Source organism: Diaphorina citri, unplaced genomic scaffold (assembly GCF_000475195.1).
Source record: "Diaphorina citri unplaced genomic scaffold, Diaci psyllid genome assembly version 1.1 scaffold1138, whole genome shotgun sequence".
NCBI lineage: Eukaryota > Metazoa > Arthropoda > Insecta > Hemiptera > Psyllidae > Diaphorina > Diaphorina citri.
In genome coordinates this window covers 1-101,015 of record NW_007378567.1, presented here as the reverse complement: position 1 = coordinate 101,015, position 101,015 = coordinate 1, and the positions used below count along the sequence as shown (strand labels likewise).

General features: G+C 35.1%; 1 protein-coding gene and 1 long non-coding RNA gene across 2 annotated transcripts; both read left to right on the top strand.

Moving 5' to 3' along the window:
- Nucleotides 1–33,641: 33,641 nt before the first annotated feature.
- On the top strand, nucleotides 33,642–98,068 carry LOC103514420 (SH3 and multiple ankyrin repeat domains protein 3-like; the record flags this gene model as incomplete). The annotated part of the gene is made up of 12 exons (XM_026827396.1): nucleotides 33,642–33,652; nucleotides 41,813–41,821; nucleotides 42,781–42,786; nucleotides 46,380–46,554; nucleotides 56,760–56,885; nucleotides 84,322–84,502; nucleotides 88,448–88,491; nucleotides 88,986–89,314; nucleotides 93,265–93,341; nucleotides 94,404–94,637; nucleotides 96,714–96,924; nucleotides 97,867–98,068. Coding segments are annotated over exons 4-12 (1,575 nt in total), but the record flags the coding sequence as incomplete, so codon positions are not given.
- LOC113469568 lies at nucleotides 56,979–62,002 on the top strand. Its single transcript, XR_003392937.1, has 2 exons — nucleotides 56,979–57,012; nucleotides 61,662–62,002. It is a non-coding gene; the product is annotated as an uncharacterized LOC113469568 (long non-coding RNA).
- Nucleotides 98,069–101,015: the final 2,947 nt, after the last annotated feature.

Below are 101,015 nucleotides of genomic sequence, written 5' to 3'. Positions count from 1 at the left end.
TGTTTTGACTTCATCTTGTAGCTGTAGAAGTCCTCTTACCAAAAATAGAAAATAGAACACTCCTGTTGATAATGGCTGGACGAGACTGAAGACTGAAGGTTCCTTTTAACCCATAGTTCAGTAGGGTTACATGTTATTAGTACTGTTTCATTTCAATCATGATTGAATTCTGGAAGGGAGTTGTCATGGTGGCAAGCATACCCGATGACTTGGATTTGTCAGGTCTTATTTCCATCGTTGCCGTCGGATAGACGTTTTCACCAAGTTTATTTTCTTTTAGAGAAATCCGTTTCCAATAGGTAGGTACATGTAGAAATAGAAATGGAAAAGTCTCTTTGCATTGGGAATCGGAAATATCGAGCACCTCTTTGTTGTTTCTTTTCGTGAAGTGTGGGAGAGTATTTCCTTCTAGACGTTAATTATTAATTATCTATCCCTTGACAAGATGCAACAATAATGTTCATAATAATGTGAGCGGGAATCATTATCTCCATTGCTTTTATTTTCCCTCACTCCAGTTTTACCTTCTGTGAAACGTTTCCCTCTCTTCCCTCCTATTTCTTTCCGCGCGTTGCTTTCATCTTTTATTTCTCATTTACAGTTTTCAATTTCTTCTTTTCAAGTTGCGATATTGCGTTTCTTCGTTCCGATTCCTGACTTCCTACACTCCAGAATCAGTGCTGTGGATAGAGAGGCATAATTAAATAAAACGCGGAGGCAAAGGTCTTTGTTGGTGTTCATTTTCTCGAGCTTTGTTATCCCATCTTTATAAGACATCCTTTTGTCATTTGCTTGACTGAGGACTGTTTTGACTTCATCTTGTAGCTGTAGAAGTCCTCTTACCAAAAATAGAAAATAGAACACTCCTGTTGATAATGGCTGAACGAGACTGAAGACTGAAGGTTCCTTTTAACCCATAGTGCAGTAGGGTTACATGTTATTAGTACTGTTTCATTTCAATCATGATTAAACTCTGGATTCTGGATTGAATGATCCCTAAGGAACACACCACTGGGATTCATCATAAGCTTTAACTTTTCATTAAAGAACGAGAAACGAGCGCTTCAAAAATGAGAAGCATGAAATTCGGATAGAAGTAGCAAGTCGTAGATGTGGCTTTTAGAGAAGGAAACTTTCTTATTGCGTTTTTTGATGCAGCAAATGCACCTAACTAGAATATTTCAACCACAAAATGGAATTTCCCGAAATTGTGTGGTGACTAATTAGTCCTTCGAGTGGTTGAGAGTTTCTGTTTTGATTTCGCAGTATTTTCGCCTCAGTAAATCATTTTAATTACGTCATTTGAACTTGGTCAGTTATTTCTTACAATGTACCTACTACTTATATGTAGTCTGTGTCTTTGCTCTGGGCTCTCTAATTCTTTCAAGCTTGGAATTTTTTTGATTTTACATCTAATACTTTTCGTCCAGTGTTTCAAATTCATTTATTACTTTCTTTATAAAATGTTTTCCTCCAAGACAACTTGGAAAAAAGTTCTTGAACTTGGCAGATAAAATGAACTTGTCAACCCAATGGGTGATAAAATTTTCAATATTTCTTTGTTTGTGATCTTTACGAGCCTCGTTTATGATCCTGGTGTTGCTAAATTAGAAGTTTAAACTCGATAGATTATTTTATTTTCCCATTTTTTACGGTCTTCCGACCAAATATTGTTGTTTGAAAATGAAGTGGAAATTTGGGTTTGTTCGATGGTTTTTTGCCATCAAATTTGGAACAACCGACGCTCTTATTGTTGTTTGAAAATGAAGTGGAAATTTGGGTTTGTTCGATGGTTTTTTGCCATCAAATTTGGAACAACTGAGAAGGAAACTTTCTTATTGCGTTTTTTGATGCAGCAAATGCACCTAACTAGAATATTTCAACCACAAAATGGAATTTCCCGAAATTTTGTGGTGAGTGTGGTGACTAATTAGTCCTTCGAATGGTTGAGAGTTTCTGTTTTGATTTCGCAGTATTTTCGCCTCAGTAAATCGTTTTAATTACGTCATTTGAACTTGGTCAGTTATTTCTTACAATGTACCTACTACTTATATGTAGTCTGTGTCTTTGCTCTGGGCTCTCTAATTCTTTCAAGCTTGGAATTCTTTTGATTTTACATCTAATACTTTTCGTCCAGTGTTTCGAATTCTTTTATTACTTTCTTTATAAAATGTTTTCCTCCAAGACAACTTGGAAAAAAGTTCTTGAACTTGGCAGATAAAATGAACTTGTCAACCCAATGGGTGATAAAATTTTCAATATTTCTTTTTTTGTGATCTTTACGAGCCTCGTTTATGATCCTGGTGTTGCTAAATTAGAAGTTTAAACTCGATAGATTATTTTCAGAGCTATAGCTCATAATCATAACAAAGAGTATGAAACTTGATGGTGTGTGATGTTACCTATCCTCAGAGCTATAGCTCATAATCATAACAAAGAGTATGAAAATTTTCTTTGAAAATATCTTCAAATATTTACCTAGACTTCAACGGTAATGGTCAAATGTCCAATCACTTTTGCCAATCTCAAACATTTGGATTGAGTTAGGAATAAAATTGAGGATAGAAGAGCAGATAGATTCACACATTTTAAAGAGTGATTTTACAACTTCCAAGTAATGAATCATCCTAGCAATTTCTTCGTTATTAAATTTACGAGTCATTTTTATTTGGAGTTCTTTACTTTTTTTACGAAGAATCTTTTACTAGTCTTGTTTTGTGTGTAAAATTGTTAGAATTTGATAATTTTGTAAACTCTCACTAGAGCTGTGGTTTACTTTTGACTACTCAAATCCAGAGGTATTGTACGGAGTATACCGTATGTCCCCAGAACAAGTATGCGAAGAAGTAAACGTTTTTCCAATTTCGTAGGGAACGCGGACGTGGGAAATCTCTACGAATATATCCTTGTCTTTATATCCTTTTTGAAACAAAAATGTACATAGGGAGAAAAAAAATTTCCTGCGTTCAAAACCTGCAAGAGGTTTCTAAAAACTTCGGAAACACACAGTATACTCGTACTTTGAATAGAAGAAACAAAAGATAGGAACAGGGTTGAGGACTATTAGGTGTGAGATGTAAAATAGTTATCAAAATTTGCGGTGAAAGTATTTCGATTATTCCAGATCGATTGGATCAGGAAGTATGGTTAAGGTAAAAGATCTAATTACAACCAGGTACCAACAAAGTATAGCAGTATAATCAATAGTCATAAAAACCTTAAATCCTAAATTAGGCACAATAATCTCCAGATTGACTGTCTAATGACAGTAAGTATAGTATTAACCTTATGATAAAGTACCTACTCAATGTGTTTTTTATTAGATCGTGTAGGTATTACATAAAGCCTAACAAGGAGACTCAACCACCTAGGTAAAAAATTGTATACGAGTGCCTAGTCGATTTGGTGCTACGTTAGTTTAGGTTGTAATTGGTTTGCCATTATCATGTTAGATATCATATCGTATGTCAGCAATAAAGTGGAGTGGAGCTGTCATTTTATTAGCAATTCGAACTCTAGTGGATAATGCGATCTTCATACGAGCATATTCTTATTCATGTTTGTATATTTATTCCGATATGATATGCATATTATGTAAAATGTGTACCTACCTCTTGCTTGTTATGGATCTAGTTTGCAGTTTTATGCTGTGATAATTGATTGTTATCTTTTTACGTCTTGGAAACATTGTACACTTATTCTTAGACAAGTGGTCATCAAACTCCATCGCATTCGAGAAATTCTCAAACGAATTCTGTTGTTGGTACTTATGTGGTTTGTGATTGCTGGACGCTGGCCCCCCTATTCTTGCTTGGTTGTCGAAGTAGATAGAAATCCTGGTTTAATCCTTATAACTATAGTACTTTTGATAACTTCCTGTGGGTCCTAAATATCCGACGGCTTACATGCTGATTTTAGTATTGTCCCATAATTTGAACAAAAGAATGTAAGAATTCATAGCTCATTAGTTGCTAGCTCTAGGTACTCTGGTTATAAGTATGTATAGGTACATGTGCATCGTTTAGTTTGAGGGAGTTGTCATGGTGGCAAGCATACCCGATGACTTGGATTTGTCAGGTCTTATTTCCATCGTTGCCGTCGGATAGACGTTTTCACCTAGTTTATTTTCTTTTAGAGAAATCCGTTTCCAATAGGTAGGCACATGTAGAAATAGAAATGGAAAAGTCTCTTTGCATTGGGAATCGGAAATATCGAGCACCTCTTTGTTGTTTCTTTTCGTGAAGTGTGGGAGAGTATTTCCTTCTAGACGTTAATTATCTATCCCTTGACAAGGTGCAACAATAATGTTCATAATAATGTGAGCGGGAATCATTATCTCCATTGCTTATATTTTCCCTCACTCCAGTTTTACCTTCTGTGAAACGTTTCTAAAAGATCTCAAGAATGACTGCGTGTCCCAAACATTGGGAATGTTTTCACAAGTTCCTTATCATCCGTGATCTAAAGCTCCAACGATGAAAGCTATTTCAGCGCCTATTCAAAGAATCTGAAAGGAATTTTTTGTTGAATGCTGCTGTTAGCGATTGAATTTATATGTGTAAACATAAACTGGAGTCGTTAAATTGAACGATTTAATCCAATCATTCAATCAATCTTCTGTCGTTCATAATGAGTATGCCTCAGACACACTCCTTTATCAGACTCCTCGTAAAAGTTCTATTTAGAATACTGACATTTCACCCTTTCACAAAAGTTCACTAAGGGCTTTAGTTGTTTTTAAATCGAATTTCAATGTGTTATCTGGGTAGCACATGTTTTTAAGTCTCGCCCATTTGAGTGATACGTTCACCTTGTAAAAATCAGATCATAGCCTCTTGTAACGCCATTCATCTTAGCGAGATAAAAGAAAACAAAAGAAGCTACCTGTATTGCATAGCTGAATAGTAAACCTCGCTTGATGTATAGCTCACTGTCTGGAATATTGCTGCAGAGAAGATATACGCTGAGATTTCTCTCTTTCAGAAAAGAGAACACTGATGAGAGATGCGCTGAAAGAATAGGGACCGACCGACGATACTAAAGAAATGGTAATCAGTGATTACTACCAGGTAGCAGGTTAAAGCTGTATTGTAGTGAAAATCCCATTTAGTGTAATTCTCCAATATGATGATTGTCGGTATACTTGGTAGTATGTTGTAAGATGTTGCTATACATAGTAAAGAGGTATTCTATAAGACCTAATTAGATGCACATCACAAAGACGCTTTCTAGATTTCTATAGCAGATGTTGCAGAGAAGATATACGCTGAGATTTCTCTCTTTCAGAAAAGAGAACACTGATGAGAGATGCGCTGAAAGAATAGGGACCGACCGACGACACTAAAGAAATGGTAATCAGTGATTACTACCATGTAGCAGGTTAAAGCTGTATTGTAGTGAAAATCCTATTTAGTGTAATTCTCCAATATGATGATAGTCGGTATACTTGGTAGTATGTTGTAAGATGCTGCTATACATAGTAAATGGGTAATATTCTATAATACCTAATTCGGTGCACATCACAAAGACGCTTTCTAGATTTCTACCAGATGTTTCTTATATCACATAGGAAAATCCTTTGCTATTAAGCGACAAATGCAATTTGCGTAACTAGCAAGAATAAAATAAACATGATAATTGTATTGTCCAATTGATATGATTTAGTAACTACTTGCGAAAGCAGTCGTTCTATATTTCACTTATCTAAGTACTTCTTTCTTCTTGCTTACTAACTTACTTTAATAATAATTATTATTGGTTGATTGGTTCCTAGAAGTATAGGGTTATGTGCAATTCAATTAACTGGTGATAACATGAATAAGCTTAGCCCTTTCAGTCCCATATGGGACTGTTGTTTTCTAGACGGTGTTGTTTTGCTCACCAAGTTTAGATTATTCGTTTTCTAATCCTGATGCCAACGTAGATGATCTAGTTTTTAATTAGGTTTTTCGATCTATATATTTTTTCCAGAGATTCATTCGAAACTTTATTTTACTATAAACATAGTGTGACCAAATTGGTTTTATTTTGTTTTAGTTCAATCAATCCTCTGTTGTCATGTTGTTTCTGGCTGATTCCACTTTTGGTGTTACAGACTCACCAAAATGTCTGTGTAGTAAAAGGGCCTTTATTTTACTATAAACATAGTGTGACCAAATTGGTTTTATTTTGTTTTAGTTCAATCAATCCTCTGTTGTCATGTTGTTTCTGGCTCATTCCACTTTTGGTGTTACAGACTCACCAAAATGTCTGTGTAGTAAAAGGGATGGTATAAGTTGTTTGATAAATTGATGGTAAAATACATCAATAATATGATATGACCAACGACATGGTGTAATATGTTGAACCTGATTACCTATTTATTTTAGTGTTCTTTTTAGAGAAGCATATAATAAATCAAATTAATATTGTGTAAATTGAAATTAATTTTGTTCGGAAGGTTTTCTCTCAGGCTATTAGCTATTAGTTTTTGTTCGACTTTAATTAGAGTTATACAAATTCTGATAATATTGAGAAGTTGTAATTATATCTTCTCCATTACAATCTTCATTGAACTAGGTCTTCCCAGTACGGGAGTTATATTGCCCAGATGCGAGAGTTGGCAATAATTATGATGGGATAGAACTTTTACAAACTTGCACGTCTTCTGAGACTCTTCTTCACTCTTTGAAGAAATAATGTAGAAATGATAGAATGATAGAAAATGTTTTAGAGTTGAACATCATTTAAAAGTCTTTCCTCTGAAAGTCACGGGGGTACGGATAGTCCATCTTACTTGCCATGTAGAAGGTCCGTTCTCGTATTTCAAAATTACAAATATTTCAACAGGTTACTTTCTTGTAATTTTACAACGGGTTACTCGACAGTGCTAAAAGGAGACTAGATCCTCTAACACGTTGCTTATCCTAATATCCTATGCATTATGTTATACACCTCTAATGTTATTTTCCTTCATGAAAAACATTAAACTTTATTACATAATTAATCAGTAGCATTTTAAGGTTTCAAAGCACATTTCTTCTTACAATTAGCCTGACCACAATAAACACGAATGCCTCATAATGTGACTTGCTTTGGAACAATTGGACTTTGATCAATGACTGCTGAGAGTGAATGACTGTTGAGTGTATTAATAAGTGCCTCGTTTGCCAACTTATTAATCAATAATGAATCTTCGTATCAGAATCTTATGAATTATGTAATGATCAATCCTTCTCCATTCTTCTAGTAAAGAGGATGTTTCGAAAGAATCACGAGATTTAACCTCGATTGAGGAAAGTCCTGGATATTGTAATTTTTTTAAAATGGCTAAATAAATGCTGAGCTAGTCAAAGTTCAAAGCACATTTCTTCTTACAATTAGCCTGATCACAATAAACACGAATGCCTCATAATGTGACTTGCTTTGGAACAATTGGACTTAGACAAAACCTTTTGAAATAATAGTCAAAAGAAATATTACGATTTGGAAATTGTAATTCGTCTTAATAGTGAAATGATTACGAAGTCGTGTAAAAGTTTCTTCGTAGTAAGGTGGGTTGTTGGGTACTCTGAGTAGTTCAATGGATTTTTCAAGGTGATGGCGTAGAAGCCATTCAAATCTAGGAAATCTTGAAAAGAACCTTCTTTGGCTATGAGAATGACTGTCCTTCTATTTATTTTTTCTCTGAATTCTCATGATATTAAAGTGTTTACCTTTTTCTTTACTTTCTCTGACTCTTAGGAAAGTGTTTGTTCTTCCTGTAAAATATTCCCAAAACTTTAGGTGTTCATGTTTACTTACAACCTTACAAGTACTTGTGTGTTTGAATGTTTTATTCATTTTGTACATACCCCATCTGTTACTTGAGTGAATACAATATTTCTATCCAGTGGAATTGGATTGAAATTAATTTCAATAATAAACAATTTTTCTCATCTGCCCATTTTGAGAACTTCAAGGTGATGGCGTAGAAGCCATTCAAATCTAGGAAATCTTGAAAAGAACCTTCTTTGGCTATGAGAATGACTGTCCTTCTATTTATATTTTCTCTGAATTCTCATGATATTAAAGTGTTACCTTTTTTCTTTACTTTCTCTGACTCTTAGGAAAGTGTTTGTTCTTCCTGTAAAATATTTCCTAAAACTTTAGGTGTTCATGTTTACTCACAAGTAGTTGTGTGTTTGAATGTTTTATTCATTTTGTACATACCCATCTCCCATCTGTTACTTGAGCGAATACAATATTTCTATCCAGTGGAATTGGATTGAAATTGATTTCAATAATAAACAATTTTTCTCATCTGCCCATTTTTAGAACGTTTGTCTTAGATTGATCTTTTTCTATTCATCTCATCTGCTTAGTTTGAAGGAACTTGTCATTGGAGAGTCGTTTTGTTCTGAGGACGAGTTTGATAAAACGATTAGGTTTGCCTTCAGTCTTCATAATTATGTACAATTGTACATCATTGTTGGCTAGGAATCCTTAGAACTTTCTTCGAGAGAATTATGTGATAATCCGAACAATGTCAAGATTGGTCCGATAGGATTTTTGTCTCCGACCTGACTGTCTCTAGCCTGAAGCCATCTTACAGGCAAAGTTTGAGGATTTCATCTCTGTATTTATCTATTTATGATGGAAGTATTTTAAAATATTTTCTTCGAAATAGAAAGAAAGAAAGAAAAAAAAAGGGGATATATTCAAACTTCGTTGAACATTATAATTTATAATCCTCTCTATTAATAAGATCTTGATATTCCTCGGATCTTGATGTTCTTAGTCATCTTTAAATCTTACCAAATAAATTTCTTCATTAATCCCAAAGTCAAACTTGAAAGTTTTTTTCTTCTTTGTAATGACCGTATTTTGTCTCCGACCTGACTGTCTCTAGCCTGAAGCCATCTTACAGGCAAAGTTTGAGGATTTCATCTCTGTATTTATCTATTTATGATTGAAGTATTTTAAAATATTTTCTTCGAAATAGAAAGAAAGAAAAAAAGGGGGATATATTCAAACTTCGTTGAACATTATAATCCTCTCTATTAATAAGATCTTGATATTCCTCGGATCTTGATGTTCTTAGTCATCTTTAAATCTTACTAAATAAATTTCTTCATCTATCCCAAAGTCAAACTTGAAAGTTTTTTTCTTCTTCGTAATGACCGTAGTGTGTCAATGCTATATTGCGTGGCTAGTGTTTCGGAAATTATTGGTATTGGACTTGTTATTCTAATTTACGATGAAACAATATTAAAATTTCGATTATTTTTGATTACGAGATCAAGTAGTACGAGATCTGGTATAACGATGGTTAAGAAAAGTGGTCGATCCAAAAATTGGTCAATAGAAGTCATGGTGGTATTTGACTCCTTTCCCCCCCTTCTGTTGGATAGTAGATTTTCGGTGTTTTCACCGACTTAATTTTATATTACCTACGTCCTAGCAAATTCCGAAATCCACAGCAAGACTTGCCAATCATATCGGAACATGTTAAAGTCCCCCCCCACAAGATTATTCATTGAATTACGAAGGAAGTGTTCCATGTTTTTGAACCTCTTATCAGATTTGAGTGAAGTAATTTCAGTTATGCAAATTGGAAATGTCATTTCTAGTTTTGTTTCATAAGGGTTTGTGGTAAGGTCGAACTCATTAGTACCTACTGATAAAACCAAATTTCCAATGCTTTTGTAACTTTCGTCTTTCCCATCTAATAAGAGGTTCCTTCTGATACCATCTTGTAGGAAACCTATTGACACAAGTATTCAAGTCACCCGACATAATATGGTAATTTTACGTACCTACGAGCTACGTGGCAAATCAATCCAACTTTTTCCCTTCTAAAATAATTAGCTTTATAAAAATCATCGATTCTGGTTTTAAAAGTAGGTATCTACCTGAATAAGGATGTCTTTTTTCTTTTTTTGCTAGACTTGTAAATTGCTAAAACAGCAATTTAGCACGAGTTTTAAGAGGTTTTAGATCCTGTTAACTTGAGGCATTACATGGTTCACGGCCCATGATTCTACCAAGTGTGTTGGTACTTATGGTGGTACTTATACTGCGTATAACAATTAACAATCCTCATAATTCATTAAGACCAATTCAATGCAGTGATCTACAGCAAAAACACATTTAACAATTAGGAGGGATTTTTTAAAAATACAAGAACTGAACTTAATTAATCTAATTTAATTATGGTTTACACGTTAACACATGCTGAGTGGGCTCGTGGAACAACTTTTTTTTTCCAAAACTTTGGACAGATACTTATTTAAGTTTTTCTAGAGTTTTAAGGTGCGCCTTTAACTTTTGTTATTTCAATGATGCCGTGTTCATTCTAGTAGTTGGGCGAAATGATCACTTTATTTAGCATTATTTCTAGATGTAAAATACCAAAAAGATTTAAATTGACTGTTATGAGTTATGAGACTCAGAACTTGGTACAATAGGTACTACATTTTCTCGTGAAGACTCAGCTCAGCATGAACGACCTTGACTTAGCTTGCAAGACCTGTTGGCTTAGCTTAACCCTCGGAATTTGAATGAAATTTTCATATCTGTATAAATAAAATTTTACTTTTGTCTGTACATTGCATTGCTTGTGGAATCATGAAATTAGTTATCCTAACTTGTTATGCATCTGGGAAACCAAATATTATGTTTGTTGCAAAATGTTAACAAATAATGTTCATTTTGAACAAACATCACTGCAGAAAATTATAAAGATTCAAAAAGTTGATGTGTGGAGTTTGTTGAATTGTAAATTTTTTGGACCGGTCTGGGTGGTCCAGATGGAGTTACATGTTACGGTATTGCTTGTTGTTCCACGTACTTGTGATGTGTATTACTATGTAAGTGTGTACAAATGCAGGTCGCATGGTATTCATATTGGAATTCGGTATTGCTTGTTATTCCACGTACTTGTGATGTGTATTACTATGTAAGTGTGTACAAATGCAGGTCGCATGGTATTCATATTGGAATTTTTACTTCTTCACATAGTCCTAGTACGGGTAAATAACATTGCTGTTTGTAATTTCTGTCAGATATTACTTATAGACCTGATAGTATTTTAACCATGTCAACAACTCTTTGATAGAGCGTAATTTCGCTGTTTCATTTATCATTTCAACATAACAATCTGCTCGTATTGTGGCTCTCCGTTCATTTTTATTAAGGAATGTTTTCAAATGTGCATTTCTTCCTGCAGAAGACTCGTCTTTTTGTTTAGCTTTCCATTAAAAAGAATTGGAGCAAATAGTTGACCTAGGCTAGGTATCCATTTCTAACTTTAATTTTAAATGAAAACCAAAGAAGTGGAAGCGATAGATAAAATAATATTTCTTTTATAGAACAGCGTCTCTCAAACTTGTACATATTACCTAAAATGGTTAACCTGACCCTTCAAGTCTCTTCCTACTTTACCTGAAGAACCACTAATATAAGAAATAAATTGAAATTCGGGTACGAGATAACTTGGGAAACGCTACATTGGGATATTATGCTATAATCAATTTGTCTCCTCCGCCTGTTCACCTGTCAAACAGAAGAAAACATACCACTCACTTTTATTAGAATCGCCGAAATTGGTACGAAAAATTACAACCATTATAAGAAAAAAAAGTCAAGTATTGCCTCGAAGCTCTGACTATTGTTGTTTCAAAGTAACCCATACAAAAGAAATTGTTTAATAAAACAGAACACATACACATAGGGGCCATTCATTCTGAGATCGCTTCAAATCCAGAGGTATTGTACGGAGTATACCGTATGTCCCCAGAACAAGTATGCGAAGAAGTAAACGTTTTTCCAATTTCGTAGGGAATGCGGACGTGGGAAATCTCTACAAATATATCCTTGTCTTTAGATCCTTTTTGAAACAAAAATGTACATAGGGAGAAAAAAATTTCCTGCGTTCAAAACCTGCAAGAGGTTTCTAAAAACTTCGGAAACACACTTGTTATTGTGAAATGTTGTGATAGATAAGGCAGAGAATAAATCTTTATTGTTTTGTTGATTTATATTTATACGTTCAATCTTGAACTATATGATTACCTGTGACTTTGATTTCTATGGTTTTTATTGACTTATGATTATTTGATGCAAAAGAACTTCACTCAATCCATAAATAAATTGATGTTTGAACGGCCGAACATATAGGGCTTCATAGTCCACCACATTCTACTGAATGGAAGGTAATTTGTACTGCGTGAAATCAAAAAGATTAGGTCAGGGGCCCTTTTCCAATATACCTACTCCATAAGTAGGTAGGTATCTGTTATGCGAACTCATTTATAGGTACCTATGCGTGATTTTTTCATAGTTCAGTGATACATAATGATCGCCATATCATGCGTGAGTATCGTGCTGTCAGCATTGATCTCATCTCTTTTATCTCCTCTATCAATCCAGTGGCAAAGAGAGCTTGCTCTAATTTTTCCTGTAGTCTGTCAGCACTTGTTTTTACACCCCCTTTTCAGTGACGTTTTTGCCCATATCATACGATCATACCACACTGATATCTGAAATATCTTTTTACTGATTAGCTCTGGAACCTTCTAAAAGATCTCAAGAATGACTGCGTGTCCCAAACATTGGGAATGTTTTCACAAGTTCCTTATCATCCGTGATCTAAAGCTCCAACGATAAAAGCTATTTCAGCGCCTATTCAAAGAATCTGAAAGGTATTTTTTGTTGAATGCTGCTGTTAGCGATTGAATTTATATGTGTAAACATAAACTGGAGTCGTTAAATTGAACGATTTAATCCAATCATTCAATCAATCTTCTGTCGTTCATAATGAGTATGCCTCAGACACACTCCTTTATCAGACTCCTCGTAAAAGTTCTATTTAGAATACTGACATTTCACCCTTTCACAAAAGTTCAGTAAGGGCTTTAGTTGTTTTTAAATCGAATTTCAATGTGTTATCTGGGTAGCACATGTTTTTAAGTTTCGCCCATTTGAGTGATACGTTCACCTTGTAAAAATCAGATCATAGCCTCTTGTAACGCCATTCATCTTAGTTCCTCTATCAATCCAGTGGCAAAGAGAGCTTGCTCTAATTTTTCCTGTAGTCTGTCAGCACTTGTTTTTACACCCCCTTTTCAGTGACACCTTTGCTTTTTTAGTAAGTCTTTTGTATCTTGATACCGTCATCGCTGGTTTACAAAATCAGAAAATTTCGATAGTCCACCAATTGTCCTCTTTTCTTTAACGTCTCTGGGAGGCCTTTGTCCTTTATAATGTACATACCTACCTGCCTAATTACATACATATTTTTTCATACATACATACATACATACATTTAATTTTACCATCTTTTTTCGACGTTTTTGCCCATATCATACCACACTGATATCTGAAATATCTTTTTACTGATTAGCTCTGGAACCTTCGACAAGGAGTGGAGACATTTGTGTTTCTCACTAGCACTTGTTGGACCACCAAAGCAGGTTGTTCTCTTGTTTCCGCCACTGATCTATTCTTTGCTCTTAACCTCCTCAAGGGTGGCACATAAGAAATCTGACCTCGTTGCCTGGTTACTCTCTGCCCTTGATATTGCAGGATCTACAGTGGAGATCAGAATTCTATTGTTGTATAATCCACGCAAGACGCAGAGGTTGATTTTTTTTTCCAAGTAGGAGGAACTAACAGCAATCAGTTTTTCTTTTCTTTATTGGCACATGAGTTTCCTTGTGTTTGTTTTACTGCACTTGTTATCTTGGAAATTGTAATTTGTTGTGTCTAATTGAGAAAAAAAAAAACTTAGCGTACTCTTACTCAACTCGGAATACCACATTGTTGTGTTCGTATCTAGTTTTCTCATTTTTAGGTCGAGAATATAATTTCCCATATCCTTCGTGTTTGAAATACTTCGAGTATAACTTATATATTTCTTGTTCTCCTGAAGTGGTCAGCACTTTACATAGAGAAATATTGTAGGATCTGGTTGTTCTCTTCTTTTCTTTATGCCAGGTTGGTACCTTGGAGGCTTCTACTTATTAAATGAAAATTTCAATGCTTTCATTAGTCAATCTAAAATAACAAAGCCAATGATTCCCTCACATATCTAATGACTGCAAGTTCTGTTCTACAAAATGGCAATCTCAAAATAAAACCTCAAAGAACCGGAGGTCCCCCACTCACTGTTTCCTTGGTCCTTAGTATTTAGAGGAGGTCAAGTAATAAAAGGTTTTAATAGGTTCATAATAATGAATGCAACAATTAAGACATTTAATGTTGTTTGAGAAAAAAAAAAACTTAGCGTACTCTTACTCAACTCGGAATACCACATTGTTGTGTTCGTATCTAGTTTTCTCATTTTTAGGTCGATAATATAATTTCCCATATCCTTCGTGTTTGAAATACTTCGAGTATAACTTATATATATTTCTTGTTCTCCTGAAGTGGTTAGCACTTTACATATAGAGAAATATTGTAGGATCTGGTTGTTCTCTTCTTTTCTTTATGCCAGGTTGGTACCTTGGAGGCTTTTACTTATTAAATGAAAATTTCAATGCTTTCATTAATCAATATAAAATAACAAAGCCAATGATTCCCTCACATATCTAATGACTGCAAGTTCTGATCTACAAAATGGCAATCTCAAAATAAAACCTCAAAGAACCGGAGGTCCCCCACTCACTGTTTCCTTGGTCCTTAGTATTTAGAGGAGGTCAAATAATAAAAAGTTTTAATAGGTTCATAATAATGAATGCAACAATTAAGACATTTAATGTTGTTTTTTTATGATTATTTATTGCCTTATTAGTTAATTCTTCATCGGGACCCCTTTAACTGGAACCTGGCTATTTTAAATGAGACCATAATTATTTACCATGGTCTTTGTAGGCATACCTGTAGAGATGAAAGAAAGGAAATTGAGACATTTGCTACTCTTCCCCCCCAGTAATAAAATTTAAAGGTAGATGTATAAATGTCTTGATGTAGAAGTGTTATTTGTTGAATTTTTAACTCTTATGCTGGAAATTTGAGCACTATGCTAAATAATAAAATGCTGTTAATATAGAAGATCTCAATATATTACTTCACAATAAAGACCACTCACAGCGTTGACCGCTTGAGGAAAAGAAATCCAGTGACGCGTTTAATGTTTTGGGATTGGGATGTCTTATTTTTTCACAAACTGTGGAGTACTATGGACATCACACGACTTTCTTTTACATTGCAGAATTACTAAGTGATTGTTTGTTTTCTCTTGTTTTTGTCTCCGAGTCAGCTGGTTCTCACGGAAATCCTCAACTTGTGCGAATCACTAATCCGATAGAGTCGTTGAAAGCGACTCATTTGTTTGTTCTAGATTCTGCAGATCAAAGATTGATCGTGTGATAGTTTGATTTAGTTTTATAGTTTCCCTAATAGAAATTAGGTGTATATTTTGGTTCTTTCCTTATTAAGTAAGTCGAAGGTTTTCACTATTGCTCAGATCCTAGATATTCAGTACCTATTATTTTGAAGATGTACAATTCCTTCTCCCGTCTCTTATTCCTTTTGTATTTATACAAGGAAACATGCATGGCATGAGAACTAAGATGTCCAAAGCTTGGTGTTTATGTTGTTTTCAACCAAAGTATCTTCTTCTTTAAGAATGTTTAGAATTCCATGAGGCAAAACTGTAAGCGTCTGGTCTCGTGCGGAATCAATCCAATTGAATTCTCAATTTTTATTGAAAGTGTAGGCAAATTTCAAAGCTCCGTTACACAGTCCGCTACACACATGGTCAAATAGGAAAGAGGCGTAGGGACTTTCATTTTTATGCATTCATCTCGATGCTCAAGATTAATCAGAGTATTAGAAATTAATATATCAGAAATTGATGTAGTGAAAGGCGTTTTAATGCTCCATTCATATAAGCTCGCTGAAGCCTTCATTTGAAAGTCAAAAATTGCCTTAGATCAGGGCACCTTATTTCCTAGGAGATACGAACAAGATTTTGGTGCTTAAGTTGCCTCCTTTTTCTCCTTTCCTCCAATATTGCCAGCACAATGTTCAAATATCACTTCAATATGATCAATGACTGCTGAGAGTGAATGACTGTTGAGTGTATTAATAAGTGCCTCGTTTGCCAACTTATTAATCAATAATGAATCTTCGTTTCTGGTGACAGAAAGTCTTTCTCAACACACAAGCTGACGGAATTTTCTCTTCCTCTGATTACAAGGGGAGAAGAAACAATTCATTTTGGCTACCCCTGTCTGAATTTACCGAGTAATAATTAGGTCTTCTCTCTATTGTTTCCTCATCATGCCTAGAGATAGCGTGGTCTATCGACTGTTGACAGAGGAACAATGACAGCACGGATACTTGCTGATTATAGCTTGAACTTGTGTAACCTAGAAACATAGTAGACTTCTGTTCCGGTATTAATATTGCTAATAATTAAAGCCGTATAAAACAGCAATACTGTAGTAACAGCAGCAAAAACAATCTATGTTTTGCTGTTAAGGGAGTTGTGTTTAGTTTGAGAGACACACAACTGAAACTAAACTAATTATCGACTTGAACATTTTATGTTTTCGCAGAAAAAACGTGTTACTTACATTTTCATATACTGATGCCCGTATGCACATCTGACTGCAACTATGTCGAGTAACTCAGAACTAAATCTTAGTGGAGACGCCAGTTTTTCCTATGAAATCCGAGCTTTTAACCCCCTGTCATACTATGTTCATTGCATTGCACGAGTTAACTATATCATTTTCATTTCCACGTTTACAATGGAATCACAGACAAAAAGAAGCCTTATTTAAATTTTGTTGCATGCGGGAAATTTTGCCGACAATTTCGAAATGCAGAGAAAATCAACCCTAAATAATAAATGCTCTCAGTCCTCGTGTCGCCTTTATGTCCCGAAATTTAAAACAAAAAACAAAATTTTCTCCTTTTGCTGTTCCTTCTCATGTGAATTTTAGTTTGAAATTTCGAGCAAGGATCAAAAGAAGGCGTACACGGGTAGTTTCGTAATTTCAAAGTTCAAAGTTGATGTTTGTTTTATTTAGTTTAGTTTGGAAAATTGCCAAAAAAAAACTCTCCTGTGTGTGTGTAATGTGTACAGGCTGAGGAATGTGTCTGAACATTGTTTGAAATTTAAATTGCACCGAAAGTAAAATAAACATGTCCTACGGTTTCAGATCTGAGAGGGCCATTAATTTGATTAATTTAGAGGCCAAAATTTTAAAATTTGTTAGGCCGCCCCTATTTTTTTATTTTTAATTATTGTTATCCAATAGCAAATTATTTGTCCCATAATTTGAACAAAAGAATGTAAGAATTCATAGCTCATTAGTTGCTAGCTCTAGGTACTCTGGTTATAAGTATGTATAGGTACATGTGCATCGTTTAGTTTGAGAGACACACAACTGAAACTAAACTAATTATCGACTTGAACATTTTATGTTTTCGCAGAAAAAACGTGTTACTTACATTTTCATATACTGATGCCCGTATGCACATCTGACTGCAACTATGTCGAGTAACTCAGAACTAAATCTTAGTGGAGACGCCAGTTTTTCCTATGAAATCCGAGCTTTTAACCCCCTGTCATACTATGTTCATTGCATTGCACGAGTTAACTATATCATTTTCATTTCCACGTTTACAATGGAATCACAGACAAAAAGAAGCCTTATTTAAATTTTGTTGCATGCGGGAAATTTTGCCGACAATTTCGAAATGCAGAGAAAATCAACCCTAAATAATAAATGCTCTCAGTCCTCGTGTCGCCTTTATGTCCCGAAATTTAAAACAAAAAACAAAATTTTCTCCTTTTGCTGTTCCTTCTCATGTGAATTTTAGTTTGAAATTTCGAGCAAGGATCAAAAGAAGGCGTACACGGGTAGTTTCGTAATTTCAAAGTTCAAAGTTGATGTTTGTTTTATTTAGTTTAGTTTGGAAAATTGCCAAAAAAAAACTCTCCTGTGTGTGTGTAATGTGTACAGGCTGAGGAATGTGTCTGAACATTGTTTGAAATTTAAATTGCACCGAAAGTAAAATAAACATGTCCTATACGGTTTCAGATCTGAGAGGGCCATTAATTTGATTAATTTAGAGGCCAAAATTTTAAAATTTGTTAGGCCGCCCCTATTTTTTTATTTTTAATTATTGTTATCCAATAGCAAATTATTTGTCCCATAATTTGAACAAAAGAATGTAAGAATTCATAGCTCATTAGTTGCTATAGCTTTAGGTACTCTGGTTATAAGTAGGTATGAAGATTTTATTCTGAGTTTGTCTACTCTCTTGAACTTTTACTTTTTAAAAACAATAAATAAAATTTCTTCATTAAGAACATATTCGATATCGTGAAATTTTGATTGGTCATTTATGAATTTTACAGGCGGATTTGGTCTGTGCGTGGAACACACTTCATAAAAACTCCTACGTTTGCACATTCTGTGGAATCCATCTCTTTTGTTCACTTCTTGAAATAATATATATTTCCTGCAATCCTTCTAGCAGATGTTTCGTATTTCACATATAGGAAAATCCTTTGCTAGGTATAAAGGGACAAATGCAATTTGCGTAACTAGCAAGAAAAAAAAAACCATCTAAGCACGGGTTTTGAAAGCCAAGTATAACCTTGATTCTTTTCCCATGAACTTTAGCAGATGTTTCGTATTTCACATATAGGAAAATCCTTTGCTAGGTATAAAGGGACAAATGCAATTTGCGTAACTAGCAAGAAAAAAAACCATCTAAGCACGGGTTTTGAAAGCCAAGTATAACCTTGATTCTTTTCCCATGAACTTCGCATTCAAAGCAAGTTTAGTGTATTCTTCTCTCTCAGATATCTCTACCTACCCGACTGTACCGCTCTATTCAAAAACACATTACACGGTAACTTCCTATCAAACCATTACGTTGTCGTTGCTTATCTCTGAGGAATATGCTTGTAAGAAGAAGAAAATTAAACCAACAATAATATGACAAGAACCAGCACGGGATAAACTTTGTGTTTAGGACAGGTATACAAACAAGATTAAGATTAGTGGTGAGAGTTGTACTAATAGTATAACGGTGCTCATCTGTTCATATACAATTATGTTAATTCTCTTCCCGACTCCCAATCTGAACTCTGAAACTCCAACATAACTTCATTCATCAAAATCATAAGCCATTGTCAAGGTTCTGGATATCTCTTTGGATGTTTAGAACCTCACATGAGGACCTGAGATCGAAGATAACACTGAACTTGAGATCAAATCGGATCTAGAACGGATTTTAATTTATAACCATGGTGAATACGGTTCGGGATTTTTTGGCCACAAAGAGACCCCCGCGCTTGCCCGCCTAATATTCATAAATAGTTTGGAAGGAATGTGTTTCGGAATTTTTGGATCAGAAACAAAAAATTAGCATATCTTCTAGCTTTAAACAGATCGGGTGATCGAGTTTCACCGAAATATGAGTAGGAAATGTGTCTTTTGTTACGTTCATAGTTTCCCGTTCTAAGTATTGTTCGTACCTACATCATAGCACACGTGTTTACGTTAGAATTCTTTGGAAATGTTTCTAAATTAATTTTTGTATTGAGTTTCCCGTAGGTATCATTTATCATGTTATTCCGTTGAAATTTTCCAAATCAAAATCATCGGTATGTTTACATGAGTGTTACAGGTTATCTTGATAAGTTTCCCAAGATTGGAAAGTCAATTTTTGGATCAGAAACAAAAAATTAGCATATCTTCTAGCTTTAAACAGATCGGGTGATCGAGTTTCACCGAAATATGAGTAGGAAAGGGAGGAAATGTGTCTTTTGTTACGTTCATAGTTTCCCGTTCTAAGTATTGTTCGCACCTACATCATAGCGCACGTGTTTACGTTAGAATTCTTTGGACATGTTTCTAAATTAATTTTTGTATTGAGTTTCCCGTAGGTATCATTTATCATGTTGTTCCGTTGAAATTTTCCAAATCAAAATCATCGGTATGTTTACATGAGTGTTACAGGTTATCTTGATAAGTTTCCCAAGCAATCCTTCTCCATTCTTCTAGTAAAGAGGATGTTTCGAAAGAATCACGAGATTTAACCTCGATTGAGGAAAGTCCTGGATATTGTAAATTTTTTAAAATGGCTAAATAAATGCTGAGCTAGTCAAACTCGTTCCAAAATTTGGATCAAAAATGATGGTCTCTAGGAATTGAAGAGGGTGCCTAATGTGTACCACTCATGTCGATTATGATGGAAACCTCTTTTCAAAATTTTCAATATAACAATCTCTGATAGATTTTGATCAAGATAAGATCTCCTTAAGTCATTTGTACCTTTCTTTCCGAGCGTGACAAAGTTTGCTGGAAGTTGGCGCAATTTCCACTGCTTTAGATGATGTTGGTTTGATGGGGTTCGTAAGAGAATGGCAGGCTCTAAAACTAAAGATAGAATTAATTATTTTTCCTTCTTCCTTGTTCATTCAAATTTGTCGGTAATAAAACCTGTTACTCATTGTCAACTACCGTAAATGTTTCAACAACTGAATGGAATTATTCCAAAAAGTAAAACTGAAGATAGTGAAAGGACACCAAACACTTGCCAAAGTTTCATCATAATTAATGATTATCCTACTTGTAGAATTTTGGACAGACCGATTATCGAGGTACTAAAAAAACTTGCATGTACTATTATGTAGACATACAAAACTGAGAACATCTTGTAATAACATTCATGAAATTGAGATAAACTTTATGTTTACGAAATGGAATTGAATTCTTGGTCAAATAGGAAAGAGGCGTAGGGACTTTCATTTTTATGCATTCATCTCGATGCTCGAGATTAATCAGAGTATCAGAAATTAATATGTATATCAGAAATTGATGTAGTGAAAGGCGTTTTAATGCTCCATTCATATAAGCTCGCTGAAGCCTTCATTTGAAAGTCAAAAATTGCCTTAGATCAGGGCACCTTATTTCCTAGAAGATACGAACAAGATTTTGGTGCTTAAGTTGCCTCCTTTTTCTCCGTTTTCTCCTTTCCTCCAATATTGCCAGCACAATGTTCAAATATCACTTCAATGGGAGCATTGAAATTCCTAAGCTCAGTGATCCAATATCAGTGTCATGAGGTCATTGGTCCACGGAGACACATGATTCATTCGACACCTTGGAAATGTCAGCAAGAACTGATATAAAATTGAGCATAGGACCCAAACAGATTGAGACCAAACTAAAGCAGGCCATGACAAATTCGGAAGAAAGAAATGAGTACGCACAAGATCGTAGTTCTTGGAAGATCATCTTCAGTTTATTGATTAGATAAAAACCAACAATGTAGAAACAACAAATCATGCTAATCTCAATTTATTTCTCAGGCATTCCACCACATAAAAAACACCACTATAGTGTATGTGAAAAAAAGTATGCCTCCAAGTTATAACCTACAAGGCGGTATCCAGGTATCCTGCGATATAAAATCAGTCATGTATGAAATAAGTACTGGTAGATTATTGTTTCGAGAGTTATTAGGTGATTGTAAAGATGAGTGAATGGTTTTACTAGCACAATATCGGTCAAAGTGAAAATTTCCATGCGTAAAATAGAATTTTTTTTGAAGCTTAGCCATAGTGGTCATACTGTCGAAGACCTACGGATTTGTAGACCTTTTGAGAGGCATCTGCAATCCCTGAAATAAATGTGTCGTGTGAGAACACAAAAGAAAATTGAGGTTAAGAAAAGAAATGAATACAAGCTCTTATAGGATACACTAAGAACTTGGTTCATACGTCATACGTGATGCCAAAATGAAGAAAAAAGAATGGTAAATTGCTTGAGAGATATTCTAGTCCACCCACACGACTGATCTTGCTATGCAGAATGAGCGATCAAATGAGAGTTATTAGGTGATTGTAAAGATGAGTGAATGGTTTTACTAGCACAATATCGGTCAAAGTGAAAATTTCCATGCGTAAAATAGAAATATTTTGAAGCTTAGTCATAGTGGTCATACTGTCGAAGACCTACGGATTTGTAGACCTTTTGAGAGGCATCTGCAATCCCTGAAATAATGTGTCGTGTGAGAACACAAAATAAAATTGAGGTTAAGAAAAGAAATGAATACAAGCTCTTATAGGATACACTAAGAACTTGGTTCATACGTGATGCCAAAATGAAGAAAAAAGAATGGTAAATTGCTTGAGAGAAATTCTAGTCCACCCACACGACTGATCTTGCTATGCAGAATGAGCGATCAAATTTTCAATTTAACCCTTTTATGATTGACGGTTTTCTTATGTTGACTAGCAGGGTTGTCTGACTCTGACGTATCTATTCCATGTTGCTTGGCATCGTCCATGTACTTATGGAAGAATATAAATTATAACGAAGGGGAAAAAAGTGACATAAACTGCCAGAAGGGAAATTTTTCGTGGAACAGACAGACGTTTTATGTGGAAAGAGTAAAATAAACTAGGTTGGAAGAATATAAATTATAACGAAGGGGAAAAAAGTGACATAAACTGCCAGAAGGGAAATTTTTCGCGGAACAGACAGACGTTTTATGAAAAGAGTAAATAAACTAATTACTAAGTCGAACATTTTCGGACTTGGAAATATTTTAATCATAAAGAAATCAGAGTGAACTTTTCAATTTGGACGATGTTTATAATAGACATCTAGGTGGTGACTTAAAAGAAGGGAGTGTTGAGTAAGTAACATGCCATTGGAGAGTATAACACAGAGTTTCAGTGTACTCTTGACATGACTACCTGTCTTCCTGTAAACACAGCAACAATAAAACATAAACCAACCCATATAGCAAAGAATAATAAAATTTCAATTTGTAACACCAGGGAAAAATGTATAAAAACAATAATATTATGAATTGATAATGAAAATAAATCGATTTAAATGCATGTCTGCTTTAATCAGGAAATAGACATGCTTGTGAGGTATGGTTTGGTACGAGTATTGTATGATGGTATGAATAGAGGCAATGTTTGTGTGACTATCTATGTTCCTTATTATTACTGTTTGTTTTGTCTATTTCAGTTTTACAGGATGGCTGAAACTTTTGGTTTTATAAAATCATCACCTGTGTCTAACATCTCCTCTCCGTAAACCCCCCCCCATATTTTCCATAAATAATGGCTAATAAGTACATTTTTTATTTTCTTTAAATTACGTTGTTCCAAGTCAAAATATTTTACTGGTGTGTTTTATTTATTTGATTCTGTTTCAGGTAAGTGTATTCGCACCTAACTGTCTAGCGCCTTGTCATGGTCTATGTGGCTGTCATATTGACAGGTAAATTATTTATCAAGGATTTCAAAATAAATTGTAGCGGTGCAGTGATTTGACCAGGAAAAGTTGAGAATTTAACCTTTTTGGGGAAAGGGAATGTATCAGTATTTTTTTCTAGGAAATCTTAAGAACCTTTGGCTTCATTGTAGGCACTAGATTTCACAGCTTTTCTTCTATTCTTGCATTACCTGGTCATTGTTTAAACCCACAGTCTTATTACGTCTATTCTGAATATGTACTTTTTTTCCAAGTTCATAAAACATGTCTATTTGAAATTACACAGTGTTTCTATTTCTAAGCTTTCTTTGAAATCTACTTTTATTGAAACATTACTGGTCCCAGTATCTCCCTGTGCATAGTAAACATTAAGCAGTGTACTGAATAAGAAATTGAAGTAATTACGAGGTAGGTGCGGATATAAAGCATGTCTCAACCAAACAATTGATTGACAATTGAAAAGACAATTTCTCTGCTTTTAACTCGTTTCATACTTACGTCGGTACCTGATAATTTTCTTTTGAATCAACACACTGTATGGTGTGGAAATTTATTTGCTGCTACTGCTACCTTTATGATAGGTTTTTATTAGAACAGGAAAAATGTTATTACGACTGAATGGAAGCATGCTAAAATGAGCAATATAGCGACTAACAAGTTAAACACACACACTTTTCTGTTTTTAGCTCCACCGGGAAATTGTTTTTCCCTTTTTTTTAATTTTGACAAGTCAGCGGTCAGAGTGCGTAAGTTGTTAGGTACGTGCGAATGCAACGTTCCTCGAATATTCTTATTCAGGGAAATGATAGTGGGATCAACCCACATGTTCTCTATGTGGATTCCAAATTCGCCTACCCATATGTATGTCTCCTGTACATTAACAGTTTTAATTTTATGATGGCAAAATTGTAACTACCTATTGATGAATAAACTCTCAACTATGAACTTTGACCTCTAATTCTGACAAGTGACCACTCCAAAGTGCTACGGTAAACTGATGGGTTGTTATACTAACGAAATCGTTTTCTACAGTCTTCCTTTTAATTTTATGATGGCAAAATTGTAACTACCTATTGATGAATAAACTCTCAACTATGAACTTTGACCTCTAATTCTGACAAGTGACTCCAAAGTGCTACGGTAAACTGATGGGTTGTTATACTAACGAAATCGTTTTCTACAGTCTTCAACTTTTGATTATTAGTAGTTTCGAAAAGTCTCGTTTCATCCCCCTTTTTGAAAGTCGGTAGGTACATCCAAACTTTTGGGTAGATATTTATTAGATGTAATATTGTTGATGTAAATTATTTTGTGTGAGAGTGTTTACAATAACCAAATCTCACCTAACTGCACCTTTAAATAAATGATCTTTATTGACATAGTGATATTCAAAGTGACTTAGCAGTAGCATTGGTGACGGATAACAACCTCTAGAGCAGGCATTTCCTAGAAACTGATGATGTGTTGAGGTGATGAGTGCACAAAATGACACGTTAACCCAGCGTAGATTGCTTGCACTAGCAAGCTGTTTTATCCATGACCGTTATTCCTGGTCACAGAAATCACAACGTCGCGAGGGAAATGTAATATTAGATCCACTCGGAATAGAATTAGGTATTATAGTTCGGTGCGGCTGAACACATCACTTGGCCGGTTTTGTGTTTACCTGACGCGAAGTCTGCCTAATACGAATTAAAAATCAATCCATGCATAGGAAATGCATACATTATAGAATACAACGTAGAATGTTTATCAATGACATACTCGTAAGTATACAAGCACATTGCTTCTTCCCATGAATCTGGTTTTGTAGGTTGAACCCCACAGTCTTCAAAAGAAATAACTCTCAAACTGTTGTGGCTTCTAGCCTTTCTGACTGTATGGATTATACATTCTTTATAGAGGTTTTTTCTTGTTTCCTGTCAAATGTTACCGGATTCACAGAAACTAGAAAGGTATGTCAACTGGGAAAATGTTAACATTGTTGCTGCTTAGAAAACAGCATAAATACGCCTTAAATAAAGTTCTCATAAATAATTCTTTCAGTTTTTGTTGACATTTTGTTGAAACATTTCTAGTGCACATTTTTAAAACGGTTGGGATTCTCGTTTTTGAACAATAATATTTATGCCATTGAATTACTCAACGGTATAAATAGTTCCAGGTTGATTAATTTAATGAACTTGTACTATGAACAGCTTGCGTTGGTACATAGATCCTTATGACTTTATGGCACGGTAACATTTTATGATTCTTCACTCTTTGCCATTGAATTACTCAACGGTATAAATAGTTCCAGGTTGATTAATTTAATGAACTTGTACTATGAACAGCTTGCGTTGGTACATAGACCCTTATGACTTTATGGCACGGTAACATTTTATGATTCTTCACTCTCGTCACGTGACTCAACAGAATTGTTCTGACCACAGTCCGTAATGGGGCAGTTGTAGATCGTGTCTTTTATCTGAAAATCCTAGGAAAGTGTGTAAGCTTGTGCCTAATCTGGATTTTATATCAAAACCACCAAGGACAAAACACAGGATATTTTTTCTAGTTTTACTGGTACTTCATTAATTAGTTTTCAGTTTCATTGTATTAGATTGCAGAATTTGAAGTCTCACTTTGTCTTCACTTTCTTCACTCTTGTCACGTGACTCAACAGAATTGTTCTGACCACAGTCCGTAATGGGGCAGTTGTAGATCGTGTCTTTTATCTGAAAATCCTAGGAAAGTGTGTAAGCTTGTGCCTAATCTGGATTTTATATCAAAACCACCAAGGACAAAACACAGGATATTTTTTCTAGTTTTACTGGTACTTCATTAATTAGTTTTCAATTTCATCGTATTAGATTGCAGAATTTGAAGTCTCACTTTGTCTTCACTTATAGCTTCCTGTGAAGGTTGTGGATAATATTAAAGATCATTTTTCAAATGCAAAGGTCTTCAATGACAAAAGTTTTTCCTTACTTTTCAAATTCATGCAACTGTCCCTATACACAGTTTTGTTCTTTCAAAGTTCAAAGTCTTCAAACAAAACATTTTGATGTTTAGTAATGATAATGAACTTCGGTGAGATAGAAATAATTAAATTACACATATGTGTTACAACTATGTAGTAAATTGGAATTGAGTCTTGATGTTTTGCATTAGGATTAGTCCGATTAGTGTGTTAGTGTTAGACATATTTATATTAACAACAGGCTTGTTTAATCTTTATTTTGTACCTGTAATGACGATAATGACCTAATTGTGAGGATAACGTTTAAAAATCTGCTGACGAATCATACGCCAAGAAGAAGTTAGAAAAATAAGAAGAAAAAACATTATGAGGCGAGTAATTTTTAATGATAGTCAAATACAAATTACGAAGTTCTTTATTACCAGAGTTTCTTAACCTGCCTTTTTTTACCAAGTTTTCACCTTTCAACACCTGAAATGTGACATTTCGTGGAGGAAGTCTATTATTTTAGACTATTTTGGCCCCCAAATGCTCTGTACATACAGTACAGCTTTACCCTTTCCTGATTTAGCTACTTAGGCTCGTATTTTTCATTTGCTAAAAATGAAACAATTTTCTCTTCCTGTTCCCGCTATGGGTGACGTACAATATTTCATTTGTTTAAAAGTGTTCCAAAATCTCATTGATTCTTCAAAACCTTCAAAGGGTTGAAATTGTGAACGAAATAAAATTACAAGTCACGCAGGAAAGGCGGGGGAAGTTTAATACTTTTTCGTACCGGTAGGAAACGAAGCCTCTCCCGGACTTTTTTGTTTATGAAAGCAAAAAGCTCTCCAAAATTTTCTGCCTATAATAAATTTGACTTGTTCAAGTTGAGAAATGTGTTCGGCTTTTTTGTAGATTGGAAAAGCGTTCGTAGGCTATACATGTTGTGTTCACATCATTGCTCCTTGTTCATGGAATCCTAAATAATTGGTAGTTTTTAAAAATGGGTTCTCATTTGAAAATTTCAATTTGTAACCTATTCTTCATACTTGTGGGGCAGCCTGTATAATGTAAATGCCACCAAAGCAACTACAGGGTGGTCCAGAGTTACCTGACGGTTTTGATTTGTCCATAACTTTGTTATAACTTGTCGTAGCTTGTTAAAATGAACATCACTGAGTTCAGAACAAAATGAGGTTTTATTACAATGTAGTCGTGGACCCCGCAACATTGACCTTTCGCTGTGGAGCCATTTCTTAAAAGTAGTAAATTTGTGACTAATGCTCAGATGAAGTTTCGCACCCATCTTGATTTTCCCTCCTCATACCCGGACTTTTTTGTTTATGAAAGCAAAAAGCTCTCCAAAATTTTCTGCCTATAATAAATTTGACTTGTTCAAGTTGAGAAATGTGTTTGGCTTTTTCGTAGATTGGAAAAGCGTTCGTAGGCTATACATGTTGTGTTCACATCATTGCTCTTGTTCATGGAATCTTAAATAATTGGTTATTTTCTTCCTATAGGTAGTTTTTAAAAATGGGTTCTCATTTGAAAATTTCAATTTGTAACCTATTCTTCATACTTGTGGGCAGCCTGTATAATGTAAATGCCACCAAAGCAACTACAGGGTGGTCCAGAGTTACCTGACGGTTTTGATTTGTCCATAACTTTGTTTTAACTTGTCGTAGCTTGTTAAAATGAACATCACTGAGTTCAGAACAAAATGAGGTTTTATTACAATGTAGTCGTGGACCCCGCAACATTGAGCTTTCGCTGTGGAGCCATTTCTTAAAAGTAGTAAATTTGTGACTAATGCTCAGATGAAGTTTCGCACCCATTTTGATTTTCTACCCTCCTCATACGATCTTAGCTCGTGCGACTTTTTTTATGGAAATATGTTAAAAAAAAGGTGTATATTTATTAGACAAGGACTCTGGATGAGTTAACGGGTGCTTTTTATCGAGAAATTTGTGCTATAGCCCAAATAATGCTGGAGACAGTATGTCCACTTTTGCACGCAGATTGAATGTATTCAAAATTAGGGCGATTTTTCGGCTAGCGTTGTTTTCCACACCTGATCACCATCACAAACAAAATACCCAAAAAGTAAACCTCATTTTGTTATCTTTCATTTAAAATAAATATCACTCTTTTATCTTGAAAATTGAACGTGTAGCATCATTTTAAAAACTCTGGACCACCCTGTATATCTAAAATCAAAGAATTACGAATTTTTCGAAAAAATAAACGGGACCAGAGAATATTCCCGAAAGTTATATTAGGGCCACCCTGTACAAACTACATTTGATCAATTTATCATAGAAATACCTTTTAGCTCTAGATATGAATGGGTATACTTATGCCTAGATTCTTATTTTATCTCTACTAAGGAACTTTACCCCTGCTTCCTACATTTTTCTATTAGACAAGGACTCTGGATGAGTTAACGGGTGCTTTTTATCGAGAAATTTGTGCTATAGCCCAAAAAATGCTGGAGACAGTATGTCCTCTTTTGCACACAGATTGAATGTATTCAAAATTAGGGCGATTTTTCGGCTAGCGTTGTTTTCGACACCTGATCACCATCACAAACAAAATACCCAAAAAAGTAAACCTCATTTTGTTATCTTTCATTTAAAATAAATATCACTCTTTTATCTTGAAAATTGAACGTGTAGCATCATTTTAAAAACCGTCAGGTAATTCTGGACCACCCTGTATATCTAAAATCAAAGAATTACGAATTTTTCGAAAAATTAAACGGGACCAGAGAATATTCCCGAAAGTTATATTAGGGCCACCCTGTACAAACTACATTTGATCAATTTATCATAGAAATACCTTTTAGCTCTAGATAGGAATGGGTATACTTATGCCTAGATTCTTATTTTATCTCTACTAAGGAACTTTACCCCTGCTTCCTACATTTTTCTGATTACAAAGTCGAACATTTTCGGACTTGGAAATATTTTAATCATAAAGAAATCAGAGTGAACTTTTCAATTTGGACGATGTTTATAATGGACATCTAGGTGGTGGCTTAAAAGAAGGGAGTGTTGAGTAATAAAATAAGTAAGTAACATGACGACATTTTTCTGGAAAGGAAATAAGTTTTCCTGTCAAAGGGATCCCTTGTGAAGGTACATTGGGGATATTTTTAAAATTGTGCTTGAAGAATTGATTTAGATCGTCCACATTAAGTCAAGAGTAGAAATGGAAAGGTATAGGATGTAAAATTTTGCTGTGGGGTGCTTAATTTCTGATGTACGTTTCCACTTTGGTTTCTTATATTAAATAAACCTGAAATATAAGACCTTGTGATTGCAAGAGAAAAGGGACTTTTTTCAGACCTAGATGCTGGCAGTATAAAGCAGCAATATTCTATTCTATCTCGTGGGATCTGAAAATGAATCGTTTTGGAACGTATTTCAAGAACTCATAGGTATCCACCCACTTACCATGTAAATGTATGAAAAGCTACGAAGCTCATTCGTCGAAACGTAAATCGAAATTGAGTTCCGTAATTGAAATCTAATACCCAAGTAGCTACATAATGTTTGTCATAAAATTCTAATCCAACCCTATTATGCAGAAATGCAGATTTGAAAAGTTTTCTACATACTTCTAATGTTTTTCACGCTCAAATAAATAAATTAAAGAAAAGATACATAATGTTTGTCATAAAATTCTAATCCAACCCTATTATGCAGAAATGCAGATTTGAAAAGTTTTCTACATACTTCTAATGTTTTTCCCGCTCAAATAAATAAATTAAGGAAAAGAGTTCTGGGAGAGCTATGTGCTACTTATAATGTGAGTTATTTTATGTACAATATGTTATGTATCCGAATTATACGCAGCAAGACATTTATTTTATCCATATTGTGATTTTATTCATTTTATTTTATTTGCCTGGCCTGTAAAGAATGTGGGAATTTTATTCAGAAATTAAATTTTCAATAAAACTTCAACATTTTTTATGGCTCGTTTTCGTTGAATTTGTTCACAAAATTAAAAGAAAAATAATAGTGCCAAGCAAGCTATACGGTAAAGGAAACACTAATTTGTTCGAAATGTTAAATGTTTTGTGAAAAAGTTATGTGATTCTAACGTAACTTTGAACTCTTCTTTCTCAAACATAAAATCTTTCTGTAGGAAATGTGTTGTTTATCTATAATATGTATGGCATTTCATTCATTTTCACGACAGACTTTATTTTTTTATTTTTATTTTTTTTTTTTGTCATTCCACTAGTCCTAAATATTTAGATGATATACCACTTTCCGAATGGCCAGTTAGGTCTTTAGTTCACCAAAGCCTAACATTTTTCAATAACCCTTTTGTTGAGTGAGTTCTACAACTTCTACAGTTCACTGAACCACTGATTGTTATTATCATACCTACCTAGGTTTATTGAAAAATAAAGAAAAAAACGAAAGTAATTTTATTTCATACACGTAGTCTGAAAAATGTTTATTGAAGATTAGAGAATGAAACAATTTTTATAAACTGTTATTTGTGGTTGCATGCATGATGGCCACACAATAATGCATATTAGATTCTGTTGGCTATAGGCATTGGTGTTGTGCTTTTCAATAATATTGAATTGACAGACTGGCTTTAGGCCTCACAAATGAATGGACCATAAGGGTTTCCTTTTGAAAGGAGAGTAAAACTCACCTATTCTCTCAATAATGTGGTAAATATTGAAAACTTGATTTAAGCAGACAAGTCAGCGGTCAGAGTGGTTTTTGGGGGATTTTTTTTTCACATTTTCTCACACAAATGAGCTCTGATCTTGAAATTTGTCGCGACGACCTATGACCAAAGCGAGAAAGTTTTAGATAACACCAGTCGATAATTTAAGACCGGTTTTAGCGTCACCTATGTTAAGCAACGCCGAGCAAGGCCAATAAATGGATGGGTGACTTAAAGGAATAAAGGGAGAACGGGCTCTAGTCTTCATTTGAAATCATTACATGAAAGTAAAATCAAAAAAATCAATTCAATAATAATAATAAACTGAATATTAAAGAAATTAGGTAGGTACATAGGTACTGATTTTCTTTAACCACGATCGAATAAACTACGGGCTAAAAAAATCCCGAAGGGACGGGCCCAGCTTGTTGTTTGGCGAGTAAGACATGAGACATAGTTATGCAGTTCAAGTTGTCGTGTACATATCGAGTATAGACAGAACAAGTAAGTACCGTTGGGATGATATTGAAAAACAACTGTGAATATAGAAGTCAACAAGTAAATCTACAAGATTATCATTCGTCGATTTGGTTGTCATTAAACTTGAATCTTGTTGAACCGTGGAATGTTTGCATCATATGTTGTGTTTTGTTCTGAGGAAGATTATTCCCGAGTTCTGTGACTTCTCGCTTCTAGTGCAGTGGATTTTAGTCTTGAGAGAGACTACTCGTATATACTGACATATTTGTAAGGGCAGTAGAAACCATTTTCATTTGTTTTATTTCTTCAACCATCACATCTAGGATCTAGGGATGTAAAAGTTGAAATCCCATGGAATCTTTGGAAGATTATTCCCGAGTTCTGTGACTTCTCGCTTCTAGTGCAGTGGATTTTAGTCTTGAGAGAGACTACTCGTATATACTGACATATTGTAAGGGCAGTAGAAACCATTTTCGTTTGTTTTATTTCTTCAACTATCACATCTAGGATCTAGGGATGTAAAAGTTGAAATACCATGGAATCTTTTAAAAACTTTTTAGCACCTGTACAACGCACAAAGATGAGTGGCGTCAATATTGTCAACACATAGAACGTGCTTCCTGTTCAAATCTCACTTATCTAATATTCTAAAACACTGATATAATTGGCAATGTTCAATATTACGTTTACTTTCTTTTGAATCCGTCCCAATGATGGCGATATCACTTCAATTCGAGCGAAGAAGGTGCTTACTGTTCATGAATACATAATTATTGTAAGCCATTAAAATGATAATTGGTACATTGAGTTTTGAGAAATTAACTTAATCAAGCAATGTGGTAGCAGAATCTTGATATAAAATACCCTAATGAGAGCATTAAATCGAGCTTAACGAAAGAAAGGGAATCTTGAACATTGATCATATGATCATATTCATATCTATTAGTGGTTACAAGATTGATAAGATACACGAGTATCTTATTAATCAAGCAATGTGGTAGCAGAATCTTGATATAAAATACCCTAATGAGAGCATTAAATCGAGCTTAACGAAAGAAAGGGAATCTTGGACATTGATCATATGATCATATTCATATCTATTAGTGATGTTACAAGATTGATAAGATACACGAGTATCTTGGGACATTAAGAAGTATCCTTAAAGTTGAAAGGTTCTAATGAGACATCTCATGTCTTTTACAAAAGTTTAGGACCTTGGATCATTTCATATTCTTGTTTGGAACCTCAGTGAGGTGTATGATCCGATTTTTGTTCCAGAACTATTTTTTCCCTGTCTCTTGAATATCCATTTTCCATTCAGTACAAATAAGTCGTAAAAATACATTACATAGGTATAATATGAATTCCTGGGGAAGTCAGAGCGTACGATAAATCAATTGATTATTTCGATTAAATAAAATTATAAATTTTTGAGATTAGATTGCGAACCTTATTCCCATACTGACATGAGGTTATGATAGGATGTGGTTATAATACTCGTATGCTACATACTGCGCTATGAATGAGTAATGGACTTAAATTGTAGATCTCTGAGAATTCACGATGTCGTGTGAATATGACCGGCTTCAGTTCAAAGCAACCTTTTCGGGTTCAGCTTGATGATAAGAAAGAAAGAGACTTTTCAAAGTCTTTTTTGTTAGATGCTCGTATGCTACATACTGCGCTATGAATGAGTAATGGACTTGAATTGTAGATCTCAGAGAATTCACGATGTCGTGTGAATATGACCGGTTTCAGTTCAAAGCAACCTTTTCGGGTTCAGCTTGATGATAAGAAAGAAAGAGACTTTTCAAAGTCTTTTTTGTTAGATAAATTATTGGGTCTCTTTATTTTCATAATACACAACTTAATACAAATATGATCATGATCAATATTTATTTAAAGGGCACGATTGTACCCAAAAAGAACTTGGTCTTTTAAAGTAGTTGGTATTGAGCGGGTCTTCACTGAGAAGTCCCTTCCAATCTGTTGAGTTCCCAAGAAATGGATATCTATTTAGCTATCGTAGCTTTCAAAAGCCACCTAAACTGTTACCAGATGAGTAGACAACTCTAAGAAGTCCAAGATCATTTCCAAAGAGGTTGAACTCGTACCGTTTGAGTAGCTTTCAAAAGCCACCTAAACTGTTACCAGATGAGTAGACAACTCTAAGAAGTCCAAGATCATTTCCAAAGAGGTTGAACTCGTATACATACGTAACCAAGTCCACGGTTATAACAGTATCCACTTCATCTGTGATCCTTTCTAATCGTCTGCTTTGGTCTCAAATCCTTTTTCTTGGCTCTGAACTTGTGGTTTTCGTGAACCGGTGGACTCGAAATTATAGTCTCATGTATCCAAGTTATGTGACTGTTCAACTTCGGTCTTAGCTATGGTTTAGCTTGAGATTTCCAGTGGTTTAGGCTTTCGTCTCGTAATTGAGAGCTTGGCAAATCGTCATTATTTTCAAATTCCGCATTAGGTAGTTGCAATGTTTCGACAGGTGTTATTTTTCAAAGATATTGCTACGTTTTTAATCTTGATGGCTGCTCTGCCTTTTGTTACATATCTGTTTGACTTATTTACCTGGTACAGCTCAGTGCTTCAAATATACTTCTTTGCAATAATTACTGTTCAATGAACGAATAAAGTACAAGAAAGACAATGGATTTCATAATAATTACTAAAGAACCCCTTTGTTGAATTGAATTTCGTAGTATGGGTAATATCTTCACCAAATGAATCAGTTCTTGAAGTAGCACTGTTGAAATTGTATGATTGTTCTAATTTTTGACGTACAATGATATCTGTTTCAAATATATTTTTGATCTAAATTCCCATATCTCTCATCCATAGGCAGGTTCTCGTAAGTACGCCAGTGCATTATTATTTCGTACACCATACATTCAGTATTCAGTAGTTGAATGGTCTGAATTTTTCCCATTCTAATTATAAAGCTACCTCAGCTACCAGATACTACTCTTATCTTACTGTCACTAGCCCAGTCAAATTAGACAAATCGATCGAAATCATGTAGAAGTTCTCGAAGGTTCCTTGTTACCTACACTAAAAATTCCCCAAAGGTGGGGGAAAAGGGTTGTGAGAGCATTTTGAATGTACCCGTCCGCCAACAGTTTTTAGTTTTTATTTATCTCCAGAACACTATATTTCGCTTGATTGGCATTTTTGTGTATAATTTGACTGGTCTACTCTCATTACACAAGTTTCAACCTCTATCTCATTCTAGTAACAATAATTAATCTATCATAATTCTAACGACCTTGTCGACTGTCAGAATATTTTTTCACATTGGCCAATTTTCTTCTTGGGAGTTTTGTGTTCTGTTAATTTTTCCATGTCAACTATAGGGTGTTATCACGCTTCCACCATCGATTCTCATGTAGTATTAGATCTTAAGATAATCACTGTTTATCTCAAATTTACAAGTCTTGTTTGATTGAAGGCTTCTTGCCCGAAAGTATTTTGTTCTTTTTTGATACTCAATTGGTAATCGATTAAATACTGATCCTAACTTGACAATCATAATTGGTCTGCTAATAACAAGCTACAGACCCTAAGGGCTAAGATTATCTGCAATATTCTTCTCGTATTGTTTGATTGAAGGCTTCTTGCCCGAAAGTATTTTGTTCTTTTTTGATACTCAATTGGTAATCGATTAAATACTGATCCTAACTTGACGATCATAATTGGTCTGCTAATAACAAGCTACAGACCCTAAGGGCTAAGATTATCCGCAATATTCTTCTCGTATGCCGGTTTTGGTCGCTCCAATTAGTGGCAATTTATGACTGTTCAACTTCGGTCTTAGCTATGGTTTAGCTTGAGATTTCCAGTGGTTTAGGCTTTCGTCTCGTAATTGAGAGCTTGGCAAATCATCATTATTTTCAAATTCCGCATTAGGTAGTTGCAATGTTTCGACAGGTGTTATTTTTCAAAGATATTGCTACTTTTTTAATCTTGATGGCTGCTCTGCCTTTTGTTATGAGAGCCGAATGAATTCTTACAATTTTCCCTCCCAAGTGATGAGAAGTGTACATTGTACAACATCCTTATAAAATATTCTTTAGGCTTTTCTGAAATTTAAAGAGTAATCTGAAGAGGAAGTCCTCATCCTAAAAAAATTCAAGAGTTTCTTCTTTGGAGGAGCAGTAACGATCGCACAATCCCTGTACTTCTTATGCCATCAGTGTAAATAAAGGACAATATTCTTCTGTCACTTGAATGTTCCATTTGACTAACAATATCCCTTTTCTATTTCTTATATCCGCATTAAAGCATTCTCGTACATTTAATATTCAAATCAATAAATCCGAAAAAGAACACGAAGCATTGCTCACATTGCTGAAATTTTTATTTCCTTCGTAACAATTACCTGCAGGAAAATCTTTTTAGATGTAAGGATATAACAAGCTGACTTGAAACTCTGCAGTGTAGTGGTAATCTTGAATTTTCTTCAGTAGCGTCAGCGTCTCTCAAAGTGTATGCACAAACACCCTTATAGTTAGAGTATGACGCTTAGAAAAAGGGCTCAGTAACACATATTAAGGGTGCCCTTAAACTACCACTGATAGGAACAAACCTCTGACAGTATACCTTCTGCGATGTTGATCAATAACTCTCAAAAGAAACTCTTTTGAGAATTGCTCCTTAGCAACGACAACTCAAAAGGCTTCAGCACTTTTTCTTTCGAGTGCTGCTCAATTTAATAATGTACCTCGAAGTCGTAAGATACTTGGGCAACCTTACTTGATAATTCTGTTTCATTCTGCTTGCTAAGATTACTTTCTCGATCCCCCTTTTAAACTTGGAGAGATAGGTACAGGGTTGTTTTTAGTTAGTGGTATGAGAATTGCTCCTTAGCAACGACAACTCAAAAGGCTTCAGCACTTTTTCTTTCGAGTGCTGCTCAATTTAATAATGTACCTCGAAGTGGTAAGATACTTGGGCAACCTTTCTTGATAATTCTGTTTCATTCCGCTTGCTAAGATTACTTTCTCGATCCCCCTTTTAAACTTGGGGAGATAGGTACAGGGTTGTTTTTAGTTAGTGGTGATGAGACTCTTCAGGAGTCGAATAATGACGAGGTATTTTTTAAATCTTACAATTTCTCCGTAGAGTGAAGCTGTCCAATATTCTGAAATCTGAAAGGATAGTTGGTGATTCAAAGCCTTGACTTGGGGTTAAAGCCTACTTGTTGTTCCTCAGAAAACCCTGTTAGGTTTCCTAGGTACCCTATTTATGGGACCCGGACCCCTCTAACCCTAATCTCTAATATTGAAACTCCCCCAGTGCCTCTATGAGTGTTTTCGTTATTCATCACAAGTGGTACTAGAGTTCATTTTATCACTAGTGTTTACTTCGACTATCTGCAAATCGGATTGGAACCCTTGAATGTTGACTGAGTTGTCCTCTTCCCAGATTTGTTTGAAATATTGTATGATTAACCCTCGTAGGTATTTCATATTGGACTGAAAACGATATGATAGAGTTGAATGTCTGAGTGTGTAAGGGGAGAAGGGGAGAAAGCTGTCAGTTTCATTACTAGTGTAAGCTCCATTCCAGACTTAGTTTCCCATAGTATAACTAAAGAATTTGTTTGGAAACAGAAGACTTTTTCAGTTCCTGGGGAACTTGAAAAAGGGAGAATTTCTAATTAGCCACGATTTTTCCATGCCCCGTATATTTCCCCCGCGGAAACAAAGTAGACCCTTGCTCCTAGATACGAGTCCTACCTGTGTGTATACGATAGGCCTGGAAGTAATTTACCCTCGTCTGCTAATTTGCTTAATCTCATATCAAGGGTAGACAGTGCGAGATCAGCAAGTTTTGCTTATGATAATAGCCTATCAGTTTTAATGCTTTATTTGCATTGCGTATACTTTACTTCTCAGTTTTCAGGCCCAGTTTGTTTTTCAAAAAATATTTATCAGCTGTAAGAACCTTGTTCAGTCGAATTCGATACTTCCCCTTTACGTGCTCGGTCAATATCCGCGTGGGCATCGAACCCAGGACCTTCTGCATGGCAAGCAATCGCGTTACCACTGGAATAATCGTGTTTAATTTTTTCTTTCGTCTTGCAGCTTTTGTCCTGCTTCCAACTTGTGGTTTTTGTGCTTTTGAACTCCTAGCTTCAAAAGGCAAAGCATGTTATTATTATTTTCTCTAATTAGGAAAGAGAAAAAAAAAAGGAAGGAAAAAAAGCCCGAGTCTACCTCCACGTTTTGGCAAATTTAATCTTAGGAAAATTCTTTTATTATTCTATGATAAAGAAGATAATATACGCTTTCAAATTTTACTTTCCTTATCCTAAATAATATACGAAGTCATACAATAGTGCAGGAAAGAATTAGCTGAAGAAGTGTACTTATTGGAATGTATAAATAAGGAAAATCGTGTGATGTTCACACCAGATTTTTTTCCCTTTTGTCTTTTGTTTTGTAGAGTTTGAAAATTCAATTTTCGTTACCCAAGAAAGAACTAAAACCGTTATCTCTTCTTTTTTTTCTTCTGCCATTTATCAATAGGAATGATAGTATTTATTAGTATTATTTTCATTGCTGTGTCTGTGATTAGGACTTGAGTAGGCGCTACAAGAGGTGTTCGAATATTATTCATATTATAATTGAGCTAAAAATTAACCTGTTCAGCGTCTTAGAACTCGGAAGCTTTTAATAAGTTCTTGAAATTCCTCAGTTTTAATTTGGTGGCCTAAAAATTGAACCACTGGGTTAGAAAGGAAAGAGATAAAAAAAAAAAAAGGAAACAACTTTGAGGTAGGATTTGACCTATAGGTCTGGTAGAATGAAATACAAGAGGATCAAAAGTGACTTAAATAAAGGATTTACAGCGCATTTTCTAACGTATGAGGAAATCTTTTCTTACCCGTGGTGTCCAAAATACTCCAAAGAGTACCTTTTCTGAAGATAACGTACAAACAGTGGACTAAAATCCTCAACCTTATTGTCTGTAATCATTCGCAACGAATAATGACTTAACCATTATGTTATCGAAACATGTCAACCGGTCGGTAAAGGACTAGCGTTCCTAGTTTGAAGATAAAATAGTGTGACATGGTATCTTTTATTATTCTATGATAAAGAAGATAATATACGCTTTCAAATTTTACTTTCCTTATCCTAAATAATATACGAAGTCATACAATAGTGTAGGAAAGAATTAACTGAAGAAGTGTACTTATTCACTTATTGAAATGTATAAATAAGGAAAATCGTGTGATGTTCACACCAGATTTTTTCCCTTTTGTCTTTTGTTTTGTAGAGTTTGAAAATCCAATTTTCGTTACCCAAGAAAGAACTAAAACCGTTATCTCTTCTTTTTTTTTTCTTCTGCCATTTTTTTTAGTAGCAATTCTCTATTGTACATTAAATGTTAAAACAATCAATTCAGCTTGCAGCATCCCGAGTTATTGTCTGTCTATAATTCTATAGAATCCTTCATCTAATTTGGAAGCGTGTGTTTCGAATGTAAAATAGCTCAGCAGCTCCTAGATCCACCATGGAGACTTTTGTCTTTTGAAATGTTTCCGACGTGACGAGATTCTAGTTTTAGATGAATAAAATCTTTATAGAATCCTTCATCTAATTTGGAAGCGTGTGTTTCGAATGTAAAATAGCTCAGCAGCTCCTAGATCCACCATGGAGACTTTTGTCTCTTGAAATGTTTCCGACGTGACGAGATTCTAGTTTTAGATGAATAAAATCGGTACTTGAGGTCATAGCCTTATTGAGAGCTTATTCCTGCTTTCTTACATAATTATCGAGTCTATGTCAAGGAGAATGTTCTCGTTCATTGATTATATGAACGTCAAGTTTCCTTACCAATATATTGACAAACGCGTACCCAACATATGTGCGAAGTTTTGGAACAAGGCAGGGAGAAATTTTCTACCTTCATGTTGAAATGGCGAATTCTTGTTTTTATCATTTATTTTTTCAGAGTGATTGAAAAATTGAATAAGAAAGAAAATATTCCCAAGTATGTTCAATGTTCATAAATAACTGATGAGTCTGATGATATTGAAGCTAAATCAATTGTCTTCCTTTAGACGCCCCCACAGCCCCACACACCTTGAGGTCATAGCCTTATTGAGAGCTTATTCCTGCTTTCTTACATAATTATCGAGTCTATGTCAAGGAGAATGTTCTCGTTCATTGACTATATGAACGTCAAGTTTCCTTACCAATATATTGACAAACGCGTACCCATCATAATATATGTGCGAAGTTTTGGAACAAGGCAGGGGGAAATCCTCTACCTTCATGTTGAAATGGCGAATTCTTGTTTTTATCATTTATTTTTTCAGAGTGATTGAAAAATTGAATAAGAAAGAAAATATTCCCAAGTATGTTCAATGTTCATAAATAACTGATGAGTCTGATGATATTGAAGCTAAATCAATTGTCTTCCTTTTGACACCCCCACAGCCCCACACATGTTTCAGATTTAGTCATGCATTTTTCAAGCAGGTATAGCTTATCCTGTTTTGAAAAATATTACAAAATAATAAAACAACATATTATACATTCTCAGCTTACATTTTAGATGGTTATTATGGAGGGAAAAGACTCGTCAGGTTTACAAATCAATAAACAATTATTCAATGCGTGGAAATATTAAAAGTAGGTACAAACATGTTGTCTTTTCTAAAGCCCTTAACCCTTTGAACTTATGACGCCATCAAGAATACGACTACACCATACACATGCTGAGATTGGTGAGGTATAAGTCCTGTGTAACAAACGAGTATTTTATCATCTTCGAACACCGTACTTCTCTGTCACGGACTGAGAGACTGAGACTTGGTGCGCGTATTAGGAGAAGCTAGAAATTATAGCCCATGTACCCATAGCTAAAAAAGTCCTGTGTAACAAACGAGTATTTTATCATCTTCGAACACCGTACTTCTCTGTCACGGACTGAGAGACTGAGACTTAGTGCGCGTATTAGGAGAAGCTAGAAATTATAGCCCATGTACCTATAGCTAAAATGCTAAAAACAATATTGCCAACACAAAGAAATACAGTGCCTAAAAATGCCCAGGTATTTCATCAAGTCTTTCACCTTACAAGTTCAAGTCAGAGACCAGAGGGGTTAACAAAGAAATACAGTGCCTAAAAATGCCCAGGTATTTCATCAAGTCTTTCACCTTACAAGTTCAAGTCAGAGACCAGAGGGGTTAAAATCTCTTTCACCTCCACCAGATTTCTGGCAATATTTTTTCATTATGCAGGATTTTCAGGTTTTGCACGAGGAGGGTGGAATAAATGAGCATCATGAGAAGTCTAATGAGATTGCTTGCTATAATCCTAAATCTGTTCAACATACATGTTACACACGTATCAAATAAACATAATAATGTGTGATTTATTGTAAAATTATGACTTGAACGAGTACACTAAGCCGACTTTAGGAATTTGTTTTACTTCCATTTGAGTTTCTGTTTTATTCTTCTACTCGTCCATTTTAGGAAAATTCTCCCAGACTGTGCAGACTAGGAACATTCTCCCACGATAATTTGTTTTACCTTGAAAAACATCAGATTTTCTAGAAGCAAAAAGACGAGAACTGGAAGTTTTAACACCGCGGCTGAATTTCCTTCACAAGAAGTCATTCCTCAAACACGTCATTTGGAATGTGTGAAAAAACTTCTGAAAGCATAATAGTGATGTCTTGGCTGGACACAAGGTGTACCTATAAGGCACAAATATTTCTTGAACAATTCCGAAGTATTTCGATCTAATTCTTTAGATTTTAGATATTTCTTTGCTCTCCTCCTCTTCTTCTTCCTGTTATTTTTACGTCACTCCGTGGCTCATTTAATTACGCTCGGATGTTTTCATCAATATATTAACCATGTTGTGCTCACAATGTAGATCGATCTACCTGACCGATTGCTTTCACGTGAAATGTGTACGGTATATGGGTACGACGAAGTACTACAGCGGTCCTTAAATACCTTATATCTCCAATCCACAAGTACATATTAAATGAATGAGAAGTAACACAAAATTGTTAAAACGGAAGACCATCTACTCATTTTGTATATCTGTTTTGCAAGCCCTATGATAACAAAGAGCTCAGAAATTCTCCAATAATATATTGATAAGTTCCCTTATATGCCTTTTTCTAAACAGTTGAGAACCGATGCGATGGTTTGTATATTACATGGTTTCTGTATGAAGCGTACTACAGCGGTCCTTAAATACCTTATATCTCCAATCCACAAGTACATATTAAATGAATGAGAAGTAACACAAAATTGTTAAAACGGTAAAAACGGAAGACCATCTACTCATTTTGTATATCTGTTTTGCAAGCCCTATGATAACAAAGAGCTCAGAAATTCTCCAATATATTGATAAGTTCCCTTATATGCCTTTTTCTAAACAGTTGAGAACCGATGCGATGGTTTGTATATTACATGGATTCTGTATGAAGCTAGGTATCTACAGAAAACCAATGGACCAATAAATCACGACTTAAAAAATATGCAAACACATGTTCAAAGCTTGAACTATCTCGATCCCCTCATCTCATTGTTCGGTAAAAATTGGCTTTCTTTTGAATGTAAAGTTCATGTATTAGATATCTCTGCCGTTTCCTTATGGGTTTCGAACACCTAGGTCAAATTCCCTAGGCTGGTCAACTGTTACATATCTTTCCAATCACTGCCCAAAGAAATTCAATTCGTCTTTACTTAATGGATACACTTGCATTTACAATCCAGTCAAAATAAAATAGTCAAGGTCCAAGCTACTAGAACTTATAAGGAAGGAAAAATTGATTCAATTAAACAGGTGTAGGTTTATGAGGAACATGTCGACCCCATCTGAGTTGGAAAAGACTAAGTAAAAGCAGAAGGTATATGAGGAACAGGATTTTATGTGAAAATTATGGTATTATTTACTAGCTAGATTGAATAAACACCGTTATAAATCAGTTGAGTTTACATTGAACGATGATTTCCCTGATGAATGTGTTTTTCCCGGTAAAAATAAACTTTAGAAGAAAAAGAAAAGCTGTTTAACTAGCACCATGCTTGTTAGGTTAAAAAAGCAGAAGGTATATGAGGAACAGGATTTTATGTGAAAATTATGGTATTATTTACTAGCTAGATTGAATAAACACCGTTATAAATCAGTCGAGTTTACATTGAACAATGATTTCCCTGATGAATGTGTTTTTCCCGGTAAAAATAAACTTTAAAAGAAAAAGAAAAGCTGTTTAACTAGCACCATGCTTGTTAGGTTAAAATCGTTAACATACCTACTTGTTTCTTAGACGAAGGGTTATAAACTTCAGTAAAAGTGTTGCCAAGAAAACGATAATCATTTCATGATTTTGTTTTTCAATGGTAGGTACATCCTTGTTTCTTAGACGAAGGGTTATAAACTTCAGTAAAAGTGTTGCCAAGAAAACGATAATCATTTCATGATTTTGTTTTTCAATGGTACATTATGAAAGAATCTGCCACTGGTTTGATTCTACATTTGAAAGATTCAGTGATCTAAATAAAAAATCAATATCGACTAGCTAAAAAATGATTATTATTTAACCGGCTGTGAGGCTGGGATGGGTTGATTGAATCTCTTGACCTATGATGTCTGACTGGTTGGTTCTGCTTATGATATGGAATGGCCTCTTCATAACCAAAGTAGGAGTTGGTTTGGCTGATCGGGTGGAGATACTTCTCTATGTTGATTTAGATTTTGAAATTGCGAATTGGAGTGACCATAGATGATGTCTGACTGGTTGGTTCTGCTTATGATATGGAATGGCCTCTTCATAACCAAAGTAGGAGTTGGTTTGGCTGATCGGGTGGAGAATGTGGAGATACTTCTCTATGTTGATTTAGATTTTGAAATTGCGAATTGGAGTGAAAAAGTTTGAGGCAATACTTAAAGATATGGATATGGTACCTCTTTTTGAGGAATCCAAAAAGCATGGATTTTCGCTTTAGATATTTGCTTGGAAATAAAATGCCTTTGAATTTCCTGAGCTGATTGTAGAAACTTGTAGAAACTTTTCTAGGAGTAACAGAGCAATGTCCTTTTGTGGTCCTAAGTATGCTCCTACCTATTATTTATTTATTGTTAGGTCCAGAGGATGTTTTCGAATTCGCGAAGAGGCTTGCCGTCTCTATCAATTATACGAAGTAGGTATTGATATAGATGGGTTCAATGCATTGATTCAGTTTATTATTTCTTGTACTATTCTTCAATCGGCAAATTTCTCTTTCAATATCAAAATTGCTATGAAGTCGTTCCTCTGGTAATCTAATTCTAAATCGGAAGGTGCTCCCAGATTGAAAGAAATGCGTGAGAGATTCGCTCTACATTTACCGTCCCGGCCCAGTCTTCCAAGTGAAAGGTCGTGGGTTCGTGATCCTTGCTTATTGAAAGCGATAACGATAATATACAAACTGTTGAAGGTTTAGCAGGTGGAAGCAGTAGAATAGAGGAAAGAGTTCTTGGAAATACAAAAAAACTCAGTTTTTTCCCCTGTAAAGCTGAAAGTGAAGTGCCCAAAGATATTTTTTATGTACACAAAATATTCATGTACCTACTAAAGCCTCTTTTTTGAGGATAACTAGGTATGTACAAATTATAGATACAGGTAAAACTTTTACAAGTACCATGGCATGCCTGATATGGGGGCTTCATGAAAATTTTGAGTTCGTAGGGTGTTTGTCTTATTATGGTAATCTACCATGAAAAGACAGACCATTCCAAAAATTCCATTTTCTGTAATTCAAAAATTTATTTGTACATTGTCGTAATCCAATATGATGCAACATAACAATGAAATATATGTATTTTATATTATCTACATTGGAAATATTATTATCTTCTCTTTATACCTACATTTATTTGCTATTCCTTTTTCAAGTGATAATTCAATTTTATTCTTCCTCCTTTTTTCTGCATTGTCAATGATTTCATTATTCTTTTACTTTTCAAACACGTACAATGCAGTTTCATCTGCACATTTTAAATTGGATGACTCAAAAGGTGCCATGTGAATCATGTGATAAATCTCAAAGCTAACAAGCATCTTTGGTGTTTATCAATAGGAATGATAGTATTTATTAGTATTATTTTCATTGCTGTGTCTGTGATTAGGACTTGAGTAGGCGCTACAAGAGGTGTTGGAATATTATTCATATTATAACTGAGCTAAAAATTAACCTGTTTAGCGTCTTAGAACTCGGAAGCTTTTAATAAGTTCTTGAAATTCCTCAGTTTTAATTTGGTGGCCTAAAAATTGAACCACTGGGTTAGAAAAGAAAGAGATTTTTTCCGAAAGAAAAAAAAAAGGAAACGACTTTGAGGTAGGATTTGACCTATAAGTCTGGTAGAATGAAATACAAGAGGATCAAAAGTGACTTAAATATAAAGGATTTACAGCGCATTTTCTAACGTATGAGGAAATCTTTTCTTATCCGTGGTGTCCAAAATTGGAGTATTTTGGACACCACGTACCTTTTCTGAAGATAACGTACAAACAGTGGACTAAAATCCTCAACCTTATTGTCTGTAAGTAATCATTCGCAATGAATAATGACTTAACCATTGTGTTATCGAAACATGTCAACCGGTCGGTAAAGGACTAGCGCTCCTAGTTTGAAGATAAAATAGTGTGACATGGTATGGGGCGAAGTCAGAGTGATATTTTTGTCAATGTTTCTCGAACACATTCCTATCTTGATGTATCTCAATCACAGCCCATGTCATTATTGAGTTTGAGTGATGGATACAAGATGTTAAAAGAAAAAAAAAATCAAACTTATGTCAATGCTGTTCAAGATACAAAGGCTTTCAAACAACAAAGTAGTCACATAGGTATTTGGGATTTATAAATCAGGGATGTATAACTTAGATAGATTTGAGTTTCAGTTTGGGAGACTCCTTTACTGTGAGGAAAATCCGGTATCATAGATTATAGGGCTTTTTGTCCTTGTAGATGATCAATTAGAAGTCAAATTTCATCGACAATTGCCAAATTTTAATAACCTAACAGATATGCAACATGCGATTACATTTGAAAAATTCGATCTATCTAAAAGCAAGCTCATAAGTCGCACCTACAAACAATCTGTCTTGTTGCAAACGGTTGGTCAAGCACAAATCGCATCAATTTGTCATTTTAAATCAATCACAATTACTTGCAATTTACATTGCGAACATTACTTTTAGTTTAATGGAAACTATTTCACTATCTTTTGCCAAACATAGTTTTGACGTTCCAATCCCTCGAATATTCTGAAATAAATATCAATAAATTTATAAAGCGATAACGATAATATACAAACTGTTGAAGGTTTAGCAGGTGGAAGCAGTAGAATAGAGGAAAGAGTTCTTGGAAATACAAAAAACTCAGTTTTTTCCCCTGTAAAGCTGGAAGATATTGAAAAAGTGAAGTGCCCAAAGATATTTTTTATGCACACAAAATATTCATGTACCTACTAAAGCCTCTTTTTTCTACCTTTTTTCCTCAGGAGAGCTATTTTTAAATGGCTTAAAAATGTATTGTGTATTTGTACACATTCCTATCTTGATGTATCTCAATCACAGCCCATGTCATTATTGAGTTTGAGTGATGGATACAAGATGTTAAAAGAAAAAAAAAATCAAACTTATGTCAATGCTGTTCAAGATACAAAGGCTTTCAAACAACAAAGTAGTCACATAGGTATTTGGGATTTATAAATCGGGGATGTATAACTTAGATAGATTTGAGTTTCAGTTTGGGAGACTCCTTTACTGTGAGGAAAATCCGGTATCATAGGTCATAGGGCTTTTTGTCCTTGTAGATGATCAATTAGAAGTCAAATTTCATCGACAATTGCCAAATTTCGAACTCTTAACTTGTAATACAAATGTGTCCATAACGAACTTACCTTCGGAGCTTCTTGCTTACAGGGAGCAAAGGTGAGATATGAAATTTTTCTGTTGATTTTAACGTGTTTGATCTCTTCTGCTCCCTAGGTAAATGGAAGAGAACTTAAAAGGCGACTCGGTCAGCAGCAGTGAGGGGCTGCTAGTCGACTATGTCCAGGTTCAAATCCACGTGCCGGAAATCAACGCCTACAAGTGTCTCCAGTTCCGGAAGAGTCAACTGGTGTGGGATGTGAAGCAGCAAACTCTAGCAGCGTTACCAAAGGTATGTTATATAGACCAGTCAAGTCCCCTGTGTCCTAAAAAAAGGACGGCCATTTTGCTTTTAAAAATCGGTATATTTCGCCTGAGAAATGCCATTTAGTGTCAAAAAGACCCAAAAACGCCAATTTTCAAAGAAATATTCCACAAAAACGAGCAAAAACTACTTTATGGACCGCCTTTGTTAATTCGTAGATATGAAACATCTGCTACATTGGCCTTTACGGGTTTGTGTCATAGCATGACCATTGACCAGCCCGTAATGTATCAGATAAAGCACAAATTCCCCAACGAGGTGCTGAATTTACCATTAACAGAAGGAAATGGAAAGTTACTTTCGCTTTGAAAACAGCCCAAAAAGATCGAACATTCGATAAAGTTGACTCGTTAGTATTAGCGTATGACTCTTTGTACAAACACACCAAATAATTTTCGGATCAAAGATAATGATTCTATGTGTCCCAACGTAGGGCTATCGGTAAATTTAATTCGAGTTATTTAATATGACTCAGATACAATCACGTGTTCCTCACGGGTCGAATTTAGAAGTAATTTAATTGCAAACACTATCGCAACTGCAGGCATGAATTTATTTGAAGATACATAATTCAAAACGTGCATTTCGAACATCGGAGCTTCCGTGTATATTTTCTACGATTTCGAATTTAAACCATAATGACAAATTACAACATAGAATCGATGTTTTCCTGTTAGTCCTTTCAATCTTTGACTTATTCAGCATGTATCGATTGACAATCAGTGTTTTCCCTCTTGGTTCTTTCAATTTTCGAACTTATTGGTTAGTGTGGATTTTACAGGGTATCTATTGAGGAATATGTTTTGTCCCACATCCAGTCTTGTTTATTTTGTATCCCTGTTCATTCGACTTATTCAGCATGTATCGATTGACAATCAGTGTTTTCCCTCTTGGTTCTTTCAATTTTCGAACTTATTGGTTAGTGTGGATTTTACGGGGTATCTGTTGAGGAATATGTTTTGTCCCACATCCAGTCTTGTTTATTTTGTATCCCTGTTCATTTCTTTGGGAGCCTTTGTTGTCTAGATTCAAACATGGGTTGTACTCGTACCCATTTGTCTTCAAATATCGGCTAGGTAAAATCACCTTTACCTAGCCTCTTCGTAGCATCTTCGCAAATGCATTGGTCCACGAGTATTTAAAGGTCGCCCCGTCAGAACAAAACCCAGAGGTATCTTTGGTCATGGTTAATCACCAGTACTCGTGACGATCTCAAAGTTAGCATCAAGTTCGTACTGCAAACCATGGCGGACCACGTTACCCACTTACCGACTTTTTTTAATGCGATATTAATCACCCAAAACTTTACGGTCAGGCGACAATGGTAGATTTATAGCATTGTGTCGTTATGTCAGTAGTGCTTGTGATGTAAAACTTTACTTCTCGTTGTTGTTTTCAAATGCCAAGTGTAGAGGAGATTATATCTGACGACAATCAGGTGTACTTTATGCCTTATTCATCAAGTCATCACCAAGCCGATCATTCAACTCGTACTCCGTTCAAGTTTCATTATCTTCTTGTAAGTGTGCCTGTGCTCTGCTGGGGTGTAATCTTTCGGAGAAGATTTGTTGAAATTTCGATTCTTAGCTCCGTATTATTCCGTGTAATACGAGATTTCCAATTTCAAATTAGAACATGTGTATTGCAAGGTTTTTCATTTCAGTGAAAATTTTCTTCCATTTAATCTTCCTCTTCTGAGTCTTCTGTCTCCTTTCCTAAGAAAAATGAGTCACATCACAAACAAGTCTTTCAATTGACTCAAAAGAAATTGAAAATTAAACAAAAAAAATCTGCTGTGAATACCGCCTTCTGTCTCCTTTCCTAAGAAAAATGAGTCACATCACAAACAAGTCTTTCAATTGACTCAAAAGAAATTGAAAATTAAACAAAAAAATCTGGTGTGAATACCGTTCCCGAGATATTATTGAATTACACCTAAAACCGCCAAAAAGCGGCCGAAATGCCGCTAAGCGTTGCACCGATCTTGACTAAAAGTTTCGTGTTGCATCCTTGTCACATTTGACAGCTGCATGCCAAATTTCAAGTCTCTAGCTCTTACCGTTAGGTACATGGGTATGAGACATTAATCACTGATTAGGTATAATTTTATTGTTATTGTGTATCCTTTTACTGGTAGTTAATTTGTTGCCTGTTTGCCCTTTGATTTATTTTTTCTGTTATTTAAACTTGTTTGTTGCTTGTGTAATTTCTGGACACGAAAATATAATACGAAGCATGATCACCTAATTGGCGTTAGATCAAGCATCACCTGACCACACTATCGGACTTGGAAGGCAAACTGGTGTGCTCGTTTGACATGTTTTGTTTACACCTGAATGGTTTAAATCTCAAGAGAACAATGCTCTTTTTAAGGGATTTATATCGTGTACGTTTTCTTATCGATTCTAGATTATCCATGAACTTTGACAAGTCACTTTGATTTTTCTCACGACGCGACGCGAAGCGACGGTTTAGACATATCTTCCCCCCTTCCCCTAGGTTTTGAATGACAAGCAAAATTTTTATCCTGATCTACATACACAAATCGCATCAATTTGTCATTTTAAATCAATCACAATTACTTGCAATTTACATTGCGAACATTACTTTTAGTTTAATGGAAACTAGTTCACTATCTTCTGCCAAACATAGTTTTGACGTTCCAATCCCTCGAATATTCTGAAATAAATATCAATAAATTTATCTTTAATAGTGTTTTTCAGTGTCTATGTATGCAGCAATCGCCATTCTTTGAGTATTTTTATCATTGCCAACTTTGTAGGTACGTAATTTGGAAACAAGAAATGGATCACATTGGAAATTACCCAAATTAGGCCTCCGTACCTAGCGCTAATTCGCGTTTTTATGCTTCGTACACAATGTGTTAATAGTGTTTTTCAGTGTCTATGTATGTAGCAATCGCCATTCTTTGAGTATTTTTATCATTGCCAAATTTGTAGGTAATTTAGAAACAAGTTAATGTTTACATTTTTTAACCCTTAATAGAAAGCACAATCTGTTTGCACAGATTAAATCCGATGAAAAGTTAATGATGGATTAGATATTATTGATATGAGAGTTTCACTGAATAAGTCCCTCGCATTCTTCACTGCACTGAGCTGAGTCTTTTGCAGACACGAAATCTACTATCGCAATTGACCTAGCTGCAACGTTGTTTTATCACACTTTACATAACTTGATAACGAAAAAAAAACCTCACCGAGAAGACCTTGGAACTCTTGACCACAATGCAAATGAGAGTAGATACAAAAAACGAGTTGAGAGTTGTTTTACACACAAATGCTTACCTAGAGAAATGCCTAGGCTATTGAACCCGATTTTGAAAATTTGGACCGATTGCAATACTTTCATTACTAGTATAGCTCCGCTATACTGTAGTAATAGAAAGTAAAAAACGAGTTGAGAGTTGTTTTACACACAAATGCTTATCTAGAGAAATGCCTAGGCTATTGAGGTGCTATGTTCACATTAGAATGAATACTATACTCGAACGTATCACACAGCCCCTGATAATTTCCTAGATATGATTTGCTTTCTCTATTTCAATTTCACTGAACCGTGGTGTAGGTAGCAAAAAAACTGATGAAAATGTCCACCTACTACAACTCCATCAAGGTAATCAGGATGCAAGACGGACATTGGCATACAATTTCTATAATCTAAGAGAAGAGATAGAAAAAATCTATGCCAAATCAATTCAATCAGGCGACTCAGATATCTTCAAGTTATAGAGGTAATCGGATATGAATCGAAGCATAGATAAGATAGGTACCTACACTTCGTTTGTGTAACACTTTCGTCTCAGTTTTCTTTCTGTGTACTTCATACTTCCTGGTATTAGGAAAATCACTCTGGAACGTTCTGTCTGACAAATTCGATTGATGTGACACATCCTGGATGAAGAAGCTAAGGGGGTGCTTGAATTGTGTCACCATGTCACGAAACATAATCTCTGGGTCCTCCTTTTGTAGCTACTCTCTGGAAAATTTCCAACAGGCTGTCCTATTTTCCGGTCCTGCACTACTGAACCCTGTACAGAAACTAGAGAATCCCTACTGCATGTCACAATTTTGTGACCCATTAATAGAGAACACTTCTGTGGTCCTCATTCCAGACAGCAATAGTAAAGTGAGAAATGTATTAATAAAGTTTATAGACGCATCATTGTAGGGTTTAATTGTGACGAATTTGAGATTCCTCGACTCAATTTGATTTCCCTACTGCATGTCACAATTTTGTGACCCATTAATAGAGAACACTTCTGTGGTCCTCATTCCAGACAGCAATAGTAAAGTGAGAAATTTATTAATAAAGTTTATAGACGCATCATTGTAGGGTTTAATTGTGACGAATTTGAGATTCCTCGACTCAATTTGAAGTAACTCATTTAACATCAACATATCGTTTGACATGTTTTGTTTACACCTGAATGGTTTAAATCTCAAGAGAACAATGCTCTTTTTAAGGGATTTATATCGTGTACGTTTTCCTATCGATTCTAGATTATCCATGAACTTTGACAAGTCACTTTGATTTTTCTCGCGAAGCGACGGTTTAGACATATCTTCCCCCCTTCCCCTAGGTTTTGAATGACAAGCAAAATTTTTATCCTGATCTATCTTCCTTCTAGCTGTGTTTCTTCCCTGATGAATAAATGAAAACTCCAAGTTCCAAGACTGACGTTTTTCTGGTTTCATATACAGGAAATATCGCATTACCACGTTCATTTTCATTTTTCATGCCACCTTGCTCGAAATACTTCTTGCATACTTCATGAGCTATTCTTTGCTCTATTTAGTTCCATCAGGGCAACGGTAGGGTCAACTTGATTCAACTGATTCACTTGAACTCATTCATTCACCTTTTACATAAGAGGGACTTCAGTGGTTGTCGTATTGTATATCAAGTATCTGCTCGATAATTGAGTTGTGCCAATCGGTGAACGCTCAGTAAAAATTTGGAGTGATTTCCGCTAACTTCATGTTGAGTTGTAAAATAGAGTTTTTTTAGCACATAATCTATAGATATTTGTATGAAAATAGATATTAAAGGTCGAAAATTTTCAGTTTTCAATGTATTTAAGTGCGAGTACCCGAGCTTTTTAATTTGTGGTCAGCTAAATCCACCAAGTAGAATTTCGAATGTTTTAGTTAAATTCTTTCTCTTTGATGTCACTACAGCATAACATTGTAAATAGCATCATAGACATTCTCTACTGGCAACCTAATGCTATCAAAGCGCCACAACCTTCACGCTCCTTGGAGTACGTGCGAGTACCCGAGCTTTTTAATTTGTGGTCAGCTAAATCCACCAAGTAGAATTTCGAATGTTTTAGTTAAATTCTTTCTCTTTGATATCACTACAGCATAACATTATAAATAGCATCATAGACATTCTCTACTGGCAACCTAATGGTATCAAAGCGCCACAACCTTCACGCTCCTTGGAGTATGCTTACTATTTATTATTGATTTTCTAATAAGTAATTACCGGTAAATTATTTCGAGAGTCATAGCAGGAAAAACTGAATAACACTACCTGGTATTTGAACTGATTTATTATTGATTTTCTAATAAGTAATTACCGGTAAATTATTTCGAGAGTCATAGCAGGAAAAACTGAATAACACTACCTGGTATTTATTTAAAAAACGTTAGAAAATGTGTTGCCATGGCAAAATCTAACGGGAGTCAATAATTAAGTGAATTTTATGGTTTGAATAATTCCAGTGCAGAAGTATTACCAATCACTGACATATCTTTGGACTTGAAAAAGTAAGTTTGCTTTAATCTTTGGAGTAAACTGTAGATCAGCAAATGCTTTGGAACATCATTCCTGTGGAGGATAATTTCCTGGTTATTTGAAGACGGTGCCAATCACTGCCCAAAGAAATTCAATTCGTCTTTACTTAATGGATACACTTGCATTTACAATCCAGTCAAAATAAAATAGTCAAGGTCTAAGCTACTAGAACTTATAACTTATAAGGAAGGAAAAATTGATTCAATTAAACAGGTGTAGGTTTATGAGGAACATGTCGACCCCACACATATCTTTGGACTTGAAAAAGTAAGTTTGCTTTAATCTTTGGAGTAAACTGTAGATCAGCAAATGCTTTGGAACATCATTCCTGTGCAGGATAATTTCCTGGTTATTTGAAGACGGTTTTTTGTACCTATCATCTGTTCTAAACTAAAACGCTTATAAGATATTTTCTTTAGAAAAATATTATCCCCATTAGTCGATTTCCTGTCTTCTCTACTTTGAGTTTCATGAGATGAGATGTGAGTTGATAATCCTAATATGTCGCAGTACTCCTTCGCGTCCCTTTACTCTCCCCTATCTCTTCTTTACCGCGGAACGTTGGAGCCTATTGAAAGACATAAAAGAAAGCTCAGCTCGCATAGGCATTACCATACAGCTTTCAATGCGTTTCTAACCCTTGTTATAATACTCCTTTATGCATGTGACAATTTATTATTTCCTACCGCTCGTTGCCTCAACACTAGGGTGGAACATGCTATCGTGAAATTGATATACCCTTGTGACTTACACGTCATAAACTGCCTCATACCGCTCGTTGCCTCAACACTAGGGTGGAACATGCTATCGTGAAATTGATATACCCTTGTGACTTACACGTCATAAACTGCCTCATAGTCGGTGGTGGAAAGATAACTAGGTATGTACAAATTATAGATACAGGTAAAACTTTTACAAGTACCATGGCATGCCTGATATGGGGGCTTCATGAAAATTTTAAGTTCGTAGGGAGTTTGTCTTGTTTCTCTTTCAATATCAAAATTGCTATGAAGTCGTTCCTCTGGTAATCTAATTCTAAATCGGAAGGTGCTCCCAGATTGAAAGAAATGCGTGAGAGATTCGCTCTACATTTACCGTCCCGGCCCAGTCTTCCAAGTGAAAGGTCGTGGGTTCGTGATCCTTGCTTATTGAAAGCGATAACGATAATATACAAACTGTTGAAGGTTTAGCAGGTGGAAGCAGTAGAATAGAGGAAAGAGTTCTTGGAAATACAAAAAACTCAGTTTTTTCCCCTGTAAAGCTGGAAGATATTGAAAAAGTGAAGTGCCCAAAGATATTTTTTATGCACACAAAATATTCATGTACCTACTAAAGCCTCTTTTTTCTACCTTTTTTCCTCAGGAGAGCTATTTTTAAATGGCTTAAAAATGTATTGTGTATTTGTATCAGTTGTATTTTTCAAGGATGTAAAATCGCAAAAACAGAAAACATTCAAGGGAAAAATAACAATAAGTAAAAAAAAGTAAAAATACTTGAAAACTTTTGTCTCAGTCCATCTTCTTCTTAGTATTCTATTCTGAACTCTTAATGGATGCATAAGGAGTAAGAATAACTAAAAATTTCACGATTCTAAGCAATGTACAGACAAATCTACAATTTTATTTATATAGATTCTTTTAACTTGTAATCAATGTTCGAGCCTGATAAGAAATCAAATTACAAAAAACTCCTGTTTAAACAAAACAAATTGTTCCCTTTGTTTACACTTTTTCATAACTTTTTGTTTAGATTTCCATCAAACGCATGGTTTTACACACTAAAAAGATATTTGCTGTGGCTTTCAAGTTTTTATCTCAACTTTATGCTTCGTTAGATTTCGTTTATTTACGGAAGCATGAGGTAGTGTTTATGTAACAAGTCAGAGTACTCCATGCACAGTTGTAATAACAGTCACCCATGCTCAAGACTAGTGGGTGAGAACTAAACACTAGGAACAATAATTATTCCAGTGAGATATGTTCCTATGTTCTGCACTATTTGGTGACTTATGGAAATTGTCTTATATCTCTCCTATCTTATATCTCCCTATGAATCACAGCCTATTCACCTATTGATAGGCACTGTAGAATTATAGCTGGAAGGGTATTGGATCATCATTGGATAATATCGACACACGCAATATCTGTGGTAGTGATGTTGCTTTCCGCTTTCGCTCCTCTCATGTACAAATCTCAGAATGTAGAGATAGGTGTGGGAGGTGTTAGTAGACCCTGCGTGTTTTGTTCAAGGCTGCCAGCTTTTGTTTGTACCAGCATACCTAACAAGAACCAGGCTTTAATCCCCCCCCCCCCTTATGTCTGCATTCTCTCTTTCTCCTTTCTCTCTCCCTCACATAGCTACTTAATTCTAGAGAATCTAGAGTATCTGAACATCATGAACAACTTTCGAAAGATTTTATAAAGTCTCACATTTTTCATTTGAAGGAAAAAAGGTGAGAATTTGATGAGCCTTTATACTATCACTTTCCACTAATGACTAGTATTCTCACTTTTCTGGCTAGATAGCACTCCTACTTTACAGTGTTATGTACCTAGTAGGACAATAAGATACTTCTGGTAAGCATGTTATGCACTAATGCCGCCAAGCGTTGCACCGATCTTAACCAAAAGTTTCGTGTCGCATCCTTGTCACATTTGACAGCTGCATGCCAAATTTCAAGTCACTAGCTCTTACCGTTCTCGAGATATTTTGTTTACAGACACACGGACCAATGGCTGAAACTTTGGATTTAGGCTCTAGGGAGCTAGGGACCTCAAAACGTGTTTTGGACTAAAAACTGACCATCGAAAATTTGACCGGATTACATTACTTTCCTTCCTATAGGATAAGGAAAGTAAAAAGGGGGGAAAATGGCATGATAGCTAAAAAGTATGCAGACATAAAATATAAATAAAATGTTTACCTACATGTTGGCCCATATTTGATAATGTCTGCACAAATGGGTCATCAGAGGACAGTATCTATGAGCAAATATCTTTTTATTATTTTGTTTTACATTATTATTCATGCCATTAAATTTTACGAGATTATATTCTATGACTCCATGTTGTAGGCTTCCCTCAACCATGGGTCATCAGAGGACAGTATCTATGAGCAAATATCTTTTTATTATTTTGTTTTACATTATTATTCATGCCATTAAATTTTACGAGACTATATTCTATGACTCCATGTTGTAGGCTTCCCTCAACTGTCCTGTCTCCTGTGTCTATCTTTTCTTGTGGTTACACCGCTCGCTTTAGGAAGCAGAAAATACTTTTCGTTCGAAGATTTATCGTTTTTAATCATATTACCCTAATTATTTCATTAGAAGCAATGAGAACGATAATAATTATGACCCATTTCCAATATGGGAATGGAAATGCATTAAACATTCTATTATTCCAAACATTCCTAAAAAGTTTGCTTCAGTCTTTTAAGAGAAAGAAGCCTTTTGTTTGAGGAAGAAAAAATAGGTCAAAACAAATAAAATTGTGAGTGAGATATAAAGCGCCATGAGAGTAGTATCGTATTAGTAAGCATAAAGTAAATTTGCCATTTTTCCCTCAACTGTCCTGTCTCCTGTGTCTATCTTTTCTTGTGGTTACACCGCTCGCTTTAGGAAGCAGAAAATACTTTTCGTTCGAAGATTTATCGTTTTTAATCATATTACCCTAATTATTTCATTAGAAGCAATGAGAACGATAATAATTATGACCCATTTCCAATATGGGAATGGAAACGCATTAAACATTCTATTATTCCAAACAAAGTGGTCTTCGTACAGTTGGCGAATAAATAAAAGATGAACATTTCCTGTATTATCTACCCGAGCAATTAAAACTTGAGCAAAATGTGGGACAAAGCGTATCATGTGCAAACACTTTGAAACCCGCAAACAAAGTGCCATAGCACCAAGCTATTTGCCAAAGTAATGTACTTTATAAATGCACTTTAGCGTGCATCAGGCGAACTTTCTCATCTATTGATTTCTGCATTTTCCTTTTTATCCTCCTTGGTTCTATGAGTAATTTGGAAAGAAAAATCATGCAAGGAACCAATTTCAACGCCACATTTAAAACCTATTGGTTTACAGTATGACTTTTTGCTTGTGTATTATTCTATGTAGACACACGTGTGAGGAAAATGAATCCTTATTTTCTTCCTTTTTATCCTCCTTGGTTCTATGAGTAATTTGGAAAGAAAAATCATGCAAGGAACCAATTTCAACGCCACATTTAAAACCTATTCATATTGGTTTACAGTATGACTTTTTGCTTGTGTATTATTCTATGTAGACATACGTGTGAGGAAAATGAATCCTTATTTTTTATTCTTTCTTTTTCCAGGAATTTAAAGAGGGATTCAACTATGGGTTGTTTTATCCTCCAGCTAATGGAAAGGCCGGGAAATTCCTGGATGAGGAGAGGAGGCTGGGAGACTACCCATTTAATGGACCCGTAGGATATTTAGAGGTAAGTTTTGAGGTACAGGTACTATACCTACACATTTTCAGTCTTTTTAATGTCTTTGTCGTCTACTTGATAAACACTCCTTTAAATTTTTGACTACCCATTTAATGGACCCGTAGGATATTTAGAGGTAAGTTTTGAGGTACAGGTACTATACCTACACATTTTCAGTCTTTTTAATGAAGTCTTTGTCGTCTACTTGATAAACACTCCTTTAAATTTTCCTCGAATATGATTCAATCCTGTTTTAGTTTAAGAGTTAGTTGATCTGAAAATGCCAAGACAAACAGCTTAGAGCATGGAACTGTAAAGTCGTAATAGAAAGCAAAAATAAGCAAACAAATTAAATTTAATTCGATTTGTTTCCTGGAAAGAAAGTTCAAGCGTTTCACCAGGGTCATATTAGCGCATTACTCTTTAATCCCTTCCTTCCTTCCTCCGTTTTTTCCCTCCAAGCTTTCTTCTTTCCCTCTCTCCTTTGATTTCCCTATTCCTTAACTCTTCCCATTTCTTTCCCTTCCTGGATTACAAACTAGAAGAAAATTGGCGCATTACTCTTTAATCCCTTCCTTCCTTCCTCCGTTTTTTCCCTCCAAGCTTTCTTCTTTCCCTCTCTCCTTTGATTTCCCTATTCTTTAACTCTTCCCATTTCTTTCCCTTCCTGGATTACAAACTAGAAGAAAATTAAATTTTCATACTTTGTAACTTGTTGCTTTATGTCAGCGACCCTTTAGCTTTTGGTCTTTCAAGCTACAGCTCAAAAGCAGTGCTGAAAATCCGTATTTTGTTTACGTAGATAGGGAAACCTACAGGAGCTTTTCTATCGAACAAACTTTTTTCTCCATCCATAGAACAATGTGGTGTTGAAATGCAGAATAAAAAATATTTTGTCATCTCTTTTAACTCCCAAGCTACTCTATCGGATACTTTAAAAAAATGGTGACACTAATACATAATTCCATTTCTTAAGCTCTCCATAGCACCTTTTCTAAATCTACTTTGTGGTTGAATGATTCACCTCTGTTGCAAATGTCATTTTTCATACTCAAATCACTTGATATGCTACCCAGATTTATGACTAGAGAAACGTCTTAAGTAGCTTTCATAATGACAGTTTTATTAGTGACGTCAAGTTTTCATCGTAGGTGTCAGTCTATAAAAAACACATTTGACGAAACGTGTGTGCTATAAATATTGAGAGGCAATAAACCCCGATTGGAATCGTCAAGGATGATAGATGTTATCGTGTGTTTTATAGGGTTGAAGTATTTTCTGTTGAAAAAAGTAGGTACTCGTACAACAAGGGCTCAAAACTTGCAAATTGGCAATTGGCAACTTTTCTGTTTTTACTTGAAATAGCCAATTACTCATAGTATAACTATTTTTTCATCGATATTTTTTGTAGTTTTAACATAGTATGTTACTAACATCAGATGTGTTTAATTCCTCTTTAACACTGGTTTACAAACTGGAAGTAATTTTTATTTTTCAAAAGCTCAAATGGTGATTTGATTACCCCGCCGTTTTTCTGCAAAAAAGTTAAACAACTGCTGTCCTCGTTCGGGGGTAATGCTCTCAAAAAGGTCTATAACAATCTGGAGCACACTACACAATTCACACCTATTATTGCCAGCAGTTTTATCGCACGTTTTATTGCCATTCGTATCACTTATCAGCAACAACTATTGCATCTGGTGTTCTCGTGCTTGTTTCTAGCAAAGACAATAATTATTGTGTTAACTTTTCATTGGTTTTAATGTTTTGCCCTTCTTGTTCCTCACATCCTGTGTCTTATGTTGTGTTTTTGTTTGATAAGATTTAACGTCACTATTATAACTGCAAAGGTTTTTAGTGGCAATTATTGTGTTAACTTTTCATTGGTTTTAATGTTTTGCCCTTCTTGTTCCTCACATCCTGTGTCTTATGTTGTGTTTTTGTTTGATAGGATTTAACGTCACTATTATAACTGCAAAGGTTTTTAGTGGCCATATTTTTGGGGATACACTGACTTTTCTTAGATGTAGGTATACCCTCGGTCCTTCTACTCTAATTAAACGAGTTCTTCCATCTTGGAAGAAACATTTTACTAGAAAGGAAATATGAATGTGTTAAACATTTCATTTCTAATTTCATGTAATAATCTTTAAAAAAGAGTTATCTGACCTTTTTTGGCAAATAAATTTGGGTTTCATAAGATCTTTTCCGTCAACTGCCCCATCAATTTCTTCTGTATAATCTACTCCAATGTGCAATAAGTAATAACCTAATGATATACCTAATATTATTAGAGCCAATTCCACTGCCATGCCATTAGTATGTGAGGATTTTTCACGAATAAGATCTTTACACTTTAAATGTACTCCAGTCTAGATTTTCTCTGCGTAATTATACCTGTGGAAATTCTTTGCAAGATTCGTGATCAGATACAATAAAGAAAACCAACAGAATGGTATGTGTGAATTTTCGGTGTAATTGTTCAGTCACGCAATACAGCGAAAAACAAATTGGTTGAAGCTAGACCAAATATCACGAATTGTAAATAGAATAGATAAGGATAACACTGTCAGAAATGTTAATACGAGGTTGAATGTGTGTTTGAAAAGTACAGGGCGAGCACATCAGTAATGATTGTGATGAATAAATTCAAGTTACTCCGCGTGGCTTAAATACGAAGGTTGGTCATTAATACTCTCATCAGAATTTGATGAGCCTTTATACTATCACTTTCCACTAATGACTAGTATTCTCACTTTTCTGGCTAGATAGCACTCCTACTTTACAGTGTTTTATGTACCTAGTAGGACAATAAAATACTTCTGGTAAGCATGTTATGCACGTATGTCACGAGCTGGTTGCCCGTCCTTTGTACTGAAAGAATCACTGCGCATCACTCATTCATTAGGTACATAGATACTTATGACCATTTTAGACATTTTCTTGTAGCGCCGCGCCGCCACTTCAAAAACATGCCTATAAATTGACCACATGCCTAAATTACATAGATTTTCTTTAGAGAACTAAATAAAATCTACTGCCTATTTGATTGTGAGACCTTTTTCTGCAACAAATTCCTAACCGCTTCTGAAATTTAAGGCTCGCCTCGTTCCAAGGCTAAAGTTTGCAAAGATAATATAATTATTAGTCTGTAAAAAGTATTACGCATTGAAAAAAATGTGTTTATCATGTAGTTATCTAGCACTGGGTATTAGTTTTGCCTCTTTAGTGTTACCGTTTCTACAATCTACATATTCACACACGTCGCATACAAGTTGTACGAGTATGCAATTGGTCCAATGAAGAAGTATCGAAATGGCGAATGTTGATGACAGTAATGTCAAAGTATTACGCATTGAAAAAAATGTGTTTATCATGTAGTTATCTAGCACTGGGTATTAGTTTTGCCTCTTTAGTGTTACCGTTTCTATCTACATATTCACACACGTCGCATACAAGTTGTACGAGTATGCAATTAGTCCAATGAAGAAGTATCGAAATGGCGAATGTTGATGACAGTAATGTGATGTTGGGTCTAGTGCTCCAGGGAGGAAAAACGAAGAGTTATGACTTTTACTGTACTTACACGGGAATTTCTTAATGGTAAAACGCCTACAACAATATACTAATAATGTTCCGTACAAATAGTGCAATAGTCTTCAAGAATGGCAGCGGTAGTAAAGGATTCTGAAGTAAAGACCACCTACGTGAATTCCTTAGGAGCTATTTTGTACGTGGTAAAGTCCCAGGTACAAGACAGATTTGACAGTCTAAAGGTACAATTCTAACTACACATATGTCTGTGAAGAGACTACACACTTGAAATACTTGGCACTATTGACACAAGGTTTGATTAATAGCGTTGAGCTCATCTTGCCAATCCCCGACTTAGATTAGCAAGCAAATGTAAGATAATAGTCATAAACCTGCCGTAGGTAAAAAGTACTTGCCTTGAATCCTACGGACATTAAATTCAATAAAAGGTTGTCGCTAAATCTCCAAATATATCCGTCTATGAACGTTATATTCGTTAAAGTACGTTTTGTCAAATGCACACTATTAAATTAAGAAGAATTGGAAATTTTAGTTGATATTCAATATTCTCGATCAAACTACTTCCAGTGAATTCGATATTTTTTTTTTTTTTTTTTTTTTTTTTTTTTTTTTTTTCAAATGCCGATTATTCATCTCTATGATTTGGTATTTAAAGTATTGAAGTAACAAAAAATATAATTAGGTACTGTTAAAGTATGAAATCGTATGTGGCAGTATGACAGGCAGTCAGGAATATGCTGATTGCTGTTGGAGATAGATGCATGCCACAGGAGATTTTAATATCGTAGAGAGGTGTATTCGTTGTAATACAGTCATCAGCATAATAACAGACTATGCCGTGAAATATATTTTAATGTTGAGGAGTAGTGTATGTAGTAGGTAATGTGAAGAGTGGTCTGAGTAATATTTTTCCTTTCCTTCACGCTAGACATTATGATATCTTTGGGGTTAACAGAGAAAAAATGATCTGAAGCAAAAGAAGTGCCACTGGAATACCAAACGGGTAAATATGGTCTTAAAAGATCCACATCTTAAAAGTGGATGAAAACTTATATGAATTACGAGTATGATCTGACAATGCAACTTGACCACACACTAAACAGCTTGGGGTTTTAACCAAAAAATTCTTCATCTAACTATTGATGTTTACAACAGCAAAATATCAAATAATTTTCGTTTGATAAATGACACATTCGTTCATAATAATCAACTACTAATATTTCTTTCCAGTACGCTGTAACATCCCAAGTCCCAACTGTTGCAACAGAACAACATCATGAGACAAGCAATCCAGGTCCTGACTGATGAACCATTCGTGACAAGGAAGATAACAGCAAACGAAATTCGAAATTGTGGCTCGACTTATAAAACAAGACTTTGAGATACTTGAGTCTATTCGTGTATCAATATAATAAATACAGGGTAAACTGCAGACATCCGAGTGTTTTGAAGTGATATAACTAGATGTTGTGTTTTCTGATCTCATCTAAAATCCCATATGAAGAAACTCCTTTCATCTCGAAAAAGAGTATGCTGAGGCCGGAACTTGGCCTGGTGCACTGCTATGCCCCTAGATAAGAGTAGACAGCACGCTTGTTTGATATTCTTAGCAGTTAAAAATACCCGACAGAAAGTCACGCAAAGGTATATATTCTCAAGCATTCCAAGTATCCCTTCCTGTTATAATATTGCTGAAAGGAAAAGAAAAAGAAGACGAACTCACAATAACATCATCCAGCCTGAGTGGGGCGTGGAAAAGCCAGCAGCCCGTGATAAAATTGTATCGACTGACAATGACGCTTCAGGGATAAAAAGTCGAATAGGACACAACAACCCATACGTTTTGGTCCCATTCATATTATCTTGTTTGTGCCTCTTCTCTTCATTCAAATTGAAACGGTAGGTACATGTAACTGATTGAAAACGGTGAATGAATTCATTCCTTTTCTCGGAAATGTGAAATTCCGAAATTGCCTGAAGGCAGCTTTTATTTCAATTTACAAGAAAAAGCAATCATTGGCACCTATCGCAGTCCCATATATTCCACTCTAGTGAAAAGGTTAAGCTCAATTCAATTCCTATACAAACAATTACATGAATATTACAACATTCTTTTAACTTGTAATCAATGTTCGAGCCTGATAAGAAATCAAATTACAAAAAAACTCCTGTTTAAACAAAAAACAAATTGTTCCCTTTGTTTACACTTTTTCATAACTTTTTGTTTAGATTTCCATCAAATGCATGGTTTTACACACTAAAAAGATATTTGCTGTGGCTTTCAAGTTTTTATCTCAACTTTATGGTTCGTTAGATTTCGTTTATTTACGGAAGCATGAGATAGTGTTTATGTAACAAGTCAGAGTACTCCATGCACAGTTGTAATAACAGTCACCCATGCTCAAGACTAGTGGGTGAGAACTAAACACTAGGGACAATAATTATTCCAGTGAGATATGTTCCTATGTTCTGCACTATTTGGTGACTTATGGAAAATAGTCTTATATCTCCCTATGAATCACAGCCTATTGATAGGCACTGTAGAATTATAGCTGGAAGGGTATTGGATCATCATTGGATAATATCGACACACGCAATATCTGTGATAGTGATGTTGCTTTCCGCTTTCGCTCCACTCATGTACAAATCTCAGAATGTAGAGATAGGTGTGGGTAGACCCTCCGTGTTTTGTTCAAGGCTGCCAGCTTTTGTTTGTACCAGCAAGAATCAGGCTTTAATACGTCCCCCCTTATGTCTGCATTCTCTCTTTCTCTTTTCTCTCTCCCTCACCTATAGGTACTTAATTCTAGAGTATCTGAACATCATGAATCATGAACAACTTTCGAAAGATTTTATAAAGTCTCACATTTTTCATTTGAAGGAAAAAAGGTGAGAAAAATGGTATTGTATGAAATGTGTCCTAAAAAGTTTGCTTCAGTCTTTTAAGAGAAAGAAGCCTTTTGTTTGAGGAAGAAAAAATAGGTCAAAACAAATAAAATTGTGAGTAAGATATACATCGCCATGAGAGTAGTATCGTATTAGTAAGCATAAAGTAAATTTGCCATTTACTCATTGTGTCTCAATATTCTTAATCCACAGGATTAACAACATTCAAGGAATATAAAATAGAAATTTCTTACTCTTTTTCAATGTGAATTACCGGGGTACACAATTCCAAATTGTGGTTTTAAATCTGATATAATCAAAAAAGTACGCTTTCTTGAGACTTAATATGGGACTCGATATATTTCAGCGTTGAATTTATAATCCAACTTACTTACCATGGATATTTTTTTATGATATACGTTAACAGAACGATTATTTAAAATTACATTCTATTAAAGACCACCTTTTGGACTTGAGGTCTTCGACAGAATACACACGGCTGAATGCAGTCTTTCCTTCTGTACAAAGTGGAAGAAGGGCGTGTGTGTAAAATGTGCGATTTCCGCACAATTTCTTAGAACGTTGAACTTAGAACTACTCTCCTGAAAAATGTTGGAAAACGACATACGCCCTTATTCCATTCCCAAGTTCACCTATTTCTCACATAATCTAAACATTACTGACTCCATTGTAATAAATATGTATTGCGTTGAATTAAACATCGTGGCTTGAACTTAAAATATACCTAGAGAAGTAGTTGCTTGTTCTACTTCTTAGCTTTAATAATGATTTGATTGAAATAATAAACAATCTTGTAATGTCTTGTGATAGACGTATAGAAGAGAGTAGGTTGTAGAGTACGTAGAGTCTATACGAGTGCTAGGTTCATTATAAGCTTGGCATGATAGGACTGAGGAGTTTTCAAACGATACGATATTTGGACATTTTTCAGCAATTCATTAAAGAACAATGAATCCATATTAGAGTCACCTTGATATCTTGGTTGCCGAAGCAACTTGGTAGCTTAATGATGAGCAATCAGCAATCTTGTAGCCCGACGGGCGTTGTGATTGTAACCACTGATTTCCACAACACGGTACATCCCACTCTTGTCTACTAGAAGCTAGATCGATTCGAAGATTTGTGAACAATTGTCTGTGGTTTCACTGGAAATTAACATAATGAACAATAAGCTGAGCTGAGAATTTGTTAGTCTAGTCGGAAATCTGAGCAGCTCTGATGGTCTACCTCTGTTGCTAGGAGTTGCGTTTTCTTCAGGTCATTTTTATAATGATCGGACTCATTTCTTACTCATGGCGGTTTTGATTTCCATATTTGGTGTCCATCTCGCGGCGGGAGTAGTCTGAAAATATTCTGTACGTGATTTTGCGTTTTCTTCAGGTCATTTTTATAATGATCGGACTCATTTCTTACTCATGGCGGTTTTGATTTCCATATTTGGTGTCCATCTCGCTGCGGGAGTAGTCTGAAAATATTCTGTACGTGATATTTGGTCTTCTTCCATTTTCCATCCATAAGGAGAGTTATTTGTCTAAACACAGGCGGGTCCAAATTTGAAATAGTAAATTACACTGGGAAGGGTCTGTTGTGCTACAGTTTCTGTCGCTTCAGTCCGATAGTATTTTCTTTGAAAGGAAATGGTTTCTTTAAGCTCGAGATTGTAGTGGTGCTTTACAACGTGTTGTTAATTTTTGGGGATACACTGACTTTTCTTAGATGTAGGTATACCCTCGGTCCTTCTACTCTAATTAAACGAGTTCTTCCATCTTGGAAGAGACATTTTACTAGAAAGGAAATATGAATGTTTAAACATTTCATTTCGAATTTCATGTAATAATCTTTAAAAAAGAGTTATCTGACCTTTTTTTGGCAAATAAATTTGGGTTTCATAAGATCTTTTCCATATATTCTCAAGCATTCCAAGTATCCCTTCCTGTTATAATATTGCTGAAAGGAAAAGAAAAAGAAGACGAAGAGGAGGAGGAGGAGGAGGAGGAAGAAGAAGAAGAAGAATATTGAATGTGTCTGAAATGAACACTGCTAGCTGCAATAATAGGTAATTACAAAAAAGATGAGTGCAATAATTATTACAAAGAATATTGAATGTGTCTGAAATGAACACTGCTAGCTGCAATAATAGGTAATTACAAAAAAGATGAGTGCAATAATTATTACAAAAAGAACCTCACCCTGTAGCTAACCTATCCAGTCCTACAAGCGAGACTTAACACTCTCAACATGAAGTGCACAATATTATGATAACGATTTTCGCGTTCCATCAAACGAAACATCTGACAAGGACGTGTCTACAATAGTAAAGACGTTAGATAATGACGAGTTCCGTAATACAAGTGAAGAAGTGTCAGGCAAATTATGTGGAGGCGTTAAAAGCTCTTGAAGTTCTACTGGAAACTCTCTTACGTTAATGTACAAGTGTATTGATTAAAATGGAACGAGTCATATTAGGGCATAAAAAATATTAAATTTGCTAAAAGCATTCAAAAAGAGTTTGGATTGTCTTGGAACAATGAACTCTGCGGATTTGCATCAATAGCCAACATTACCAAGAACATCTCAATAGAGATAACCCTAGTTGCTACTTTGTGTGCTGTCATTACAAAACCAGACGAGCTGAAAGCTCATAATGCCACAAAGACAATATGCCATTATGAGCATTATGGTTGGGAAACTTCAATTATGAAATTATAATCATAGATTAAGATTACCTTCCGTCAAGTACGGATTAAGTCAAGTTTATTCAAAACAGAAGCTAATTATGGTTTTGCAACAAGGAGGAAGAAGAGTAGTTGTGTGGAGAGGGCGGAGATTTAGCCTTCGAAAATTAATTTTGCTCCAAGTGTGCTAGGTAGGAGACAGAAAAAGTTAAAGGAGGTAATGTGGGATTGGTAAGTACATCGTTAGGGATGAATAAATGGAAATGTAGCATAAATTGCATTCGTGCATAATTGCATATCATATAACATTTCAGGCCAGACGACTAAAAAAGTAGGAAGATGGTATTTGTGCCTAATTGTAAAAAAATTCATATCAATTTTCCATTAACTTGTATGGGCCTCTTCAACTTAGTCTGACCTATAGAACATTGTAGTGTTTCAATATTGATTACGTCATCTGCAGCATTTTCTTTTATAGAAAAGTTTATTGACCTAGTGTCACAATGAAAATGTTTCATATCCTGAATTCAAATGGGTTCACCCATCTTCATCGAATGTTTCCATTTGTTTTTCTTGAAAAGAAACTGTTTCTAGATAGTCACGGTTGAAAATAATGGTATACAACAGAATACCCTCCCCTCCACCGAAGCATGATCACCTAATTGGCGTTAGATCAAGCATCACCTGACCACACTATCGGACTTGGAAGGCAAACTGGTGTGCCAAACTGGTATACCATTTTAGAACTGCAGTCCTGAGCTTTGCTGATTATAGTGACATTTGAAGCAGCTGGCAATCAGAGTTGTTTCTCAGCGCTGGAATTTCTGTCTCCTTTCAGTTTTAGGGCCATCTGATAAATCCCTATTAATATTATGAAATCCCAATTAAGTAAAAATGGTTCGTTCAAATTCCAGAAAATAGTTGGTTTAAAAATTCCAAAGTAAAAAAAAAAAGGTACCTAGGTACATATTAGATGTTTTTGAATTAAATCTAAAGCTGTTTTGGCAAATGCAGACCAAAGTAAATTCAAATGGGACATTTTGATGTACCTAATCTGATATGATCTATTGGAAGAAGGCTTACATTTAAACAGCTAAGCAACATTCTTGTGATCAGAACTTGAACCAAAGGAAAGACCACCTCAAATTACTTTTTGTTCAACGTCGAACTCACTATTTGTCCCACAAAAAATCGCTATAAAGACTGAAAGAATGAGAGCAAGATAATTGAAGTGTTTCCATTTGTTTTTCTTGAAAAGAAACTGTTTCTAGATAGTCACGGTTGAAAATAATGGTATACAACAGAATACCCTCCCCTCCATTCAGAAGTAATGCGGCTGAAAAGGCATACAATTCTGTGCAATTATGGTTAAGAGACAATTTTGCGCATTAAAAAGTAGAAGACGGAACGCATTTTTTCTTTTTATTATTAACTTTCTTTCTTCATGCTTAACTTTTCTTTTTTCCCGTCATCTTAGTTTCTTCATTTATATTGCCTAGGTACGCTTGTGGAAAGTAGGAATGAAGTAATGACTTGGGTGTATTCCTGTTATTGCAATATGGTTGATTCCCCTCTTATCCTAAATTGGTTTAATCAACGTTTGGGACCTGAAATTTCCAAAAGCTAAGTATCTGTTGTAGTGTTGTCATGCCTGAAGAACCTTCGTCGGAAATAGACAGACACCACCACCGCCATCACGAAAAGCTGGGTTCTTTAAGAAAGCTCGATTCTAATTCGCTGGTTAATTGACTACAAATTGTGTTCTATGTTGAAAAACTTGCCAAGAGGAACATTAAATTTTCTCTCATATCACCCTCTTATAAGCATACAGTTCCTGCTGTGAGCGAGTGAGTCCCCTGGTGAAAACATGGTTCGAAGGTTTTTGTTTATGTTTTCGCTGAGATATTTTTATGTCTTTGTGCAGGAATGAAAAGAGTTTTCTTTCTGCACAGTACCCACAGAGCAAACAAGATTTTTTGCTGCGAGCTCTGTAGAGCGTTTCAAATAGCACTGCATTGCAGCTACCTACGCACGTAAATCAAGCAGTCACGTGTCTTGAAAAATAAATCCCCCTCGGGACACAAAAGTGAACAAACATAAAAAGATAGACAACTCGGAAACCACGTCGATCGATGTGAAGAAAAAATATACAAATAAAGAAAGTATGAAATCGTAAAACATATGGAAAACTTGCAAAGAAAGTTTGAAATTTTTGCACATAGTGTACGATTGAACCTTATGAATGACGATCGCTCTACGAGTACCTACCAAAGATAGACAACTCGGAAACCACGTCGATCGATGTGAAGAAAAAATATACAAATAAAGAAAGTATGAAATCGTAAAACATATGGAAAGCTTGCAAAGAAAGTTTGAAATTTTTGCACATAGTGTACGATTGAACCTTATGAATGACGATCGCTCTACGAGTAACTCCGTTTCGAGAGTTACATAGTTATGAATTTATTATTTCCATTAATTTTAAAATCTTTGATATTGTATTGTTTGTTAAAAATACAGCTAACAAATACTGGAAACCTTAGTTTGAACTGAGGAATGTACTTCTTTACAGTCCTGACCTAAATATTCTGAAATTCTGGAGGAGAAGTGTCCCGGTTTCCGTAAAGTTTCCCTCTCTGCAAACCTCAAGAATGCCAAAGCTAAAATGAATAACAAGAAACTATCTGCTTCACCTATGAGTAACAAGTAGAGAAAACGTGTCGGAAAATAGCAAGAGCTAATTATGTAAAATGGCGAATCTTCATGGTGTCTGTTGCCAAAACCGCTCTCCACGTTCCTCAACCATTCTGCAGATGATGTCACCGACTATTTTCACAAAGTTAACTCAATACCAACACATAAACATATCTACTGAAGTCTGAAGATTTGAAGTACCTGTTTCCAGGCCCTAGAAACGCTTCTGGGAAAAAATCTCATACAAACTGATGATGATTTGTTGATAACTAGACATGTATGACTGTTTGTGACGGTGACGACACTCAATATTCTCAGTCGGGTATGAATGGTATGATGCAATTGGGATTGGGATAATAAACCAAACTTGAGATCCGGTTAGCAGAAGAAAGCGAGGAAGCCCGGTGTTGATAACTAGACATGTATGACTGTTTGTGACGGTGACGACACTCAATATTCTCAGTCGGGTATGAATGGTATGATGCAATTGGGATAATAAACCAAACTTGAGATCCGGTTAGCAGAAGAAAGCGAGGAAGCCCGGTGAGGTTCCTGATCATCTGGAAAACTGCTAACTTGAAGCTCCCTCTTGGTCAGATAGTCGTTAGGGGGAGTAGAGTTCTCATTTCAGTGTACCTGCCCAGGTAGCGTTGTTGTTTAGCGCGTTGTTTGAAGCCCGGTGACATCACAGAGTATATCTAATAAATGCTTCAACCACTAACATTGCGGAATTTCTCTATAGAAAGCTCAAGATGAGCATAGATCAAGTATTGATGAGAACAAATTCTCGAAATTATTCCATCTCTAAAGCTACCAGTATACCTGTACAGAAAGCTCAAGATGAGCATAGATCAAGTATTGATGAGAACCAATTCTCGAAATTATTCCATCTCTAAAGCTACCAGTATACCTGTACCCTGTACTTGAACACAATATAATGTATTCCAATATTGCATACAACACACTATGTGATGTGTGATTGAATTAACATTGAACATACACATTTGCATTATCAGATGCTACGTGCATCAAGATCATGTTGCAGGTAATACCTATGATCGTATATGGTGAAGTATAATAAAGCACTAATTGTAATTATTGTGATCAAGGGGTGGCTGAGCCAACTTGGAAAAACAATAGATACGAGTAGGTATGTCTGTTTTCATTCACATTTCCCCTAGAGTTATTATACCTCAACGTGTGATTATACCCACAGGTCGGAAACATGTGATAAGGAGTATAGATTTTCTACCTTGCAAGATATGATGAAGATCTATATTTATCTAAGACGTAATCCGTTGGTCGAGCAAATTGAATTTGATTTTTTTTAAGCTGTACGGATTATGAACAAAGCAAAAATTCCAATATTGCATACAACACACTATGTGATGTGTGATTGAATTAACATTGAACATACACATTTGCATTATCAGATGCTACGTGCATAAAGATCATGTTGCAGGTAATACCTATGATCGTATGTGGTGAAGTATAATAAAGCACTAATTGTAATTATTGTGATCAAGGGGTGGCTGAGCCAACTTGGAAAAACAATAGATACGAGTAGGTATGTCTATTTTCATTCACATTTCCCCGAGAGTTATTATACCTCAACGTGTGATTATAGCCACAGATCGGAAACATGTGATAAGGAGTATAGATTTTCTAGCTTGCAAGATATGATGAAAATCTATATTTATCTAAGACGTAATCCGTTGGTCGAGCAAATTGAATTTGATTTTTTTAAGCTGTACGGATTATGAACAAAGCAAAATGTTGTGACTGATTATTGAGGTCAATGTTATGTACTTTGTATTACTGATATTTCAAACAGCTTATCAAAAAGAATTTACTAAAACTTTGCGGGCTGATGAGAATCGAACCTAAGACATTCTGCATCACAAGCAAGCGCGTTCTGAGGTAAAGCTACCCCAACTGTGGTGATCAAGTACACCGGTAGACTAAACAATATTTCATTCATAAAATCTCATAACGCGAATACTTAACTGATGAAATGGACCTTCACAGGAATATAATTATTTGTACACAATAATTGAGTGTGGGAGCCATGCATATTAGCATGCTGACCCTTTCATAACCATCAACCTGGTCAAGAGGTCTAGGGTCTAGACGTGTACGTTTGTGAAACTAGCCATTCATTCTACTCTTAAGTATTAGAGAAGGAATGGAAAATGAAAAGTGGAAGTTGAAATAAGGATGATGCGAGTAATTTACTGTTATCATCACGTATTCTGTCTAATTTATCTACCTGTACATTATGTTCAATGTTTGATATGTCTTTAATAATAATAATATGTAGTAGTAATTACTTGGTATAATATACTCGTCAATTAATTTTTATTTTCATTTTAATTTATTATAATAAAATTATTGAATAATTTAGAAAATAATTTACAATACATATGCTGTCTTTGAGACAGATTACTGAGCTATGTTACAGGATACCTATCTTACCACTTCTGTCAAGTACTGCAATTGCCAAACTACCAGATGATATTCACAAGGAACATGTTATGTCTAATTTAATCAATTTGGGTCATAGTCTCATCAACTCAATATAAGCCTTTAGTTATGCCCATTAAACCAGTCATAGTTGAAACCGAACCAACTGAGGACCTAAAGGAATAGATCAACATTACCTACAGAGAGGAGAGCAATAAAACCCTGGCTTGTTAGTCGTAGGAGGCGAAGTCTTGTGTCTTGAAACTTCTCTGTGATCTAAGAGAACCAAGTAAGAGGACCTAAAGGAATAGATCAACATTACCTACAGAGAGGAGAGCAATAAAACCCTGGCTTGTTAGTCGTAGGAGGCGAAGTCTTGTGACTTGAAACTTCTCTGTGATCTAAGAGAACCAAGTACTCAGTGTAAATAAGACTTTGTAACTATTTACAGTGAGTTTCCTTATTTTGAAGTTCAAATGAAAGAAAAGTGAGTAGAGGCATAGAAAATGACCTATATAACGCAGCATCTACCTAATTAGTTGTACTTGCAGAGTTTTATTATTCACTTCTGTATTGTATCCATAAATTTGAAAAGAAAAAGGCACATTTTTGGCGAATCTTTACAATATAGTATTATTGTCAATTGCTGTTAATTAGCAGTACCTATGAAGACTTTGTAACTATTTACAGTGAGTTTCCTTATTTTGAAGTTCAAATGAAAGAAAAGTGAGTAGAGGCATAGAAAATGACCTATATGACCTAGCATCTACCTAATTAGTTGTACTTGCAGAGTTTTATTATTCACTTCTGTATTGTATCCATAAATTTGAAAAGAACACATTTTTGGCGAATCTATACAATATAGTATTATTGTCAATTGCTGTTAATTAGTAGTACCTATTCATTATTATAATACGAGTTGTTCTCTAATAAGAGCTCTGTGCTATATGAAATTCCAGATGTTATCGAAGCATGATCACCTAATTGGCGTTAGATCAAGCATCACCTGACCACACTATCGGACTTGGAAGGCAAACTAGTGTACCAAACTGGTATACCATTTTAGAACTGCAGTCCTGAGCTTTGCTGATTATAGTGACATTTGATGTAGCTGGCAATCAGAGTTGTTTCTCAGCGCTGGAATTTCTGTCTCCTTTCAGTTTTAGGGCCATCTGATAAATCCCTATTAATATTATGAAATACCAGTTAAGTAAAAAATGGTTCGTTGAAATTCCAGAAAATAGTTGGTTTAAAAATTCCAAAGTAAAAAAAGGTACCTAGGTACATATTAGATGTTTTTGAATTAAATCTAAAACTGTTTTGGCAAATTCAGACCAAAGTAAATTCAAATGGGACATTTTGATATATACCTAATCTGATATGATCTATTGGAAGAAGGCTTACGTTTAAACAGCTAAGCAACATTCTTGTGATCAGAACTTGAACCAAAGGAAAGACCACCGCAAATTACTTTTTGTTCAACGTCGAACTCACTATTTGTCCCTCAAAAAATCGCTATAAAGACTGAAAGAATGAGAGCAAGATAATTGAAATCCTGACCAAGAACGCACAATATTAAAATTGTTATATAATATTTCTATGCTAATGTATACTATAAATACATCCATCCATTCATTGGACATTCTGTATACGCCTCGTACTATGTAAATACTACGAGTGAATATATAATAACACTATTAACGTGAAGAGAATGGTTGAAAATACTAAGTACATATGTAATTATTACGATATTATTTACGATATGTGTAGCACGCAGATAAATGTTCATTCATACTTGAAATCATTCATAAAATAAATAAATATGAAACCAATTTGTCAGATGTTATCATAATTCTTACTCTCACTAGGATGTAGGTAAGATGCTCAGGAGGTGTTTAGTCAGTTAAGATAGCGAGCTTTAATAAAGTTCAGAATCTTAACTATTAAGTTCAAGCACACAGCTAGAGTTTATCTTTACTTCCAAGTTGTATTATTTGAGTTGATTGTAGAAAGTATGTGTATGAGGTGCCTTAGTTATCCTACCCTAAACCCTATCCGAAAACTTAGAGGGAACAAGTGAGCAATACAAGAGGAAAAAGAAAACGTGTTTTTTTTCTAGATATTTACCCTTTTTTTCTTCTTCCTCTTCTTTTTCTAGATATTGGGCTGAAATTCTGTGTAAATACATTATTTATACATGCTTGCAAATTGTAACAGGTGGTTTTGCACCATGCAAAATATTGCATCGAGATGACATAAAGAGGTAAAATAAAGCCATTTGCATAATTTTTCCTTTGACATTGAAGTTATACTGATATAAGTAACAAAGTCAATGTAAACTTCACATAGTCTTGCTCCTGTTCACATATTCTGATAGTTCTGAACTGGTCCTCTTAAATCTCTTTGGGATAGGTTGGAAATTCTGTTGAGAATGCACAGAACTTCGCAATAAATAAACCGAGTAGTAGGTACGTTCTAATGCTAGCATTCTCAAACCACAATGCTTTGAAGGACTCAAGGCTACTGTTTGGAACCTTAATAAATTTGCCAATCCTTCCTTGGCTTTGGTAGAATGTTCGTAGATGAATGATACATAATATATATGTACTATGAATACTATGAAAAAAACTATAACATAATATGAACTGCGGACATACTCTCAAAGACCTGCAGTTACTGCAGGATTGAGAAAAAACTCTCAACTTCTATTTTCCAGCTGAAATTTAGAGGAAATAAACTCATGTGAACTTTTATCGAGCAGTATATTTCTTGTGTCTTGTCTGGGTTCAGGAGCTTTTTATCAATGTTCTCATTTTCATTTTCTGCCATATTTCGTCTTTTTATCATTAGCCTGACAGTAGAATAAAATATCGTCCATGTATGAAAGGGAACCTGAAGTAAGTATCCCCATTTCAATTTACTCACATTACACTTCTTTTTGCGTGCAGTGAAACAATAATTATAGCTATAAAGCTAGATAGACTGTATTTATAATACATAGCATTATTTCTTTCTAAATATTACATATTATGGTTGTTTTCTCGCGAGAATAACATTCGTCAATTAATTTTTATTTTCATTTTAATTTATTATAATAAAATTATTGAATAATTTAGAAAATAATTTACAATACATATGCTGTCTCTTTGAGACAGATTACTGAGCTATGTTACAGGATACCTATCTTACCACTTCTGTCAAGTACTGCAATTGCCAAACTACCAGATGATATTCACAAGGAACATGTTATGTCTAATTTAATCAATTTGGGTCATAGTCTCATCAACTCAATATAAGCCTTTAGTTAGGCCCATTAAACCAGTCATAGTCTACCAGATGATATTCACAAGGAACATGTTATGTCTAATTTAATCAATTTGGGTCATAGTCTCATCAACTCAATATAAGCCTTTAGTTATGCCCATTAAACCAGTCATAGTTGAAACCGAACCAACTGAGGACCTAAAGGAATAGATCAACATTACCTACAGAGAGGAGAGCAATAAAACCCTGGCTTGTTAGTCGTAGGAGGCGAAGTCTTGTGACTTGAAACTTCTCTGTGATCTAAGAGAACCAAGTACTCAGTGTAAATAAGACTTTGTAACTATTTACAGTGAGTTTCCTTATTTTGAAGTTCAAATGAAAGAAAAGTGAGTAGAGGCATAGAAAATGACCTATATGACCTAGCATCTACCTAATTAGTTGTACTTGCAGAGTTTTATTATTCACTTCTGTATTGTATCCATAAATTTGAAAAGAAAAAGGCACATTTTTGGCGAATCTTTACAATATAGTATTATTGTCAATTGCTGTTAATTAGCAGTACCTATGCATTATTATAATACGAGTTGTTCTCTAATAAGAGCTCTGTGCTATATGAAATTCCAGATGTTATCGAAGCATGATCACCTAATTGGCGTTAGATCAAGCATCACCTGACCACACTATCGGACTTGGAAGGCAAACTGGTGTGCCAAACTGGTATACCATTTTAGAACTGCAGTCCTGAGCTTTGCTGATTATAGTGACATTTGAAGCAGCTGGCAATCAGAGTTGTTTCTCAGCGCTGGAATTTCTGTCTCCTTTCAGTTTTAGGGCCATCTGATAAATCCCTATTAATATTATGAAATCCCAATTAAGTAAAAATGGTTCGTTCAAATTCCAGAAAATAGTTGGTTTAAAAATTCCAAAGTAAAAAAAAAAAGGTACCTAGGTACATATTAGATGTTTTTGAATTAAATCTAAAGCTGTTTTGGCAAATGCAGACCAAAGTAAATTCAAATGGGACATTTTGATGTACCTAATCTGATATGATCTATTGGAAAAATGCTGGCTCTTAAGTTCGTGCTAAGCATAGTCTCAAGGCATTTGATTGGTCAATTTTGACTTGAGACTGATCTAAGAACGATCATTCTTGTTAATAAATACGAGTGTTAGTCTTCAGTCAATCGGCTCAAGATCATGTTAGTTCGCCCTGCAATTAAAACTATTACCAGACGACAGTGACGTAGATTGATTTTTACCACGATAAGAGAAACTGTAATGTGTAGCACGCAGATAAATGTTCATTCATACTTGAAATCATTCATAAAATAAATAAATATGAAACCAATTTGTCAGATGTTATCATACTTCTTACTCTCACTAGGATGTAGGTAAGATGCTCAGGAGGTGTTTAGTCAGTTAAGATAGCGAGCTTTAATAAAGATCAGAATCTTAACTATTAAGTTCAAGCACACAGCTAGAGTTTATCTTTACTTCCAAGTTGTATTATTTGAGTTGATTGTAGAAAGTATGTGTATGAGGTGCCCTAGTTATCCTACCCTATCCGAAAACTTAGAGGGAACAAGTGAGCAATACAAAGGAAAAAGAGAACGTGTTTTTTTTTCTAGATATTTACCTTTTTTTATTTTCTTCTTCTTCTTCTTCCTTCTTCTTCTTTTTCTAGATATTGGGCTGAAATTCTGTGTAAACACATTATTTAAACATGCTTGCAAATTCCAACAGGTGGTTTTGCACCATGCAAAATATTGCATCGAGATGACATAAAAAGGTAAAATAAAGCCATTTGCATAATTTTTCCTTTGACATTGAAGTCATACTGATATAAGTATAACAAAGTCAATGTAAACTTCACATAGTCTTGCTCCTGTTCACATATTCTGATAATTCTGAACTGGTCCTCTTAAATCTCTTTGGGATAGGTTGGAAATTCTGTTGAGAATGCACAGAACTTCGCAATAAATAAACCGAGTAGTAGGTACGTTCTAATGCTAGCATTCTCAAACCACAATGCTTTGAAGGACTCAAGGCTACTGTTTGGAACCTTAATAAATTTGCCAATCCTTCCTTGGCTTTGGTAGAATGTTCGTAGATGAATGATATATAATATATATGTACTATGAATACTATGAAATAATATTAATAATATGAACTGCGGACATACTCTCAAAGACCTGCAGTTACTGCAGGATTGAGAAAAAACTCTCAACTTCTGTTTTCCAGCTGAAATTTAGAGGAAATAAACTCATGTGAACTTTTACCGAGCAGTATATTTCTTGTGTCTTGTCTGGGTTCAGGAGCTTTTTATCAATGTTCTCATTTTCATTTTCTGCCATATTTCGTCTTTTTATCATTAGCCTGACAGTAGAATAAAATATCGTCCATGTATGAAAGGGAACCTGAAGTATCCCCATTTCAATTTACTCACATTACACTTCTTTTTGCGTGCAGTGAAACAATAATTATAGCTATAAAGCTAGATAGACTGTATTTATAATACATAGCATTATTTCTTTCTAAATATTATATAGGTATTATGGTTGTTTTCTCGCGAGAATAACAGTCTATTCCTATATTTCAGTTTCGCAAATCTGTTTGAAATTCTCGATGAATAAAACTGATAAAGTTTTGTTATGAATGCGCTTGGAATAAATATTCAAGGCGAATGAATATCAGTGATTTAGTGTATTATGTATGAGACGCTGAAATTACCATTATAAAATCTCACTTCATTTACTCGATGACAAATTGCAATAAAAATAAGTAATGTCTTGGTTTCTATTCACATACAAGGTGCTTTGAAAATTTTCATTCAAAAACTTCAAGCTTAGTAATAGCAGAGACACATTGGATCAAATTGACAAAGGCAATGTGAATTGTACGAGTGTGATATATGTTCGTTTAGTTCCTTTGAGGAACATGCACTCTAGTGGAAGAGACTGGGCAGTCCTAAACTCCTAAAGCGGTATTATCTGGGTTTCTTTGTTTAAACCGGGATAGAACTTTGGAGAGATTGATTAGATTCATTCGTCACATGTGTGTATGCATTTGCGCAAGACAAAGGCAATGTGAATTGTACGAGTGTGATATATGTTCGTTTAGTTCCTTTGAGGAACATGCACTCTAGTGGAAGAGACTGGGCAGTTCTAAACTCCTAAAGCGGTATTATCTGGGTTTCTTTCTTTAAACCAGGATAGAACTTTGGAGAGATTGATTAGATTCATTCGTCACATGTGTGTATGCATTTGCACAAACATCACTAATCATTAGGTCATACGGCGTACTTTTCACAAATTTAATAGTTTGACTGTTTATTACAGCGACATTTCAGTTCTTTGTTTGATCTGTAATTGCAAAATGTAAGTAACGCATGAATAATGCATTGCACTAAGGTGTATGCATTTAGCTTGTGGTGAATTAATCTATGTCAATAGTATTTTTATGACTGACGGACATTTTGATAGCCGCATGGCGAGTGACTTTATCTCGGATTATGTTTTTATTTTTCATACCCAGACAAATTTAATATTTTGACCAACTTTGGCATTTAGTTGCCTCAGATGTACCTACTGAACGAGGTGATTCGGTAATAGAGATCTAATGGACTTCATTTTCCTACAATGAACTGGGAATACCATCACACATATAACACCCAAGCAAAACGTTTTGAATTCTTACACCACAGCAGTTAATGTGACTTCTCGTAAGTTGTCTTGTGTTTTGTGTAAATCCCTTGGTTTTACTCGTGTAATTTTACAGAGTGGTATGATGAAGAAAGGACCAAGATGGAGAGTAAGAAGACGTTTTCTGAAGAGCATTTCTAAACAATTCAGATATATGAATTCAAAACAAAGTGTACAAAAATTCAAAGAGAGTAGACATTTCATCTCTATGTGCCTGTCAACTAATCGAGGTAAAAATGTGAAAAATATATCACTCCACAGTCCACATATGCGCTGGTTCGGCTTGGGTCTTTTTTGGGGTCTATCCCATATATTGTAAGACGGGAATTCAAGATCGAACAATCTTGTAAATTATCATCATTGTGACATGATGTCTGCCAATAAGACAACTTTATCACAATCACACTAAGCTAAAAGATTGTGTCAGTCTGACATGAGAAAAGTGACAGTGTCTATAATCTACAATGTACACTAGCAATGTCACATTTCATCCAAAGCCTTCAATATGTATGAGAGATTTGAAAAGAAACTTGTAACATATGGAATTCTCATTTTTATGCCAAAGAAACTTGTCATATCTGTTGACTTCCCCAAAGATGATCGAAGACATAAAGGTTGACCATTTGTACTTATATGAAGACATCAATGAGAATTACATATGGAATTCTCATTTTTATGCCAAAGAAACTTGTCATATCTGTTGACTTCCCCAAAGATGATCGAAGACATAAAGGTTGACCATATTTTGTACTTATATGAAGACATCAATGAGACATGGCGAGTGACTTTATCTCGGATTATGTTTTTATTTTTCATACCCAGACAAATTTAATATTTTGACCAACTTTGGCATTTAGTTGCGTCAGATGTACCTACTGAACGAGGTGATTCGGTAATAGAGATCTAATGGACTTCATTTTCCTACAATGAACTGATGTTTGAAGGTTGGTGTATTTGATGGATTGAATTTAATGTTACAATTCAGCGTGAATGTCATTTTTTCTCTCCGCGAGTGGCTATTCGCAATTCGCATCATGGGTTTCATAATTTGATTTTAGATGTCAGATGTTACCACCGGCAAATATCACGACATTTCAAAATTGTCATCAATCTACTTAATAGATTTTTTCATGATGAACTTGAATAATGGAAAATTTTAATTAAGGGTGGGAAATGTTGATGTCCCGTAACCATATTACTCGTATATTATGTAGTGGTAACAACTGATGTTCGTAGCGTACGAAAAGCGTTAGAGAACCGGCAAATATCACGACATTTCAAAATTGTCATCAATCTAATTAATAGATTTTTTCATGATGAACTTGAATAATGGAAAATTTTAATAAAGGGTGGGAAATGTTGATGTTCCGTAACCATATTATATTATGTAGTGGTAACAACTGATGTTCGTAGCGTACGAAAAGCGTTAGAGCAACTTTCTCTCAGATCCTCTGCATCATCATTCTCCTCTTGTTTTTCAACCCACAAACTTTCACAGAGTACCCATCATCATCACACACGCATTATCAACAAAAAACCATGTTCTTCATTTCTAAATGAACCTACTTTGTTTCTGCCTGGAAAGTAACCTGCTCCGGTCTCGTTACAAATAATTAGTTTCATTAGTCGATGCTGTTACTTTTGTGTATCCAAATTACATAGAAAACAATGTTTTGTTGTCGCGGGTGTACTTGTTCTGTTCTCTTGGAAGTTTTTAATGATAAAAACACATTAGAGTAGTGAGTGGAATGTTTACATCCGTTGAGAGTTTAGTGTTGAATATTCAGGGCTTTTTTTAATGGGTCTGAATTTTTTGTCCTGCCTTTCCAGTTGATTAGCTAAAAATTAATATGTGTAGATCTTGGAGCTAAGAACCTGAGAGCAACTCAGGAAGGGCAAGAATACTTTGGTTCCTTTTAACTAGATAACTTGCAACAGATAGTCATTTGAAGATTATACAAACATGGTCTTGATATTGTTGGGTCAAACTCAAGGTACAGAATATCCGACTCTGTCAAAGGGATGGATGGCTCTGTATTCAAGCACTCCACTAATACTCGTATTATGAAACCTCATGGAAAACAAGAAAATATCTTTCAGACTCGAAATGAAAACCACGGATGAATAATAGGACTGAGAACCGAGGAGATTTTGTCATTTTCAAACTAATGAATTTTTCTTGACAAGTCAATTTATTTACCAGATTATTCTGTTGAGAGAAAAATCTAATGCTTTTCATCGCCTTTCTAAGAAGGTTGGTGAAAAATATGACTTTTTTACCATGGATTTTTAGAAGGTTTGATATTTATGGACTTTTTATCTCTTATATTCTGTTCCTGTAATGGATAGCTATAACGGCTACATAAAATGATAATTTATTCTTTGATGAGCTTATTTGGTCAACGAGTTAATCATATTGTTGCCAATACAAGTTTTTAGCGATGATAGTTGATCAACATATATTGATCGAAGGTCTAACACATTAGGGCTAAAGCTGTCAATGTTTGAAATCCTGACACATTTGAACAAATTGAAGTATATTATTATGTTAGTAGCAATCACTATAAAGGCACATTTAATCACTACAATACAGATGAATTAAAATAACAATACACAATATGGTGACCTCCAACATTGCTAACACATTTATTTCCTTGGTAATCTGGTGAATTGAATTCCTTCATTCTCACTTTGTGTGCAAATATTTTAATACATGCTTAAGTAATTGACAGAAACGACTATGCTCTTACTACTTCCGTTGGATTATATCTTGATCAACATATATTGATCGAAGGTCTAACACATTAGGGCTAAAGCTGTCAATGTTTGAAATCCTGACACATTTGAACAAATTGAAGAATATTATTATGTTAGTAGCAATCACTATAAAGGCACATTTGATCACTACAATACAGATGAATTAAAATAACAATACACAATATGGTGACCTCCAACATCGCTAACACGTTTATTTCCTTGGTAATCTGGTGAATTGAATTCCTTCATTCTCACTTTGTGTGCAAATATTTTAATATGTACATGCTTAAGTAATTGACAGAAACGACTATGCTCTTACTACTTCCGTTGGATTATATACCTGGAATGAAATGGTTGGAATTTTCTTATCTTTAAGAATTACATACTTTGCGAAAATCGTTTACATGAGATCACATAAGCACGCGAAATTTATTTCAATATTATCCAGGGATATTTAATAAAAGTTGCACGATTAACGTCTCCTATAAAACACTTGTCTAACAAAGACGCGATATTAAAAGAGGCAAAGCTATAAACCGTCATAAACCTTAACAAGTTGCTCAACTTGGACGAGAAACAACTGAAAGCTCTCCACACGAGGTCCAATTTGAAAAGGTTTCTAGAATATGTCAATAATAGTCAAGTAGAGAAAATAGCCAAACTTTGCGCCAAAGGCTTGGATCCGAACTTCCATTGTCCTGAAACGGGAGGTGAGTACTTTCTAAATACAGGTTACCTTTTTTTACAGAAATGGTGGCTCTGATTTAGGTCGCAGGGTTCTCTGGAATGAGCTTTACGAAACCCAATATTGGCATAGTTGGATTTTATAAACAAAATTTCATATAACTTAACTTCTAAGGTACGCAGGAAGGGAAAAAAACCGATACACAAATATTAGATCAGTAAAAAGGATAATCAAGACTGACAAAAACCTTCGCCCTCAATAGAAACCTGTAAATGTGTATAATTATGTCTGCAAAGAGCAAAAAAAAATACAGCTTTTCTTTCGAGAGAGTACGTAGATATCATGGCTACAGGTTCATAATTTATGCAGAACACATCTCCGAAGTGTTATAATATGCAATGTACACAAACGCATTACTGTAAATGGAATCCCATGGAACAAAGGGACTTGATAGGAATGCATTATGCAATTAGTATAACACATTAGACATCGGGATTACCATTTTATCTCTGTTTACCATTTTACCAGTGAGTACACCGACTTTGAGCTTCACCGGAAATGGAACATTACCGATTTACCGATCAACACATGAGGGGATAAATTTGTTACAGCTTCATGATCAGTGAGCAAATTAATATTCAATCTTCACTGCATCAGTGTGGTGTATTAATACCAATAGCTAGATGGTCACTTAGTGTGAATACCCTACCTAATTAGTCATAGGAACACGGTAAAGTATACCTACATGGTGGCAAATTCATTCTTTATACATTATGGATTTACCAGTGAGTACACCGACTTTGAGCTTCACCGGAAATGGAACATTACCGATTTACCGATCAACACATGAGGGGATAAATTTGTTATAGCTAGATGGTCACTTAGTGTGAATACCCTACCTAACTAGTCATGGGAACACGGTAAAGTATACCTACATGGTGGCAAATTCATTCTTTATACATTATGGGGTGATGAAGGTGAATTTCAAAAACAAAGTATCATCTGCAAGAGTATCTATGCGAGTTATTGTTCAAGCTATGATTCTAAATATATTATTTTGATTCGGAATAACTTCAAAGTTTACCTCTAAATAAAAGAAAACCAATGATCTGGTTGACATAATACTTACCTATGTCTTTAGTTTTTCTGACATCCTATACATGTTTAGAATTCACTGTAAACTCACTAATAGACATGTCATAATTTCTATGTAGATGCTATGAGATAAATCTATTTAATTAGCAGAGGATGATATAATTTACTCTTGCATTACACACACATCAGATCAGTTCACTGTAATAACCTCATAGATCATCACGTAGTTTAAAACCGCTAAGACCATTCTCGATTTCAAATGTGTTTAGCTGGGAGCTACTTTTGAATAATTTCAAAGGTCTTTGCACCACATAAATATTCAACCTAGTTAAAAAATATTTTACTGTAGAAAAAAAGCTGCACCCCTTTGTAAGAAACCTCAATACCAGGCATGTTATCTTGTAAACATATAAGGTAATTTTGTTCAAGATAAAAATGAAATAATAGTAAACTTTGACATATCGAAATACATTCCAATGCCATCTGTTTATCATCGCTCTGTGGTTTGGCACATTTGCGAAATATTTTGAACCACCATAATCCTTCGGCAACACAAGAGAAACAGTAAAACTCGAGACTTTCCTGTAGATATTACTTACACCCAACTACCTGTTGGAATAGGTAATAAGTAGTTGTGGGTGTTAGAGAATAAAATATAGTAACGTGGACTTTATGAGGATACAAGAACCTTAAGACAGGGAGTTCTATTGTTTGAAATATTATTAATACAGTAATTCTTTATCCAAGACTGTCACACAATCTGTTATTAAAAATAGTTCACTGTAATAACCTCATAGATCATCACGTAGTTTAAAACCGCTAAGACCATTCTCGATTTCAAATGTGTTTAGCTGGGAGCTACTATTGAATAATTTCAAAGGTCTTTGCACCGCATAAATATTAGGAAGGTTGGTGAAAAATATGACTTTTTTACCATGGATTTTTAGAAGGTTTGATATTTATGGACTTTTTATCTCTTATATTCTGAAAAAAGTTCTGTTTTTATCTGTGAACTAGTATGAAGAATAGAATGGATTGAAGACAATATGGAACCAGTTTTAAAGAGACCATGGGATAAGGAGAAGGGGTTTGAGTAAAGTTTTACGAAATGTACAGAAAAGGAAAGAAGAAAAATAGTCTAGAAACTCGAATAAGCAGTGGGTTCCATAGTCCATATGTCACATATCTGTCATCGGCCCTGAATTGTATCAGTGAAGCATCAAGTTGTGTGTTTATTTTTGTTGACAAAATCGCTCAAGTTCCCCCTAGTCCTCACACCCGTTTCAATCTAATCTTGTTCTAATCTACCTTGTTATATTAATTGTAGCGTGCCGCTTGTGTGTTTAATAGATAGCATCACACAATTCTCGTCATTCATGGCTAGTATACACGATACCCATAAAAAGATGTCTTTTGAAAAGAAGAGCATTGTTGTGCTTCACTTTTTTTAACAGCTGTAATTTGATTTTAATTAGCCAGATTTTGGCTAAGCTATTATGTCTGAAAAATCTTGGCTGCTGTAAGTGAAGTTCAAGTAACTGCAGTATTATTATGAATAGCAGTGTTTGTTCTTTTTTTTCTTCTTGCTAGAGCTTTGACCATTTGTTTTCCTCTCCTCTCTAACGTCAGTTCTTCTCTTCTGTTTTCAGTTAAAATACAAGAAACGCCTTTACAAGTTGCTCAACTTGGACGAGAAACAACTGAAAGCTCTCCACACGAGGTCCAATTTGAAAAGGTTTCTAGAATATGTCAATAATAGTCAAGTAGAGAAAATAGCCAAACTTTGCGCCAAAGGCTTGGATCCGAACTTCCATTGTCCTGAAACGGGAGGTGAGTACTTTCTAAATACAGGTTACCTTTTTTTACAGAAATGGTGGCTCTGATTTAGGTCGCAGGGTTCTCTGGAATGAGCTTTACGAAACCCAATATTGGCATAGTTAGATTTTATAAACAAAATTTCATATAACTTAACTTCTAAGGTACGCAGGAAGGGTAAATATTCAAGGCTTTTAACATTTTGCTGGACTAAAAACACATAAACAATGTGTTGATAACGCATTGATCTTATTTCCAGAGTACCTCTCTCTCCAAATACCCAGTGAGCTTAATAATTAATGGGGTGAATTGTAATTTCTGACTTTTAGCTTATCAGGTAGTCGGTTTGTATAGCTTCCTTTGTTCTTGTATTTATCTCTATACATATTTACCTCTCAATCACAACCAGTCTTGTCTCAAACGAACACTATTCTTGTTTCTCCAGGCATGCCGCAACGGTCTGGCGCAACATCTCGAGCACCTCCTGTTCTACGGAGCGGATTCCAACGCTCGTAACGCATCCGGTAACACCCCCCTTCACGTGTGTGCTGTCAACGGGACCGAAGCGTGTGCCCGAGTACTCTTGTTCCGGGGTGCCCAAAGAGAGGCCCTCAACTTCGCTCATCAGAGCCCGTACCAGGTAGCAGTCATTGCGGGGAACTTGGAACTGGCTGAAGTCATCCGAAACCACCATCCGGCCGATATAGGTAAGAATTCTCCGCATATTATCTCTTCCCTCGAAAATTTTCGAAGAAGTACATTAAAATTTCGACATGACGAATCTCAAGGAAATGTCTTTATTACATCAATTATTTCGAGGAGAATCGTTATATCGAAATTCTACTGTACTTCGCTAATGCTCGTTTTAGATATCATCTCTCATCAGATCAATTATTGAGCCTTCATTTTAATTACTGTAATTCATATTTCAAGATAGAGAGAATTAGTTTCTACCGGCTTCTTTATTCATTTCTAAGATTGATGTGTTTACCAAACTTTTCAACTTCGAGAAAATCTTCAAACAGATAAAAATATTCTTTTAATTTTCAAAGAATTTTTGTTGTGCCAGAGGGAGATAATTGAACCGATCTCATCTGATCTGATAGGTGTAAGTTTGGTGTCAGCATCAGTATTGCCTTGGGTTCTCGCTTGATCACCATTACACAAGGTTAGATGTGGTGAAGTTACTTCCGTGGATGACCGCACAGTAGTTGAAAATGATTAGAAATAGTGGGGACATCATCAGATGAAATATTAGAAATAATCTCGAGAAATAATTTGCCCGAGAGACATGATGTTCTTCTTTCCTCCTTCTTCTCTGTTTGTATGATTTTTCAAGTCTTCTATATCTTCAATACGGGTATTTTTGGCCCCCCATTTTTTTTTTTTTTTTTTTTTTTTTTTTAATTAATTGAATAGGTTGACTACGGGTGTTGTACCAGATTATCTAGTATTCTTTGAGACTAAAGTATACATACAGAGGTGATTTTAATATCGAAAATCAAACAAGTTTAAAATTGGAACAGACTTCTTTTGTCAACAATTGACAAGCTCATTGATTTAAAAAGTTCAAGTTAAGAAGTTTGTAACTTCCCTGTTTTTTGCAATAAAAAATAAGTTGATTTCAAAAACAAAGTATCATCTGCAAGAGTATCTATGCGAGTTATTGTTCAAGCTATGATTCTAAATATATTATTTTGATTCGGAATAACTTCAAAGTTTACCTCTAAATAAAAGAAAACCAATGATCTGGTTGACATAATACTTACCTATGTCTTTAGTTTTTCTGACATCCTATACATGTTTAGAATTCACTGTAAACTCACTAATAGACATGTCATAATTTCTATGTAGATGCTATGAGATAAATCTATTTAATTAGCAGAGGATGATATAATTTACTCTTGCATTACACACACATCAGATCAATTATTGAGCCTTCATTTTAATTACTGTAATTCATATTTCAAGATAGAGAGAATTAGTTTCTACCGGCTTCTTTATTCATTTCTAAGATTGATGTGTTTACCAAACTTTTCAACTTCGAGAAAATCTTCAAACAGATAAAAATATTCTTTTAATTTTCAAAGAATTTTTGTTGTGCCAGAGGGAGATAATTGAACCGATCTCATCTGATCTGATAGGTGTAAGTTTGGTGTCAGCATCAGTATTGCCTTGGGTTCTCGCTTGATCACCATTACACAAGGTTAGATGTGGTGAAGTTACTTCCGTGGATGACCGCACAGTAGTTGAAAATGATTAGAAATAGTGGGGACATCATCAGATGAAATATTAGAAATAATCTCGAGAAATAATTTGCCCGAGAGACATGATGTTCTTCTTTCCTCCTTCTTCTCTGTTTGTATGATTTTTCAAGTCTTCTATATCTTCAATACGGGTATTAGATATACATAGTCACAAGCCAAGAATAACTAAGTAAAAGTAAGTATGTAGTAAGTAAGTAGTCACAATAACGAAATTGTCTGTTAGGTGTCGCTTTATGGATGACTTTATTTATCAAGTTATAGGACTTATAGTTACAAAAATTAGTTGTCCATTACAGATGGGTAAGTAATTACAGCAAGTAGAGACAACTCGAATCCTAAGATTTTATTCAAAGAGACCATTCCTGTCTAGGTATCTAGAGTGGGTTCTATTCTATTCTGCGTCAGTATTTCAAGTAGGGCTAAAAACTACGTATTATTATCTTCAACTTTTGTTCGTGAGGAATGCGAATAAAAGGATTTAAATAAAAATGCACGCTATGTTGAATCTTCATAAAATGCATCTCCCCTCATATTATAAACATGGGCGACACAAGTCGCAAACACATACTTCCTTTTTTATGACCGAATACCATCACACATATAACACCCAAGCAAAACGTTTTGAATTCTTACACCACAGCAGTTAATGTGACTTCTCGTAAGTTGTCTTGTGTTTTGTGTAAATCCCTTGGTTTTACTCGTGTAATTTTACAGAGTGGTATGATGAAGAAAGGACCAAGATGGAGAGTAAGAAGACGTTTTCTGAAGAGCATTTCTAAACAATTCAGATATATGAATTCAAAACAAAGTGTACAAAAATTCAAAGAGAGTAGACATTTCATCTCTATGTACCTGTCAACTAATCGAGGTAAAAATGTGAAAAATATATCACTCCACAGTCCACATATGCGCTGGTTCGGCTTGGGTCTTTTTTGGGGTCTATCCCATATATTGTAAGACGGGAATTCAAGATCGAACAATCTTGTAAATTATCATCATTGTGACATGATGTCTGCCAATAAGACAACTTTATCACAATCACACTAAGCTAAAAGATTGTGTCAGTCTGACATGAGAAAAGTGACAGTGTCTATAATCTACAATGTACACTAGCAATGTCACATTTCATCCAAATACATGCTTAAGTAATTGACAGAAACGACTATGCTCTTACTACTTCCGTTGGATTATATCCCTGGAATGAAATGGTTGGAATTTTCTTATCTTTAAGAATTACATACTTTGCGAAAATCGTTTACATGAGATCACATAAGCACGCGAAATTTATTTGAATATTATCCAGGGGTATTTAATAAAAGTTGCACGATTAACGTCTCCTATAAAACACTTGTCTAAGAAAGACGCGATATTAAAAGAGGCAAAGCTATAAGCCGTCATAAACCTTCTGGATTTAAATGTAAAATAATAATAGCCGGAAAACATAAGGTCGTATAAAGCTTGGATTTAGGTAACATGTGTCTTGAGTAAAAGATAGATACGTAAAACAAGATAGTAAAAATGTTTTTGCCGTAAATTCTGCACGTACAGTTTGAAGAGATACTGCATTGTCTGTTGTAATACAAACAGACGAATCGAACATTAAATTAAAACTATTTTAACATTCAATTATAACCAGCAATGTTTTTGTCAAATGTACGAGTATTAATTTGTGTTTTCTGTTTCCTTTTCCCAGAAACTCCGCTCACGCTCGCCACGAAGCTGAAAAAATGTTCAAAAATCGTTACCTTTTTTTACAGAAATGGTGGCTCTGATTTAGGTCGCAGGGTTCTCTGGAATGAGCTTTACGAAACCCAATATTGGCATAGTTGGATTTTATAAACAAAATTTCATATAACTTAACTTCTAAGGTACGCAGGAAGGGAAAAAAACCGATACACAAATATTAGATCAGTAAAAAGGATAATCAAGACTGACAAAAACCTTCGCCCTCAATAGAAACCTGTAAATGTGTATAATTATGTCTGCAAAGAGCAAAAAAAAATACAGCTTTTCTTTCGAGAGAGTACGTAGATATCATGGCTACAGGTTCATAATTTATGCAGAACACATCTCCGAAGTGTTATAATATGCAATGTACACAAACGCATTACTGTAAATGGAATCCCATGGAACAAAGGGACTTGATAGGAATGCATTATGCAATTAGTATAACACATTAGACATCGGGATTACCATTTTATCTCTGTTTACCATTTTACCAGTGTTCAAAAATCCTAATGAATCTGGTGAACGGAGGCGCCATCTTGGATTTCCGGACTCGAGACGGCACCACCTCCATGCACAAAGCCGTCGAGCACAACAACGTCGAAGCCGTTACCACTCTGTTAGAGTTGGGTGCGTCACCAAATTACAAAGATGCGAAAGGCATTACGCCCCTGTATGTGTCGATAACGCATCAGACGGACCCTGTGATTTGCGAGACTCTCCTTCACGATAGAGCTGTGGTGGGCATTCAGGATCAGCAGGGCTGGCAGGAAGTTCACCAGGTAATGTGGGCATTGTGGAGCCGTTTGTGCAGAACCTCTACCTGGTCTTTAATGTAGCGTACCGTTCATTATTTGGTAAAAGTAGAAAGATAGGTTCAGGTATTCTTTCTACCGCGGTTTGAATAAGTTGGTAACATTTTCATCGAAATATCCTGGATGTTTTAAGTATTTTCCATGGTACAAAGTTAACTATAAATGTAATATCTATCGTTCCACTGATATTTCACTACTACTGGAAGTCGGGTACATTAAAAACGTCCAGAGGCGCCCATAAATATTCATTATAGTAGCATTCGTAGAAAAAAGCTACATCTGTAAATCACAGACTTCAGCTGAAAGCTATCTTTTTAGCACCCTTTTTAAAAGTAGATAAATTTACACCTAGTTAAAAGTCGGGTACATTAAAAACGTCCAGAGGCGCCCATAAATATTCATTATAGTAGCATTCGTAGAAAAAAGCTACATCTGTAAATCACAAACTTCAGCTAAAAGCTATCTTTTTAGCACCCTTTTTAAAAGTAGATAAATTTACACCTAGTTATAATGAGAATTATTGTCATAGAACACATGAACAAAGCATAGGAGTGAATTCATTAAAAGGATGTAAAAGAAACCTTGGTCCTGTTTCCTGTAATGGATAGCTATAACGGCTACATAAAATGATAATTTATTCTTTGATGAGCTTATTTGGTCAACGAGTTAATCATATTGTTACCAATACAAGTTTTTAGCGATGATAAGGAACTGACAAGTTATTAAATAGCAAACACAAGCCTTTCCTTGCTTTTGTTTCCCTAGAAAATCACGTAGGTACCTCACGTCACACGTTAGTTCCAAAGTTTACAATGTTATTTATTTTTTCATAACTTACAAATAAGTACATAGGGGAACTGACAAGTTATTAAATAGCAAACACAAGCCTTTCCTTGCTTTTGTTTCCCTAGAAAATCACGTAGGTACCTCACGTCACACGTCAGTTCCAAAGTTTACAATGTTATTTATTTTTTCATAACTTACAAATACATACTGTTTAATATCGATCAAATAACCAAATACCCTGGCAACAGCAACAGCTTGTGCAATAATGACTGGAAACTTGTGAAAGCTCGGCTGCTTTTCCACATTAGAATCATTATAGGAGTGAATAGATCACGGTAGCCACTTAAATAACTACAGTTTATCATTTGTGCTTACAGTATGTTAAAAAAGAATAATATTGTGAATATAAGAACACAATCAAATTAAATGTCATTAGATTAAAAAGTTGTAATTTCACTGTGTCCTTTGTGATTTGCTTATAAATCTTATAATGCTTATATTTCGTGATATAATTCGCCTCACGTTTACCATTCGTTTAGACAGAAGTTCACATCACGTCGCGTCCTATCTCGAGATGAAAATTCTCAACTTTTTCTCCTTTCTTTCGTTAAAACGCTCTGACGTTTAAATTGCAGATGCCGCGATTGTCACAGCTTTAAATATCGTTTATTCTTCGCCTTCTTTGCTTTTCAAAGCTTTTTTTTTACTAGATAACTCCTAGCTTATTTTCCCTGAAGTCTTTAAAAGAATAAGGTCACAAGTTGCGAACACCAAGGCGCTTCCTAAAATAAACTCTGCTTGTCAAATGATCGAATTACAAAATAATCCCATTATCCGCTGTCCAAACCCTAGACTATTACGTAGAATTAGTGGGAGGCATATTACAAAAATGATACAGGAAGAGGAGGGGGAAATAAGAAAAATAGGAGGAAAACTGCTGGAGAAGAGAGTGTGGGAGGAGGAAAAAAAATGCGAACAACTCTGCTTGTCAAATGATCGAATTACAAAATAATCCCATTATCCGCTGTCCAAACCCTAGACTATTACGTAGAATTAGTGGGAGGCCTATTACAAAAATGATACAGGAAGAGGAGGGGGAAATAAAAACAGGAGGAAAACTGCTGGAGAAGAGAGTGTGGGAGGAGGAGAAAAAATGCCAATAGCTTGATAATAAAGGTCAAATGAGAGAAATACGAGAAATAGCTTAGAAGAAAACGAAATAATGACTTGGAAGGTAATAAAATATCTGTAGAAGTTGCATAACTGATTCTCAGATACCGTTTTAGAAACATTCAGTGATTTTCATTTAGAAAAACATTATTTCCAAATTCTTTGAGTTTTAGTCGACACAGATCAACCACAGTCGACTCTAATGTAAACGCTGCTTTACGTCCAACTCACAGGTAATGACTTGGAAGGTAATAAAATATCTGTAGAAGTTGCATAACTGATTCTCAGATACCGTTTTAGAAACATTCAGTGATTTTCATTTGGAAAAACATTATTTCCAAATTCTATGAGTTTTAGTCGACACTCGACACAGATCAACCACAGTCGACTCTAATGTAAACGCTGCTGTACGTCCAAGTCACAGTGCCACTGGCTTTAGAGCAATTTAAAGTCTCAAAAAACCACGTCGAAAATTTCTCGTACCATTGAAATAGAAATAATGAAAGTAGACATGTAATAGATTCCACGTCCCAATGTGAAGCTTTTGCTGTAAATCATTTGCCTGCAGTCTCAAAAAACCACGTCGAAAATTTCTCGTACCATTGAAATAGAAATAATGAAAGTAGACATGTAATAGATTCCACGTCCCAATGTAAAGCTTTTGCTGTAAATCATGTGCCTGTGCTCTGTTCGAACATAACAGACATCATTTGTTATGTATTTCCTACATATCGGACTAACTGGTAAAGGTATGTTGGTATTTGTTATTCCCACTCTCTTCCCAAGTCCTGTTCTATTTCTGTATTCATATTCACACTTGAGAAATTGACCACATTGCAGCTCTCAGGATTGGGTGGTTGATACTGAATACCTTTGGCATAAACCTCACTCTTCAATACGTAGATTGGTTGTGGGTTTTTGTACATACATAGCTGACGTTTTGCACATTTTGGTAAAGGTACATACATACTTTTTAACTGAATTTTCCCTAATCTTTTGTTCACTCAGCTCAGCAGTTTCCGTAGTGGTTATCATCACAATATTATACTCGTAAAACAGACTGCACTCATTCCTACACTTGACACTAATATTGGGGATGGGATTGCACATTTTGGTAAAGGTACATACATACTTTTTAACTGAATTTTCACTAATCTTTTGTTCACTCAGCTCAGCAGTTTCCGTAGTGGTCATCATCACAATATTATACTCGTAAAACAGACTGCACTCATTCCTACACTTGACACTAATATTGGGGATGGGACGGGATAGGGAAATCTGAGTGCTTTCTTTTTAGCTTTCACTCACTGCTATTGGTGAAATATCCCTATGTATAATTAGATAATCACCTAATTCTCATATAAATATATTGTTCTAAGAGGGCAATTGATTTTAGGTATTTATTTAATTTTAGGTAGGTATGTTGGGTACGTTCTTTCTCCCTAAATTAATTTGACTTTTCTAACCCTATATTTTAGTTTTGAACTTCAATTCTGTTCCAAATACGTTCTCTACATTATTTTAACGTCCCTTTTTTTTAGTTGATTTTCTATTATAACTGTTCTTAGTAAGACATTTGTAACCCTTTTATTACCATTATTACTTTTACCCATTACTTTTACCCTTTCTTATTGTTTTGCTTCTTTTTTTTCGTGCTGTCCCATCAGAACTCGATCAAACACTATGCCACGACCCCACGGCAGAAAACCAGGTATGTAGGGAATTGGGGATGTTGTTGTTGTAGCTGCTTTAGACTGTCAGTTTAGAACAAGATGTCCCATTATACCAACAGTTTATCTGACCTTAACGTACTTCCTAAATGAGGAACTCTTGATGACTCTAAATATTTTTGTAGGTATGGAATGCAGAATTTTACATAGGTAGAGTACGAAGGAACGAATCTTATTAGGAAATGCTGAAGAAAGGCATGAATATTCCACCAGATAAATTCTAGCTTGAAATTTTGCAAGTTAGCAAAATTCATAGAAAAGCAATACGTATTCATAACTTGCAGAAATGAACGCCTAAGCACAACAGGCAATCCTATGCTAAGAACTTTTCAGTCCTGTGCTAACAGTATAAACAAACGAGGTAAGGAAGGTATTTTTCTTGTGGAGTCAGAACTGTAGACTCCAACTCCCAACCCTAGGTTTTTGGGGTTGAGAAGACGCCATCTGGCTACTTTTAGTTGCTTGAAAGTATAAGGTGCACAAAACTTACACTATTTTATGTTTTAACCAACCATATTAAGATCCAATACAACTTTAATCAAAGAAAGCATGATGCGATATCGCAAAAACCATAAAAATACGCACCTATTTAATCAAGAATAATAATTTAAAAAAACTGTCCGCCATATTAAATTCTAAATAAAAACTCTGCTAAATACAACTTTAAGTATTTGTAGAAATCGGTTATGCTTTTTCTTCCACGACAATCATAACCACCCTTCATCACAACTCGGTTTGCTCATGATGTGCTTTTGTTTGATTTTTGTTTGAATCATCTCGTTTCTAATTTCTTTTGTTTGACTCGATGATTATCTAACAATATTATTGTATCTTCTAGGTAGGTACTGTTTTTAGTTTTAAAATTATTAACTAAATTTAGTTCGAGCTTACCAAGTTGGATTAACATGAGATGGATTAATTAAAGACAAAGCTGAAGCCCGATCTTAATTCATCACAATCCCATGTAATCCCGACTAGATAAACCTCGACCTGGAACATTTCTCTTTTCCCTTAAAATAATTTCAACTTCTTTCTTGCTAGGATCCTAGTGTAGAATTATGCACGTTAGCTGATAAGATTAATTTGCACTCGTAATTTTATATGCTTGAAAACTCGCTTCAGTTTTTAACCTTGAGTTACTTTGAAATTGCATTAAGAACTTTGTACTCCTTGGAACTTTTTGTACCCTTTGTGCATCTTAAGCAGGAAATCTTCCTTTAGCAACGCAGGATGATGTACTCCATTCTTGTGCATTTTTATTAAATTGAAAATTTAATAAAAATATTGGTGTAGTCACTTTATGAGTCTATTTCCATTTTTAGCTACGACTCTAGAATATTTGGGGCAATTTCCTGACGTGCCTACCTCTGATAGCATATTATGTCCCTCTTTTTTTTCGTTTCTCCTCTTTTGTTTTCCACAGTCCCTTTCCGCGACACCCCCAGATACAACCCCCGCCGTCGTGCTTCCTGTCTGATTCGCGGATCCTCCCTCGACTCCTCTTTTGTCCCTCCCTCCCCCTCCCTGTCCAATAGATCGTCTATGGTGGGGGGTCCTTGCTTCTTTTCCTCTGCCTCATCCAGTCTGAGTGAGGCAAGCTCCGGATCTAACTCCACGCATAAGACGGAGGACACGGCCAGTTATATTACAGGTAGGTGCCAATTCGCGTATTTGTAAAAGGACTTTTCAATCCTATGCTAAGAACTTTTCAGTCCTGTGCTAACAGTATAAACAAACGAGGTAAGGAAGGTATTTTTCTTGTGGAGTCAGAACTGAAGTTCTTAGACTCCAACTCCCAACCCTAGGTTTTTGGGGTTGAGAAGACGCCATCTGGCTACTTTTAGTTGCTTGAAAGTATAAGGTGCACAAAACTTACACTATTTTATGTTTTAACCAACCATATTAAGATCCAATACAACTTTAATCAAAGAAAGCATGATGCGATATCGCAAAAACCATAAAAATACGCACCTATTTAATCAAGAATAATAATTTAAAAAATTGTCCGCCATATTAAATTCTAAATAAAAACTCTGCTAAATACAACTTTAAGTATTTGTAGGAATTGGTTATGCTTTTTCTTCCACGACGTCCAGTATCGTCGTCATTTTGAAGTAATCATGTGATTATTAATATTACAATTTCATTTCTTTTATTCTAATAATTCAAAGTTTTATCACTTGAATTCGCCCACCAGCGCAATTACCTAGTTTTTCCAGTGGGTAGACCGTCAGGAGATAAAGTCTACCTTATAATGACTTCTATAAATATGACCTATGAAATAGGTAAGACCTTGTAGGTGTAAAGGGACTTTTCAGTCTCATGTTCTTGTTCTCTCGTTTCTTTGAAGCCTACACGATATTTTCATAAACAGCTTTAAAAAAATGGTTCACTGCTTTCACTGCTTGTAAAGCGAAATTACAAAGTTGTTACAGGAAATTATAGTTCAAAACCTTGAGTTTTCACAAAGGAGCGCTCCTGGGGTTCTTTGAAATTGTGTAGGTTCGTAATATAAAGCTATGTGCTTGATACATAACTTCAGGACTTGATACATTGGAGATACATAAGTATCTGCCTACTCAATACAGCTTTCTGTGAAGTTATAAGAAACTTGTGGTGATATTACAAACCTATTTGAAAGTCTCTAGTCGCACCGAAAAGTTTTAGTGACGTGGGAACTGACAAGTTATTAAATAGCAAACACAAGCCTTTCCTTGCTTTTGTTTCCCTAGAAAATCACGTAGGTACCTCACGTCACACGTCAGTTCCAAAGTTTACAATGTTATTTATTTTTTCATAACTTACAAATAAGTACATACTGTTTAATATCGATCAAATAACCAAATACCCTGGCAACAGCAACAGCTTGTGCAATAATGACTGGAAACTTGTGAAAGCTCGGCTGCTTTTCCACATTAGAATCATTATAGGAGTGAATAGATCACGGTAGCCACTTAAATAACTACAGTTTATCATTTGTGCTTACAGTATGTTAAAAAAGAATAATATTGTGAATATAAGAACACAATCAAATTAAATGTCATTAGATTAAAAAGTTGTAATTTCACTGTGTCCTTTGTGATTTGCTTATAAATCTTATAATGCTTATATTTCGTGATATAATTCGCCTCACGTTTAACATTCGTTTAGACAGAAGTTCACATCACGTCGCGTCCTATCTCGAGATGAAAATTCTCAACTTTTTCTCCTTTATTTCGTTAAAACGCTCTGACGTTTAAATCGCAGATGCCGCGATTGTCACAGCTTTAAATATCGTTTATTCTTCGCCTTCTTTGCTTTTCAAAGCTTATTATTATTATTATTTTGAAAATTTAATTTATTTAAATAATGCATACAATTGAAGAAAATGAGAGACGTAAAATAATCACTTTTTTTGAAGTTTTGTAAAGGGAACTGTAACTGCCAAGGTCTTATGCCCCCGAAAGCGAAGAGAGAAGGAAGACAAGAAAGAGCCGTTCCAAGAACGAACCTTATCCATTCAGGATAAAAACCAGCCGTTCCAAGAACGAACCTTATCCATTCAAAATGGAATCGAACCCGCGACCTAGCGCTTACAAGGCAGACAATCAATAAATGGAAACAGAAAAGAAAGTTGTATGTAAATTCTAGAAGGGACTATTGGCCTAGAAGTATTTGATCAGATCCTGATACTTCATAATAATGTCTTCTCTAGAAACCCTTTTAAACTAAAATCTTCATTTCTTTTTTTCAGTGACGGGTGCCACAGATTGCGGCCTTCTGGAGGGTTCACCGCGAGGTCGCAATCTGACAGGCCTCTTCCCCCCGCATTGCGTACAGGAGGTTCGATTGCGTCACCCCCCACCCCAGTCCTCTCCTTATACTCCCTATCAGGGTGGGGGAGGGGGGCTGTCCCATCAGAACTCGATCAAACACTATGCCACGACCCCACGGCAGAAAACCAGGTATGTAGGGAATTGGGGATGTTGTTGTTGTTGTAGCTGCTTTAGACTGTCAGTTTAGAACAAGATGTCCCATTATACCAACAGTTTATCTGACCTTAACGTACTTCCTAAATGAGGAACTCTTGATGACTCTAAATATTTTTGTAGGTATGGAATGCAGAATTTTACATAGGTAGAGTACGAAGGAACGAATCTTATTAGGAAATGCTGAAGAAAGGCATGAATATTCCACCAGATAAATTCTAGCTTGAAATTTTGCAAGTTAGCAAAATTCATAGAAAAGCAATACGTATTCATAACTTGCAGAAATGAACGCCTAAGCACAACAGACTTATCTAAAGTTTAAGCAATAATTCATCGATTTGCAAAGGAAGTAATCAATAGCTTTAGTCGACAGGCAGTTCGTGGTTTTTGCAAAATTCCTATTGTTTTGTCGAAGTGTTGAAATACGGTCATAAGTACGAGTACGTCATACATAGGTATAAGGCCTTCCTAGATATTCTCGAAATGGCAAAAAGCATAACTTTGATGCTGTAAACACTGTAGCCAATACCACAAGTGAAATTTATCTTCAAAGTTGGTTCTTACCAGGTTAACAGTGTGCCTACTTTTACTGCGAAAAAGTACATACTTTGGAGTTAATAAAATAACCCTACTCTGTTACTAGGTAGTAAAATTTCGCATCAATTGCCAAAGATATTCCGACCTAACCCTTAAGCAAAGTTGGCTTCCGCAAGAGACTTTTATATTGCGCAAGTCTACATAAGACCTTGTTTAGACTGCGGGTGTAAAGGGACTTTTCAGTCTCATTCTGGCAGGATAAACAAGGTATATTCTATTCTATTTTTTTCTAAATGAACTTATTGTTAGTGTATTTGGCACTTTAGAAGAAGATTCGGCACACAGGGATGGATGTATACTGACGGAACATTTTAATTCCAGACTTCCCGCTCAAGCCCGCACGGTCATTCTACATCGAAGCAGGCGTGGTTTCGGGTTCGTTCTGCGCGGGGCCAAGGCTGCCTCTCCCCTCATGGAGACCTCAATGTGTTCCGTCTATCCGGGCCTGCAATACCTGGACGATGTGGATAGGGGAGGAGTGGCAGATATGGCCGGCCTCAAGAAAGGAGACTTTCTGGTTGCTGTAAGTTGCTATCATTCTGTATGACGAGGTTTAAGAGCTAAAAAGGGGGAATAACATTCCCTCATGGAGACCTCAATGTGTTCCGTCTATCCGGGCCTGCAATACCTGGACGATGTGGATAGGGGAGGAGTGGCAGATATGGCCGGTCTCAAGAAAGGAGACTTTCTGGTTGCTGTAAGTTGCTGTCATTCTGTATGACGAGGTTTAAGAGCTACAAAGGGGGAAAAACATGTAAAGAGTCGAGAGCATGGAAGTGAGGGGAGAAAAGGTGGAAAGATTGTGTGAACCAAGCCCTGAGTGAGAAAACTTTTTCAGGATATGAGGTACACAACAGGGTTATAGGGCTGCCTGGAATGGACTGATCAGAAACTCCGACCCTATTTGAATAGAAAAGGTGAGTCGGATCGAATATGTATAGGGAGTTGGGATCTGACTCATAGACTGAGTAGTTCACCGAAAAGAGTAGTTATTATTTATAACTCACTCATTCTTTACACATCTCTAATATCTTGCCTGTGTAGTATTTTTTATACCGTGAACTCCCCGGAGCAGATAATCTGCTTATGTAGTTTTAATGTTGAATTTGTTTTGATTGAAGGAATGAAGTCAAATCAAAACATAGGGTAATAGAACGTTAAATTTAAAGTATTATTATTTATTATGGATTGTACCATTCAAGATGGACACTTATCAAAAGTATACGAGAAGGGCTTTCTTGAACAGGCAGAAGTACCAAAGAAATAGTGTATTTTTGTCTTCTGTAATACTCAAGGGTCCTTGAAAAAGTTATCTTGAATAATTAATAATGTTTGGGTATTCTTTTTGTTGTTCGTTAGCCAACTACTTTTTTTTACTCCTTTATCTATTTTTAATCGAAATGTATTGGATAATAAATGGATTCCTTATAAATTATAGAATTACTTTCTTGAAAATCTTCACTTTTATGTGACGTATCTATTTTCAAAGAATAAGAGGAATTCATTTTTCTACAAAAGAATACCTAGTTTACGGAAGGCAAATGTTGGGAGTAGAAATGGTTTTTCTCAGTTGAAAAGACAAATCAAAACATTCCAGGCCTAAAGCAAACAAATAATGGCCAAGTTTCCCTTTATTTGTTGACTTACTTAGATGTAATACGTATAGATAATATTTTGTACTCTTTGTTATCAAAATTCCAATTATTTACATTTTTTAATCGCTATTCTCACTCTGGGCATATCATTAAAGACGCAGAAATTATAGTCAGCACATAATAAAGTATGTAATCTCTACTATTATTTTATATTGAAGAAGTTCATTTATTTTTTTGTTTCGTGTACAGTTTTCTATGGATTTTTATTACCCAATAGATAAATAATTTTCTGTTCTACTTAATGCCCTAGAACCGATTTAATTATCCAAAGTATTCTGCTATCAATTTTCGTTCTTTTTTTACAAAAAGTTGGAAATTTCAATTTATGAATATTGCGAAACTCTAGAAATTTTTGTTGTAAAATTTCTGTTTGTACTTTGCAGTACAGCAGAAGAAATAAGTATATTCTTGCAGTCGATGAAAGATTAACCAGCAGAGTAACTACTTGTACTCTATTTTTATTTTTGTTGTTGTAAAATTTAAACTCGAAACTAGTCTCATTTTATTTTATTTTTCTTTTGAATTCCCTCAGAGATTTTTTTATTTCAGAGTTTGTATATAAAAATATTAATTGTTTCTTGTACGGAGAAAAATATGTTTCATTTAAACAAATTATTTTATTTTGAAAATGTTACAAAGGGTCATTTTGTCAAGATTTAATTTCGATCTATTCTCTTTTAGTCTTGTATTTTAGCTTGGTCAAGTCAATTATTAAATTCCAATTCTAGATAATGAGGCATTATTATTTGCTTTACCCTCATTCCAAAAGCTCGTTCACTTGACGTTCAGTACAGTTGTTAGGTAATTTACAAGGTAGTCATATAAATCTGGCCTAACACTAAATCCTAGTTATCAGTGATACCATTTCTATGGGACTTGTGCTGAAAATGTAGTTTTGTACTGAGGAATTTTTGTTGGAAATTCTAGGGTCTTTTTCCTCATAAAAATGTGTGCTTCTACAATAGGCTGAAAATGTAGTTTTGTACTGAGGAATTTTTGTTGGAAATTCTAGGGTCTTTTTCCTCATAAAAATGTGTGCTTCTACAATAGAAAATTGATCAAAAACAGTAACACTTAACATAATGTCCATTATCCTTTTGATGTATATTTTTGTTTTAATTGTAGATATGATTATTTCATTTCTAGTAAGTTTTGTTTTTCGATGTATAATGAGTTTTTCGGGTGCAATATTATTTTTTCCCCAAGTTTTCCTCAATAGTTGATACAGTGTAATTTGAGTTTATCATTTAATTTAGTTTCAGAAGAGAGTTGCAGTATTTATTTTATATTGAATGCCGGGAAAAGCAAAAGTGTAGCCGGAATTTCAAGCTCTAAATCGTGGCTAGAAAAAAGAACATTTCTCATAAAGTTATTGTCTGTCTATTATTGTCCGGAAAAAGTTTATAACAAATTAATAATTTTTATAATTAATTTGAAGATTATAAAAAAAGAATTTATTTTGTTCCTTAACGATTATTATTATTTGAAAAAATATGTGAGGAGCTTTAGGTTTCGACCTTGGTAATACCTACCTTGCTTAAAAGGCCTCGGAGGGGTTCTAGCACCTCCACCGCAGTTTTCAGACTCCAAAATGGTCTCTGTGGTTCGCATTGTAGGAGCTGTACCCAAGTCTAAAGACGGCGAGTAGGTTTAATATCTTGTAGAAATGGGTGAAGATTGAATGAGTCGTAAAAAGGAACTACTCTTCTCAGTGCAGTACTCGGACAGTGAGTCGGATCGAATATGTATAGGGAGTTGGGATCTGACTCATAGACTGAGTAGTTCACCGAAAAGAGTAGTTATTATTTATAACTC